This window comes from Pan paniscus, chromosome 9, assembly GCF_029289425.2.
Source record: "Pan paniscus chromosome 9, NHGRI_mPanPan1-v2.0_pri, whole genome shotgun sequence".
NCBI lineage: Eukaryota > Metazoa > Chordata > Mammalia > Primates > Hominidae > Pan > Pan paniscus.
In genome coordinates this window covers 64270892-64385789 of record NC_073258.2, presented here as the reverse complement: position 1 = coordinate 64385789, position 114898 = coordinate 64270892, and the positions used below count along the sequence as shown (strand labels likewise).

Here is a 114898-nt window from a genome sequence, read left to right as displayed (position 1 = left end):
AGATTTCTTGAGTAATACCCCACAAGTACAGGAAAACAAAGCAAATGTGGACAAATGGGATCACAGCAAGTTAAAAAGCTTCTGCACAGCAAAGGATACATTCAACAAAGTAAAGAGGCAACCCACAGAATGGGAGAAAATACTTGCAAACTACCCCTCTGACAAAGGACTAATCACCAGAATATATAAGGAGCTCAAACAACTCTATAGGAAAAATCAAACAATCTCATCAAACAATGGGCAACGTGAATAGGTATTTCTCAAAAGAAGACATACAGATGTCAAACAGACATAGGAAAAAGTGCTGAACATCATTGATCCTCAGAGAAATGCAAATCAAAACTACAATGAGATCTCATCTTACCCCAGTTAAGATGGCTGATATCCAAAAGACAGGCAAGAACAAATGCTGGTGAGAATGTGGAGAAAAGGGAACCCTCATACACTGTTGGTGGGAATGTAAATTAGTACAACCACTATGGAGAACAGTTTGGAGATTCCTCAAAAAAATTAAAAATAGAGCTAACATTTGACCCAGCAATTCCACTGCATCATTGTATTAGTCCATTTTCAAGCTGCTGTTAAAAACATACCTGAGACTGGAAAATTTACAAAGGAAAGAGGTTTAATGGACTCACAGTTCCACATAGCTGGTGAAGCCTCACAATCCTGGTGGAGGGCGAAAGGCACGTCTTACATGGCAGCAGGCAAAAAGATAATTTTTGCAGGGAAACTCCCTTTTATAAAACCATCAGATCATGTGAGATGTATTCACTATCATAGGAAGAGCATGGGAAACACTCACCCCCATGATTCAGTTACCTCCCACTGGATCCCTCCCATGATGTGTGGGAATTGTGGGAGCTACAATTCAAGATGAGATTGGGTAGGCGGACACAGTCAAACCATATCATTCTGCCCCTGGCCCCTCCCAAATCTCATGTCCTCACATTTCAAAACTAATCATGCCTTCCCAACAGTCCCCCAAAGTTTTAACTCATTTCAGCATTAACTCAAAAGTCTACAGTCCAAAGTCTCATCTGAGACAAGGCAAGTCCTTTCCACCTATGACCTTGCAAAATCAAAAGAAATTGGTTACTTCCTAGATACAATGGGGGTACAGGCATTGGATAAATACATCCATTCCAAATGGGAGAAATTGACCAAAACAAAAGGATGAGGCTGTACCTAGATAAAAGGCACTGACTACATGGGAATCGTCTTCCACCATGATTGTGAGGCCTCACCAGCTGCATGGAGCTGTGAGTCCATTAAACCTTTTTTCTTTATAAATTATCCAGTCTCAGGTATGTCTTTATCAGCAGCTTGAAAATGGACTAATACAATGGTGCAGTGGAACTGTTGGGTCAAATGTTAGCTTTACTTTTAATTTTTTTGAGGAACCTCCAAACTGTTCTCCATAGCAGTTTTACTAAAGGCCCCATACAATTCCGAAATCCAGCAGGGAAGTCCAATCTTAAAGCTCCAAAGTTATCTCCTTTGACTGCATGTCTCACATTTGGGTCACAATGATGCAAAAGGTGGGTTTCCATGCTCTTGGGCAGCTCTGCTTCTGTGGCTTTGCAGGGTACAGCCTCCCTCCTGGCTGCTTTTGTGACCTGGCATTGAGTGTCTGCAGCTTTTCCAGGTGTGCAGTGCAAGCTGTCAATGCCTTTACCATTCTGGGGTCTGGAGGTCGAAGACCCTCTTCTCACAGCTCCACTAAGCAGTCTCCAATGGAGACTCTGTGTATGGACTTCAACCCCACATCTTCCTTTCACACCGCCCAAGCAGAGGTTCTCCATGAGGACCCCACCCCTACAGCAAACTTCTACCTGGGCATCCAGGCATTTCCATACATCCTCTGAAATCTAGGTGGAGGTTCCCAAACCTCAATTCTTGACTTCTTTGCACCTGTAGGCTCAACACCACATGGAAGCTGTCAAGGCTTGGGGCTTGCACCCTCTGAAGCCACAGCCTGATCTGTACCTTGGCCCCTTTTAGCCATGGCTAGAGTGGCTGAGACACAGGGCACCAAGTCACTAAGGCTGCACACAGCAGGGGCACCTGGACCTCCTAGGCCTCCAGGCCTGTGATAGGAAGGGCTGTCACAAAGGTCTCTGACATGCCCTGGAGACATTTTCCCCATTGTCTTAGAGATTAACCTTTGGTTCCTCATTACTTATGCAAATTTCTGCAGCAGGCTTGAATTTCTCCTCAGAAAATGGGTTTTTATTTTCTATCACATCACCAGGCTACAAATTTTTCAAACTTTTTTGCTGTGTTTCCCTTTTAAAACTGACTGCTTTTAACAGCACCCATCACATCTTGAATGCTTTGCTGCTTAACAATTTCTTCTGACAGATACCCTAAATCATCTTACTCAAGTTCAAAGTTCCACAAATCTCTAGGACAGGAGTAAACGCTGCCAGTCTCTTTACTAAAATATAGCAAGAGTCACCTTTACTCCAGTTACCAACAAGTTCTTCATCTTCATCTGAGACCACCTCAGCCTGGATTTCATTTTCCATATCATTATCAGCATTTCAGTCAAAGCCATTCAACAAGTCTCTAGGAAGTTCCAAACTTTCCAACATTTTCCTGTCTTCTTCTGAGCCCTCCAAATATTGCCCAGTTCCAAAGTTGCTTCCACATTTGTGGGTATCTTTACAGAAGCACTTCACTCTATCAGTACCAATTTACTATATTAGTCCATTTTTCATGCTGCTGATAAAGACATACCTGAGACTGGGTAAGTTATAAAGGAAAGAGGTTTAATGTACTCACAGTTCCACCTGGCTGGGGAAGCCTCACAATCACGGCAGAAGGTGAAAGGCACAACTTACATGGCAGCAGGGAAAAGAGAATTTCTGCAGGGAAACTCCCCCTTATAAAACCCTCAGATCTCATGAAACTTATTCAGTATCACAAGAATAGCACGGGAAAGACCCGGCCCCATGATTCAGTTACCTCCCACAGGCTCCCTCCCATGACAGGTGGGAACTATGGGAGCTACAATTCAAGATGAGATTTGGGTGGGGGTGCAGCCAAATCATATCAAAGGCATATACCCAAAAGAAAGGAAATAAGTATATCAAAGACGTATCTGCACTCCCACATTTGTTGCCGAACTGTTCACAATGGCCAAGGTTTGGAAGCAACCTAAGTGTCCATCAGCAGATGAATTGATAAAGAAAATGTGGTACATATACACAATGAAGTACTATTCAGCCATAAAATAAAGAATGAGATCCTGTCATTTGCAGCAACATGGATGGAACTGGAGATCATTATGTTAAGTGAAATAAGCCAGACACAGAAAGACAAACATCACATGTTCTTGCTTATTTGTGTGAGATAAAAATAAAAACAATTGAACTCATAGACATAGAGAGCAGAAGGATGATTACCAGAGGCTGAGAAGGGTATTGGGTGCTTCAGGGGAAGTGGGAATGGTTAATGGGGGGAAAAAAGGAAGTTAGAAAGAATGAATAAGATCTACTATTTGATAGCACAACAGGATGACTATAGTCAATAATAACTTAATTCATTTTTAAATAACTAAAAAAGTATAATTGGATTGTTTGTAATCACAAAGAATAAACGCTTGAGGGGACAGATACCCCATGCTGCATAATGTCATTATTAATATCCAGTATTTGATAACACAACAGGGTGCTATAGTCAAAATAATTTAATTGTACATTTTAAAATAACTAAAGGAGTATAACTGGATTGTTTGTAACACAAAGGATAAATGACTGAGAAGATGGATACCCCATTCTCCATGACAAGATAATTATACATTGCATACCTATATCAAAACATCTCATACACCCCATAAATATATCCATCTACTATGTAGCCACAAAAATTAAAAATAAAACATTTTAAAATATATATTTGTTTAAAAATTTCTATTTGATGTAATGTGGTTCACTTTAGGAAACTGCACCATATATGCTTTAAAAGATATATATTCTTCATATGTCAAAATAAGTATTCTAGGGGAGAGGTAGATCAAGATGCAGCATAGAAAGTTCCACCCGTTATCCCTCCTGCCGGGACACCAAGTGAAAAGCTATCTACATAGAAAAAAAAACTTTCATAAGACCAAAAATCAGGACAGCATGTAACCGCCCAATGGGATCACCTTGCATGTTGCCTAGACAGAGCCAATTTATCAAGACAGGGGAATTGAAATAGAGAGAGTAACTCATACACAGCCAGCTATGTGGGAGACTAGAGTTTTATTATTACTCAAATCAGTCCCTCTGAGCATTCTGGGAGCACAGTTTTTAAGGACAACTTAGTGGGTGGGAAGAAGCCGGTGAGCCAGGAGTGCTGATGGGTCGGGTCGGAGATGAAATCATAGGGCATCAAGGCTATCTTCTTTTGCTGAATCAGTTCCTGAATGGGGGCCACAAGACCAGATGAGCCAGTTTATTAATCAGGGTGGTGATAGCTGATCCATCAAGTGCAGGGTCTGCAAAATATCTCAAGCACTGTTCTTAGGAGCAGTTTAGGGAGGGTCAGAATCTTGTAGCCTCCAGCTGCATGACTCCTAAACCATAATTTCTAATCTTGTGGCCAATTTCTTAGTCCTACAAAGGACTTATTTCTTAGTCCTAGTTCCCAGGCAAGAAGTAGGTTTGTTTCTGTAAATGGTTGTTATCATCTTTGTTTTAAACTATAAACTATAAATTATGTTCCTCCCAAAGTTAGTTCAGCCTACATCCAGGAATTAACAAGGACAATTTGGAGACTAGAAGCAACGTGGAGTTGGTTAGATCAAATCTCTTTCACTGTCTGTTACAATTTTGTAATGGCGGTTTCAAGCATTCACAGTACCAGATTTTAACTTTACATAGCTGAAAGACGCACTGAAGAAAGATAAAAGAGAGGGATGCCACCCATCCTCCACCCCAGGCAATGCCAGCCTTGTGCAGGGAGCATCTCTGGGCACTGGGGAGGGAGAACACTGTAATTGTGAGGAATTGAACTCAATGCTGTCCTATTAGAGCAGAAAGAAAAATTGAACTAAACTCAGCTGAGGCCTGCCCACAGAGGAAGCATTTGAACCAGCCTTAGCTAAAGGGGAATCTCCTATACCAGCAGTCCAAAATTGGGTGCCCAAAAACCTTGCCACCCAGGGCCAGAGTGCTTTTGATCTCTAAGTAAACTTGAAAGGCAGTCTAGACCATAAGGAATGCAACTCATAGGTGGGTCCCAGAGCTGAACTAGGTCTGGAGACAGTGGACTGGGGGGACAGGTGACATACTGAGGCACCATCTGGGGCAGCCAAGGGAATGCTGGCATCAACCTTCCCTAACCCAAGGCTGCACAGCTCACCATTTCAAAAAAGGTCCCTTCCTTCTGCTTGAGGAGAAGGAAGAAGCAGGAGGACTTTGTCCTGCATCTTGGATACCAGCTCAGCTACAACAGGATAGGGCACCAGTCAGAGTCAAGAGGCCCCTGACCAGGCCCTAGATCCCAGATGACATTTCTAGATATACCGTGGGCCAGAAGGGAACCCGCTGCCTTGAAAGATAGGACCCAGTCCCACCAGCATTTATCATCTGCTAAATGAAGAGCCCTTGGGCACTGAATAACTAGCAGTGATACCCAGGTACTACATCAAGGGCTTTGATGAGCCTCTGGGACTTGCTGGCTTCTGGTGAGACCCAGCACATTACCAACTGTGATGGCTATGGGGAAAAATTCCTTTTATTTGAGAAAAGCAGAGGGAAAAGTAAAGGAACTTTGTCTTGCACCTTTGGTACTGGCACCACCACAGGTTGGCAGAGCACTAAGCCAGCTCTTGGGGTCCCCAATTCTAGGACTAGATTCTTAAATGTTATTTCTCGACCTGTCCTGGGCCAGAGAGGAGCCCACTGCCCCAGTGGAGGAGTTGCAGGCCAGGCAGCATTCATGACAAGCTGACTTAAGAGATCTTGGGCCTTAAGGGAACACTGGCAGTAGGCTGGCCTCATAGTCAGGGGTGGCAGTGGCTACAAGGCTAGGCTTCTCTGCCTTTGAAAAGGGGAGGACAGAACAGGAAGAATTGCATCCTTTGGTCTGAGTGCCAGATCAGCCACAATACAATAGAATACCAAGTAGACTTTTAAGTTATTTGATTGCAGCCTGATTCCTGGAGAGCACTTCTGGACCCACTCACAGCCTGGGGGACCTCACCACCCTCAGGAGAAGGATACAGGACTAGTTGGCTTTGCCACTTGCTGATTATAGAGCCCCAGGGCCTTAAATGAACATAGGTAGTAGTCAGGGAGTGGTTACAGCAGGCCCTGCATGACAGCCAGTGCTATGCTGGCTTCGGGTCTGATCTAGTGCAGTCCTACTGGCAGTGGCCACAGGGGTGCTTGTGTTACTCTACCTCAAGATTTAGGTGGCTGAGAACAGAGAGAGAGACTGTATAATTTGCACCAAGTAAGAAAAGGGAACAAGAGTCTCTGCCTTAAAATCTAGAGAATTTTTTCAGATCTTGTCCAGGACCATCAAGGCAGTACCTCTATGAGACTGAAAGAAACACAGTGTTATAAGGCTTGGGGTACCCCCTAAAGCAGATACAGCTTAAGTCACAACACCCAAGCCCTTTCAAATATATGAAAAGCCTTCCCAAGAAGGACAGCTACAAATAACCCAGCCTGTGAAGACTATAATATATACCTAACTCTTCAATGCCCAGAAACCCAAGAACATCTACTACCATCAACGCCATCCAGGAAAACATGACCTTACCAAATGAACTAAATAAGGTACCAGGGACCAGTACTGGAGAAACAGAGATATGTGACCTTTCAGCCAGAGAATTCAAAATAGCTGTGTTGGGGAAACTCAAAGAAATTCAAGATGACACAGAGAAGGAATTCAGAATTCTAGAAGTCATTTGCAACAGGATGGATAGAACTGGAGATAATTGTGCTAAGTGAAATAAGCCAGGCACAGAAAGACAAGCATTGCCTGTTCTAACTTATTTGTGGGATCTAAAAATCAAATAAATTGAACTCATGGAGATAGACAGTAGAAGAATAGTTACCATAGGCTAGGAAGGGTAGTGGTGCATTGTAGTGGAGGTAGGGATGGTTAATGGGTACAAAAATAATAGAAAGAATAAATAAGACCTACTATTTGATAGCACAGTAGGGTGACTGCGGTCAATAATAATTGTATATTTTAAAGTAACTTAAAGGATGTAGTTGAATTATTTATAACTCAAAGGATAAATGCTTGAGGGCATGGATACCCCATTCTCCATGATGTGTTTATTTCACATTGCATGCCTGTATCAAAACATCTATGTACCCCATAAATATATACATCTAAAATGTACCTATAAAAATTTTTTAAAATAATGAATAAATAACAGACACAGAGATCAATGGAACAAAACAGAAAGCCCAGAAGTAAATGAATGCATTTATAGCCAACGCATTTTTTACAAAGGCATGAAGAATATTAATTAAGGCAAGGACATTCTCTTCCATAAATTATGCTGGGAAAGCTGGATATTCAAATGCAGAAAAATGAAACTAGATCCCTATCTCTCACCATATATGAAAATCAAATCAAAATCAGTTAAGAATTAAAATTATGAAACTACTGGAAGACTAAAGCTATGAAACTAAAACTAAAGACTAAAACAATGAAACTGCTGAAATAAAACATTGGGGAATGCCCCAGGACTTTGGAATCAGCAAAGGTATTTTGTGTAAGAAATCAGCATGGACAACCAAAGTAAAAATAGACAAATAGAATTACCTCAAGCTAAAAATCTTCTGCACATCAACAGAATGAAGAGACAACCTGTTGCAAGAAAGAAAATATTTGCAAACTATTCATCTGACAGGGAATTACAAGAATATACAAGGAGTTCAAACAACTCAACAGCAAAATATATATCTATATCCAACTTAAAAATTGGCAAAAAAAAACATGAATAGGCATTTTTCAAAAAATATATACAAATGGCCAACAGGTATATGAAAAAATGCTGAACATCACTAATCATCAGAGAAATGCAAATCAAACCCACAATAAGGTGTCATCTTACCCAAGTTACAATGGTTATTATTAAAAAGACAAAAATAGGCGGGGTGCAGTGGCTCATGCCTGTAATTCCAGCACTTTGGGAGGCCAAGGCAGGTGGATAACCTGAGGTCAGGAGTTTGAGACCAGCCTGGACAAGATGGTGAAACACCATCTCTACTAAAAATACAAAAATTAGGTGGGTGTGGTGGCACATACCTGTAATCCCAGCTACTCGGGAGGCTGAGGCAAGAGAATCCCTTGAACCCGGGAGACAGAGGTTGCAGTGAGCCAAGACTGCACCACTGCACTCCAGCCTGGGCAACAGAACAAGACTCCATCTCAAAAAAAAAGAGACAAAAATAACAGATGCTGTCAAGGATTGTGAAAAAAAGGGAGCTAATACACCATTGATGGGAATGTAAATTAGTACTGCCGCTATAGAAAACAGTATGGAGAGTGCTCAAAAAAACTAAAAATGGCACTATCATATGATCTAGCAATCCCACTGCTGAGTATATAGCCAAAGGAAAGAAAATCAGAATAGCAAAGGGATATGTACATTCCCATGTTCATTGCAGCAACATTGCACTGTTCAATGCCAAAGATATAGACTCAACCTGTGTCCATCAACAGATGAATAGATAAAAAATTTTGGTACATATATACAATGGAATACTATTTAGTATCTTAAAAGAAATAATATCACTTTCAGCAACATGGTTGGAACTGGAGAGTTTTATGTTACGGGAATAAAACACCAAAAGACAAATATCAGATGTTCTGTCTCACATGTGGGAGCTAAAATGTTGATCTCATGAAGGTAGTGAGTAGAATAATGGATACCAGAGGCTTAGAAGGGTATGGGAGTGTGGGGAGTGGGGAGAGAAAAAGGTATTAGTTAATTAGTAAAAATATACAGTTAAATAGAATAAATAAATTCTAAGGTTCTATAGCAGAGGAGGGTGACTATAGTTAACAACAATGTATTCTATATTTTGAAATAGCTAGAAATGGTAAATACTTGAGGTAATGAACACTCCAAATACTCTGGATTTATTACTATATACTCTATGTATGTAACTAAATATCAAATGTATCCCATAATATGTATAAAAATTATATACCAAGTAAAAAGTTAAAAATTAAAATTAAAAAATTAAAGGAAAATGAAAAAATCTGTAGTCAAGAGATAAGGGCTAGGAGCCAAAACTGATCTAGGAAGAAGCCCACCCATCAAGCTACCATTCACTTTCTTCACAGAAATAGAAAAAACTACTTTAAATTTCAAGTAGAACCAAAAAAGAGCCCATATACCCAAGACAATTCTAAGCAAAAAGAACAAAGCTACCTAACTTCAAACTATACTACAAGGCTACAGTAATCAAAACAGCATGGTACTGGTACCAAAACAGATATATAGACCCATGAAACAACACAGAAGCCTCAGAAATAACACTACACATCTACAACCATCTGATCTTTGACAAACCTGACAAAAACAAGCAATGGGGAAAGGATTCTCTGTTTAATAAATGGTATTGGGAAAACAGGCTAGCCATGTGCAGAAAACTGAAAATGGACCCCTTCTTTACACCTTATACAAAACTTAACTCAAGAGGGATTAAAGACTTAAACATAAGACATAAAACCATAAAAACGCTAGAAGAAAACCTAGGCAATACCATTCAGAACATAGGCATGGGCAAAGACTTCATGACTAAAACACCAAAAGCAATGGCAACAAAAGCCACAATTGACAAAAGGGATCTAATTAAACTAAAAAGTTTCTGCAAAGCAAAAGAAACTATCACCAGAATGAACAGGCAACCTACAGAATGGGAGAAAATTTTTGCAATCTATCCATCTGACAAAGGGCTAATCTACAAGTAACTTAAACAAATTTACAAGAAAAAAACAAACAACCCCATCAAAAAGTGGGCAAAGGATATGAACAGACACCTCTCAAAAGAAGACATTTATGTAGCCAACAAACATATGAAAAAAAGCTCATTATCATTGGTCATTAGAGAAATCCAAATCAAAACTACAATGAGATACCATCTCATGCCAGTTAGAATGGCAATCATTAGAAAGTCAGGACACAACAGATGCTGGAGAGGATGTGGACAAATAGGAACACTTTTACACTGTTGATGGGAGTGGAATTAGTTCAACCATTGTGGAAGTCAGTGTGGCGATTCCTCAAGGATCTAAAACTAAAAATACCATCTGACCCAGCAATCCCATTTCTGGGTATATACCCAAAGGTTTATGAACCATTCTACTATAAAGGCACACGTACACATATGTTTATTGCAGCACTGTTCACAATAGCAAAGACTTGGAACCAACCCAACTGTCCATCAATGATAAACTGGATAACGAAAATGTGGCACATATACACCATGGAATAATATGCAGCAATAAAAAAGGATGAGTTCATGTCCTTTGCAGGGACATGGATGAAGCTGGAAACCATCATTCTCAGCAAACTAACACAAGAACAGAAAACCAAACACCACATGTTCTCACTCATAAGTGGGAGTGGAACAATGAGAACACATGGACACAGGGAGGGGAACATCACACACTGGGGCCTGTTGGTGGGTGGTGGGCTAGGGGAGGGATAGCATTAGGAGAAATACCTAATGTAGGTGATGGGTTGATGGGTGCATCAAACCACCATGGCACATGTATACCTATGTAACAAACCTGCACGTTCTACACATGTACCCCAGAACTTAAAGTATAATAAAAAAAAAAGAATTTTCTGGGAGTAGGAAATTGTTCTGCATGTTGAGAGGATTGCAATTTACACTGCTAAGTGAAGTTATTTAAATACCTTGAAATTGCACTTAAGATTTGTATATTTCATAATGTGTAAATTTTACCTAAGATAAAGGAGCCATAAACAAAAAATGATATGCCTGTAAATTATTTTTACAATTATCTAAAAAGTGGTTACTCACAGAAAAGCAGGAAGACATTTATTCTGAAGTTGCACACAGGTGTTTTCTTAATTATGCTTAAGTTAGATTTTGTCATTTGAATGGTGGTTAAATACGTGTTCTGTTTATAATAATTCTTTTAAATATACACATGTGGCCGGGTGCAGTGGCTCACGCCTGTAATCCTAGCACTTTGGGAAGCCAAGGCGGGTGGGTCACCTGAGGTCAGGAGTTCAAGACCAGCCTGACCAACATGGAGAAACCCCATCTCTACTAAAAATACAAAATTAGCCAGGCGTGGTGGTGCATGCCTGTAATCCCAGCTACTCGGGAGGCTGAGGCAAGAGAGTCGCTTGAACCCCAGGAGGCGGAGGTTGCGGTGAGCCAAGATCACACCATTGCACTCCAACCTGGGTGACAAGAGCAAAACTCTGTCTCAAAAAAAATTATATATATACACACACACACACACACACGTGTTTTAGGTACACTTCTATATGTAAATTTCAATACTCATACAAGGTTAAAAATTTATATAGACTAATATAGATTTGCTGGTAACTATTCTAATTTTGAAAAGAAGAACAAAGCTAAATGACTTTCCCTGCCAGATTTTAAGCATATACAAAACAAGTGTATAAAAACAATGAGGTATGAGAACAGGAGCAAACAGACTGATCAATAAACAAAATAGGTGTGTCTGTGCACAAAGTATAATACCTGTTAAATGATTCAGGAAGCAGAACATATAGAGGAGGCAGAAAGGCATTTTTAGGAAATCATAATGGAAATATAGCACACTCTGAAAACAAATATAGGTGAATACCACAGCATTTGTTAAAGTGGAATCCCAATATAAGTAAAGGTGATAACCAGGGAGATGTCCTTGCAAACTGCATGTATGAATCAGGGTTCTACAGAGAGACAGACCAGTAGAATATATATATGATATATGTATTCATACATATATGACATATATATGACATTCCTACATATATGACATATATTTTATATATATATATATGAATGATAGGGGTTTCTTAGGATAATTGGCACATGTGATTATGGAGGCTGAAAAATCCTGTGACAAGCTGTCTGCAAGCTGAAGACCCTGGTATGCTGGTAATGTGGCTCAGTCCAAGTCTGAAGACTTCAGAACCAGGGAAGCCAATGGTGTAACTCTCCATTCAACGCCAAAAGCCTGAGAACCTGGGAAGCTGCTGGTATAAGTTTTCGGGTTCAAAGGCCAGATAGGCTGGAGTTCTGATATCCAAAGCAAGATAAGAAAAGTGTATCCCAGCTCTGGAGAGAGAGAATAATTTACCTTTTCTCTGTTTTTGTTCTGTTTGGGCCCCCAGCAGATTAGACGGTGCCCACCCACATTGAGGGAGAATCTTTCTCACCTAGTCCACTCAGACGCACATGCTAATTTCTTCTGGAAAACCTCACTCTAGGTACTCTTTAATTGAGTCAAGTGGACACCTAAAATTAACCATCACACTACATTTCCAGATTCTGTTGGCAATTTGATTGTGGTTAGGGCCAGGCAATAAAAGACGGTGGAATATTGGAGAGCAAAAGGAAGGCAGAAGCCCCCTTGATTTAGGCAGGACCTACATCAGTGACAACATCTCCTCTGTTGTTCCAGCTCCCACCCATCTAGCGCATTTCCTCTAGGTTCCTCTGGGTGATCCTAGCACCTGAATACAGGTAGCATTAACTCTTCTACTTGTTCTCCAGTTCGTGTAGTAGCACCTTCCTCCATTGCTGATGTCTGAGTTGTTTTACCATTCCTTGTCTGAACTTTGCATGTTAGTTCCCCATATCAAATTCTATTGAATAAATGATATTATGTGGTTTTTACGATGGGTTGCCAATATCTTGGAATGTCTCATGTTTCTTTGTTCAGTGTTCCACAATTATTTATTTGGCACTTAACATGTTCCAAAAACTCTTCACGATGATGAGGATACAAGAAAGATCAAAGCAGACTGTTTTATTTCACTGGAAGTACATTCAAGTAGTGGGGAAACAGGTAATAAGCAAATATATGGCTGGTAGTGCTCAATGGCATGAAGAAAATGAAACAGAATAAGAATATGCATAGAGAGAGAGATGGTATCTAGATCAATATGTAAGGAGACAACATAGGGAAGGCCTCTCAAATGTGGTAACATTTGACTGGAGAACTGAAAGAACTGATGGAATTTTTGAGGCATTTTGTGGAAAAGTCAATGCAGAAATCCTGGAGTGGAAATTGCCTAGCATCATTTGAAACATAAAGAAGGCCAGTATGGGTAGAGAAAAATAAGGTAAAGTCATATGGGTAAAGGGACAGAAGAGACTAAATCTAATAAGACCTTGAAGGTAGTAGGGTGGTTGACATTATTCTGCAGGACATGGAAGCCACAGGAGATATTTGAGATTTGACATGACATGACAAATTGGAAACGGTATACTCTACAATTTGTGTGGAAGAAAGGTAGGGGGGCAGGGGAATAGTCCAGGTGAGAAATGAGAGTGACTTAGACTTGGGAGGTAGTAGGCTGGTAGTTAGGAGAAGTCAGATTCTGGGCGTCATTTGAAGGTAAAGCAATTTTTAAAACTTGGAGTCTAGGGGAGTAGTTTGCTGCAGATAAAAATCTAAGAGTTTGTTATAGTTTGGATGTTTGTCCCTCCAGATCTCATGTTGAAATCTGACCCCAATTATCGGAGGTGAGCCCACTGGGAGGTATTTGGGTAATGGAGGCAGATCTCTCATGGATAGATTAATGCTCTCTCTTGAAGGTGGGTGAGTTATCAATCTATTAGTTCCCTTAAGAACTGGCTATTAAAAAATGTCTGGCATCTCCCCAACTGCCCTCTTGCTACCTCTCTTGCCATATGACCTCCACAATACCCTGGCTTCCCTTCACCTTCTGCAGTGGAAACAGCCTGAAGCCCACAGTTGATGTAGATGCTGATGCCACAATCCTTATACCGTCTGCAGAACCATGAGCCAAATAAGCCTCTTTTCTTTACAAATTACATAGCATCAGGTATTCCTTTATAGCAACATGCAACTGACTAAGATAGAAGCATTAGAAAATAAATTAAGGAAGTGAGTACATGTAAACAAGAGAAATTGTTAAAGAACTTAGCCCTCCAAAACTCCAATGTTTGAAGACTCAGCACAGAAGACTGAGAAACTAGAGCCTGGAATGAATTAGTAAAATAAAAATAGAGTAGAAATCTGGGAGGCCAAATGAGAAAAATGTTTCCAGGAAGAAGAATTTATCAACTGCAACACATAAACATTTGGATCTAATAATATGGAAAACATTAAGACCTTCCTTACTAAGAAGAAATTTGGTGATAAACGCCTGATAGGATTGAGTTAAAATGTAAATGGAAGGGAAGAAAGTGAGAAAAGATTTGCTGTCAATAATATCAGGTAATAGGGCAGTAGCTTAAGGAGAAAATGGGTTCATCAAAGTTTATTTTGGTTTCTGCTTTTCAAATTGAGAGACATCACTGTCCGTTTGTATGTCAGGAGGTTGGTGATTTCTTAATGGAGCTTATCTTACACTACAGAATTATTTTGTCTGTGTCCCGGCTTTCCTTGCTTCCCCAAAAGATAGGTAAGGTTCTGATTCCATTGATTCACTGGCAGGTGTATTCAGAGATGAGGGCAGCCCTTCCTGGTGCATCTTCCTATGCAGGCTTGTAGGGGAGGCCTCAGTTTTTACAGTAGTATTGCCTTACCAAAGCTTCCCATGTCCTTCAGTATACAGTTTGTTTCCACTAAGAAAACATGGATGTTAAAACTAGTCTTGCTGCCATGTAATACTGAAAGGTGTCAGTGAGATCAAAGGAAAGAACTGAGCACAGTAGCAAGTCAATGTAAGTGTCCTAAAGAAACTATATAAAGCCAGCAAAACAATCAATAATGCTGGAAGGAAATGAGAGATAAATAGATGAACATAACAGCCTATAGGCACATAAAACAGAGAGATAGCAGTGGTGGTGCACAATAGGAATTCAACCTCAGCAAGAGTGAGTAGACTTCACCTCTCTTCCATTTGAATAAGACATAAACTTCTCATGCTGACATTACAGTACCTGGGCTTCTTTTGTCCAAATGATTGTAGAATCTGTGAAACAGAAGAAGCCTGGGTGCCATGAGGGTGGAATGAGAATTTTACACGTGGGTGTTTTTATCATTACCCATAGTTTCCTAATTGCCACCAGTCTAATCTTCCACTGTGTACCCAACACTGGACTCCCTGCCAGACTTTTTAAGCTTTATACAGTGTTCACATCTTACTATCCCAGTCAACTTAATAGGGCATATTACAACACTTGTCCATGTTACATTTTCCCTGTAAACCAAGGAGGGTAATACCCATCTCACAGGGTTGTTGTGAGGAATAAATAACATGCACAGAAATCGCCCAGCCCAGTGTCTGGCACATAGGAAATGACAATATATTGCTAGTGATCACTATTGTCCTTACTAATGCTTTTTTCTCTGCATGCTTCTTTACTTACTCATTACTCTAGAGATACATCACTATTTTGACCTATGGAACATTCATTCTTATTCCTTTTTGTGTCTACACTTGGTCACCATGGTACTTACTAATTTCCTCTCCTTTAAATTTTCTGTGTTTCATGGGAGATTTGGGGGATGGGACACAATGGTTTCAGCTTCTCCTCTTCCAGCCATCTTGACTCTAGATAGGCCATCGTTGTTTCTCAGCATAAAAACAATCATTTAATTTATGAGATGAAAATAAGTCATTTATTGATGAGTTAATGGGTGCAGCACACCAGCATGGCACATGTATACATATGTAACTAACCTGCACATTGTGCACATGTACCCTAAAACTTAAAGTATAATAATAATAAAATAAAATAAAATAAAAAGAAAATAAGTCATTTATTAAAGTGAGTAAGAGATTTTTCTTTAGACTACCATGGTCCATATTTTGGCTCTACCACTTACACTCTGTATATCCTTTGGCAAGTTATTTAATGTTTCTAGTCCTTTGTTTTCTCAGGGGTAAAATGTAGATAACAAGGGTGAGAACTAAAATAAGGAAAACATTAAAAGTGCTTACAACAGAATCGACTTATAGTGAATACTCAGTGAATTCACAGCTGTAATCATTATTTACATCATTTTATTCTTGTGGTTCTGAATGGTTTGCCTTGCTGGAACGTTCACTTCTTACTATTTTTACACTGTGTCAGTAACTTTAGTAAAATATAATTGTGATTGTCTAACCCCATTATGGGGTGAATTGTGTCTCCCACTCCCAAAATTCCTATGTCAAAGTCCCAACCCCTAATACCTCAAACTATAACCATATTTGGGGATAGGTTAAAATGAGACCCATAGGGTGAGGCCCTGATCCAATATGACTAGTGTCCTTATAAGAAGAGGAAGGAACACCAGGTGTGCACATGCATAAATGAAAGAATATGTGAGGACATGACGAGAAGGCAGCTATTGACAAACCAAAGAGAGAGGCTCAGAGGAAATCAAATCTGTTGATACCTTGATCTTAGACTTTCAGCCTTCAGAACTGTGAGAAAATAAACTTCTGTAAAGTCACCTTCTGTTAAGTCTGTGGTATTTTGTTATGCAGCCCTAGTGAACTAAAACATTTCTAACAATTTACAACAAAACCCTGTGATGTATTAGATTTCCTGTTTGGAATAGATCCATGAAAGTCATTTCCTGAACAGAGAATCTCTGCAGGCTGGAGAGGAATCTGCTTTTTTTTTTTTGAGACAGAGTCTTGCTGTGTCACCCAGGCTGGAGTGCAGTGGCACAATCTCAGCTCACTGCAACCTTCACTCCCGGGTTCAAGTGGCTCTCCTGCCTCAGCCTCCTGAGTAGCTGGGATTATAGGTGTGAGCCACTGCACCCATCCAGGAATCTGCATCTTAAGATGTTTCATGGGTGACCAGTTTGAAATTCAAAAATAAGAACTTCTTGTAGGCAGAATAAATTCTGGAGATTCTGTTTGTTTCTTTGGGTTTCTTTTTAATCAACCTATCTTTTCCCATTATATCCATGCATGCTATTTAGCTGCTAGCTTTTGAATATCCTTGTAGGTACACAATTATGCCACACCTTTAACTGTAATTGTGTACTTATTATTCCCTCATTTAAAAATTGACTCTCGCAGTCCCTCATCCACTGCTTCATTATCTCAAGAATCTTCCCACAAGAGTAGGTCAAGCTGGCTGGGCATGGTGGCTCATGCCTGTAATCCCAGCACTTTCAGAGGCTGAGGTGGGCAGATCACATGAGGTCAGGAGTTTGAGGCCAGCCTGGCCAATATGATGAAACCCCTTCTCCATAAAAAATACAAAAATTAGCTGCGCATGTGGGTGAATGCCTGTAATCCCAGCTACTTGGGAGGCTGAGACATGAGAATTGATTGAACCCAGGAGGTCAAGGCTGCAGAGAGCCAAGATCCCACCGCTGCACTCCAGCCTGGTGACAGAGTGATACTTTGTCTCGAAAAAAAAAAGAGTAGGTAAAGTTAATTTGTAGAGGGATGACTCCCCTGCTCCATGGCATCTATCCAGGTATCATTAAACAGTTTCTCCTTAATCTTCCATAGCACACTGTGTATCTTCCTTATAGTTATATGATGACATTACAGTACAATTATTTACAAACCTATCATTTATATGAGACATTGAGCTCAAATTTTATTTTAAACTTATAAATAAATATATGTAAGTTAACATTGCTTTATTTACAGCATAGCACCAGAAAGTCCAAAATGATATTTGAATGAATCAATAAATCTGGTGAAATATACTACTATAATACATAAAAGCACTATTTCCTTTCTCTTTGTTTCTTATCCTAATTTCCCTATTTTAAAAAATCTTTAAAGCCCTGTCATTGGTATGACTTGAACTGAAGCAGAACTACACTTAGCAAAAGTCAATGTTTAAACTCAACATTCCACTTTCCTTTAACTAAGAATAGTTTTTATTAACTTTTAGTGAAACTCAGTCCTAGTCAAAAAAAAGCCCTGCTCTCTGATCTTTGTACAAGAACATCATAAAGCAATTCACTTTGGATTTTCTAATATCCCATTTCTGAGAAGAATGGCAGACTATTGAACAGGTGTATCTTAGGTCACGTGGGGACTGCATCCACCTGAAAATCCACCGTTGACTTATTAGGAAACTCAGAGATCAGAATCTTTCACAGAGTAGTCTTTTAAGAAGATTCAGTTGTCAACAGCTAGCAGTCTCTTTGCCAAATAATTATATCTGTGACTTCTGAAACTATTTGGCTGCCTAAAGTTAAAGGACTTGGGGAAAGTCCTTCCACTGCTCTTCTGCAGTGGTGTCACACCACTCAGTGCAGGGCCCATCGAGAAGAAAGTAGTGTCAGGATCCACATGGCACTATGGTAACTTTGTGAAAGGGGACATTTTCTCCCTCTGAACTTCTCTTCATAAAGTCATTGTGCTTCCTCTTGGGGATCACCTGTTCAGTCTCAATGGGCTTTGATGTGCTCCTGGATCAAGTGGGTGGCATGGGGAGATTCCAGATTTGTCTGATAGCTTTCTTTTGCATCACCAACATCCTACTGTTCCCTAATATTGTGTTGGAGAACTTCACTGCATTCACCCCTGGTCATCGCTGCTGGGTCCCCCTCCTGGACAATGACACTGTGTCTGACAATGATACCGGGACCCTCAGCAAGGATGACCTCCTGAGAATCTCCATCCCACTGGACTCAAACCTGAGGCCACAGAAGTGTCAGCGCTTTATCCATCCCCAGTGGCAGCTCCTTCACCTGAACGGGACCTTCCCCAACACAAATGAGCCAGACACGGAGCCCTGTGTGGATGGCTGGGTGTACGACAGAAGCTCTTTCCTCTCCACCATCGTGACTGAGGTAAGAGGCCCCATGTAAATCTTCTGTTTATATGATTAAAGTGTTTGGAGTTAACACAAAAAAATTGACTTGCTTTATACCTTTAGTCCTTAGATGGGACCTGTAGTCAGCTCATTCTTCATTCCTTTAGCAGGTGGCAGCACCTGATTATCTATTAATACTCTACGATACAGCCAAGTGTATTAGTATTATATTGGTGTAAAAGTAATTGTGGTATTAGACCATGAATTTTAAATCATTATAACTAGGCTCAAACACATCTTTATTAATCAAAATAGGAACCATTACAATCAACACATTTTTGCCAATGAGAAATAAGTTTGTTAATTCTGTGACATAAATATCCACGCTTTGGGATTTGACAAATTTTTCTGCATTCTGCTGGTTGTGAAAGTGTTTTTCCTACAAAATGTTGTTGAGATACTTAGTTTTGGTTGTTTTTGTTTTTTGCTTTTTGTTTTTTGAGGGAGGCCAGAGTTTTATTACTACTCAAATTAGTCTCCCTGAGCATTCGGGGAGCAGAGTTTTTAAGGATAACTTGGTGGTTGGGGGGCAGCCAGTGAGCCAAGAGTGCTGACTGATCAGGGCTGAAATCATAGGGAGTCAAAGCTGCCTTCTTGTGCTGAGTCACTTCCTAAGTGGGGGTCACAAGATCAGATGAGCCAGTTTATCGATCTGGGTGGTGACAGCTGATCCATCAAGTGCGGGGTCTGCAAAATATCTCAAGCACTGATCTTAGGAGCAGTTTAGGGAGGGTCAGAATCTTGTAGCCTCCAGCTGTGTGACTACTAAATCATAATTTCTAATCCTGTGGCTAACATTAATCTAGTCCCCAGGCAAGGAGGAGGTCTGCTTTGGGAAAGGCTGTCTTTGTTTAAACTATAAACTACAAACTAAGTTTCTCCCAAAGTTAGTTCAACCTATGCCCAGGAATGCACAAGGACAGCTTGGAGGTCAGAAGCAAGATGGAGTCGGTTAAGTTAGATCTCTTTCACTGTCTCAGTCATAATTTTGCAAAGGCAGTTTCAATCCCTCCCTTTGGGTTTTATAACACCTTAATCTTAAGATGTAGGCTATGAAGATGAGAAAAGGCCATCTATCACTCCAGCTTCTTCCTGCTGACAGGGGACATAATGGGAATGGGAGTGAACCACAAGGTGAGAAGAGTGGAACTGCTTTGCAACTGAGTGTATTCACGCAGGCCTGGATGGGCTTCCAAGGCTTGTGTGGCAAAAATATTAGTACTCTCATCTATAGTTTTAGTGCAGTATTTAAATGAAGAACATGCTATAAGGTAAATAATGAGTCCTAGGATGAGGAGTACAATTCCCAATTTTAAAAGCAAAGCTTGGAAAGCATTTGTCTGGGGCCTTCTAACTCACAAATAATTTAGAATTTAGTCTAACCTGCAGAAAAAAAAACATCAAGAACAGCTAACAAAAGTGTAATATAGTTTTTCTTTTGAAGCATAATTTTTCTCTCTCCAGTCCCTATTTTTATTAAAAACAAATTATGATAGAACTGACTTACAGTTTACAAAACAAACTTTAGTCTCACTGTACTTGGCCTGATTATTTGCATAAAGTGCAGCAAGAATAATTATTTTTCACTTAGGCTTTTTAAATTGGCTTTGATGAAACTCTGTTCCATGAAGAATCTCAGATAAGGCTTTTTAAAAGCCGAGCCCAGCCATGGGTTTGTACCCTCAGATACCTATGAGTTGAACAAAGTCCTCTCCTCAAGATAACTTGGGGTTCCTGGGCCTGTTAGAAAGTGACATTCTTTACTTAACACAGGTCAGGAACCTTGTACAGGGACTGTGTCTGGACAAGGTATGAGGCCAGATTCCCCAGTGGGTTTTAATTGGTTCCATAAGTCAACTTTGATTCTTTACAAGAAGCATGCCATTCCAGTCAAAGCCTTGGTAAAATGACCAGTTTCTCCAATTGTATCCTTTACTCCGATGGAGGGGGGTTAGCTTTCCAAACAAAACCCAACAAAGATAGCATGAGGCCAACTAAATCTGTCTCCTCCCTCTCCTCCTTTTTTTTCCTGCTGTTTACCCAAAGGAGAAAACAAAACCCTTTCATTATCTTTTAACATTACATAAAAATTGTCTTCAAAAGAGAAAACCAAATTTCATGTTTGCATTAGTGCATCTTTAATGTTAAAGTTTGTTTTTTAAAATAAAATTTTATATCCCTATCCAGTTTTAATTAGTTTGACCATAAGGTAAGATTTTTATAAACTTTTTAGAACGCTTTACAATTTTCAATCAAACAGCACATCAATTTTCTAAGAAAACCCTGTTATTTGGACACATGGGCCCAGATTCTGGCCCCACATCAGTATTATTTTAATGTTCTAACCTATTGTAAAAAGCTAAATAATTTCTTTTACATCTTAGCCAACTTGTGTATACCCACAGAATTTTTTTATAAGATTAACGCTTTACAAAACCTTTTCACTTTGCTTAAACTTTCAGTTTTGTCTTATTCTTAGTTTAAGACAATCTTTAAAACCCCCGCTAAACCAGAAAAAATTACATTCCCTTTAACAAAAGCCATATTCTTATGCCTTCTTATAAACTTTTACCAAAAACACATTCCCTACACACCTTGTATGTCAAACTGTTTCTCCAGTAATCTCAATTTCATATTCCAATGTTAACTCTTTGCTACTTTTGTTTTTTAGTGAAAAACCTGATAAGTAAGCAATTTTAATTATGTACTGGGGTGAAGCCTAGGACATCAGATAGAAGTGAAGACAAGATCTAATTCTTTTCAGCATAGCTAAGGGCAAGGCTCTTCATGTGTCCCCAAGCCTCATCTATAATCTAATGCTCCAAAGTAGGTAAACTGAATGATTTTCAAAGGTCGAGGAAACAGTTTGACCTTAAGGCATTTAGCAGATCTGATATCTGGCCTTAATTTAGACCAGATGTCTATATTTTCAAGACACTTTGTTTTACCGATAATCTTTAAAACTGTCTTTATGCCCAGACGTGGTGGCTCACGCCTGTAGTCCCAGCACTTTGGGAGGCCGAGGTGGGCAGATCATGAGGTCAAGAGATTGAGACCATCCTGGCCAACACGGTGAAACCTCATCTCTACTAAAAATACAAAAATTAGCTGGGCATGGTGGTGTGTGCCTGTAGTCCCAGCAACTCAGGAGGCTGAGGCAGGAGAATTGCTTGAATCCAGGAGGCAGCAGTTGCAATGAGCTGAGATTGTGCCACTGCACTCCAGCCTGGTGACAGAGCAAGACCCCGTCTCAAAAAAAAAAAAAAAAAAAAAACTGTCTCTATTTCCAAAAGATTACTAAAGACATGTGAACAAAAAGTCATTAAAGTTTCTATTTTTCTGACAAAATATTAAGCTCTTATTTTTCTAAGCTAATTAATCAGAGCTCTTTTACATATAAATATCACACACACAAAAAAACATATAAATACAGATAAACAGAATATTCAGTACTTGTAAGATTTTTCATTTGCCAGTTTCTTAATTGGATTACTGGCTTCCGGGTAGAGCCCTTGGAGGAAAAGGGCCAGGAGAGCATGCATTTCTAGGGTCTAATCACAGCTGAAGGCAAAGACAGATCCCCAGAATTAGGGGTGCCATTTTATACTGGATCCTGGATCGGATCCCTAAAAGGAGGGAAATACTTTGGGAGAAGTCAGTGTGGTGCTTTTACCAACTGTGCATTTCCTTGCAAGGCAACCCAGCCAATCAGCCCATCTTATAATTAGACCATCCCACATGAGAGTCTCATTTCTCAGTGGGGGTTGGGGATGTTTCCATATCTTCCAGGTAGCCAAGAGCATGCTTCTCTGATCCAGGTGTGCAAAGAGTCAAGTGTTCCTCCATAACTACTATTAGCCATCCCCTAAGGTATATTTCCTACCTAGTTATTACACACCAAGCTCTTTCATAATGAAAAGTAATTTCTGATACCCCTAAAACTCAAAACTGTCAGATGACACAATGCGAAACAGAACACAGCATTTTGAGAGGGATCTATCCGCTTTTAATTGCTGGGGTTTCATGAGGAAAACAGAGCTTTCTTCCAAAACGGTGTCTGTGGCACCTTCTGTTTTTCCCAAGGAGTCCCAGGCTACCAGAAATTATCTTAGGGCCCCTCGTGTGTGCATTAAGAGTGGCAAGACAAAAAAAAAATGGAGAAAAATATTTCAGTTGACTGAGAAGAAAAAAGCTTTTTCCAGAAAAACAAGTTCCAAGAAGAGAAAAACATAAAGGCCTTTTAAATATGCCTATAGCTTGCTTATCCACTTTTAATTAAGCTGACTTTTAACCACAGTGCTCTTTTAAAAAATCCTTTCAGATCTCTTATTACCCAAGCAGCCAATATTTCTGAACTTTACCAAAGGTAACCTCCTAGGTGCTTTAAAGACATGGTAGGCAGTTTCTTTTTACAAGATTTAGAATCTCTACAAGGTAGTTCAGAGAAAGGAAAATTCAACAGAGGAAATCAAAAGCTATCCATGGGGGGGAAAAAACCTTATTAAATGGCAAAGTTACACAAATAAACCAGGAAGGAATCATTCCAGAAGCCAACAATTGAACCCAGGCCACCATTATCAAAAGATAAAGCCTTAGCTATTGAACTATACAGCATTGAGCAGTTTCTATTGCTTTTCCCAGAAGGAGAGTACAGAAGCCAATTTCTTTTTTTTTTTTTTTTTTTTTTTTTTGAGACAGAGTCTTGCTCTGTTGCCCAGACTGGAGTGCAGTGGCATGATCTTGGCTCACTGCAAGCTCCACCTCCCAGGTTCATGCCATTCTCCTGCCTCAGCCTCCCGAGTAGCTGGGACTACAGGTGCCCGCCACCACACCCGGCTAATTTTTCCTATTTTTAGTAGAGACAGGGTTTCACCGTGTTAGCCAGGATGGTCTTGATCTCCTGACCTTATGATCTGCCCACCTTGGCCTCCAAAAGTGCTGGGATTACAGGCGTAAGCCACCACGTACCCGGCCTCAGAAGCCAATTTCAAGCTTGCAAAGCTTTAACTGGTCAGGAAAAAATTGTAGGACTATGACATGAACCCCAAAATTTCTGTCCTCTGGATGGTGGAAACAAAAAGAAAGAATCCCTGCATGGTCACAAGGTTGAGCTCTTAAGGACACAAAACAAGACATAGAAATTTCATACAGTATTGGCTTCAGGGACCCATAGCAAAGTTTGTAACTGACCAGCCTGCTGAGCTGGCTTGAAAAGCAGGCTTATAGAGGTCCTAAACCCACGTTCTATCCTGTTGATACCCCTCTCTCCATTACAGAACACAGAAAGACAAATTCTTAGCACAAACTATACCAGATATGCTACAGCCTAAGATTAGTCTCATAAATCCTTTTTTTATTAATCAAACCCTTGCAGATGAGACAGATAGTTTACTATTTACCAAGACAGAGAAAGACAGAGAGAGACCAGAAACTTGGCCAGTAAGAATTTCTTACCCTTTTTGCTGGTATATCAGGTTTCCAGTTTCCCTTTCTCTGCAGCTTCCAGAAGAATGGAGTGGCTTCTGATGATCCTGCTCACTTGTGCTATAGCTGTGGGGTTCATGCCACTTTAAAAGAGGAAATCACCCTTTCCTGTTTTATGGAAACATAGACAAGATTCTTAATTTGCAAGATGCTGCCCAATGGGCTGCATGGGTAACTGAATTAACATTTTCCATTCCAGCAAAATACACATACAAAACAGACATTAGTCACCTCATTCAGTACCCAATATCAGCCTGGCAAAGCTCAAACTTTTTTCCTGTTGGTCCCTGTTGCCTTTGATCCACTCCAGGTGGGGAGAGATGACCTGCAAATGTAATTCACAATGGGGTCTCTGGGCAAGGCAAAGAGCAGATAGTTACCCTGAGAGACAGGCCTGTTGAGCCTTTTTTAGGGTCATCAAATATAACCAGACAAATAAGGAAGGTTCTCTGAGTTAGGGCTACTGGACTTCCACCAACAACCCCTTGTGAGATCCCTTTCACATATACAAACACACACAAAGATGAGATGGACAGCAGGCCTTCCAAATCAGATCCCTAGCCAAGAACTTCAAGATTATCCCTTCCAAACTATCCTCCTATTCTCCATCTGAGAAACCTCCTTGAAATCTTCCTGATTGAGGAGAAGCCTCCCAAACCAGGACTCTTCCTACTAGTTAGAAAGAACCAACCGAGACCCCCTCAGGAGCCAAACAGACACCCTGCAATGGAGCTACAGACACAGACACCCCGTGGTGGAGCTACAAACAGACACCCTGCAATGGGGCTACAGACACCCCACCACAGGGCTACAGAATCCATCAAGAGAAGGAAGGAGGTGTTGGCAGTGTCTAGGATACTCACCAATGCAGACACACCACATTGAGGCTACAGACAGACACCCTCTGATAGAGCTACAGTTAAGGGACATCTCCCCATGACTATGTCTCCATTGCAATTAAACCCATGTACATTGGATTGGCAGCTCCCCACCAGTAGAGAGAGTACCAGAGTCAGCCACCAGTCCAAGAGAACTAGGCGACCACTTGGGCTGGCTTCTGGATCCATTGCCGAAGAGGGGGCCACTGAACCATGGGCAGGTAGCCACAAGGGCAATCCCAGATGAGCTCCCAAATTTGCAACCACCCAAGGGTGAGACACCTTGTCCACTGCCTAGACAGAGCCTATTCATCAAGACAGGGGAATTGCAATCAAGAAAGAATAATTCATGCAGAGCCAGCTGTGCAGGAGACCGGAGTTTTATTATTACTCAAATCAGCCTCAAAACAGTTGTTGAGATGTTTGAAGAAGTGGGAGTCAGTTGGCAAGAGGTCAGGTGAATATGGTGGATAAGGCACAACTTCGTAGCCGAATTTGTTCAACTTTTGAAGCATTGGTTGTATGATGTGCTGTTGGATGTTGTCATGGAGAAGAATTGGGCCCTTTTTATTGACCAGTGCCAGTTGCAGGTGTTGCAGTTTTCAGTGCATCTCATCGATGTGCTGAGCATACTTCTCAGATGTAATGGTTTCACTGGGATTCAGAAAGCTGTAGTGGATCAGACCAGCGACAGACCACCAAACAGTGACCATGACCTTTTTTTTGTGCAAGTTTCACTTTGGAAAGTGCTTTGGAGCTGCTTCTCAATCCAGTCACTGAGCTGTTCATTGCCAGTTGTCATATAAAATCTACTTTTCATCACACATTACAATCTGATTGAGGAATGGTTTGTTGTTGTGTAGAATAAGATGACACTTCAAAACAATGATGTTTTCTATTTGCAGTCAGCTCATGAAGCACCCACTTGTCGAGCTTTTTCACCTTTCCAATTTGTCCCAAATGCCAAATGACTGTAGAATGGTCAACGCTGAGTTCTTTGGCAACTTCTTGCATAGTTGTAAGAGGATCAGCTTCGATGATTGCTCTCAACTGGTCATTGTTGACTTCCGATGGCCAGCCACTACACTCCTCATCTTCAAGGCTCTCGTCTCCTTTGCAAAACTTCTTGAACCACCACTGCACTGTATGTTCATTAGCAGTTTCTGGGTCAAATGCGTTGTTGATGTTGCAAGTTGTCTCCACTGCTTTACAGCCCATTTTGAACTCAAATAAGAAAATCACTCGGATTTGCTTTTTGTCTAACATCATTTCCATAGTCAAAAATAAACATAAAATAAACAGCAAGTAATAAGTCATTAGCAAAAAAATAAAGCGAGAAGTGTCCATTGCAATGACTGATAACATAACCACATTATTTAAGAATGTATTCCAATATCAAATGGCAAATTCCAACAATGCAAAAACCACAATTATATTTGCACCAACCTAATATTAAGCGAATTAATTAAACAAACTAAACATAAACCTGTTATTATGTCATTTAATCTAGGGAGAAAGACCTATAATTTTTAAAGTATTTGGAATGCTGTTAGGCAAATGTTATGCTAAGTCGCCCCAGTTTTGAGTGATTCTCAATACTTAAAAAACTGATACCCAGAGTAAGTAAATCAGAACCTCTGGGCACAGGATCTAGGCATCGGTATTATTAAAGCTGTTCAGGTGATTCAATCTGTGGACAAAGATGAGACTTACTGTAGTAGTTGAATTATAGACTGCTAAGTGAAGTCAAAGGTAGAGCTCATATGTTACCTACATGATGAGGGAAGCCTTCTTAGAAAGATTGTGGGGGTTTTATATATTTTTAAAATTTTTGTACCTGAAGTCTTTAATTGTTTTTATGTGCTTTTAATTATAATACCCAAAAAATGTGTATAAGGTAATGCATTAAAGGAACTTAGTGGTCCGAGAGGAAAAGGAATAAAGACTTGTAGACATGTGGATATATATTTTGGAAGGTTAGGAGGTGAGAGAGAGACAGATGCATTTGAAAAGTTGAAATAAGTTTAGTATTTTAAGAATATGAGCTGCCAGAAAAGAGTACCTGCAGATGAATCTGGAGAGGGAGGCAGGACCTGCCTAGCAGAGGATTGTGTACACCATATGTAGGAGTTTGGAGTCAGTTTCTACTAAAGAGTTGAAACTCTTCTCAAGCTCTGCTGTACTGCTTTCTTTCTCTTCCAGTGGGACCTGGTATGTGAATCTCAGTCACTAAAATCAATGGTTCAATCCCTATTTATGGCTGGGTCACTGCTGGGAGGTCTAATATATGGCCATCTTTCAGACAGGTGAGTGTCATCTCACTTTCTTTGGGGCTGTTTATCAGATGATATATTCATTCCTTTATTTTAGAAATATTTACTGAGCTCTTACTGTATACTTTGCATTGTGCTATGTGCTGATCTCTCTTTCTGACTCCAGGAAGCTACAGCTGATTAAGAATGCTTATTTGAATTAGAAATGATACTTGGGTATTAAAAGTCTGTTCATTGTACTGAATAAAAGAGGACAGAAAAAGACATCCAAATCAGATTCAAACAAGTTTCAGGAAGGGATTTTTAGAGTAGATTACAGGATTTGAGGTTTACTTGTAGGAGTTAATTCAATACAGGGAGAGGAAGGGTGTTTGAGGCAGGAGGTGCTTTGGGTCTGAAAGTGCAAATTTGTGAAACAGCGTTATTGGCCTTGACAATGTTCTAAACCACCTAGACCCTGTGAGAGAAATTATTGAGGCACTTTTAGACTGGCCATCATTTCATACCTGCAGCATAAGTGCTCATGTGCAGTGGGTAGTCATCATTATAAAATCTGATGGTTGTGCAGCACTGTGGCACTCACAGGATAGGAAGACATTGCACCTCTAACCTGGATGCTGATCCTTGTGAAATAATTTTAAAAGGTCATTTGTATAACCACATAAGGGTTATACAAAATAGATTGTATTTATCTACTAATCTACTCTAATAGATTGTGGTATATTCATATAAATAAATTAAGAACCTAGAATGGACTGGGCACGGTGACTCATGCCCATAATCCCAACACTTTGGGAGGCCAAGGTGGGTGAATCACTTGGGGTACGGAGTTTGAGACCAGCCTGGCCAATACTGTGAAACCCCATCTCTACTAAAAATACAAAAATTAGCCTGGCATGGTGGCTGGCACCTATATAGCTCCCAGCTATTCAGGAGGCTGAGGTGTGAGAATCACCTGAACCCAGAAGGCAGAGGCTGCAGTGAGCTGAGATCATGCCACTGTACTCTGGCCTGGGCAACAAAGCGAGACACTGTCTGAAAAAAAAAAAAAGAAAAAAAAAGAACCTAGGATGACTTTGCTTGAGGATGAGATGTTTGGGGATTCCTGTGTCCTGGCAGAGCTCCTTCTGAAGGAGGCACTCAACCATGGCTGTCACTGAAGCATGTCACCCACAAGGACACTGAGGAGAGTTTAGATGCTCAATGTCATCTGACAGTCTTTATTTAAAAATTGTGACCTGGGATCACTTCCAAGATGGCTGAATAGGAATAGCTCCGGTCTGCAGCTCCCAGTGAGATCAACACAGAAGATGGGTGATTTCTACATTTCCAACTGAGGTACCTGGTTCATCTCATTGGGACTGGTTGGACAGTGGGTGCAACCCATTGAGGGTAAGCTGAAGCAGGGTGGGGTGCCGCCTCACCCAGGAAGTGCAAGGGATTGGGGATTTCCCTTTCCTAGCCAAGGGAAGGTGTGACAGACTGTACCTGGAGAAACAGTACACTCCTGACCACATACTGTACTTTTCCCACAGTCTTAGCAGCCTGCAGATCAGGAGATTCCCTCGCATGCCTGGCTCGGTGGGTCCCATGCCTTGCTCACTGCTAGTGCAGCAGTCTGAGATCAACCTGCGATACTGCAGCTTGATGGGGGAGGGGCATCCACCATTGCTGAGGCTTGAGTAGCTCACAGTGTAAACAAAGTGGCTGGGAAGTTTGAACTGGGCAGAGCCCACTGTAGCTCAGTAAGGACTACTGCCTCTCTAGATTCCACCTCTGGGGGCAGGGCATAGCTGAACAAAAGGCAGCAGACAGCTTCTGCAGACTTAAACATCCCTGTCTGACAGCTCTGAAGAGACCAGTGGTTCTCTCAGCATGGCATTCGAGCTCTGAGAAAAGACAGGCTGCCTCCTCAAGTGGGTCCCTGGCCCCCATGTAGCCTGACTGGAAGACACTTCCCAGTAGGGGCCGACAGACACCTCATACAGGTGGGTGCTCCTCTGGGAAGAAGCTTCCAGAGGAGGGATCAGGCAGCAATATTTGCTGTTCTGCAACCTCTGCTAGTGATACCCAGGCAAACAGCGTCGGGAGTGGACCTCCAGCAAACTCCAACAGACCTGCACCTGAGGGACCTCACTGTCAGAATGAAAACTAACAAACAGAAAGGAATAGCATCACCATCAACAAAAAGGACATCTACACCAAAACCCCATCTGTAGGTCACCAACATCAAAGACCAAAGGTAGATAAAACCACAAAGATGAGGAGAAACCAGAGCAGAAAAGTGGAAAATTCTAAAAACCAGAGTGCCTCTTCTCCTCCAAATGTTCACAGCTGCTCGCCAGCAAGGGAAAAAAACAGGATGAAGAATGAGTTTGACAAGTTGACAGAAGTAGGCTTCAGAAGGTCGGTAATAACAAACTTCTCCAAGCTAAAGAAGCATGTTCTAACCCATCTCAAGGAAGCTAAAAACCTTGAAAAAAGGTTAGACGAATGGCTAAATAAAATAAACAGTGTAGAGAAGACCTTAAAGGACTGGATGGAGCTGAAAACCACAGCATGAGAACTTTGTGATGCATGCACAAGCTAAAATAGCCTATTGGATCAAGTGGAAGAAAGGATATCAATGATTGAAGATGAAATGAATGAAATAAAGTGAGAAGACAAGATTAGAGAAAAAAGAGTGAAAAGAAATTAACAAAGCTGTCAAGAAATATGGGACTATGTGAAAAGACCAAATATATGATTGATTGGTGTAGTACCTGAAAGCGACGGGGAGAATGGAACCAAGTTAGAAGATACTCTTCAGGATGTTATCCAGGAGAGCTTCCCTAACCTAGATAGGCAGGCCAACATTCAAATCCAGGAAATACAGAGAACACTACAAAGATACTCCTTGAGAAGAGCAAGCCCAAGACAGGTAATTGTCAGATTCACCAAGGTTGAAATGAAGACAAAAAATATTAAGGGCAGCCAGAGATAAAGGTGGGGTTACCCACTAAGGGAAGCCCATCAGACTAATAGCACTTCTCTCAGCAGAAACCCTACAAGCCAGAACAGATTGGGGGCCAATATTCAACATTCTTAAAAAAAGAATTTTCAACCCAGAATTTCATGTCCCGCCAAACTAAGCTTCATAAGTGAAGGAGAAATAAAAATCCTTTAAAGACAAGCAAATGCTGACAGATTTTGTCACCACCAGGCCTGCCTTACAAGAGTTCCTGAAGGAAGCACTAAACATGGAAAGGAACAACCAGTACCAGCCACTGCAAAAACATACCAAATTGTAAAGACCATTGACATTATGAAGAAACTGCCTCAATTAACAGGCAAAATAACCAGCTAACATCATAATGACAGGCTCAAATTCAAACATAATAATATTAACCTTAAATGTAACTGGGCTAAATGCCCCAGTTAAAAGACACAGACTGGCAAATTGGATAAAGAGTCAAGACTCTTTATCAGTGTGCTGTACTCAGGAAACCCAGCTCACATACAAAGACATGTATAGGCTCAAAATACAGGGAAGGAGGAAGATCTACCAAGCAAATGGAAAGCGAAAAAAAGCTGGGGTTGCAATCCTAGTATCTGATAAAACAGACTTTAAACCAACAAAGATCAAAAGAGACAAAGAAGGCCACTATATAATGGTAAAGGGATCAATTCAACAAGAAAAGCTAACTATCCTAAATATATACACACCCAATACAGGACCACCCAGATTCATAAAGCAAGTTCTTAAAGACCTACAAAAAGACTTAGACTACCACACAATAATAATGAGAGACTTTAACACCCCACTGTCAATATTAGATCAATGAGACAGAAGGTTGACAAGGATATCCAGCACCACCGATCCCACAGAAATACAAACTACCATCAGAGAACACTATAAACACCTCTATACAAATAAACTAGAAAATCTAGAAGAAATTGATAAATTCCTGGACAAATACACCCTCCCAAGACTAAACCAGGAAGAAGTTGAATCTCTGAATAGAACAATAATGGGCTCTGAAATTGAGGCAATAATTAATAGCCCACCAATCAAAAAAAGTCCAGGACCAGACGGATTCACAGCCAAATTCTGCCATAGGTACAAAGAGGAGTAGGTACCATTCCTTCTGAAACTATTCCAATTAATAGAAAAAGAGAGAATCCTCCCTAATTCATTTTATGAGACCAGCATCATCATGATAGCAAAGCCTGACAGAGACACAAGAAAAAGAGAATTTTTGACCAACATCCCTGATGAACATTGGTGTGAAAATCCTCAATAAAATACTAGCAAACCGAATCCAGCAGCACATCAAAAAGCTTATCCACCATAATCAAGTGGGCTTCATCCCTGGGATGCAAGGCTGGTTCAACATATGCAAATCAATAAACGTAATCCATCACATAAACAGAACCAATGACAAAAACCACATGATTATCTCAATAGATGCAGAAAAGACCTTCAACAAAATTCAACAGCACTTCATGCTAAAAACTCTCAATAAACTAGGTATACATGGAACGTATCTCAAAATAATAAGAGTTAGTTATGACAAACCCAAAGCCAATATCATACTGAATGGGCAAAAACTGGAAGCATTCCCTTTGAAAACCAGCACAAGACAAGGATGCCCTCTCTCACCACTCCTATTCAACATAGTGTTGGAAGTTCTGGCCACGGCAATCAGGCAAGAGAAAGAAATAAAGGGTATTCAGTTAGAAAAGGGGGAAATGAAATTGTCTCTGTTTGCAGATGAAATTATTGTATACTTAGAAAACCCCATCATCTCAGCCAAAATCTCCTTAAGCTGATAAGCAACTTTAGCAAAGTCTCAGAATAAAAAATTAATGTGGAAAAATCACAAGCATTCCTATACACCAATAACAGACAAACAGAGAGCCAAATCATGAGTGAACTCCCATCCACAGTTACTACAAAGAGAATAAAATACCTAGGAATCCAACTTACAAGGGATGTGAAGAACCTCCTCAAGGAAAACCACAAACCACTGCTCAACAAAATAAAAGAGGACACAAGCAAGTGGAAGAACATTCCATGGTCATGGATAGGAAGAATCAATATGAAAATGGTCCTACTGTCCAAGGTAATTTATAGATTCAATGCCATCCCCATCTAGCTACCAATGTCTTTCTTCACAGAATTGGAAAAAAAACTGCTTTAAACTTCACATGGAACCAAAAAGAGACCGCATAGCCAAGACAACCCTAAGCAAAAAGATCAAAGCTGGAGGCAACACGCTACCTGACTTCAAACTATACTACAAGGCTACAATAATCAAAACAGCATGGTACTGGTACCAAAACAGATATATAGACCAATGGAACAGAATAGAAGCCTCAGAAATAACACCACACATCTACAACCATCTAATCTTTTACAAACCTGACAAAAACAAGCAATGGGGAAAGGATTTCCTTTTTAATAAGTGGTGCTCGGAAAACTGGCTAGCCATATGTAGAAAGCTAAAACTGGATCCCTTCCTTACACCTTATACAAAAATTAACTCAAGATGGATTAAAGACTTAAATGTAAGACCTAACACCATAAAAACCCTAGAGAAAACCTAGGCAGTACCATTCAGGACTTAGGCATGAGCAAAGACTTCATGACTAAAACACCAAAAGCAATGGCAACAAAAGCCAAAATAGACAAATGGGATCTAATTTGTAGGGACCAGCCCTACAAGGTCTGTGGGTTTTTCTCCCCATGTACAGAGATGAGAGATTGTAGATATAAAGACACAAGAAAAAGAGGTAAAAGAAAAGACAGCTGTGCCTGGGGGACCACTACCACCAAGACATGGAGACTGGTAGTGGCCCCAAATGCCAGGCTGCGCTGTTATTTATTGGATACAAGACAAGGGGGCAGGGTAAGGAATGTGAGCCATCTCCAATGATAGGTAAGGTCACATGGGTCATGTGTCCACTGGACAGAGGGCCCTTCCCAATTTGGCAGCTGAGGCAGACAGAGAGAGAGAGAGGAGACAGTTTATGCCATTATTTCTGCATTTCAGACACTTTTAGTACTTTCACTAATTCTGCTACTGCTATCTAGAAGGCAGAGCCAGGTGTACAGGATGGAACATGAAAGCGGACCAGGAGCATGACCGCTGAAACACAGCATCACAGGGAGATGGTTAGGCCTCCAGATAACTGCAGGTGGGCCTGACTGATGTCAGTCCCTCCACAAGAGGTGGTGGAGCAGAGTCTTCTCTAACTCCCCCAGGGAAAGGGAGAATCCCTTTCCCAGTCTGCTAAGTAGCGGGTGCTTTTCCTAGGCACTGACGCTATGACTAGACCAAGGTCCGCTAGGTAACAGGTGTCTTCCCAGGCGCTGGTGTTACTGCTAGACCAAGGAGCCCTCTGGTGGCCCTGTCCAGGCATAACAGAAGGCTCACGCTCTTGTCTTCTGGTCACTTCTCACCGTGACCCTTCAGCTCCTATCTCTCTATGGCCTGGTTTCTCCTAAGTTATAATTGTAGAGTGAAGATTATTATAATATTGGAATAAAGAGTAATTGCTACAAACTAATGATTAATAATATTCATATATAATCATATCTATCATCTATATCTAGTATAACTATTCTTATTTTATATATTTTCTTTATTATACTGGAACAGCTCCTGCTCTCAGTCTCTTGCGTCGGTGCCTGGGTGGCTTGCCACCCACACTAATTAAACTAAAGAGCTTCTGCACAGCAAAAGTAACTATCATCAGAGTGAACAGGCAACCTACAGAATGGGAGAAAATTTTGGTAGTCTATCCATCTGACAAACGGCTAATATCCAGAATCTAAAAAGAACTTAAACAAATTTACAAAAAAAAATCAAAAAGTGGGCAAAGGATATGAACAACATTTCTCAAAAGAAGACATTTATGCAGAAAACAGACATATGAAAAAATGTTCATCATCACTAGTCATCAGAGAAATGCAAATCAAAACTGCAATGAGATACCATCTCACACCAGTTAGAATGGCAGTGATTAAAAAGTCAGGAAACAACAGGTGCTGGAGAGGATGTGGAGAAATAGGAACACTTTTACACTGTTGGTGGGAGTGTAAATTAATTCAACCATTGTGGAAGATAGTGTGGCGATTCCTCAAGGTTCTAGAACTAGAAGTACCATTTGACCCAGCAATCACATTCCTGGGTATATACCCAAATGATTATAAATCATGCTACTCTAAAGACACATGCACATGTATGTTTATTGTGGCACTATTCACAATAGCAAAGACTTGGAACCAACCCAAATGTCCACCAATGACAGACTGGATTAAGAAAATGTGGCACTTATACACCATGGAATACTATGCAGCCATAAAAAAGGATGAGTTCATGTCCTTTGCAGGGACTTGAATGTAGCTGGAAACCATCATTCTAAACAAACTATCACAAGGACCGAAAGTCAAACACCGCATGTTCTCACTTATAGGTGGGAGTTGAACAATGAGAACACATGGAAACAGGGTGGGGAACATCACATACCAGGGCCTGTCAGGGAGTGGGGGGCTGGGGCAGTGATAGCATTAGGAGAAATACCTAATGTAAATGACGACTTGATGGGTGCAGCAAACCAATATGGCACATGTATACATATGTAACAAACCTGCACATTGTGCACATGTACCCTAGAACTTAAAGTATAATTTTTTAAAATCACAAGTATTCCTATACACCAATAACAGACAAACTGAGAGCCAAATCCTGAGTGAACTCCTATTAACAATTGCTACTAAGAGAATAAAATACCTAGGAATACAACTTACAAGGGATCTGATGGACCCCTTCAAGGAAAGCCACTGCTCAAAGAAATGAGAGGACACCAACAAATGGAAAAACATTCCATGCTCATGGATAAAAAGAATCAATACTGTGAAAATTGCCATACTTCCCAAAGTAATTTATACATTCAATGCTATCCCCATCAAGCTACCACTGACTTTCTTCACAGAATTGGAAAAAACTGCTTTAAACTTCATATGGAACCAAAAAAGACCCCACATAGCTAAGAAAATCCTAAGCAAAAAGAATAAAGCTGGAGGCAACACGCTACCTGACTTCAAATTATGCTACAAGGCTACAGTAATCAAAACAGCATGGTACTGGTTCCAAAACAGATATATAGACCAATGGAACAGAATAGGGGCCTCAGAAATAACACCACACATTTACAACTATCTGATCTTTGACAAACCTGACAAAAACAAGCAATGGGGAAAGGATTCCCTATTTAATGAATGGTATTGGGAAAACAAGCTAGCCATATGCAGAAAATTGAAACTGGACCTCTTCCTTACACTTTATACAAAAATTAATTCAAGATGGATTAAAGACTTAAAAGTAAGACCTAAAACCATAAAAATCCTAGAAGAAAACCTAGGCAATACCATTCAGGTCACAGGCATGGGCAAAGACTTCACGTCTACAACACCAAAGCAATGGCAACAAAAGCCAAAATAGACAAATGGGATCTAATTAAACTAAAGAGCTTCTGCACAGCAAAAGAAACTACCATCAGGGTGAACAGGAAACATACAGAATGGGAGAAAATTTTTGCAATCTACCCATCTGACAAAGGGCTAATATCCAGAATCTAAAAAGAACTTAAACAAATTTACAAGAAAAAAAACAAACGACCCCATCAAAAAGTGGGCAAAGGATATGAACAGACACTTCTCAAAAGAAGACATTTATGCAGCCAACCAACACAGGAAAAAATGCTCATCATCACCAGTCATCAGAGAAATGCAAATCAAAACTGCAATGGGATATCATCTCACACCAGTTAGAATGGCAATCATTTAAAAAGTCAGGAAACAACAGATGCTGGAGAGGATGTGGAGAAATAAGAACACTTTTACACTGTTGGTGGGAGTGTAAATTAGTTCAACCATTGTGGAAGACAGTGTGGCAATTCCTCAAGGATCTAGAACTAGAAATATAATTTCACCCAGAATCCTACTACTGGGTATATACCCAAAGGATTATAAATCATGCTACTATAAAGGCACATCCACACGTATGTTTACTGCGGCACTATTCACAATAGCAAATACTTGGAACCAACCCAAATGTCCACCAATGACAGACTGGATTAAGAAAATGTAGCACATATACACCATGGAATACTATGCAGCCATAAAAAAGGATGAGTTCATGTCCTTTGCAGAGACATGGATGAAGCTAGAAACCATCATTCTCAGCAAACTAACACAGGAACAGAAAACTAAACACTGCATGTTCTCACTCAGAAGTGGGAGCTGAACAGTGAGAACACATGGACACAGGGAGGGGAACATCACATACCAGGGCCTGTTGTGGAGTGCAGGGCTAGGGGAGGAGTAGCATTAGGAGAAATACCTAATGTAGATGACGAGTTAATGGGTGCAGCAAACCACCATGGCACTTGTACACCTATGTAACAAAACTGCATGTTCTGCACAGGTACCCCAGATCTTAAAGTATAATAAAATAATTTTTAATGAAAAATAAACTTCAATGAAATTTTTTTTGTTTTTTTTTAATTTTATTATTATACTTTAAGTTTTAGGGTACATGTGCACAATGTGCAGGTTTGTTACATATGTATACATGTGCCATGCTGGTGTGCTGCACCTATTAACTCATCATTTAGCATTAGGTATATCTCCTAATGCTATCCCTCCCCACTCCCCCCACCCCACAACAGGCCCCAGAGCGTGATGTTCCCCTTCCTGTGTCCATGTGTTCTCATTGTTCAATTCCCACCTATAAGTGAGAACATGCGGTGTTTGGTTTTTTGTCCTTGCAATAGTTTACTGAGAATGATTTCCATTTTCATTCATGTCCCTACAAAGGACATGAACTCATCATTTTTTATGGCTGCATAGTATTCCATGGTGTATATGTGCCACATTTTTATTTGAAATGTTTAATAAGGGATATAACAATGATTGGGTTTGTGACAGTTGAGTTGAAAAGACTGTTAATAAGAGCTAATAGTGGCAGCCAGGAGACCAGTTGTAAAATAATTTATTTCAATAACCATGGCTCAGATTTGTAAGATGACCCTAACAGATCTAAAATAGTAAAGGGATATTTTGGAAGATAGTAAAGGAACTCTAGAAGTTATCAAGTTCAACCTCCTATCAAATGAAGGAACTTCTGCATTTCTAACAAATAACTACCTTGTTCTGTTACAAAACCTTTAAGAATATGTTGCTCACTTCTTTAAAAAGAACCATCTGCTAGTGTTTGACTCCTGTTAATATCACACAGTTAATCCATACATCGAATTTATCTCATTATCTGTGCCTTCTCAAGCTTGAAAGTTTTTTCTGTCTTTCTTCCCCCCAGGAGCTAGATGACACTCAACAGTATTCCATTGCACTTAGAATAAAATCTAAGTTTTCTTATCATAAATCTTGCCAGCTCTGAGATCTGGCTGCTGTATCCCTTTCTCACCTCATCTATTACCTTCTTCCATTTTCTGCTAGTCTTCAAGACATCAAGCTGGTTCCCATCATGTAGCATTTACACTTGCTGTTCCCTCTGGCCATAATATTCTTTTTTCTGCACATAGCTCAGCCCACACCTTCTGTTTACTCAAATTTAAATTTCACCCCCTCAAAGATCTCTTCCTTGACTCCTATCTGGTGGTGCCTTCACCCAAGTTACTCTCAGTAAATTTCTCAATCTTTATTTTTAAGGGGAATTTTACAATAAAACCTTTTTAAAGACTTACTCCTCCACTGAGTAGTAGCAAGGACCATTTAAAAGGCTGTTGAAATAGTCCAGAGGAAAGATCACAAGAATGTAAATTAAAGGGGTATCAAGGGAGATGGTAAGATAGAGTTGGATTTGTAAAATGTTTCAGAGGTAGAGACAATAAGAGTTGCTGATAAGTTTAGAATATTTCCCACTATTTGGGGGACTGCTAGGAAGAGAAATAGAAGAATCCAAGGGGATATAGGCTTTTGGCCTGAGCAAACAAGTAAATTCTGATGCCACTATACAAGATGAGAGAAGACTAGAAAGGAAGCAAATCTGGGGAAGAAAGTCAAGATGTCTGCTTTGTACTTGCTGGGTCGGAGTTGCCTATTAGACATGCACATGGAGTTTCAGGTAGACAGTTGTATATAATGGATATTCAGGTCACAGAAGAGGTCAAAGCTAGAGACAATAACTTAGAATTTATTAGCATATAAATATTTTCATAGTTATGAAAGTGGGAGGGGTAACTCAGAAAAGAAATGTAGAGACCAGTGATATCAAGTAGATTAAACTCTGTCTAAAGCAGGAACTCACCATATGATCACCATTTTACATCACCATGACTGGCATTGGCATTCTCTTACCTTATTAATCAAGTTTTCCAGCCTTGACTTCTTCCTTTTTCAGGTTTCAAAGCTACCCAGATTTATTCATTATGCACTGTAGTATACAACTGTGCCTTCATTCTTTTTTCACTAGCATTCATTTTCACCTTAATGTAAGTTCATTAAACCAAAGCAAGACTGACACAACTTTTTCATTCTAGATGCTCTCTTTGCCTCTTCTCCTTCCTCCTCCAATCAAAATATGCACATAGTATTCTATACCACTGTAGGATTACTTTAGTTAACCATAATATATATATAATTTCAAATAGCTCAAAGGAGGATATCTAATATTTCCAACACAAAGAAATGATAGGTGTTTTGAGAAGATAGGTATGCTAATCACTCCATTCTGATTACTGTACATTATAAGTATTGAAACATCACTATATATTCCATGAATATGTACAATTATTATTTGTTAATTTAAGAAATAAAATAGGCCAGGCACAGTGGCTCACACCTGTAATCCCAGCACTTTGGGAGGCCGAGGCTGGCGGATCACGAAGTCAAGAGATCAAGACCATCCTGGCCAACATGCTGAAACCCCGTCTCTACTAAAAATACAAAATAAAAAAACTAGCTGGGCATGGTGATGGGTGCCTGTAGTCCCAGCTACTCTGGAGGCTGAGGCAGGAGAATGGCTTGAACCCAGGAGGCGGTGGTTGCAGTGAGCCGAGATGGCACCACCGCACTCCAGCCTGGTGGCGGAGCAAGACTCCATCTCAATAAATAAATAAATAAATAAATGTTTAAATGCACATAAACCTTCTCTGTTTATCTTCATCAAACACCAGCTTCATCTTAGCCCTACCACATTAGTCATGAGAGTTAGCTGCCCAAAATCTTAAACAGTTACCATAATGAAAGGATAATCCTCATTGATGTTTTAGTCAGATATGGTGGAATGAGTCTACAGGCACCCATCTTTCAGACAGTAGCTCGGAGAACCAGGGCCATTTATTGCAGGTCTTTAATTTCTATGAAAGAGCGTGTGAGACTACAGTGGACCTTTTATGGTCAGGTCTGGAGTTAGCGTGTATTACTTGCCACATCCAAGTAAATCCCCATGGTAACTACATTGAATTACAAGAAATGCTTTCTTCCAATAGGCCTTTAAAAAGAAAAATGATGGTAAATATCTAGCCAGACTCTGTACCATCTGTACTTTTAATGAATGAAAATGATTCAGTTAATCATTTTCCTTATTGATGAGGCAATATCTTCATTAATTTGGGCAAGGCCTCTTTCATACTTGTATAACTCTTCATGTCTACCCCATTTGTTTCTATTCCCATCTTTCACCATAAAGGGCTTTCTCATGTGTTTATTATTAATGTTTTTATTTGTTCAAGCTAAAAAAGTGTGTGATATCCTGCATGTTCTCACTCACAGGTGGGAATTGAACAATGAGAACACATGGACACAGGAAGGGGAACATCACACTCCGGGGACTGTTGTGGGGTCGGGGGGAGTGGGGAGGGATAGCATTAGGAGATATACCTAATGCTAAATGATGAGTTAATGGGTGCAGCACACAAGCATGGCACATGTATACATATGTAACAAACCTGCACATTGTGCACATGTACCCTAAAACTTAAAGTATAATAATAATAAAATAAAATTTAAAAAAATAAAGTAAAATAAAAAAATTTTAAAGCAAAATAAATGTGTGATATCATTGGGTATGCAGGTATTTTAATTTACATAAAAGGTATCCAATCTCTTTCTAACCTTTTGTCATTCACCACTAAGTTTTTGAGATCTACCTCTAGTTTCATGTGCATATCTAGTCTGCTGCTTCAAACTATTTCATAGCTCTTCATAGTGATCCCCCAACAATTTTTTCCTATTCTCATTTCCAGTGATGAATTCCTAACAACAGTATTCCTAACAACACATCTATTTCTAATATTAACATCTCGATATGTGTTTCTTTACTATGAGAATTTTTTTTACTAATAGGCTTTAATTTTTATAGCAATTTTAGGTTTACAGAAATAATGAGTAGAAAGTACAGAGTGTTCCCATATAATCCCTTCCACAAAGTTTCCCATATTACCAACATTTTGCACTAGTGTGATACATTTATTACAATTGATAGATCAATATTGATACATTATTGACTAAAGTTCATAGTTTATCTTAGGGCTCAGTGTTTGTGTTGTACAGTGTTATGGGTTTTGGCAAAAGTATAATATCATGTATCTACCATCAGAGTATCTCCTTAAAAATGTCCTGTGCTACATATACCTATTTATCCCTCCCTCTCATCTGGGGGCAACCACTACCATGAGATTTTGATTGAGGATATATACATTCTCATTGTACTTATTGTGTTTCTATTTCTCAGTTTTCCAATGATTCCTTCTCCATCATGTCCTGTATCATAGATCTTTTTTTAAAGATAATTCTATTCTAAGTTGCCTCATACAAATTTAGTAATAAAATATATTCTGTATAAACACTCAGAAAGTAAGACATTTTATAAGAGTAATCATGACATAAATATACTACTAGGGTAACAAAAATTACAGAACAGGTGTCCAAAACTAAAGTTTGTTTGTATGTTAATACTACTGAGAATTTAGTATCAACTCATGTAATTTGGTCAAAGTTAACTCTAGAAAGGGTGCCTGCCCTTCCTGCCAGTCTGTGACACACATACTGCTCTTTTCTATTTGTTTATCTTCCCCTTCTTTGTTTCTCATTCTCTGCCTTACCTCATCCTCTCCTCTGTAAACTTTCTACCAGTTTCTGCACTGAGGGGAACAGTTGCTGAACTGTTTTCTTTTTCTTTTTTTTTATTTATTTTTTATTATACTTTAAGTTTTAGGGTACATGTGCACATTGTGCAGGTTAGTTACATACGTATACATGTGCCATGCTGGTGCGCTGCACCCACTAACTCGTCATCTAGCATTAGGTATATCTCCCAGTGCTATCCCTCCCCCCTCCCCCCACCCCACAACAGTCCCCAGAGTGTGATATTCCCCTTCCTGTGTCCATGTGATCTCATTGTTCAATTCCCACCTATGAGTGAGAATAGGCATTACCATTCAGGACATAGGCATGGGCAAGGACTTCATGTCTAAAACACCAAAAGCAATGGCAACAAAAGCCAAAATTGACAAATGGGATCTAATTAAACTAAAGAGCTTCCGCACAGCAAAAGAAACTACCATCAGAGTGAACGGGCAACCTACAAAATCGGAGAAAATTTTCGCAACCTACTCGTCTGACAAAGGGCTAATATCCAGAATCTACAATGAACTCAAACAAATTTACAAGAAAAAAACAAACAACCCCATCAAAAAGTGGGCGAAGGACATGAACAGACACTTCTCAAAAGAAGACATTTATGCAGCCAAAAAACACATGAAAAAATGCTGAACTGTTTTCTATAGAGCTGAAACACATTTCCCAAGCCTGTAAATCTAGACATAGCTGAGTGATCGTTATGCAGCCTATCTGCAACTTTGATTTATTGTCTTTCCACTCTTCCTTTCAAATAAGTTTAGCTTTTACCTGGACAGTGCAGAGACCCAAGAACAGATCTCTGGATTTCCCTCCTCAGTGCTCTAAACACAACACACATATCCACTATCCTAAATGCATATGTTTTGTAGAATAAACATTTGGGAAATATGGGACAACTTCCCATATTTCATCTTCTTTTATATGGCTTCATATGGCGAAAGAGTCCTCCCAGTGATGGTTTGGTGAGAGCTTTGACAACATTCTCATACTGACAAATAGGGAGGGTTACATCTGTGATTTTTGCTGCTCACTAATATAATTATGCCACCCGGTGTCAAGCACCATGTTCCACTTGTTAAACATTTATCCTAATTTCAAGATGCGCCATTGTTTGTCAAGTTTTCCACGTGTTATTTTTGTTCCTAAGTAACGTTATCTGGTTTAATATTTCTTAGGGTTGGACGGAAGATCATATGCAAATTGTGTTTCCTCCAGCTGGCCATCTCTAACACCTGTAGAGATGTTTTTTATTTTTATTCTCAGTAAGTCAATAATTTGAGCATTTTATCATCTCCATGTCTTGAATTGACCTTGAAATTACCATTTGTCTAAAATTATTACTATGTATATATTTTCCTCCAGGCTTAGAGTGGACATTGGCCCGGTCGCGATCTATGACAATAATGGTGCTATTATGTTCCTACAGTGTTGGGCAGATGCTCCTAGGAGGGCTGACTTTTGCCATTCAGGACTGGCGCATATTGCAACTGACTGTGTCTACACCCATAATTGTCCTCTTCTTGTCCTCTTGGTATGAACAATCTCCACATTCTTTGCCTGTAAGGGAGGCTATGGTAGACATAGAGAGGAAAATTCTGACACCTGGGATCTGTTCGGTCTCTGGCCTAGTCCTGAGCCATGATGTCCATAGTACCTATTGTGTCACCTGAGAAGCAAACAGTGGAATAGGATGACACTATATGTGGGGAGGCTGGCACCTTGCATTCATTATTTTAGACATGGAATTATCATGAAATTATTTTTCTTAATAGAAAAAATACCCACTTATTTTTGAAGCAAATGTATTATTTATCTAACTTTCGGAATATTATGTGATGGAGATAATTTGGGGGCTTTTGTCATTGTAACTGAGATTGAATATAAGGAAAAGACAATAAATTTATCTACATAACTATTTAAAATTAGAAGAGCATGCTGTCTCTAGCACCAAGAGTTAGGATGGGGGCGACTTCAGGGAACATGACAGAGTAGGATCTCCAAAAATTGGTTCCTCCATAAAAGCAACACAAAACTAGCAAAAAGTTGTCAAAATCATCTCTTTCAGAACTCTGAAAATTAACCAAAGACTTGCAGCAATTTAGGGAATCTTTTGTTGAAGAAAAACTGAGTCCCAGTAAGAAAGTGAATGTTGGGATGTTTTTAACATATCTTAGTTTCAGTTCCTACTCTCCAGCTATGCTGCAGCCTTGAAAAAAAATAACAGCTAACATTCTTGGTACTAGAGGGAGAAGGACAGAGCTTGAGTTATTTCAAAGCCTCATTCACAAAAAGCTGTCATTATTATACCTTTCTGCTGGCTCCCCTAAGACCCTATTTGGAAGGCTGTCTCTATTTGACCTGACTCAAAGTTGCCTAGTGTGAGAAGGCTCCCCTCATAAGGCATTTGTCAAACATATTTACTGACAAATGTTTTGAGGTCACAGCTGTCTGAAGTGATGGATAACAATTTGGGAAAATAATATAATTAACAAAAAGTTGAAAATTAGAAGCTGAGGAACAAAATACAGTTGACCCTTGAACAGTGCAGAGTGTTGGGGGCACCAACACCCCATGCACTCAAAAATCTGCATATAAATTTTGACTCTAAAAACTGAACTACTTATAGCCTACTCTTGGCTGGCAGCCTTAACAATAACATAAACAGTTATTAACACATATTCTGTGTGTTATATGCATTATATACTATATTCTTATGGTAAAGTAAGCTAGAGAAAAGAAAATGTTATTAAGAAAAGCGTAAGGAAGAGAAAATGTATTTACTATTCATTAAGTGGAAATGGATTATCATACAGGTCTTAATCCTTAACATCTTCATGTTGAGTAGGCTGAGGAGAGGAAAGAAGAGGAGGAGTTGGTCTTGCCATCTCAGGGGTGGCAAAGATAGAAAAGGTAGATGAGGTGAAAGGGGAAGTCCCTAAGCTCTCACCTCTGGATGATCTTGGGGCTCTGCATATGCAGTTGGTGGAGGCTAAGGCAGAGATGTAAACTGCCTGACTGAGTGTCACATACTCAGAGCCTCTCAATAAAGACTGGGAGAAGTATTGGTTGCAGACAATTAACTTAATAGCTGAGCACTAAGCTAACCAAGTAGAGATTCAGTGGCCACACATGACGAATACTGACTTTACAGAATTCATTAACAAAAAGCCACTAACCAAACAAACAACCACTACAACAGGGAGCAACAACAACAAACATTGAGAAAGAGGGAAGAATATGATTTCCAGAATTGTTACATTACATGTTTAAAAGGCCTAGTTTTCAACAAAGGAGCCATGGAAGAAAACATGAAAGCATGACTTCTACACAGGAAGAAAAGGCAATCAGTACAAACTATACCTGACAAGCCAGATGTTGGCTTATGAGACACAGGATTTGAATCAACTAAGTTAAATATGCTCAAGAATTAAAGAAAACCATGTCTAAATAAGTAACAAAAAAATACAAAAAAAGATGTCTCCAAATAGAAAACATCATTGAAGATGGAAATGTTTAAAAGGAGCCAAATAGAAATTCTAGAGTTTAAATGTTCAGAAGTGAAAATTTATTGGATGGTCAAAACAGAAGAGTTGGGCAGGCAGAAAATAAGCAGTAAATTTGAAGACAGTATTGAGATTATCCAGTTTAGTGAATAAAATAAGTAAGGAGGAGTAGAGTTTTGAGGACATGTGAGACTCTATCAAGGGTATCAACATATGCATTTTGTAGTCCCAGAAGGCGAGGGCTGAGAAAAAGGAACAAAGTATATTTTTAAAAATAATGGCTAATGAAACAAATATGTTGGAAACATTAATCTACACACCCAAGAAATTCAAAAACTGTAATTCAGATAAACTGAAAAGATCCATACCTAGACACAGTATAATCAAACTACCAAAATCCAAAGAAAGATTTTTAAAACCATCAAAAGAAAAGCTAACTCATCATGGAAAAGAGATCCTCAATAAGATTAATAGTTGATTTATCAACAGAAAACAGAGTCTGCAAGGCAGTGGGATTAATTATTCAAAGTGTTGGAAAAAAAATCTGCCAGAGCCTTCTGGTTCTAGGTGCTTCAGGAGCTGCGGCTTAAGGTGCAGACATAACCAAGTCCAAGAACCATACCAAACACAACCAGTCTGAAAAATGGCACAGAAATGGTATCAAGAAACGCTGATCACAAAGATATGAATCTCTTAAGGGTGTGGACCCCAAGTTCCTGAAGAATATGTGCTTTGCCAAGAAGCACATCAAGAAGGGCCTAAAGAAGATGCAGGTCAACAATGCCAAGGCCATGAGTGCACATGCCAAGGCTATCAAGGCCCTCATAAAGCCCAACGAAGTTAAGCCCAAGATCCCAAAGAGTGTCAGCAACAAGCTCGATTGACTTGCCTACATTGCCCACCTCAAGCTTGGGAAGTAGGCTCTTGCCCACGTTGTCAAGGGGCTTGGGCAGTGCCAGCCAAAGGTCAAGGCCAAGGGTCAAACCAAGGCCCAGGCTGCAGCTCCAGCTTCAGTTCCAGCTCAGGCTCCCAAACGTGCCCAAGCCCCTACAAAGACTTCAGAGTGGATAACTCTGTCTACCAACGTGAGGACAGAAGGAATGGTACAACCTCCCCAACAGGCTGCCATCTGCATGGGGCTGGGGTCCTCTGGTGCTATTTGTACAAGTAAACTGAAAAAAAAATCTGTCAACAGAGAATTCTACATCTGCCCATATAAAAATACAAAACCGGGTCTTCCATTCCAAGATGGTCAAATAGGAACAGCTCTGGTCTGCAGTTCCCAGTGTGATCGATGCAGAAGATGGGTGATTTCTGCATTTCCAACTGAGGTACCTGGTTCATATCACTGGGACTGCTTGGACAGTGGGTGCAGCCCATGGAGGGTGAACTGAAGCAGGGCACAGTGTTGCCTCACCAGGGAAATGCAAGGGGTTGGGGGATTTCCCTTTCCTAGCCAAGGTAAGCCATGACAGACTGTACCTGGTAAAATGGGACACTCCTGCCTAAATACTGTGCTTTTCCCAAGGTCTTAGCAACCAGCAGACCAGGAGATACTCTCCCGTGCCTGGCTCACTGGGTCCCATGCCCACGGAGCCTTGCTCACTGCTAGCACAGCAGTCTGAGATCAACCTGCAAGGCAGCAGCCTCATGGGGGGAGGGGTGTCTGCCATTGCTGAGGCTTGAGTAGGTAAATAAAGTGGCCAAGAAGCTCGAACTGGGTGGAGCCCACCACAGCTCAGCAAGGCCTACTGCCTTTCTAGATTCCACCTCTGTGGGCAGGGCATAGATGAACAAAAGGCAGCAGAAACTTCAGCAGACGTAAACATCTCTGTCTGACAGCTTTGAAGAGATCAGTGGTTCTCCCAGCACAGTGTATGAGATCTGAGAATGGACAGGCTGCCTCCTCAAGTGGGTCCCTGAATCCTGTGTAGCCTAACTGGGAGACACCTCCCAGTAGGGGCCGACAGACACCTCATACAGGCAGGTGCCCTTGTGGGATGAAGCTTCCAGAGGAAGGATTAGGCAGCAATATTTGCTGTTATGCAAAACCTCCACTGGTGATACCCAGGCAAACAGGGTCTGGAGTGGACCTCCAGCAAACTCCAACAGACCTGCAGCTGAGGGACCTGGCTGTTAGAAGGAAAACTAACAAACAGAAAGGAATAGCATCACCATCAACAAAAAGGACATCCACACCAAAACCCCATCTGTAGGTCACCAATATCAAAGACCAAAGGTAGATAAAACCACAAAGATGGGGAGAAAACAGAGCAGAAAAGCTGAAAATTCTAAAAACCAGAGTGCCTCTTCTCCTCCAAAGGATTGCAGCTCCTCACAAGCAACAGAACAAAGCTGGATGGAGAGTGACTTTGATGAGTTAACAGAAGTAGGCTTCAGAAGGTCAATAATAACAAACTTCTCCGAGCTAAAGGAGCATATTCTAACACATCACAAGGAAGCTAAAAACCTTGAAAAAAGATTAGATGAATGGCTAAACAGTGTAGAGAAGACCTTAAGTGACCTGATGGAGCTGAAAACCATGGCATGAGATTTTCATGACCCATGCACAAGCTTCAATAGCTGATTCAATCAAGTGGAAGAAAGGGTATCAGTGATTGAAGATCAAATTAATGAAATAAAGTGAGAGGGCAAGTTTAGAGAAAAAAGAGTAAAAAGGAGTGAACAAAGCTTCTGAGAAATATGGGACTGTGTGAAAAGACGAAATCTATATTTAATTGGTGTACCTGAAAGGGACGGAAAGAATGGAACCAAGTTGGAAAAACACTCTTCAGGATATTATCCAGGAGAATTTCCCCAACCTAGAAAGGCAGGCCAACATTCAAATTCAGGAAATACAGAGAACACGACAAAGATACTCCTCAAGAAGAGCAACCCCAAGACACACAATTGTCAGATTCACCAAGGTTGAAGTGAAGGAAAAAATGTTAAGGGCAGCCAGAGAGAAAGGTCGGGTTACCCACAAAAGGAAGCCCATCAGACTAACAGTGGATCTCTCGGCAGAAATCCAAAAAGCCAGAAGAGAGAGGGGACCGATATTCAACATTCCCTTTTTTTTTTTTTTTTTTTTTTGAGATGGAGTCTCACTCTGTTGCCCAGGCTGGAGTGTATTGGCACGATTTTGGCTCTCTGCAACCTCTGCCTCCTGGGTTCAAGTGATTCTCCTGCCTCAGCCTCTCGAGTAGCTGGGACTACAGGCATGTGCCACTATGCCGAGCTGATTTTTGTATTTTTAGTAGAGCTGGGGTTTCACTGCATTAGCCAGGATGTTCTTGATCCCCTGACCTCGTGATCTGCCCACCTCAGCCTCCCAAAGTGCTGGGATTACAGGTGTGAGCCACCGTGCCCAGCCTCAACATTCTTAAAGAAAAGAATTTTCAACCCCAGAATTTCATATACAGCCAAACTAAGCTTCATAAGTGAAGGAGAAATAAAATCCTTCACAGACAAGCAAATTCTGAGAGATTTTGCCACCAACAGGCCTGCCTCACAGGAGCTCCTGAAGGAAGCACTAAACATGGAAAGAAACAACCGGTACCAGCCACTGCAAAACCATGCTAACTTGTAAAGACCATCAATGCTATGAAGAAACTGCATCAATTAACAGGCAAAATAACTAGCTAACATCATAATGACAGGATCAAAGTCACATGTAACTATGTGTGTGTGTGTATATATATATATATATATATATATTTTTTTTTTTTTTTGAGACGGAGTCTTGCTGTCACACAGGCTGGAGTCCAGTGGCACAACCTCGGCTCACTACAAGCTCCGACTCCTGGGTTCATGCCATTCTCCTGCCTCAGCCTCCCAAGTAGCTGGGAGTACAGGCACTCATCACCACGCCTGGCTATTTTTTTTGTATTTTTAGTAGAGACGGGGTTTCACCATGTTAGCCAGGATGGTATCAATCTACTGACCTCATGATCCACCTGCCTCAGCCTCCCAAAGTGCTGGGAGTCACACGTAACAATATTAACCTTAAATGTAAATGGGCTAAATGCCCCAATTAAAAGATGCAGACTGAAAGAACTGGAGAAGCAAGAGCAAACAAATCCAAAATCTGGCAGAAGGCAAGAAATAACTAAGATCTGAGCACAACTGAAGGAGATAGAGACACAAAAATCCTTCAAAAAATCAAAGAATCCAGGAGCTGCTGTTTTGAAACAATCAACAAAATTCATAGACTGCTAGCAAGACTAATAAAGAAGAAAGAAGACCTACAAAGAGACTTCGACTCCCACACAATAATAATGGGAGACTTTAACACCCCACTGTCAACATTAGACAGATCAACAAGACAGAAAGTCAACAAGGATACCCAGGAATTGAACTCAGCTCTGCACCAACCGGACCCAATAGACATCTACAGAACTCTCCACTCCAAATCAACAGAAAATACTTTTTTTTCAGCACCACACTGCACTTATTCCAAAATTGACCACATAGTTGGAAGTAAAGCTCTCCTCAGCAAATGTAAAAGAAGAGAAATTACAACAAACTATCTCTCAGACCACAGTGCAATCAAACTAGAACTCAGGATTAAGAAACTCACTCAAAACCGCTCAACTACATGGAAACTGAACAACCTGCTCCTGAATGACTACAGGGTACATAACGAAATGAAGGCAGAAATAAAGATGTTCTTTGAAACCAGCGAGAACAAAGACACAACATACCAGAATCTCTGGGATGCATTCAAAGCAGTGTGTAGAGGGAAATTTATAGCACTAAATGCCCACAAGACAAAGCAGGAGAGATCCAAAATTGACACCCTAACATCACAATTAAAAGAACTAGAAAAGCAAGAGCAAACACATTCAAAAGCTAGCAGAAGGCAAGAAATAACTAAAATCAGAGCAGAACTGAAGGAAATAGAGACACCAAAAAACCCTTCAAAAAATTAATGAATCCAGGAGCTGGTTTTTTGAAAGGATCAACAAAATTGATAGACTGCTAGCAAGTCTAATAAATAAAAAAAGAGAGAAGAATCAAATAGACGCAATAAAAAATGATAAAGGGGATATCACCACCAATCCCACAGAAATACAAACTACCATCAGAGAATACTACAAACACCTCTACGCAAATAAACTAGAAAATCTAGAAGAAATGGATAAATTCCTCGACACATACACTCTCCCAAGACTAAACCAGGAAGAAGTTGCATCTCTGAATAGACCAATAACAGGCTCTGAAATTATGGCAATAATCAATAGCTTACCAATGAAAAAGAGCCCAGGACCAGATGGATTCACAGCCGAATTCTACCAGAGGTACAAGGAGGAACTGGTACCATTCCTTCTGAAACTATTCCAATCAACAGAAAAAGAGGGAATCCTCCCTAACTCATTTTATGAGGCCAGCATCATCCTGATACCAAAGCCTGGCAGAGACACAACCAAAAAAGAGAATTCTAGACCAATACCCTTGATGAATATTGATGCAAAAATCCTCAATAAAATACTGGCAAACCGAATCCAGCAGCACATCAAAAAGCTTAACCACCATGATCAAGTGGGCTTCATCCCTGGGATGCAAGGCTGGTTCAATATATGCAAATCAATAAATGTAATCCAGCATATAAACAGAACCAAAGACAAAAACCACATGATTATCTCAATTGATGCAGAAAAGGCCTTTGACAAAATTCAGTAGCCCTTCATGCTAAAAACTCTCAATAAATTAGGTATTGATGGGACGTATCTCAAAATAGTAAGAGCTATCTATGACAAACCCACAGCCAATATCATACTGAATGGGCAAAAACTGGAAGCATTCCCTTTGAAAACTGGCACAAGACAGGGATGCCCTCTCTCACCACTCCTATTCAACATAGTGTTGGAAGTTCTGGCCAGGGCAATTAGGCAGCAGAAGCAAATAAAGGGCATTCGATTAGGAAAAGAGGAAGTCAAATTGTCCCTGTTTGCAGACGACATGATTGTATATCTAGAAAACCCCATTGTCTCAGCCCAAAATATCCTTAAGCTGATAAGCAACTTCAGCAAAGTCTCAGGATACAAAATCAATGTACAAAAATCACAAGCTTTCTTATACACCAATAACAGACAAACAGAGAGCCAAATCATTAGTGAACTCCCATTCACAATTGCTTCAAAGAGAATAAAATACCTAGGAATCCAACTTACAAGGGATGTGAAGGACCTCTTCAAGGAGAACTACAAACCACTGTTCAATGAAATAAAAGACGATACAAACAAATGGAAGAACATTCCATGCACACGGGTAGGAAGAATCAATATTGTGAAAATGGCCATACTGCCCAAGGTATTTATAGATTCAATGCCATCCCCATCAAGCTACCAATGACTTTCTTCACAGAATTGGAAAAAAATACTTTAAAGTTCATATGGAACCAAAAAAGAGCCCGCATCTCCAAGTCAATCCTAAGCCAAAAGAACAAAGCTGGAGGCATCACGCTACCTGACTTCAAACTATACTACAAGGCTACAGTCACCAAAACAGCATGGTTACTGGTACCAAAACAGAGATATAGATCAATGGAACAGAACAGAGGCCTCAGAAATAACGCCGCATATCTACAACTATGTGATCTTTGACAAACCTGACAAAAACAAGCAATGGGGAAAGGATTCCCTATTTAATAAATGGTGCTGGGAAAACTGGCTAGCCATATGTAGAAAGCTGAACCTGGATCCCTTCCTTACACCTTATACAAAAATCAATTCAAGATGGATTAAAGACTTAAATGTTAGACCTAAAACCATAAAAACCCTAGAAGAAAACCTAGGCATTACCATTCAGGACATACGCATGGGCAAGGACTTCATGTCTAAAACACCAAAAGCAATGGCAACAAAAGCCAAAATTGACAAATGGGATCTAATTAAACTAAAGAGCTTCTGCACAGCAAAAGAAACTACCTTCAGAGTGAACAGGCAACCTACAGAATGGGAGAAAATTTTTGCAACCTACTCATCTGACAAAGGGCCAATATCCAGAATCTACAATGAACTCAAACAAATTTACAAGAAAAAAACAACACCATCAAAAAGTGGGTGAAGGACATGAACAGACACTTCTCAAAAGAAGACATTTATGCAGCCAAAAAACACATGAAAAAATGCTCACCATCACTCACCATCAGAGAAATGCAAATCAAAACCACAATGAGATATCATCTCACACCAGTTAGAATGGCAATCATTAAAAAGTCAGGAAACAACAGGTGCTGGAGAGGATGTGGAGAAATAGGAACACTTTTACACTGTTGGTGGGACTGTAAACTAGTTCAACCATTGTGGAAGTCAGTGTGGCGATTCCTCAGGGATCTAGAACTAGAAATACCATTTGACCCAGCCATCCCATTACTAGGTATATACCCAAAGGACTATAAATCATGCTGCTATAAAGACACATGCACACGTATGTTTATTGCAGCACTATTCACAACAGCAAAGACTTGGAACCAAGCCAAATGTCCAACAATGATAGACTGGATTAAGAAAATGTGGCACATATACACCATGGAATACTATGCAGCCATAAAAAATGATGAGTTCACGTCCTTTGTAGGGACATGGATGAAATTGGAAATCATCATTCTCAGTGAACTATCACAAGAACAAAAAACCAAACACTGCATATTCTCACTCATAGGTGGGAATTGAACAATGAGAACACATGGACACAGGAAGGGGAACATCACTCTCTGGGGACTGTTGTGGGGTGGGGGGAGGGGGGAGGGATAGCATCGGGAGATATACCTAATGCTAGATGACGAGTTAGTGGGTGCAGTGCACCAGCATGGCACATATATACATATGTAACTAACCTGCACATTGTGCACATGTACCCTAAAACTTAAAGTATAATAATAATAATAATAATAAAAGAAATGTATAGACAAAAGGAAAAAAAATCAAATAGATGCAAAAAAATGATAAAGGGGATATCACCACTTATCCCACAGAAATACAAACTACCATCAGAGAATACTATAAACACCTCTATGCAAATAAACTAGAAAATCTAAAAGAAATGGATAAATTCCTGGACACATACACCATCCCAAGACTAAACACCAGGAAAAAGTTGAATCTCTGAATAGACCAATAACAGGCTATAAAATTGAGGCAATAATTAATAGCCTACCAACCAAAAAAAGTCCAGGACCAGACAAATTCACAGTCAAATTCTACCAGAGGTACAAAGAGAGCTGATACCATTCCTTCTGAAACTATTATAAACAACAGAAAGAGAGGGAATCCTCCCTAACTCATTTTATGTGGCCAGCAACATCATGATACCAATGCCAGGCAGAGACACAACAAAAAAAGAATTTTAAACCAATATCCCTGATGAACATCGATGTGAAAATCCTCAATAAAATACTGGCAAACCAAATCCAGCAGCACATCAAAAAGCTTATCCACCACGATCAAGTCGGCTTCATCCCTGGGATGCAAGGCTGGTTCAGCATATGCAAATCAATAAACGTAATCCATCACATAAACAGAACCAATGACAAAAACCACGATTATCTCAATAGATGCAGAAAAGGCCTTTGACAAAATTCAATAGCGCTTCATGCTAAAAACTCTCAACAGACTAGGTATTGATGGGATGTATCTCAAAAGAATAAGAGCTATTTATGACAAACCCACAGCCAATATCATACTGAATGGACAAAAACTGGAAGCATTCCCTTTGAAAACTGGCACAAGAGAAGGATGCCCTGTCTCACCACTCTTATTCAATGTAGTGTTGGAAGTTCTGGCCAGGGCAATTAGGCAGGAGAAAGAAATAAAGGTATTCAATTAGGAAAAGAGGAAGTCAAATTGTCTCTGTTTGCAGATGACATGACTGTATATTTAGAAAACTCCATCGTCTCATCCCAAAATCTCCTTAAGCTGATAAGCAACTTCAGCAAAGTCTCAGGATACAAAATCGATGTGCGAAAATCACAAGCATTCCTATATACCAATAACAGACACACAGAAAGCCATATCATGAGTGAACTTCCATTCACAATTGCTTCAAAGAGAATAAAATACCTAGGAATCCAACTTACAAGGGATGTGACAGACCTTTTCAAGGAGAACTACAAACCAGTGCTCAAAAAAAAAAAAAAAGAGGACACAAACAAATGGAAGAACATTCCATGCTCATCGACAGGAAGAATCAATATCGTGAAAATGGCCATACTGCCCAAGGTAATTCATAGATTCAATGCCATCCCCATCAAGCTACCAATGACTTTCTTCACAGAATTGGGAAAAACCACTTTAAAGTTCATCTGGAACCAAAAAAGAGCCCACATTGCCAAGACAATCCTAAGCCAAAAGAACAAAGCTGGAGGCATCACGCTACCTGACTTCAAACTACACTACAAGGCTGCAGTAACCAAAACAGCATGGTACTGGTACCAAAACAGAGATATACACCATTGGAACAGAACAGAGGCCTCAGAAATAACACCACACATCTACAACCATCTGATCTTTGACAAATCTAACAAAAACAAGAAATGGGGAAAAGACCCCCTATTTTAATAAATGGTGCTGGGAAAACTGGCTGGCCATATGTAGAAACTGAAACTGGATCCCTTCCTTACACCTTATACAAAAATTACTTCAAGATGGATTAAAGACTTAAATGTTAGATCTAAAACCATAAAAACCCTAGAAGAAAACCTAGTCAATACCATTCAGGTCATAGGCATGGGCAAGGACTTCATGACTAAAACACCAAAAGCAATGGCAGCAAAAAGCCATAATTCACAGAGGGATCTAATTAAACTAAAGAGCTTCTGCACAGCAAAAGAAACTACCAGCAGAGTGAACAGGCAACCTACAAAATGGGAGAAAATTTTTGCAACCTACTCATCTGACAAAGGGCCAATATCCAGAATCTACAATGAACTCAAACAAATTTACAAGAAAAAAACAAACAACACCATCAAAAACTGGGTGAAGGATATGAACAGACACATAAATGTCTCAAAAGAAGACATTTATGCAGTCAAAAAACACATGAAAAAATGCTCATCATCACTGGCCATCAGAGAGATGCAAATCAAAACCACAATGAGATACCATCTCACACCAGTTAGAATGGCGATCATTGAAAAGTCAGGAAACAACAGGTGCTGGAGAGGATGTGGAGAAATAGGAACACTTTTACACTGTTAGTGGAAAACTAGTGACAACCATTGTGGAAGTCAGTGTGGCGATTCCTCAGGGATCTAGAACTAGAAATACCATTTGACCCAGCCATCCCATTACTGGGTATATACCCAAAGGATTATAAATCATGCTGCTATAAAGACACATGCACACGTATGTTTATTGCAGCGCTATTCACAATAGCAAAGACTTGGAACCAACCTAAATGTCCAACAATGATCGACTGGATTAAGAAAATGTGGCACATATACACCATGGAATACAATGCAGCCATAAAAAATGATGAGTTCATGTCCTTTGTACGGACATGGATGAAACTGGAAACCATCATTCTCAGCAAACTATCGCAAGGACAAAAAAATCAAACACCGCATGTTCTCACTTACAGGTGGGAATTGAACAATGAGAACACATGGACACAGGAAGGGGAACATCACACACTGGGGACTGTTGTAGGGTGGAGGGAGGGGGGCCGGATAGCATTAGAAGATATACCTAATGCTAAATGACGAGTTAATGGGTGCAGCATACCAGCATGGCACATGTATACATATGTAACAAACCTGCACATTGTGCACAGGTACCCTAAAACTTAAAGTATAATAATAATAAAATTTTAAAGAAAAAATTTCAGTTTTAAAAGAGAAACAGTGCATAAATGTTTGAAAAATTTGCAGCCTGATGATGTGATAGAAAAGAAAAACCCATTTTCTAAGGAGAAATTCAAGTCTACTGCAGAAACTTGCATAAGTAATGAGGAGCCAAAGGCTAATCACCAAGAAACTGAGGAAAATGCCTCGAGGGCATGTCAGAGACCTTTGGGCAGCCCCTCCCATCATAGGCCTATTTACCTAGGAGAAAAAAAATGACTCACTGGGCTAGGCCAAGGGACCCCCTGCTGTGTGCATCCTAGGGGCATGTGTCCTGAGTCCTAGCCACTGTAGCCATGGCCAAAAAGGGCCAAGGGACAACTTGGGCTGTGGCTTCAGAGGATGCAAGCCCCAAGCCTTGGCAGCTTCCACATGATATTGAGCCTGCAGGTGCACAGAAGTTAAAAATTGAGGTTTGGCAACCTCCACCTAGATTTTAGAGAATGTATGGAAATGCTTAGATGTCCAGGAAGAAGTTTTCTGTGGGGCAGGGCCCTCATGGAGAACCTCTGCTAGGGCAGTGCAGAAGGGAAATGTGGGGCCAGAGCTCCCACAGAGAGTCCCCACTGGTGCACTGCTGAGTGAAGCTGTGAGAAGAGGGCCACTGTCCTCTGGATTCCCGAACTGTAGATCCACCAACAGCTTGCACCATTTGCCTGGAAAAGCCACAGACACTCAATGCCAGACTGCAAAAGCAGCCAGTAGAGGGGCTGTGCCCTGTCCAAGCCACAGTGGCAGAGCTGCCAAAGACCATGGGAACCCAACCCTTGCATCGGCATGACCTGGATTTGAGACATGGAATCAAGGAACATCATTTGGAGCTTTAATATTTGACTGCCCTGCTGGATTTTGAACTTGCATGGGGCCTGCAGCCCCTTCATTTTGGTCAAATTCTCCTATTTGGAACAGGTGTATTTACCCACTGCTATACCTCCATTGTATCTAGGAAATAACTAACTTGCTTTTGATTTTACAGGCTCATAGGCAGAAGGGACTTGCCTTGACTCAGAAGAGACTTTGGACTGTGGACTTTTGAGCTAATGCCGAAAAAATTAAGACTTTGGGGGACTGTTGGGAAGGCATAATTGGTTTTGAAATATGAGAACATGAGATTTGGGAGGGACCAGGGCAGAATGATCTGGTTTAGCGAGGGACCCAGTGGGCGATAATTGAATCATAGGGATGGTTTCTCCCATACTGTTATTATGGTAGTGAATAAGTCTCATGAGATCTGATGGTTTTATAAGGGTTTCCCCTTTTGCTTCTCTTGCCTGCCACCAGGTAAGACATGCCACCATGATTCTGAGGCCTCCCCAGCCATGTGGAACTATGAGTTCATTAAATCTTTCTTTCTTTATAAGTTACCCAGTCTCAGGTATGTCTTTATCAGCAGTGTGAAAATGGACTAATACACTCATGGTTCTGTATAATCACTTTAACAAACACTTATTGATGGCCAGATACATCCGTCACCCTAGGAGTCCGGCAGAGGAGGCCAATTTGGTCAGAAATGACTCTACTATAATTTATAATGTCTGTATTAAATCAAAGGGGAAAGGAATTTCATGTTAAAGGTTAAGTGCCAAATAAGTAATTGTTTACTATACCTATGTTGTCTTCTTTCATCAGGAAGATGGTGGAGTCTGCTCGGTGGCTGATTATCAACAATCAGCTAGATGAGGGCTTAAAGGAGCTTAGAAGAGTTGCACACATAAATGGAAAAAAGAATACTGAAGAGACACTGACCACTGAGGTGTTCTGGAAAGGGGAAATGATTGCTGTGATTAAATGAAAACATGACCTCACAATCACACTAGTCTAGTTCCTGGAGTGACAGAATTAGACTTCTGTGAGTGGAGTCTTACATCTCTGTCCTGATAAAATATATATATCTTTCCTTTTATCAATGATTTGGATATAGATGTTGAAATATACTGGGAGAAGTGGATATAATTGTTTAATTAAATTGGGAAATTTTCATGCTCTTACCCTAGACATATAGGGGAAAGTAATCAAAACACAATTTATTTCTCACTATTTTACTGACTCATGGTCCCCTCTGGGGAAAATAAGAAAGCCAATAAAATAAATTATAATTAATCATACAGAAGATAGATTTAAATGTGATTTTGACCCTTTATGTATTTATTCAATAATTCAATAAATATCCCGTTGAGCACCAAATATAAGTCAAATAAAGTTCTACACAACGTGGATACAGCAGTAAAATAGATAAAAGACCTTTTTGGCATTTACATTGTCTTCATCAGGGGTACTAATATTGTGTGTGCCAGAAAAACAGCTGAGAATTTTTCTTTTTTTGAAGTTTTTCTTCTCATGACTGGAAGCCAGAGCCTGACGTGGCTCATTCAAGCACTCTTTCACTCATTCCTTTAAAAATGCTTATTGCCTACCAGGGTGTACCAGGGTATTGTTAGATGTTGATAAGAGAATAAGTCAGAGTCTCTGACCTCAAAGAACTTAAATTTTACTATGGGACACAAAAATTAAGAGATCATTATAATATAGAATAGGTGCTATAATATGGTTATATGCAGAGTATTTTTGAGAAAACACAGAGGAAGTATCCACTTTAGCCTTAATAGGTCAGAAAAGGATTAGGAGTTAGCTGGTAAGAAGGAAGACAAATAGCATTTCAGGGATAAAATGAACTGGTTGGTATAAGCAAAACTAATAAATACATGTCAGTCCTGAAAGAGAGCAAATGCCCTGTAGAAGAACATGTTAGTAAAGGAAAACACAAAGATTCTAGCCTCTGGCCCCAAATGATTTCATCCCTCTGATATGCTAAGTAAATTGACACATGTACAATATCTGGAAAAGTATTATTTCATTATAGCACATGCTCAAAGTCCAGAATTTCAATTAAGTTCGAGTGTGAACAAGCCTACTTATATGTAGTTCTCTAACTATAGGACCTTTGTGTTTGTATAAATTGACCTGTGAAACTAAAGACACAAGACATCTGTCTCCAACACATCCAAAATACAATAATGATAGCAGCATGGAATAACTACTGTAGATATTCCTGATCAAAATGGGAGAGATGTGAGGTACAAGGAGTTCAGAGTAATTATGAAGTGCAGCCAGGCAAATGTTAGAAGTTCCTTGATTAGGTCTCAAGGCATGGAAAATGAAAGCAATTTGGCTCTCTGCTACAATCTCTTCCCTCTTGGATACAATTTATGAGTTTTCTTTCCTCTCATGAAAAAGAACATGTTTGCAGCTGAATGGTACTCTTATTCAGCTTTTCACCAGCAAGATTTGTGGGGTTACACAGCCTTTTTCATTTTGTACTGTCTCTATCCCACGCTATCATGTGTGCAGTGTTTTTTCCACCAAAGATTTCTCAAAAACATCGCAGATCACCTGTCAACCCATTGGGGTTTATTTTTATTAGACAAAATTCACAGCAACAAACATCTTTGAGATAAGCTCTATTCTACCTATGGCTCCTGCTGAGATGGGTGAGAGACCAATGCATCTAAGTATCCTAGAGGCTGTATTTTTTTTATTGAGAGACACATTTTTAATCTCTTTAGAGGGCCCCTTGTTTCTGAATAATACACTGACTCTTTTTTCTTTCTGGGATCTTAAGAAACCATCTCTAGGCCATGTTTTCATAACAGTATTCCAAAGCCATTTCTTTTTCCTTTATTTTAATTATTATGGGTACATAGTAGTTATAAATATTTATGGGGTATGTGAAATATTTTGATACAAACATACAATGCATAATAATCACATCAGAGTAAATGGGGTATCTATGATCTCAAGCAGTTATCCTTTCTTCATGTTACAAACAATTCAATTATTCTATTTTAGTCATTTTTAAATGTACAATATATTATTGTTCACTTTAGTCACACTGCTGTACCATCAAACACTTGACCTTATTCATTTTATCTAACTATATTTTCGTACCCACTAACCAACCTTATTCCCCCTCCACAACTACCCTTTCTTGTCTCTGCTAACCATCCTTCTACTCTTTATCTCCATGTATTCAATTGTTTTAATTTTTAGTTCCCACAAATGTTCCTGAGAAGATGAAAAGTTCATCTTTCTGTGTCCGGCTTATTTCACTTAACATAATGACCTCCAGTTTCATCCGTGTTGCTGCAAATGATAGAATCTCATTCTTTTTAAGGCTGAATAGTACTCCATGTATACATATCACCTTTTCTTTATCAATTTATTTGTAGATGGACACTTAGGTTGCCTCCATATCTTGGCTATTGTGAATGTTACTGCAATAAACACGAAGTGCAGATATCTCTTCAAATATTGATTTCATTTCCTTTGGATAAAAACCAAGTAGTAACATTGCTGGATCATATGGAACTCCTGGGCTTTTTGAATCTTTTTACCTTATAGTAGTGATCCATATAAAGCTAACACTTATGCTTTATTTCTAATTTGTTTGATATTAATAATTGAATATCAGCATTAATTTAATTAACACTTACCTAGTGTAATATTATATACAATTTTTGAATAGCAGCATTAATTCTTGCCTAGTGTAATATTATATGCAACTTTTGAAGAGTAGCATTAATTTAATAAACACTTACCTAGTGTAATTTAAAAAAAAAAAACAAGTAGTAACATTGCTGGATCATATGGTAGTTCTATCTTCAGTTTTTTGAGTAACCTCCAAAATATTTGCCGTAGTGATTGTATTAATTTACATTCCCTCCAACTGTGTATGAGAGTTGAGCTCCTTATATATTCTGGTTATTAATCCCTTGTCAGATGAGTAGTTTGCAAATATTTTCTCCCATTCTGCAGGCTGTCTCTTTACCTTGTTGATTATATCTTTTACTGTGCAGAAGCTTTTTAACATGATGTGATCCCATTTATCCAGTTTTACTTTGTCTGCCTGTGCTTGTGCTTGGCATATTACTCAAGAAATCTTTGCCCAGACCAATGACCTGGAGAGTTTCCCCAGTGCTTTCTTATAGTAGATGTATAGTTTGCAATCTTAGATTTAAGCATTTAATCCATTTTGATTTGATTTTTTATATGGTGAGAGTTTAGTTTCATTCTCCTGCAAATGGATATCCAGTTTTCTCAGCACCATTTATTGAAGAAACTGTCTTTTCCCTAAAGTATGTTCTTAGTACCTTTGTCAAAAATCAGTTCACTGTAGATGTAGGGATTTATTTCTGGCTTGTCTACTCTGTTCCATTGGTCTGTGTCTTTATGCCAGTACCATGCTTTTGGTAGTTACAGCTCTGTAGTATAATTTAGAGCCAGGTAACATGATTCCTCCAGTTTTATTCTTTTTACTCAGAGTAGCTTTGGCTATTCTAAGTCATTTGTGGTTCCATTAAAACATTAAGACTATTTTTTCTATTTCTGTGAAGAATATCATTGGTATATTGCATTGTATCTGTAGAATGCTTTGGGTAGTATGGACATTTTAACAATACTGATTAATCCAATCCATGAACATGAAATATATTTTCATTTTTTGTGTGTTCTCTTTGATTTCTTGCATCAGTGCTTTATAGTTTTCATTGTAGAGCTCTTTCACTTCTTTGATTAAAAATTTATTCCTGGGTATTTTATTTGTACCTATTACAAATGGTATTACTTTATTAATTTATTTTTCAGATTGTTCACTGTTGTCATATAGAAATGCCACTTATTTTTTATGTTGATTTTGTATCTTGCAACTTTACTAAATTTATCAGCTCACAGTTTTTTGTGGAGTGTTGGCTTTCCCAAATATAAGCTTATATCATTTGTAAACAAAGATAATTTAACTTCTTCCTTTCCAATTTGGATGCCATTTATATCTGTCTCTTGTCTGATTGCTCTAGCTAGGATTTCCAGTACTATGTTGAATAACAGTAGTGAAAATGAGCATCCTTGTCTTTTTCTGAATTTTAGGGATAAGACTTTTAGTTTTTATCCACTTACTATGGTACTAGCTGTGTGTCTATCATATCTGGCTTTTATTATATTGGGGTATGTTCCTTCTATACCCAGATTTTTTTGAGTTTTTATCATGAAGGGAAGTTGAATTTTATCAAATGCTTTTTCAGCATCAACTGAAATGATTATGCAGTTTTTGTCCTTTATTCTGTTGATAGGATGTATCACATTGGTTGAATTGCATATGTCGAACCATCCTTGCATTCCTGGTCATAAATTCTGCCTGGCCATGAAAAATAATCTTCATCACGTGTCACTGAAATTGGCTTGCTAGTATTTCATTGAGGATTTCTGTACCAATATTCATCAGGGATATTAACCTGTAGTTTTCTTTTTTATCTGTCTCTGTCTGGTTTGGGTATCAGAGTAATACTGGCCTCATAGAATGGGTTTGAAAGTATTTTCTCCTCCCGTATTTTTTCAGAATAGTTTGAGTAGGATTAGTACTAGTTCTTTAAATGTTTGGTAAGGCCAGCAATTTGGGAGGCCGAGGCAGAAGAATTGCTTGAGTCCAGGAGTTCAAGACCAGCCTAGGCAACATAGACCCCATCTCTACAAAAAAAAAAAAAATCTTAAAAATTAGCCAGGTGTGGTGGTACAGACTGTGGTCCCAGCTGCTCAGGGGGTGAGATGGGACAATCACCTCAGCCTGGAAGGTTGAGGCTGCTATAAGCCATGAAAGCATCACTGCACTCCAGCCTGGACAAAACAGTGAGACAGCATCTCAAAAAAATTTAAAATATAAATAAAAACCAATAAATATTTGTTAACATGCATCAGCGAAGTCATCAGTTCCTGTGCTTACTTTGCTGGGAGACTTTGTATTGTGGCTTCAATGTCATTACTTCTTATTGGTCTGTTCAGGTTTTGAATTTCTTCATGGTTCAATCTTGATAAGTTGCATGTGACTAGGAATTTATTCATTTTTTCTAGCTTTTATCATGTATTGGCATACTGTTGCTCATACCAGCCTTTAATAACCCTTTGAATTTCTGCAGTATTGGTTGTAATGTCACCTTTTTCATTTCTGATTTTATTTGAGTCTTCTCTCTTTTTTTCTTAGCCTAAAAGTTTGTCAATTTTATCTTTTCAAAAAGCCAGCTTTTGTTCATTTTTTGTATTGTTTTCTATCAATTTCATTTCTTTCTCCTCTGATCTTTATTACTTCTACTATTTTGGGGGTTTGGTTTGCCCTTGTTTTTCTAATTCTGTAAGACACATCATTAGATTGTTTAGTTTTTTTTATTTGTTTGTTTGCTTGCTTGCTTGTTTGTTTTTTTGAGATGGAGTCTCACTCTGTCACCCAGGCTGGAGGCCAGTGGTGTAATCTTGGCTTACTGCAACCTTCAGCTCCCAGGTTCAAGTGATTCTCCTCCCTCAGCCACCCAAGTAGCTGGGTGGCATGTGCCACCATGCCTGGCTAATTTTTGCATTTTTAGTAATGATAGGTTTTCACCATGTTGGCCAAGCTGCTCTTACACGCCTGACCTCAAGTGAGCCACCCACTTTGACCTCCCAATTGCTGAGATTATAGGCGTGAGCCACTGTGCCTGCCAATATTTGGAGTTTTTATACATTTTGGATGTAGGCACTAATTGCTATAAATTTGCAATTAGTACCACTTTCTCTCTGTCCCATAGGTTTTGGTATGTTGTGTGTCCACTTTCATTTGGTTCAAGATAGTTTTAATTTCTGTCTTCATTTATTCATTAACCCACTGGTCATTCAGGAACATACTGTTTAATTTCCATGTGTCTGTATAGTTTCTAAAGTTTCTCTTGTTACTGAATTCTAGTTTAATTCCATTGTGGTAAGGGATGATGCTTGATATTATTTCCATTTTTAAAACTTTTTAAATTATACTTTAAGTTCTGAAATACATGTGTAGAACATGCAGGTTTGTTACATAGGTATACATGTGCCATGGTGGTTTTCTGCACCCATCAACCCATCATCTAGGTTTTAAGCTTCACATGCATTAGGTATTTGTCCTAATGTTTTCCCTCCTTTTGCCCCCACATCCCCCAACAGGCCCTGGTGTGTGATGTTCCCCTCCCTGTGTCCATGTGTTCTCATTGTTCAGCTCCCACTTATGAGTGAAAACTCGTGGTGTTTGGATTTCTGCTCCTATGTTAGTTTACTGAAAATGATGGTTTCCAGCTTCATCCATGTAGGGACATGGATGAAGGACATGAACTCATTATTTTTTATGGCAGCATAGTATTCCATGGCATATATGTGCCCCGTTTTCTTCATCCAGTCTATCATTGATGGACATTTGGGTTGGTTCCAAGTCTTCGCTATTGTGAACAGTGCTGCAATAAACATATGTGTCTTTATATTAGAATGATTTATAATCCTTTGGGTATATACCCAGTAATGGGATTGCAGGGTCAAATGGTATTTCTGGTTCTAGATCCTTGAGGAGTTGCCACACGATCTTCTACAATGACTGAACTAATTTACACTCCCATGGTGTAAAAGCATTCCTATTTCTCCACATCCTCTCCAGCATCTGTTGTTTCCTGACTTTTTAATGATCGCCATTCTAACTGGCATGAGATGGTATCTTACTGTGGTTTTGATTTGCATTTCTCTAATGACCAGTGATGATTATCTTTTTTTCATGTTTGTTGGCTGCATAAATATCTTCTTTTGAGAAATGTCTGTTCATATACTTCACCCACTTTTTGATGGGGTTGTTTTTTTTTCTTGTAAATTTGTTTAAGTTCCTTGTAGATTCTGGATATTAGCCCTTTGTCAGATAGATAGATTGCAAAAGTTTTCTCCCATTCTGTAGGTTGCCTGCTCACTATGATGATAGTTTCTTTTGCTGTGCACAGCCTGAAATATTTACTTACTGGAGCTGTATGTAAAAGTCTCCCATATCCTGCACTAAATCATAAATGTAAGAAATGAATTAATATTATTTTTTAAAATAATGTTTGTACTCCTGTGCTAAATACATTTTATATTTACATGTAAGACTTCAGATAATTATTAGATAATCCCTATGAAAGAAGCGCTAAATTCATTTTCTAAATGATAAGAAAACTAAGCACCTGAGATAAGTAATATATCAAGTGGCAGGGCTGAAATTCCAAGCCAGACTTGTGCAAGCCTAAAACCATCTCCTTTCCAACAACTATATTTCACTTCTTCAAATATCTGGCTTAGGCAAAAATCATACTCCATCAACACATCCCCAACTTCTTTCCTTGCCTTCACTTCTGTGCACTCCACTCATGAGGGGACCCAGCAATCCCATTACTGGGTATATACCCAAAGGATTATAAATCATTCTACCATAAAGACACATGCACACATATTTTTATTGCAGCACTGTTCACAATAGCAAACACTTGCCTGGCATATCTAGAGAATAATTGCTCAGAAGCTAATCATAAAGTGGACCCAGCTTTCAAGAAAGCTATTGACTTATAAAAATAAACAGCTTCTCTCATAACAAGGGAAGGACAAGTATTTTATGCCCAGTGGATAAGAAAGAAACCTTTAACCTTTAAACAAATACCGTTTCATTGCCTCCAATTTATAATGCAAATATTTTTGTTAATGCTTTTACCTATCACTGGCTCAGTGTTTAACCTGGTTTTATTCCTATATAATTCCTCTGAGTTCCCATTTCTTCCTACACCTTTTGTAACACTTCACACATGAGATGAACTATTTAATGCTCATATTCCCCACTAGACAGAAATGTCCTTGAGGATAGTTAACAATATGTCTATCTTGTTCTCTAGTACTTACCACTATGCCTGACACATTATTGACATCTCACAAATGCTTGTTGTTATTTTTGTTGCTGAAGCTTGTGAGATCCACCATGAAGAAGGAGTTGGATGCAGTACAAATTAAAACATCCGTTTTTTCCCTGTTCCATGCACCCAAATTGCGAATGAGAGTCTTCGGCCTGTGCTTTGTGAGGTAAGTTCCATTTGGTGATGATTCACTTTAAAATATTGGAGACACAAAATTGTTTCTTCTTTCAAAAGATTAGCAGCAGCATTTGGAGGACATTTAATACATAAGAGAAAATCACATACAAATGTATGCCTCTAAGTGCCACATTTTTAGATAGCCTAATATTATGACAGGACAGTGGGACCTAACTACATAGTTAAAACTTATCAGCATCATATTCCAGCACAAAGTTTATCACTGGATATTATGGTGATGGTAAGTTTTACCATAAAACATAGTTTAATTTTTTGATTTTCTAACTTTTTATTCACTAAAGAAGTTACATCAAGTGGCTATCTAGATCAATTTTGCAAATCTATAAAACTATGTAACCACCACCCAGACAAGCTCATTTTCAGCATCCTGAATTGTCTCTCATGTCTCTTTCACCCTAGTTAATACTTCTCCAAAACCACCAACTGTACTTACTGCTGTCCCTGCAGATTACATTTGCTGGTTCTTGAATTTAATATTAATGGAATCATGCTATCTGTGTACCTTTAAATATGTGAAATTTACTCATTTTGTCTTGCATAACAGTAATTTGGTCTTTTAATTGTAGGTCATTTTCTCTTATATGAATATTCCATAAGTTATCTGTCTATTCTGGTGTTCATGGGTTTTGGATTTTTTTCCACTTGTGGGCTATTATGAATTCCTGGGCTTAAGGCACATGTATATTTGGCTATAGTGAACTATCAATCAATATTCCAAAGTGGATGTGCAAATGTGCACTTCAACTGGCTAGCCATATGTAGAAAGCTGAAACTGGATCCCTTACACCTTACACAAAAATTAATTCAAGATGGATTAAAGACTTAAATCTTAGACCTAAAACCATAAAAACCCTGGAAGAAAACCTAGGCATTACCATTCAGGACATAGGCATGGGCAAGGACTTCATGTCTAAAACACCAAAAGCAATGGCAACAAAAGCCAAAATTGACAAATGGGATCTAATTAAACTAAAGAGCTTCTGCACAGCAAAAGAAACTACCATCAGAGTGAACAGGCAACCTACAAAATCGGAGAAAATTTTCGCAACCTACTCGTCTGACAAAGGGCTAATATCCAGAATCTACAATGAACTCAAACAAATTTACAAGAAAAAAACAAACAACCCCATCAAAAAGTGGGTGAAGGATAGGAACAGACACTTCTCAAAAGAAGACATTTATGCAGCCAAAAAACACATGAAAAAATGCTCATCATCACTGGCCATCAGAGAAATGCAAATCAAAACCACAATGAGATACCATCTCACACCAGTTAGAATGGCGATCATTAAAAAGTCAGGAAACAACAGGTGCTGGAGAGGATGTGGAGAAACAGGAACACTTTCACACTGTTGGTGGGACTGTAAACTAGTTCAACCATTGTGGAAGTCAGTGTGGCGATTCCTCAGGGATCTAGAACTGGAAATACCATTCGACCCAGCCATCCCATTACTGTGTATATACCCAAAGGATTATAAATCATGCTGCTATAATGACACATGCACATGTATGTTTATTGTGGCACTATTCACAATAGCAAAGACTTGGAACCAATCTAAATGTCTAACAATGATAGGCTGCATTAAGAAAATGTGCACATAGGGCCCCGAGCCCGCGGGGCTGTGCGGATGGTAGGGATGCCGACCCTACCGAGGAGCAGATGGCAGAAACAGAGAGAAACGACGAGGAGCAGTTCGAATGCCAGGAACTGCTCGAGTGCCAGGTGCAGGTGGGGGCCCCCGATGAGGAGGAGGAGGAGGAGGACGCGGGCCTGGTGGCCGAGGCCAAGGCCGTGGCTGCCGGCTGGATGCTCGATTTCCTCTGCCTCTCTCTTTGCCGAGCTTTCCGCAACGGCCGCTCCGAGGACTTCCGCAGGACCCGCAACAGCGCAGAGGCTATTATTCATGGACTATCCAGTCTAACAGCTTACCAGTTGAGAACGATATACATATGTCAGTTTTTGACAAGAATTGCAGCAGGAAAAACCCTTGATGCACAGTTTGAAAATGATGAACGAATTACACCTTTGGAATCAGCCCTGATGATTTGGGGTTCAATTGAAAAGGAACATGACAAACTTCATGAAGAAATACAGAATTTAATTAAAATTCAGGCTATAGCTGTTTGTATGGAAAATGGCAACTTTAAAGAAGCAGAAGAAGTCTTTGAAAGAATATTTGGTGATCCAAATTCTCATATGCCTTTCAAAAGCAAATTGCTTATGATAATCTCTCAGAAAGATACATTTCATTCCTTTTTTCAACACTTCAGCTACAACCACATGATGGAGAAAATTAAGAGTTATGTGAATTATGTGCTAAGTGAAAAATCATCAACCTTTCTAATGAAGGCAGCGGCAAAAGTAGTAGAAAGCAAAAGGACAAGAACAATAACTTCTCAAGATAAACCTAGTGGTAATGATGTTGAAATGGAAACTGAAGCTAATTTGGATACAAGAAAAAGGTCTCACAAGAATCTTTTCTTATCTAAGTTGCAACATGGAACCCAGCAACAAGACCTTAATAAGAAAGAAAGAAGAGTAGGAACTCTTCAAAGTACAAAAAAGAAAAAAGAAAGCAGAAGAGCCACTGAAAGCAGAATACCTGTTTCACAGAGTCAGCCGGTAACTCCTGAAAAACATCGAGCTAGAAAAAGACAGGCATGGCTTTGGGAAGAAGACAAGAATTTGAGATCTGGCGTGAGGAAATATGGAGAGGGAAACTGGTCTAAAATACTGTTGCATTATAAATTCAACAACCGGACAAGTGTCATGTTAAAAGACAGATGGAGGACCATGAAGAAACTAAAACTGATTTGCTCAGACAGCGAAGACTGATTGTGTTTGTAAAAGCTTGATGAAAGGACAGTTAAGTATTTTGATCACTGCATTTTGTTTGAAACTTGTGTCATTGATGTAATTTAAAACTTTTGTTTAAAGCATTACAGTATTTTTCTGTGACCATCAATTAATATGAGGGTTTGTGCTACAAGAGTTAAAGCATATGCTATCCTTGTATTCTTTAAGAACCTTATTTTGATAAAATGTAAATTTGTTGAACCCTGCCACATTTAGTATCCCCACCCCCAAATCCTGTTCCAATGAAAAAATTAAAACCTGATACGAAAAAAAAAAAAAATTTCAGTTAACCTATTTTGTGTCTGTAGGCTGACCTCAACCCTGTAACGTAACCCATTAAAATGAATTTCTTTTTTTTTAAGACAGAGTTTCTCTCTGTTGCCCAGGCTGGAGTGCAGTGGTGCAATTTCAGCTCACTACAACCTCTGCCTCCCAGGTTCAAGCGATTCTCCTGCCTCAGCCTCCTGAGTAGCTGGGATTACAGGCACACACCACCACGCCCAGCTAATTTTTGTATTTTTAGTAGAGGCAGGGTTTCACCATGCTGGTCAGGATGGTCTCCAACTCCTGACCTCATGATCCACCCACCTCGGCCTCCCAAAGTGCTGAGATTACAGACGTGAGCCACTGCGTCCTGCCTAAAATGAATTTTCTAGATGATTGAATAACAGTAGTCCTTTGATAGAAGATAATGACTTGGTTTATGGCCTTAATATACTACTTAATTACTTAAGATGTTTATTAATAGAATGATAAATGTACAGAGTAACCTATAAGCATGACATACTTTTGCTTTCAGTAGTTTCATGTAAAGAAAAAAACTTGAAAATAGTAATACCTGAGGACCCATGGGAATAATAGACACTGGGGAGGTAGGGTGGGGAGCGGGAGCAAGAGCTGAAAAACTACCTACTGGAGACTGCGCTCACTACCTGGGTGACAGGATCATACGTACCCCAAACCTCAACATCACACAGTATACTCAGCTAACAAACCTGCCCATGTGTTTCCTGAATCTAAAATAAAAATCGAAATAATTTTTTTAAAAAAGAAAAAGACAATAGTATTACCCATGGGACAAAATTTGTACTATTAGCAAGAATCATTTTGTGTCTCATTTAGAAACAATTTGACTTTTGTTCCAGTGTTTAAACTTTGACAAAAATGGTTTTGAATAGATCTTTATAACCTGATGCCATAAATACAAGATTCTCTGATACCTTCATTTAATATATCAATATTGGGCCTAAAACAGTATTCTGTAAAACTTAAATTGGTATTAACTATGATCATCTTGATGTCTATGATAGATAATAAACAAGGTCATACATACCTTACTAAACAAAAAAAAAGAAAAGAAAATGTGCACATATACACCATAGAATACTATGCAGCCATAAAAAATGATGAGTCCATGTCCTTTGTAGGGACTGGAAACCATCATTCTCAGCAAACTATCGCAAGGACAAAAAACCAAACACCGCATGTTCTCACTCATAGGTGGGAATTGAACAATGAGAACACATGGACACAGGAAGGGGAACATCACACTCTGGGGACTGTTGTGGGGTCGGGGGAGGGGGGAGGGATAGCATTAGGATATATACCTAATGCTAAATAAGTTAATGAGTGCAGCACACCAACATGGCACATGTATACATATGTAACAAACCTGCACATTGTGCACATGTACCCTAAAACTTAAAGTATAATAATAACAAATTTTTTTAAAAAATACAGGAAAAAAAGAATTTTGGTTGTTCCATATTTTGCCAATATGACTTATTCTGAAATCTTTTAAGTTCATAATTCCAATGACCGCATATAGTATCACATTGTAAATTTAATTTGCATTTTATTTTTTTAACTTACATTTTAAGTTCAAGGGCACATGTGCAGGTTTATAATATAGGTAAACTCGTGTCACAGGAGTTTGTTGTACAGATTATTTCATCACCCAGGTATTGAGCCTAATACCCATTAGTTATTTCTCCTGATCCTCTCCCTCCTCCCACCTTCCCCCATTAGGAAGGCCCCAGTGTCTATTGTTCCCCTCTATGTGATGATGTGTTCTCATCATTTAACTCCCACTTGTAAATAAAAATATGCAGGATTTTGTTTTCTGTTTCTGCATTAGTTTGCTAAGGATAATAACCTCCAGCCCCACCCATGTTCCTGCAAAGGACATCATTCCATTCCTTTTTATGGCTGCATAGTATTCCATGGTGTATATGTGCCACATTTTCTTTATCTAGTCTATTATTGATGGGTCTTTGGGTTGGTTCCAAGACTTTACTATTGTTAATAGTGCTGCAATAAACATACGTGTGCATGTGTTTTTATGGTAGAATGATTTATAATCCTTTGGGTATATACCCAGCAATGGGATTGCTGGGTCAAATAATATTTCTGGTTCTAGATCTTTGAGGAATCACCACACTACTCTCTTCTACAATGGTTGAACTAATTTACACTCCCACAAACAGTGTAAAAGTGTTTCTACTTCTCCACAGCCTCTCCAGCATCTGTTGTTTCCTGACTTTTTAATGAGTACCATTCTAACTGGCATGGGATGGTATCTCATTATGGTTTTGACTTGCATTTCTCTAATGACCAGTGATGATGAGCTTTTTTTCATGTTTGTTGGCCACATAAATGTCTTCTTTTGAGAAATGTCTGCTCATGTCCTTCGCCCACTTTTTGATGGGGTTGTTTGTTTTCTTGTAAATTTGTTTAAGGTTCTTGTAGATTCTGGATATTAGCCTTTTGTCAGATGGGTAGCTTGCAAAAATTTTCTCCCATTCTGTAGGTTGCCTGTTCACTCTGATGATAGTTTATTTTGCTGTGCAGAAGCTCTTTAGTTTAATTAGATTCCATTTGTCAATTTTGACTTTTGTTTCAATTGCTTTTTGTGTTTTAGTCATGAAGTCTTTGCCCATGCCTATGTCCTGAATGGCACTGCCTAGCTTTTCTTACAGAGTTTTTATGGTTTTGGGGTTTTACATTTAAGTTTTTAATCCATCTTGAGTTAATTTTTATATAAGGTGTAGGAAAGGGATCCAGTTTCTGTTTTCTGCATAAAGATAGCCAGTTTTCCCAGCACATTAATTAAATAGGGAATCTTTTCCCCATTGCTTGTTTATGTCAGGTTTGTCAAAGATCAGATGGTTGTAGATGTGCGGTGTTATTTCTGAGGTCTCTGTTCTGTTCCATATATATATATATATATATATATATATATATATATAATCAGTACCATGCTGTTTTGGTTACTGTAGCCTTGTAGTATAGTTTGAAGTCAGGTAGCATGATGCCTCCAACTTTATTCTCTTTCCTTAGGATTTTCTTGGCTATACAGGGTCCTTTTTGATCCATTTGAAATTTGAACTAGTTTTTTCTAATTCTACAAAGAAAGTCACTAGTAGCTTCATGGGAATAGCATTGAATCTATAAATTACTTTGGGCAGTATGGTCATTTTCACTATATTGATTATTCCCACCCATGAGCATGGAATTTTTTTCCATTTGTTTGTGTCCTCTCTTATTCCTTGAGCACTGGTATGTAGTTCTTCTTGAAGAAGTCCCTCATGTCCCTTGTAAGTTGTATTCCTAGGCATTTTATTCTGTTTGTAGCAATTGTGAATGGGAGTTCACTCAGGATTTGGCTCTCTGCTGGTCTATTGTTGGTGTATAGGAATGCTTGTGACTTTTGCATATTGATTTTGTATCCTGAGACTTTGCTGAAGTTGCTTATCAGCTTAAGGAGTTTTGGGGCTAAGATGATGGGGTTTTCTAAATATACAATCATGTTATCTGCAAACACAGACAATTTGACTTCCTCTCTTTCTATTTAAATACCTTTATTTCTTTCTCATGCATGATTGCCTTGGCCAGAACTCCCAATACTATGTTGAATAGGAGTGGTGAGAGAGGGTATCTTTGTCTTGTGCCGGTTTTCAAAGGAAATGCTTCCAGTTTTTGCCCATTTAGAATGATATTGGCTATGGGTTTGTCAAAAATAGCTCTTATTATTTTGAGATATGTTCCATCAATATGTAGTTTATTGAGAGTTTTTAGCATGAAAAGGTGTTGAATTTTATCAAAGGCCTTTTCTGCATCTATTGAGATAATCATGTGGTTTTTGTCATTGGTTTTGTTTATGTGATGGATTACATTTATTGTTTTGTGTATATTGAACTAGGCTTGCATCCCAGGGATAAAGCTGACTTGATCGTGGTGGATAAGCTTTTCGACGTGCTGCTGAATTCAGTTTGACAGTATTTTATTGAGGATTTTCTCATCGATGTTCACCAGGGATATTGGCCTGAAATTTTCTTTTTTGTTGTTGTGTCTCTGCCAGCTTTTGGTATCAGGAAGATGCTGGCCTCATAAAATTAGTTAGGGAGAAGTCCCTCTTCCTCTATTGTTTGGAATAGTTTCAGAAGGAATGGTACCAGCTCCTTTTTGTACCTCTGGTAGACTTCGGCTGTGAATCTCTCTGGTCCTTGCCTTTTTTTGGTTGGTAGGCTATTACTTACTGCCTCAATTTCAGAACATGTTATCGTCCTACTCAGGGATTCGACTTCTTCCTAGATTCATCTTGGGAGGGTGTATGTGTCCAGAAATTTATTCATTTCTTCCAGATTTTCTAGTTTATTTGCATAGAGGTGTTTATAGTATTCTTTGATGGTAGTTTGTATTTCTGTGGGATCAGTGGTGATACCTCTTTTTCTCTCTTTTCTTCTTTATTAGTCTAGCTAGTGGTCCATCTATTTTGTTAATCTTCAAAAAATCAGCTCCTGGATTCATTGATTTTTTGAAGGGTTTTTCATGTCTCTATCTCCTTCAACTCTACTATGATCTTATTTCTTATTTCTTGTCTTCTGCTAGCTTTTGAATTTGTTTGTTCTTGCATCTCTAGTTCTTTTAATTGTGATATTAGACTGTCAGTTTTAGATCTTTCCAGCTTTCTGTGGTAGGCATTCAGGGCTACAAAATTTCTTTCTTAACACTGCCTTACCTGTGTCCCAGAGATTCTGGTACTTTGGGTCTTTGTTCTCATTGGTTTCAAATAACTTCTTTTTTTTTTTAAGATAGCTATTATTTATTTATTTATTTATTTATTGTACTTTAAGTACTGGGGCAAAGAACTTCATTTCTGCCTTAATTTCATTATTTACCCAGTAGTCATTCAGGCACAGGTTGTTCAATTTCCATGTAGTTGTGTGGTTTTGCGTGAGTTTCTTAATCCTGAGTTCTAATTTGATTGCACTGTGGTCTGAGAGACTGTTATGATTTCCGTTCTTTTGCATTTGCTGAGGAATGTTTTACTTCCAATTATGTGGTCAATTTTAGAATACATGCTATGTGGCACTAAGAATGTATATTCTCTTGATTTGGGCTGGAGAGTTCTGTAGATGTCTATTAGGTCTGCTTGGTTCAGAGCTGAGTTCAAGTCCTGAATATTCTTGTTAATTCTCTGTCTTGTTGCTCTGTCTAATATTGACAGTGGGGTGTTAAAGTCTCCCACTATTATTGTGTGGGAGTCTAAGCCTCTTTGTAGGTCTCTAAGAACTTGTTTTATGAATCTGGGTATTCCTTCATTGGGTGCATATATATTTAGGATAGTTAGCTCTTCTTGTCGCATTGATCCCTTTACCATTATGTAATGCCATTCTTTGTCTTTTTTTTTTTTTTTTGAGACAGAGTCTTGCTCTGTCGCCCAGGCTGGAGTGCAGTGGCCCAATCTCAGCTCACTGCAAGCTCTGCCTCCTGGGTTCACGCCATTCTCCTGCCTCAGCCTCCCAAGTAGCTGGGATTACAGGTGCCCGCCACCACGCCTGGCTAATTTTTTGTATTTTTAGTAGAGATGGGGTTTCACCGTGTTAGCCAGGATGGTCTCGATCTCCTGACCTTGTAATCCACCTGCCTCAGCCTCCCAAAGTGCTGGGATTACAGGTGTGAGCCACCGCGCCCGGCCTCATTGTCTTTTTTAATCTTCGTTGGCTTAAAGTCTGTTTTATCAGAGACTAAGATTGCAACTCCTGCTTTTTTTGCTTGCCATTTTCTTGATAAATCTTCCTCCGTCCCTTTATTTTGAGCCTATGTGTGTCTTTGCACATTAGATGAGTCTTGACTCTTTATCCAATTTGTCATTCTGTGTCTTTTAATTGAGGCATTTAGCCCATTTACATTTAAGCTTAATATTGTTATATGTGAATTTGATCCTATCATCATGATGCTAGCTGGTTATTTTGCCCATTAGTTGATGCACTTTCTTTATAGTGTTATTGCTCAGTATATTTTGCTGTGTTTTAGCAGTGGCTGGTACCAGTATTTCCTTTCCATATTTAGTGCTTCCTTCAGGTGCTCTCATAAGGCAGGCCTGGTGGTGACAAAATCCCTCAGTATTTGCTTGTCTGGAAAGGGTTTTGTTTTTCCTTCACTTATGAAACTTAATTTGGTTGGATATCAAATTCTGGGTTGAAAATTCTTTTCTTTAAGAATGTTGAATATTGGCCCCCACTCTCTTCTGGCTTGTAGGGTTTCTGCAGAGTGATCCACTTTTAGTCTGATGGGGTTCCCTTTGTAGGTAACCTGACCTTTCTGGCTGCCCTTAACATTTTTTCCTTTGTTTCAATCTTGGAGAATCTGACAATTATGTGTCTTGGGGTTTGCTCTTCTCGAGGAGTATCTTAGTGGTGTTCTCTGTATTTCCTGAATTTGAATGTTGGCCTGTCTTGCTAGGTTGGGGAAGTTCTCCTGGATAATATCCTGAAGTGTGTTTTCCAGTTTGGTTCCATTCTGCCCATCACTTTCAGGGATACCAATTTATCGTAGGTTGTGTCTTTTCATAGTCTCAAGTTTCTTGGAGGCTTTGTTCATTCCTTTTCATTCTTTTTTCTCTAATCTTTTCTTCACACGCTATTTCAGTAACTTGATCTTCATTCTCTGATACCCTTTATTCTGCTTGATCAATTTGGCTATAATATTTGTATGTGCTTCATGAAGTTCTCATGCTGTGATTTTCAGCTCCATCAGATAATTTATGTTTTTCTCTAAACTGGTCATTCTAGTTAGCAGTTCCTGCAACCTTTTATCAAGGTTCTTATCTTCCTTGCCTTGGGTTAGAATATGCTCCTTTAGCTCAGAGGAGTTATTACCCACCTTCTGAAGTCTACTTCTGTCAATTCATCAGTCTCATTCTCTGCCCAGTTTTGTGCCCTTGCTGGAGAGGAGTTGCGATCATTGGAGAGAAGAGGCATTCTGGTTTTTGCAATTTTCAGCATTTTTGCACTGATTTTTCCTCATCTTCTTGGATTTATCTACCTTTGATTGTTGAGGCTGATGACCTTTAGGTGGGGTTTTTGTGTGGAGTCCTTTATGTTGATGTTGATGTTGTAGCTTTCTGTTTGTTACTTTTCCTTCTAACAGTCAGGTCCCTCTTTGGCATGTCTGCTGCAGTTTGTTTGAGGTCCACTCCAGACCCTTTTCACCTGGGTATCACCAGTGGAGGCTGCAGAACAGCAAAGATTGCTGCCTGCTTCTTCCTCTGGAAGCTTCATCCCAGAAGGGCACCAGCCTGATGCCAACTGGAGCTCTCCTGTATGAGGTGTCTGTTGACCCCTGTTGGGAGGTTTCTCCCTGTCAGGAGGCGTGGGGGTCAGGGACCCACTTGAGGAGGCAATCTGTCCCTTAGCAGAGCTAGTGCACTCTATTGGGAGAATCCCTCTTGTCAGGATCAGCTGTGCTCTTCAGAGCTGGCAGGCAGGAATGACTAAATTTGCTGAAGCTGCGCCCACAGCCACCCCTTCCCCCAGGTGTTCTCTTCCAGGGAAATGAGGATTTTGTCTGTAAACCTCTTACTGGGGCTGTTACCTTTCCTTCAGAGATGCTTTGCCCAGTGAGGAGAAATCTAGAGAAGCAGTCTTGCCACAGCCACTTGACCATGCCCAGTCCAGACCTCCCATCCTCCTTAGCACTGTCAGGGGAAAACTGCCTACTAAAGCCTCAGGAATGGCGCACACCCCTCCCCCGACCACGCTCCATCGTCCCAGGCAGGCTTCAGACTACTGCGCTGGCAGCAAGAATTTCAAGCCAGTGGTTCTTAGCTTGCTGGGCTCCATGGGAGTGGGACTCACTGAGCGAGACCACTTGGCTCCATGGCCTCAGCCCCTTTTCCAGGGGAGGGGAGTAAATGGTTCTGTCTTACTAGGGTTCCAGGCACCACTGGAATATGAAAAAATACTGCTGCAGCTAGCCCAGTGTTTGCCCAAAGAGCCACCTAGTTTTGTGCTTGAAGCCCAGGGCCCTGGTGGTATAGGCACACGAGGGAATCTCCTGATCTGCAGATTGCAAAAACTGTGTGAAAAGTGTAGTAACCCGGCCATGTAGCACAGTCCCTCATGGCTTCCCTTGGTTCAGGGAGGGAGGTCCCTGGCTCCTTGCACTTCCCGGGTGAGGTGACGCCCCACCCTGCTTCTGCCTGCCCTCTGTGGGTTGCAGCCACTGCCTAACCAGTCCCAATGAGATGAACTGGGTACCTCAGTTGAAAATGCGGAAAGCACCCACCATCTGCATGGGTCTTGCTGGGAGCTGCAGACCAGAGCTGTTCCCACTTGGTCATCTTGGCCCCTCCCTGATTTCTACTCTTATTTTTATTATTTCTTTGCTTCTACTTACTTGGGTTTCTCTCTCTCTCTGTGTGTGTGTGTGTGTGTGTGTGTGTGTGTGTGTGTGTGCCCTCCAGGCAGAAAAGCTTAATTCTTTTTTTTGCAAACTTTCATTTTTCCTAATAAATGCACAGAACTACAAAGGAACTATAAAGTTCCCTGTTAGCATTGCCAAACCTGCATCCCATATTTTTTTAACAAATTGTATTGTGTATGTTTAAGGTATACACTATGATGTTATGAAAGATGTGTATAGTAAAATTATTATAGTGAGACAAATTAGCATATTCATAATCTCACATAGTTACTCATTTCCATATATTTTGAGATATTGTATTTTTATTCTAAATTAGTCTAAATTTCTAATTCATGATTTGGATCCTCTTTGACCCAATGGTTTTGGATAAATGTTGTGCTTAGTTTCCAAATAGCTGTGGACCTTCAAGTTATTGTCTATTTTGGTAAAAAATTCAATATAAAATTTTTTTAACTTTTATTTTAGGCTCAAGGGTACATGAGCAGGCTTGTTATATAGGTAAACTCATTTCACAGAGGTTTGTTGTACAGATTATTTTTGTTGTTCTCTTCTCTGTGTCCATATGTACTCAATATTTAGCTCCCACTCATAAGTGAGAACATGTGGTATTTGATTTTCTGTTTCTGTGTTAGTTCAGTTAGGATAATGGCCTCTAGCTATATCTATGTTGCTGCAAAGGACAGGATCTTGTTCCTCTTTATGGCTGCATAGTATTCCATGGTGTATGTGTACCACATTTCCTTTATCCAGTCTACCATTGATGGGCATTTAGGTTGATTCTAGGTCTTTACTATTATGAATAAGCTGTGATGAACACAGACATACATGCATCTTTATAGTAGAATGATTTATATTCCTTTGGGTGTATATCCAATAATGGGATTGCTGGGTCAAATGGTAATTCTGTTTTAAATTCCTTGAGGAATCACCATACTGCTTTCCACGAATGGCTGAACTAATTTACATTCCCACCAGCAGTGTATAAGCATTCTCTTATCTCTCCATCCTCGCCGGTATCTGTTATTTTTTTACCATTTAGTAATAGCCATTCTGACTGGTGTGAGATTGGATCTCCTTGTAAAGAAGTTTCTATATCATGGATTAGGAGAGTGACAACCAGACTGCTTTCAGGCACTAAAGACTAGAGTCCCTGATAGTGCTAATATGATAGCCAGCAAAAGAAAATATGTGCATTCTGCTCATATATGTTTGCAGGGAGAATAATCATTGGTTTTGGCAGGATTATGATAATTATTTTGTTATTATCATTACCATCATCGTCATCATTGTCACCATTCATCGTCATGACCTCCTGATGTCTACGGAAAATATAAAATGTGCGAAGGCACTGGGCTATGTGTTAAGGTTGCAGAGGCATTAAGATCTAAACTCTGCATTCAAGGAACTTAAATAGAATATTTGCTTTTTATTTCTTTATTTGTTCATCTGTTTGTATTTTCTTTTCCTCTCCATAAATTATCATTTCAGTCAAAAAATGGAACTATGCAAATTGATTTCATGCCTCAGACGAAAACCTGCTGTCAAAGCAAATTACAAAATTAAGGACACCCTTTAGTTAGCCTAATTCTGTTTATATTTTTTAATGTACTATTGATTATTTAAGGCATACATGATAGTAAACTTGTAACTATAATTTAAAAACACCTCATTACCCACATTAAGAAAGACAATCAGACCAAGATAATGGAGGCCTTCTGTATAAACCTCCGTGGGCATATTCCCAACCTTTTTTTCCAGGTTTTTTGTTTTATCATCCCCAAGCCTTTCATTATACCTTGCTACATTGGTATTTATCTCTAAGTAATATGCGGTATTCTTTCATAATTATAAAATTTATAGAAATTTTATATCTATGAATTTTTCTAAAATGTTAATTTTTTCCTCAAATTTCATCTGCAAGTTTTATCAAAATAATTCATGTTGAATAATGAGAAAGCACAGGGCCTAATCATGAAAACAGAAAATCATCATCTTCACCTAATCCCTTCTTAGCTTTCTCTTAAACCTGCTCTGTGGTTCTTTCCCTATCCCTGATGAAATCTCTGACAAGCCACATAACACATACTCTCCTTCTCAGTAATAAAAAAAAAAAAAATCCCATCCTCTCACTCACAAGAATAGCCTCATCTTAGTAATACATATATTTCAGCCACATATGAAAATTAAACCTCAGATATTCATTCAGAGTTAGAGAATCTGTTTCTGCAGTTCAAGCTGACTTTGGTGGTTGATATTGTAAGAAGGGTAAGAAGATATTGTTGACTTTTTCTCTACGTAAATGTGTTATGCTTCCTCTCCACTTGTATAATCTGTGAGCCGGGTTTCTACACTCTACATACCTAGAGAGGGGGAAAGAAAGCAAAGGTCGGGCATTGGTAACTGTTGGATGCTGGGCATGGTGGATGATCAAATCAGACTCCTTTCCCTGGGTGCCTTTATGTAAATTCCTTGGAGGCCTCCACTGTAACCACTTGGCATTCACTCCATTTCTTGTGATGCAAGAAATGCATTTTCCTCTGGCTCCTGCATACATTTTCTCTCTAGGCCCTGCTAATCAATTTGGCTTTGCATTGCCTTATTGCTGGTCGCCTTCCCCACCCCAACACTTTTTTCTCCTTTCCTCTTTCCACAGAGGGATTAAAATGATTCCATACAAGCTCTCTCTTTCAGAGCCTTTACAACCTGTGAGCAAATACAGGCATCCCTACCTTATTTTACTGGAAGTATATTTACCTGCCAGCCCCTTTATCTCAATTCTGATGATTTAATAACCCATTGCTTGTAGCTCTTAGACTGCTTAGAAATGTCAGGCCACTGCACTCAAGTCCAGGAAACACATGGAAAGCTCTTGCCTACAGTGCCCTTGCAGCCTCACTAAGGTAAGGTAAAGAAGGTTAGATATTCATTCAGAGTTAGAGATTCTCTGTTTCTGTAGTTCAAGCTGACCTTGGTGGTTGATATGGCAAGAAGGGTAAAAAGATATTGTTGACTTTTTCTCTATGTAAATGTGTTATGCTTCCTCTCCACTTGTATAATCTGTGGGCCAGATTATACAAGTAAGTATTACCCCCATTCTCCAGGGATTACTAAGACTAAGGTAAAGAAGGTCTCTGAACGGGAGCAGAGAAGTTTGACTCACACAATGCTGAACTGCTGCAAAGAAACTATTCCCCTAATTTCCATCATCTAACCCTACCCATGTCCAATCATTTATATCATCCAGTTGACTGATGAATTCAGATTTCACATTACTTTTTCTACATGGGTAGGTTTTTAACTTTCATTGATAATATGTATGTTTGCTATCTCTTTTCTTCAGGACCCAGTAAAAATTATGACAATGAAGAGCCCATTTTAACATCATGTTCCACAATTATTTTATGTTATTTTAAGACCATTGTCTGAAAAGGAAATAGTCTATAAAACAGAATGATCCCTTTTTTAAAAGGAAAAACACCATTTGCCAATTGGGTCAATATTATAATCATTTATAGGACTTACCTTCAAAATCTCAGAAAATGTTTCCTAGGCTTTAAATCTTATTGAATATGTCTTTGTCCTTTTTATTCACTTCAGATTCGCAATCACTGTACCCTTTTATGGCCTGATACTCAACTTGCAGCACTTAGGGAGCAATGTCTCCCTGTTCCAGATTCTCTGTGGAGCTGTCACATTCACAGCCAGATGTGTTTCCCTTTTGACACTGAATCATATGGGTCGTCGAATAAGCCAGATGTTGTTCACGTTCCCGGTGGGACTTTTCATTCTGGTCAACACCTTTTTGCCCCAAGGTGAGAGAGACAGGAGTTTCAGGAAAGAAAGTAGTTACCCCCATTCTCCAGGGATTACATTGGTCTTTTATGCCTGGTGCCAAAAGAACAGCATTGCCCTTGACAGCCAAAAGATTCCCTGAAGTTAATATGAGGGTTTGGAACTCATTCTGACAATATGTTGTTTTCAGCACTTGGGCTCTTACTCAACCAATGTCAGCCGTGATGGTTCAGACACACGGTTGTCTTCATCACAGCCAAGATGAATCTGGACACGGGCTCCAATTACACCTAATGGTTTCTTTAGAAAAGTAACTAAGCACATGCTTTTTGGCTAATCACCCTTTTATAGCTATTGTGGAGGGGCTAGGCCTTGCAACTGTATGCCAAAGTGGGCACACAATGCCCTCACTGCCTCTGTCTAGGACACTTTCTAATTTTTGAGGTCTCTCTAACTTGTCCATATCCTCTTCCCTGTATATTCACTTTTGAGTTCCCTATTATCTCATATAAATGCAACACTTTTTAGAAAAGGCTTCTTGACTTTGCTGAAATAAAAATTCCTTGTCTTCGACCATAAATGAAGTGTACAGTTGGAACAAGAAAAAGTCTCATCTTAATATCTCTTTATCTGTTTTATAATCTACCCCTAAACAAGGAACAGATTAAGAAGCTGACCCAGGCTCTCTTAAAATCCACTTTCCTAAGTTAAATTAATAGAATGACCTTCTGTAATGATTATGAGAACATTAGTGGTCACTATATTCCACTCATCTCCCAGAGCAGGAACATATTTTGCAGGATTCCCAGACTGGTGGGCTCCATGCCTCCTGCTGGTGTAAGTTTTCTGCCTTATAGGAGAGCCTTCTCCACTGATTTAAAATCCTATTTTGATATTTTTATTGATGAAAAAGTACCTTTTTGAATTTTCAGTGTCAATGGTTCCCAGTGTGATATTATTTATTTCCAAATAGGAGTTAGGTTTTATAATGTTAGGTTTTACAATCCTGAATTATTCAGAGCTTATGTCTCTCCACACTGTCCACTCCCAAATAAACCCAGTCCTTTTCTTACTATATGGTAGAATATCTGTCCCATATCAAAAATTGTTCCCACACTCTTAGCTCTAAACTGCTCAAGACATGGCTCACAAACTCCTCAGTTATTATCTATATATAGTTCTATGCCCCACTGGAGGTGCACAGAAAATATTACATAAAAAAAATTAAAATGAATATTGTTCTAATAGAACAAATATAGTTCTGTGCCCCCACTGGAAGTACACAGAAAATATTACACAGAATAAATAAAACAAATATTTCCTGTTGGTCCCTACCCCCACCTTAATTGGCAATACTCAAATGTGCAGAAAGAGTTAAAGATTGAGATTGAGATCCTTTATTCAATGTTTAAGCCCTACCATTTTACAGTCTATATTTCTCAGCCTCGCAACCATTCCCCAAACTCTGGCATGTTGCAGTTTGTCTACCACATATTTCACACTTGCAAATTCCTCCATTAGAATCTTTTTACAATTATTTGGGGGTTGAAAAGTTTCTTCAGGCAAGATTTCCTGATTCTCACTGTTCTCTCTAGAAATGCAGATCCTGCGTATGGTTTTAGCAACTTTGGGAATTGGTAGTGTTTCTGCTGCTAGCAACAGTGCTTCTGTCCACCACAACGAGCTCGTCCCCACCATATTGAGGTACACGAGCTAAAGACCATCTGGTTTCAAAACAGAAATTTCTGAATTTATTGATATTCATTGTGAATGAAAGACTGACACTGTTTAGGTGCCAGATGAATTAATTGTAATAGAAATGAACAGAGAAACTGAGAGCCATATATGTGTTATTATTATCAAATTATCAAAGCTGCGGGTTATTGCTACAGGTTAATTAATGCTATGGGTATCTCTATTTTAGTAATTATGAAACTAAGGTTAAGAGCAGTTACCAACATTATACTATCAAATAGGTAGAAACCAACAGAGGTAAATGTCACAATTAAGGGCTTGCTGTCAAAGCCCATGTGTTTAGTAACTCTGTTGTACTGGTCCCCATAAAGAAATAATGATGATAAAGAGCTTACATGTACAGATTCATACAAGATTTTTTTGTGTTGTTATTTGCACTCTAAGGTCAACAGTTGCAGGAATCAATGCAGTGTCCGGTAGGACTGGGGCAGCACTGGCTCCTCTGTTGATGACCTTAATGGCGTATTCTCCCCACCTGCCCTGGATTTCCTATGGAGTCTTCCCCATCCTTGCTGTCCCTGTTATCCTCCTCCTTCCAGAAACCAGGGATCTACCTCTTCCTAACACCATCCAGGATGTGGAAAATGAGTGAGTAAACCCTCTAGCTGTCACGTGAGTGGGGAGTGGCTATGTGCTGTAGCTGTTTAATGAGAAAGGTCAACGACCATTTGGGGCCCTCTGTCCTTCATGTAGGCTCAGACCTAGGACTTTTCTATTTGTCACCATGTCCTTTAGTTCAGTAGCAGCCTACCCTATCCACAATGGAGTCAGACTCTTGAGGCTCTCTATGTCACACAGACCACTTCACACCAGAAGGTTCAGTGGTGAAAAGATCCAAATTAGCCTATTATGAGTGGCACATACTTTCTGCCCTTGTGGGAAACACACACTCCTGTTGTTTTCTCACAAATCTGCTAAGACTCAAATGCCTCATTCTCATTCCCTGGTTTTATCACACATTGGCCCAATGAATGCCTGATATGTGGTGGGAAAGGGAATGAGATTGCCTCATACCTAATTATTGCTTCAGTCAAAGAATCATGGGACTACAGCATAGAGCAAAATCTCCTTTGCAAAAATAACGATGTATCTGAAGGAAATGGATCTTGTTGGGATGCCTCTGAGATTCAGGCAAATTTGCTGCCATGGGCAACAGAAATTTTGAGGAGACAAAATTAAGAAAAGAAAGCAGGATTTTAAATGATGAAAAATAAGACAATAGCTTTAAAATTTTCAATTCTCGCTTTGATTTACTAAAGATGTCATTGGTCTGAGATCCAAAGAGACAATGGTGAGAGTATCAATATTCAACACTGCCTTCCCAGGAATGCCCAGGTATCAGGGCCTTTTCCAACACAATAGTATCAATATCTAGAGAATCTTGGATTACAATGCTGGTGGGTAGAGGGCAGCTTGTCCTCAGGCACACAGTATATATATGCTTAATCTATATCTTATTTATTTTTTGTTTCTTAATCTTGTTTTTGTTTGCATTTCTATTTCTCAGCAGAAAAGATTCAAGAAACGTAAAGCAGGAAGATACTTGCATGAAAGTAACACAGTTTTAAGAGATTCCCAAGACCTGATCCAAAGAAGAGCAAAATGGGCAGGGGGAATCAAGATTATGCCTTTATATCTGCAAAACTAGCCAAAAATATAATGTGCAGACAGGTGCCATTTATAATTATGGTACTACATGTATCAGTAATTCCAAAATACCTTATAAGTTTAAGTGATTCCATGAAATAATGATTTGCTTTTGGGAAGAAGTTGCACAACTAGTTTCAAATTCATCTGAAAATCACTAACAGCCAAGATGATTCCGGAAAAAGAGCATCATGGAGTGACGATCAGGCTGACTCATATACGGTAAAGCACATGCTGGACTTTTTATAAAACTATAATCAACAAAACAGTAATAGCAAATGCATTATAATTTGTTTGCATTAACACACCGTAATGACTCCAGAAACATGCCCAAGTATACAGAAAGAGTCTTCAAAAAATTCATGAAAATGCATATTATGAGTAAACTATGCATGGAGTTCAAATTTTTGTGCCAAAATAAATCTGTACTAATTTTTTATAACATGGCTGAACAGGATCTATTTTGAAGCACTAAGAAGGATAAGATGTTTGTGTGAAAAAAGCTGTTATCCAAGGAACACAAATTCTGCTGAAAAAGAAGCAAGAACAAACATCAAATCTATGGTGAAACTTAGGTGGAAGAATGGTGAAATCATTGAGACTTTACAAAAAGTTTATGGGGACAATGCTCCAGAGAAATTAGTAGTTTACAAATGGATAATGCATTTTTAAAAGAGATGAGACAATGTTGAAGATGAATTCCTTAGCAGCAGAACATCCACATCAATTTGCAAGGAAAAAATAATTTAGAGAGGGCAGCCAAGATGGCCAAATAGCAACAGCTTGAGTCTACAGCTCCCAGCATGAGCGATGCAGAAGACGGGTGATTTCTGCATTTCCATCTCAGGTACCAGGTTCATCTCACTAGGGAGTGCCAGACAGTGGGCGCAGGACAGTGGGTGCAGTGCATCGTGCGTGAGCCAAAGCAGGGTGAGGCATTGCCTCACTTGGGAAGTGCAAGGGGTAAGGGAGTTCCCTTTCCTAGTCAAAGAAAGGGGTGACAGACGGCACCTGGAAATTCGGGTCACTCCCACCCAAATACTGCGCTTTTCCAATGGGCTTAAAAAAACGGTGCACCAGGAGATTATATCCCGCACATGGCTCAGAGGGTCCTACGCACATGGAGTCTCACTGATTGCTAGCACAGCAGTCTGAGATCAAACTGCAAGGCAGCAGTGAGGTTGGGGGAGGGGCGCCCGCCATTGCCCAGGCTTGCTTAGGTAAACAAAGCAGCCAGGAAGCTCGAACTGGGTGGAGCCCACCACAGCTCAAGGAGGCCTGCCTGCCTCTGTAGGCTCCACCTCTGGGGACAGGGCACAGACAAACAAAAAGACAGCAGTAACCTCTGCAGACTTAAATTTCCCTGTCTGACAGCTTTGAAGAGAGCAGTGGTTCTCCCAGCATGCAGCTGGAGATCTGAGAACTGGCAGACTGCCTCCTCAAGTGGGTCCCTGACCCCTGACCCCCGAGCAGCCTAACTGGGAGGCACCCCCCAGTAGGGGCAGACTGACACCTCACACAGCCGGGTAGTCCTCTGAGACAAAACTTCCAGAGGAACAATCAGACAGCAGCATTCGCGGTTCACTAAAATCCGCAGTTCTGCAGCCACCGCTGCTGATACCCAGGCAAACAGGGTCTGGAGTGGACGTCCGCAAACTCCAACAGACATGCAGCTGAGGGTCCTGTCTGTTAGAAGGAAAACTAACAAACAGAAAGGACATCCACACCAAAAACCCATCTGTACATCACCATCATCAAAGACCAAAAGTAGATAAAACCACAAAGTTGGGGAAAACACAGAGCAGAAAAACTGGAAACTCTAAAACGCAGAGTGCCTCTCCTCCTCCAAAGGAGCACAGCTCCTCACCGGCAATGGAACAAAGCTGGATGGTGAATGACTTTGATGAGTTGAGAGAAGAAGGCTTCAGACGATCAAACTACTCCGAGCTACAGGAGGAAATTCAAACCAAAGGCAAACAAGTTAAAAACTTTGAAAAAAAATTTAGACGAATGTATAACTAGAATAACCAATATAGAGAAGTGCTTAAAGGAGCTGATGGAGTTGAAAGCCAAGGCTTGAGAACTACGTGAAGAATGCAGAAGCCTCAGGAGCTGATGCAATCAACTGGAAGAAAGGGTATCAGTGATGGAAGATGAAATGAATGAAATGAAGTGAGAAGGGAAGTTTAGAGAAAAAAAGAATAAAAAGAAATGAACAAAGCCTCCAAGAAATATGGGACTATGTGAAAAGACCAAATCTACGTCTGATTGGTGTACTTGAAAGTGATGGGGAGAATGGAACCAAGTTGGAAAACACTCTGCAGGATATTATCCAGGAGAACTTCCCCAATCTAGCAAGGCAGGCCAACATTCAGATTCAGGAAATACAGAGAATGCCACAAAAACACTCCTCGAGAAGAGCAACTCCAAAACACATAATTGTCAGATTCACCAAAGTTGAAATGAAGGAAAAAATGATAAGGGCAGCCAGACAGAAAGGTCGGGTTAGCCACAAAGGGAAGCCCATCAGACGAACAGCGGATATCTTGGAAGAAACTCTACAAGCCAGAAGAGAGTGGGGGCCAATATTCAACATTCTTAAATAAAAGAATTTTCAACCGAGAATTTCATATCTAGCCAAACTAAGCTTCATAAGTGAAGGAGAAATAAAATACTTTACAGACAAGCAAATGCTGAGAGATTTTGTCACCAGCAGGCCTGCCCTAAAAGAGCTCCTGAAGGAAGCACTAAACATGGAAAGGAACAACCGGTACCAGCCACTGCAAAATCATACCAAATTGTAAAGACCATCGAGGCTAGGAAGAAACTGCATCAACTAACGAGCAAAATAGCCAGCTAACATCATAATGACAGGATCAAATTCACACATAACAATATTAACTTTAAATGTAAATGGACTAAATGCTCCAATTAAAAGACACAGACTGGCAAATTGCATAAAGAATCAAGACCCATCAGTGTGCTGTATTCAAGAAACCCATCTCACAGGCAGAGACACACATAGGCTCAAAATAAAAGGATGGAGGAAGATCTACCAAACAAATGGAAAACAAAAAAAGGCAGGGGTGGCAATCCTAGTCTCTGATAAAACAGACTTTAAACCAACAAAGATAAAAAGAGACAAAGAAGGCCATTACTTAATGGTAAAGGGATCAATTCAACAAGAAGAGCTAACTATCCTGAATATATATGCACCCAATACAGGAGCACCCAGATTCATAAAGCAAGTCCTGAGTGACCTACAAAGAGACTTGACTTCCACACAATAATAATAGGAGACTTTAACACCCCACTGTCAACATTAGACAGATCAACGAGACAGAAAGTTGACAAGGATATCCAGGAATTGAACTCAGCTCTGCACCAACCAGACCTAATAGACATCTACAGAACTCTCCACCCCAAATCAACAGAATATACATTTTTTGCAGCACCACACTACACCTATTCCAAAATTGACCACATAGTTGGAAGTAAAGCTCTCCTCAGCAAATGTAACAGAACAGAAATTATACCAAACTCTCTCAGACCACAGTGCAACCAAATTAGAACTCAGGATTAAAAAACTCACTCAAAACCACTCAACTACATGGAAAATGAACAACCTGCTCCTGAATGACTACTGGGTACATAACGAAATGAAGGCAGAAATAAAGATGTTCTTTGAAACCAATGAGAACAAAGACACAACATACCAGAATCTCTAGGACACATTCAAAGCAGTGTGTAGAGGGAAATTTATAGCACTAGATGCCCACAAGAGAAAGCAGGAAAGATCCAAAATTGACACCCTAACATCACAATTAAAAGAACTAGAAAAGCAAGAGCAAACATTCAAAAGCTAGCAGAAGGCAAGAAATAACTAAAATCAGAGCAGAACTGAAGGAAATAGAGACACAAAAAACCCTTCAAAAAATTAATGAATCCAGGAGCTGGTTTTTTGAAAGGATCAACAAAATTGATAGACAGCTAGCAAGACTAATAAAGAAGAAAAGAGAGAAGAATCAAATAGACACAATAAAAAAATGATAAAGGGGATATCACCACCAATCCCACAGAAACACAAACTACCATCAGAGAATACTACAAACACCTCTACGCAAATAAACTAGAAAATCTAGAAGAAATGGATAAATTCCTTGACACATACACTCTCCCAAGACTAAACCAGGAAGAAGTTGAATCTCTGAATAGACCAATAACAGGATCTGAAATTGTGGCAATAATCAATAGCTTACCAACCAAAAAGAGTCCAGGACCAGATGGATTCACAGCCGAATTCTACCAGAGGTACAAGGAGGAACTGGTACCATTCCTTCTGAAACTATTCCAATCAATAGAAAAAGAGGGAATCCTCCGTAACTCATTTTATGAGGCCAGCATCATTCTGATACCAAAGCCGGGCAGAGACACAACCAAAAAAGAGAATTTTAGACCAATATCCTTGATGAATATTGATGCAAAAATCCTCAATAAAATACTGGCAAACCGAATCCAGCAGCACATCAAAAAGCTTATCCACCATGATCAAGTGGGCTACATCCCTGGGATGCAAGGCTGGTTCAATATATGCAAATCAATAAATGTAATCCAGCATACAAACAGAACCAAAGACAAAAACCACATGATTATCTCAATAGATGCAGAAAAGGCCTTTGACAAAATTCAACAACTCTTCATGCTAAAAACTCTCAATAAATTAGGTACTGATGGGACATATCTCAAAATAGTAAGAGCTATCTATGACAAACCCACAGCCAATATCCTACTGAATGGGCAAAAACTGGAAGCATTCCCTTTGAAAACTGGCACAAGACAGGGATGCCCTCTCTCACCACTCCTATTGAACATAGTGTTGGAAGTTCAGGCCAGGTCAATCAGGCAGGAGAAGGAAATAAAGGGTATTCAATTAGGAAAAGAGGAAGTCAAATTGTCCCTGTTTGCAGACGACATGATTGTATATCTAGAAAACCCCATTGTCTCAGCTCGAAATCTCCTTAAGCTGATAAGCAACTTCAGCAAAGTCTCAGGATACAAAATCAATGTACAAAAGTCACAAGCATTCTTATACACCAATAACAGACAAACAGAGAGCCAAATCATGAGTGAACTCCCATTCACAATTGCTTCAAAGAGAATAAAATACCTAGGAATCCAACTTACAAGGGATGTGAAGGACCTCTTCAAGGAGAACTATAAACCACTGCTCAATGAAATCAAAGAGGATACAAACAAATGGAAGAACATTCCATGCTCATGGGTAGGAAGAATCAGTATCATGAAAATGGCCATACTGCCCAAGGTCATTTATAGATTCAATGCCATCCCCATCAAGCTACCAATGACTTTCTTCACAGAATTAGAAAAAACTACTTTAAAGTTCATATGGAACCAAAAAAGAGCCCGCATCGCCAAGTCAATCCTAAGCCAAAAGAACAAAGCCGGAGGCATCATGCTACCTGACTTCAAACTATACTACAAGGCTACAGTAACCAAAACAGCACGGTACTGGTACCAAAACAGAGATATAGATCAATGGAACAGAACAGAGCCCTCAGAAATAATGCCGCATATCTACAACTATGTGATCTTTGACAAACCTGACAAAAACAAGCAATGGGGAAAGGATTCCCTATTTAATAAATGGTGCTGGGAAAACTGGCTAGCCATATGTAGAAAGCTGAAACTGGATCCCTTCCTTACACCTTATACAAATATTAATTCAAGATGGATTAAAGACTTAAATGTTAGACCTAAAACCATAAAAACGCTAGAAGAAAACCTAGGCATTACCATTCAGGACGTAGGCATGGGCAAGGACTTCATGTCTAAAACACCAAAAGCAATGGCAACAAAAGCCAAAATTGACAAATGGGATCTAATTAAACTAAAGAGCTTCTGCACAGCAAAAGAAACTACCATCAGAGTGAACAGGCAACCTACACAATGGGAGAAAATTTTCGCAACCTACTCATCTGACAAAGGGCTGATATCCAGAATCTATAATGAACTCAAATAAATTTACAAGACAAAAACAACCCCATCAAAAAGTGGGTGAAGGTCATGAACAGACACTTCTTAAAAGAAGACATTTATGCAGCCAAAAAACACATGAAAAAATGATCACCATCATTGGCCATCAGAGAAATGCAAATCAAAACCACAATGAGATACCATCTCACACCAGTTAGAATGGCCATCATTAAAAAGTCAGGAAACAACAGGTGCTGGAGAGGATGTGGAGAAATAGGAACACTTTTACACTGTTGGTGGGACTGTAAACTAGTTCAACCATTGTGGAAGTCAGTGTGGCGATTCCTCAGGGATCTAGAACTAGAAATACCATTCAACCTAGCCATCCCATTACTGGGTATATACCCAAAGGACTATAAGTCTTGCTGCTATAAAGACACATGCACACGTATGTTTATTGTGGCACTATTCACAATAGCAAAGACTTGGAACCAACCCAAATGTCCAACAATGATAGACTGGATTAAGAAAATGTGGCACACATACACCATGGAATACTATGCAGCCATAAAAAATAATGAGTTCTTGTCCTTTGTAGGGACATGGATGAAATTGGAAATCATCATTCTCAGTAAACTATCGCAAGGACAAGAAACCAAACACCGCATGTTCTCACTCATAGGTGGGAATTGAACAATGAGAACACATGGACACAGGAAGGGGAACATCACACTCTGGGGATTGTTGTGGGGTGGGAGGAGTGGGGAGGGAGAGCATTAGGAGATATACCTAATGCGAAATGATGAGTTAATGGGTGCAGCACACCAGCATGGCACATGTATACATATGTAACTAACCTGCACATTGTGCACATGTACCCTAAAACTTAAAGTATAATAATAATAAAATAAAATAAAATAATTTATCTTGTTGGTTTCTGACATGGTTTGGCTGTGTCCCCACCCAAATCTCATCTTGAATTGTAGCTGCCATAATTCCCATGTGTTGTGGAAGGGACCCAGTGGGAAATAATTGAATCATGGGGTCAGTTTCCCTCATACTGTTCTCGTGGTAGTAAGTCTCACAAGATCTGATGGTTTTATAAGAGGTTTCCCTTTTCACTTGGTTCTCATTCTCTTCTTGCCTGCTCCCACGTAAGACAAGACTTTGCTCCTCTTTCACCTTCTGCCATAATTGTGAGGCCTTCCCAGCCATGTGGAACTGTGAATCCGTTAAACCTCTTTCCTTTATAAATTACCCAGTCTCAGGTATGTCTTTATTAGCAGCATGAGAAAGGACTAATACAGTGCTCTAACTGAAGAGGGCCAATGATTAACAGCAGAAGCAATAGCTGACACCACAGACATATCCGCTGGTTCCGGTTACACAATTCTGACTGAAAAATTAAAGCTGATCAAACTTCACACTCAATGGGTGCCAAAACCATTCCACCCAGATCAGCTGCAGACAAGAGCAGAGCCTTCAACGGAAATTTTAAATAAGTGAGCTCAAGATCCTGAAGCATTTATTTGAAGAATTGTAGCAGGAGATGAAACATGGCTTTACCAGTATGATCCTGAAGACAAAGCACAATCAAAGCAATGGCTATCAAGAGGTGGAAGTGGTCTATTCAAAGCAAAAGCAGATCAGTCAAATGTGAAAGTTCATGGTAACAGGTTTTTTGTTTGTTTGGTTTTGGTTTTGGTTTGTTTGTTTTGAGATGGAGTCTCCTTCTGCCACCCAGGCTGGAGTACAATGGTGCAATCTCAGCTTACTGCAACCTCCCCATCCCAGGTTCAAATGATTCTCCTGCCACAGCCTCTGGAGTAGCTGGGATTACAGGCATCCACCACCATGCCCAGCTAATTTTTGTATTTTTAGTAGACACGAGGTTTTATCATGTTGGTCAAGCTGGTCTTGAACTCCTGACCTCATGATCCACCTGCCTCAGCCTCCCAAAGTGCTGGGATTAGAGGCATGAGCCACTGTGCCTGGCCATGGTAACAGTTTTCTGGGATGCTCAAAGCATTTTGCTTGCTGACTTTCCAGAAAGCCAAAGAACAATAATATCAACTTATTATGAGAGTATTTTGAGAAAGCCAAAGCTTTAGCAGAAAAGCACCCAGGAGAGCTTCACCAGAGAGTTCTCTACCATGACAATGCTCCTGCTCATTTCTGTCATCAAAAAAGAATTTTGTGAGAGTTTCAATGGGCAATTATTAGGCATCCATCTTACCATCCTGATTTAGCTTCTTCTGACTTCTTTTTTGTTGCCTAATCTTAGAAAATATTTGAGAGGCATCCATTTTCCTCAGTTAATAAGGTGGAAGAAAAAAAAAAAACACTGCATCGCCATGTTTAAATTCTCAGGACCTCAATTCTCTATAGAAGGGCCAAATGGCTGCTATCATCTCTCACAAAAGTGTCTTGGATTTGGCGGAGTCTATGTTAAAAAAATAACATTTATATTTTTATTTTTATTTTTTAAATGCCATTTTTTATAACTCCTTCAAGTCCGCTTGTATAAACATTTAATATATAAACTTTTTGGCACCAGAAATCTCTTATAAATTGAAAGGTAATGTAATCAATAGTTTTAATTGACCCTTTGGAAATGAATTCACAAAACTGATGACACTGGTTTCCTTTGGTGATAAAATTTTATTGTTTTTTCTTTGCATTCTTTCTGGCTTTATATTTTAAACAACTAATAGGAATCATTTAAAAATATAAACATCAAAAACTAAAGGATAATTGATATAAGTGATTTCAAAATGTACACATATATTTGTGTGTACATATTTAACATATCATTAGGATTAAAATTATATACTTCGGTACAAAAACAGGCAAAGAGCAAGAACGAGTAATTTTCAGGGGAAAAGGCCACATAAATAATAAATACGTGAAAAATATGAAAAGGTGTTCAAATTTAGTAGTGATCAAAGAAATGTACACTAAAATGAAATAAAAATTTGCATTTCACAAAGGAACAAGGATTTTTTAATGTACTATTCATTCTCAAAGTGGGTAAAATGCAATGAAATAGGTACTCATACAATACTAGGGGAAGTATAACATAAAGTGTGTTATAACAGCATGGCATTTTCATCAAACTTTTTAATACAATTGTTATTCCTTCAGCAAACACTTATTGATGTTGTGCAACATGCTATGCTAGTTCCTGTCATCTGCCTATAAAGAAAGCTTTCTTTCCAATCCCCATGCCCTTTTTTTTTAACCTTGCCTATTGCACTGGTAAGAAACACCAGAACAATGTAGAATAGAAAAGATGAAACTAAAAATTCTTGCTTTATTCCTGATCTTTGATGGAAAAGGAATTCAGTACTTCAGCGTTAAGTATGATGTTATCTGTAGGTCTTCTTTAGATTCCCTTTATCAGTTTGAAGAATTCCTTTTTATTCCTACAATGTTGAAATTTTCATTTCAGCTTTTATTTTAGATACAAGGGGTATATATGAATATTTGTTACATGGGACTATTGCATGTTACTGAGGTTTGCAGTATGGATCCCGTCACTCAGGTAGTGAGCATAGTACACGATAGTTAGTTTTTAACCCGCCAACCCTCTAGTAATACACAGCGTCTGTTGTTCCCATGTTTATATCCATGTGTGTTCATTGCTTATCTCCCACTTGTGAGAACATATATTTGGTTTTCTGTTTCTGTGTTAATTTGCTTAGCATTATGACTTCCAGCTCCATCCATGTTGCTGCAAAAGATATTCTTTCATTCTTTTTATGCTGCATAATATTCCATAGTGTATGTGTACCACTTTTTTTTAGCATACAAATTTATTTAATGTAAGTTTTCTGTGACACAAGAGTTCACATAAGGAAATGATGACCTGAAGAAACAGGTAAGCTTGCGTATTTTTATGCTTAGACTTGATGAAGAGCAGATAGTGATGGAGAAATATAATTGTATGTAATATGCACAATATTTTAAATTTCTTTAATGACACCCAACCATTCAAAAGCTGTTATTAGGATGAGTTAATCAAACAACAGAACAAATCAAAATGGCCCATGTAAATCTACAGCCATATCTTCATTTGTGGTTTACTAATCAGTTAACTCATTTATTGCTAAGTCTGTCTGTTTGGGATACAATGTGCTTTGTCCATAAAGCTTTTTCTTTAATTTTTTTATTTCCATAGGTTATTGGGGAACAGGTGTTGTATGGTTACATGGGTAAGAATGACACGATGGACTTTGGGGACTCAGGGGGATAGGGTGGGAAGGGGGTGAGGGATAAAAGACTACAAATAGGGTGTAGTGTATACTGCTTGGGTGATGCGTGCACCAAAATCTCACAAATAGACCACATTTTCTCAATCCAATCTACCATTGATGGGCACCTGAGTTGATTCCATGTCTCTGCTACTGTGAATAGTACAGCAATAAACATGCCAGTACATATGTATTTTCGGTAGAATGATTTATTTTCTTTTGGGTTTATACCCCGTAATTTAATTGCTGGGTCAAATGGTAGCTCTGTTTTAAATTCTTTGAGAAATCTCCAAACTGCCTTCCACAGTGGCTGAACTAATTTACATTCCCACTAGCAGTGTATAAGCATTCCCTTTTCTCCACAGCCTCACCAGCATCTGTTTAGTTTATTTTTTTAATTTTTTATCAAGAAAAGATGCCATAGGCTGGGCACAGTGGCTCATGCCTATAATCCCAGCACTTTGGGAAGCCAAGGTTGGCAGATCACCTGAGGTCAGATGTTTGAGACCAGCCCGGCCAACATGGTGAAACCCCGTCTCTACTAAAAATGCAAAAATTAGCCAGGTGTGGTGGCACACCCCTGTAATCCCAGCTATTTGGGAGGCTGAGGTGGGAGAATTGCTTGAACCCGGGAGGCAGAGGCTGCATTGAGCTGAGATCACACCACTGCACTCCCTCCAGCCTAGGCGACAGAGTGAGACCTTGTCTCAAAAAAAAAAAAAAAAAAAAAAAAAAAAAAAAAAGTTGTAATTTGTCAGATCTACTATCTTTTTAATCTCCTAATCTGGAAAATTACAGTGGTTAATTTTTAAGTGTTTAGACACCCTTATAAGTCAGCAAAAAACATTTATTTGGACATGATATATTATCTTTATACAATGTTGGATAGGTTTTTGTCTTAGTCACTTCGGGCTGCTATAAAAGAATGCCATAGACTAGGTGGTTTAAACAACAAACAAAATTTATTTCTCACAATTCTGGATGCAGAAAAGTCCAAGATCAAGGCAGAAGCAGATCTGATGTCCGGTGAGAGCACTCTTCCAAGTTCACAGACAGTTGTCTTCTTGTATCCTCATATGGCCAAGAGAGGGAACAGACAAAGCAAGCTCTTTTGTCTCTTCTTATAAGGGCTCTAATCCCATATGTGAGGGCAGAATCCTCATGAACTAATTCTCTATCAAAGGCTCCGCCTCCTAATACCATCACTTTGTGGGGTTAGAGTTTCAGCATGTGAGTTTTGGGAGCACCCAAGCATTTATTCCATGACAGTTTTCTAAAATTATACTGAAATATTTCACATTCATATTCATGAGTTACTGGTTTGTAGTTTCCTTTTCTTGAAATATTTTCATCTCGTTTTTATATCAGAGTGAATTATGGCCTCACAGATTAGTTTCAAACGACTTTCTTCTCTGAAAGAATGTGTGTAGAATTGAAATTATTTCTTCTTTAAACTTTTTGTAGAATTCAACAGTGAATCTATGTGGTCCTGTAATTTTTTATTTTGTTTTGTTTGTTGTTCTGTATTGTCTTTTTTAACACTACAATTTTGTAATGTCTTAACTACAAACTTTTATTTCTTTGGTAGATATATAAGGCTGCTTAAGTTATCTATTTCTTCTTCATTAATTTTTCTCCTCACTAACGGTCATATATTCCTGCTAATCCAAAGATTAGCCATAGTAAATTTTATCACAATGTTTCAGCTTTGAGCAAAGTTCTAAGTTTTTCTGAATGAAGAAAACCATCCTCTATTATAAAACACAGAATGTCTTTGGAAATTAGCTTATGCTGTGAACTTGGTAATGTTTCTTTATGAGTTCAACCTAAAATTATAAGATGAACATCACTTACAAGTAAATTTACACTAATCTAAGGTCACTCCAATAACAACTAATATTTGTTGACTCACAAGTATCAACTCTTTTATATACTTCCTGTGCTGTCAAATGTCAGAGCAAGAAGCAAGAGTTATACTTTCACACAAATTTACAGCAGATGTATTTTTTTTGTTCAAATTATAGCTCAGCAACACTTTTCATATCTCATTGCAAATTGCTAAGGAAATTTCTATGCTTAAATATCCATTTAGCTATGCTGTTGAGGAGCTTTCATGCAAACTAATATCAAGAGAACACTCTAATAGAACTCCATAAATATCTTCCAAGCAATATGTATTCTCATGGATTAATATCAGCATTTACCAGTAATAGCAGTATTTAGTGCCTGCCTGTGTGAAAAGAGAGTTTCAAAGATTAGATATGTAAAATCTCATTACAGATTATCATTAATAAATAAACATTTGTAATGAGTTTCAATGATAGGTAACACTAACTGTGAACCCTAATTAAGTGAAATATTACCTCAAAAGAAAATGAATTCAAGAGCACTTCAGATCCTTGGAAAGAAAAAGGGCAAGCCCCAAAATCTCCTTAAGCTGATAAGCAACTTCAGCAAATTCTCAGGATACAAAGTCAATGTGCAAAAATCAAAAGCATTCTTATACACCAATAACAGACAAACAGAGAGCCAAATCATGAGTGAACTCCCATTCACAAATGCTTCAAAGAGAATAAAATACCTAGGAATCCAACTTACAAGGGATGTGAAGGACCTCTTCAAGGAGAACTGCAAACCACTGCTCAATGAAATATAAGAGGATACAAACAAATGGAAGAACATTCCATGCTCATGGGTAGGAAGATTCAATATTGTGAAAATGGCCATACTGCCCACGGTAATTTATAGATTCAATGCCATCTCCATCAAGCTACCAATGACTTTCGTCAGAGAATTGGAAAAAACTGCTTTAAAGTTCATATGGAACCAAAAAAGAGCCCACATCGCCAAGTCAATCCTAAGCCAAAAGAACAAAGCTGGAGGCATCACACTATCTGACTTCAAACTATACTACAAGGCTACAGTAACAAAAACCACATGGTACTGGTACCAAAACAGAGATATAGACCAATGGAACAGAACAGAGCCCTCAGTAAGACTACCATGCATCTACAACTATCTGATCTTTGACAAACCTGACAAAAACAAGAAATGGGGAAAGGATTCCCTATTTAACAAATGGTGCTGGGAAAACTGGCTAGCCATATGTAGAAAGCTGAAACTGGATCCCTTCCTTACACCTTATACAAATATTAATTCAAGATGGATTAAAGACTTAAATCTTAGACCTAAAACCATAAAAACCCTAGAAGAAAACCTAGGCAATACCATTCAGGACATAGGCATGGGCAAGGACTTCATGTCTAAAACACCAAAAGCAATGGCAACAAAAGCCAAAATTGACAAATGGGATCTGATTAAACTAAAGAGCTTCTGCACAGCAAAAGAAACTATCATCAGAGTGAACAGGCAACCTACAGAATGGGAGAAAAATTTTGCAATCTACTCAACTGACAAAGGGCTAATATCCAGAATCTACAAAGAACTCAAACAAATTTACAAGAAAAAAACAAACAACTCCATCAAAGTGGGCAAAGGATATGAACAGATACTTCTCAAAAGAAGATATTTATGCAGCCAACAGACACAAGAAAAAATGTTCATCATCACTGGCCATCAGAGAAATGCAAATCAAAACCACAATGAGATATCATTTCACACCAGTTAGAATGGCGATCATTAAAAAGTCAGGAAACAACAGGTGCTGGAGAGGATGTGGAGAAATAGGAACACTTTTACACTGTTGGTGGGACTGTAAATTAGTTCAACCATTGTGCAAGACAGTGTGGCGATTCCTCAGGGATCTAGAACTAGAAACACCATTTGACCCAGCCATCCCATTACTGGGTATATACCCAAAGGAATATAAATCATGCTGCTATAAAGACACATGCACACGTATGTTTATTGTGGCACTATTCACAATAGCAAAGACTTGGAACCAAGCCAAATGACCAACAATGATAGACTGGATTAAGAAAATGTGGCACATATACACCATGGAATACTATGCAGCCATAAAAAATGATGAGTCCATGTCCTTTGTAGGGACATGGATGAAACTGGAAACCATCATTCTCAGCAAACTATTGCAAGGACAAAAAAACAAACACTGCATGTTCTCACTCATAGGTGGGAATTGAACAATGAGAACACATGGACACAGGAAGGGGAACATCACACACTGGGGCCTGTTGTGGGGTGGGGGGAGGGGAGAGGGATAGCATTAGGAGATATACCTAATGTAAATGACGAGTTAATGGGTGCAGCACACCAACATGGCACATGTATACATACGTAACAAACCTGCACGTTGTGCACATGTACCCTAAAACTTAAAGTGTAATAAAAAAAATCATATTGAGAATATAAAAAATAAAATAAAATAAAAATAAAAAACATAGATAAATAAAATAGATAAATATGAATAACATAATAAACCGATATAAATAATAGATATCTCTATAATATCTATTATAAATATTATCTATTTATAATAGATAAATTAAAAAATAAATAAATAGATAAATAAAAACGATAGACCATTAGAGCTCAATTAGAAATGAAAGGTGAGATATTATAATGGATACCAGAGAAATACAACAGATCATTCAAGGCTACTATGAACACCTTTACATGCATCAACTAGAAAACCTAGAGAAGATGGATAAATTCCTGGACATATACAACCCTCCTACATTAAACAAGGAAGAAATAGAAACAAGACAGATTCTCAGCTGAATTCTATCAGATATTCAAAGAAGAATTGGTACCAATTCTATTGACACTAGTTCACAAAATAGAGAAGAAGAAATCCTCTCTAAATCATTCTGTGGAGCCAGTATCACCCTAATACCAGAACCAGGAAAGGACATAACCAAAAAAGAAAACTACAGACCAATATCCCTGAAGAATATAAATGCAAAAATCCTTAATGAAATACTAGCAAACTGAATACAACAGCATATAAAAAAGATAATCCACTATGATTAAGTGGGCTTTATACCAGGGATGCAGGGATGGTTTGACATACGCAAGTCAATAAATATGGTACACTACACAAAAAGAATTTAAAAGAAAAATCACAGGATCAAGGAGAGCTGGCAAGATGGCCAAATAGGAACAGCACTGGTCTGCAGATCCCAGCGAGATCCACACAGAAGGCAGGTGATTTCTGCATTTCCAGCTGAGGCACCCAGTTCATCTCATCGGGACTGGTTGGACAGTGGGTGCAGCCCACAGAGGGCGAGCTGAAGCAGGGTGGGGCACGCAAACAGGGTCTGGAGTGCATGCAAACAGGGTCTGCAGTGGACCTCCAGCAAACTCCACAAGATCTGCAGCAGAGAGGCCTGACTGTTAGAAGGAAAACTAACAAACATGAAGGAGGAGTATCAACACCAACAAAAAGGATGTCCACTTACAGACCCCATCCGAAGGTCACCAACATCAAAGACCAAAGGTAGATAAATCTATGAAGATGAGGAGAAAACAGTGCAAAAAGGCTGAAAATTTCAAAAACCTTTGAAATTTTGGAGGAGAACACCTCTTCTCCTCCAAAAGATCACAACTCCTCGCCAGCAAGGGAACAAAACTGGACAGAGGTTGGCAAATTCAGTTTGACACATTGACACAAGTAGGCTTCAGAAGGTGGGTAATAAAGTCCTCCAAGCTAAAGGAATATGTTCTAACCCAATGCAAGGAAGCTAAGAACCTTGAAAAAAGGTTAGATGAATTGCTAACTAGAATAATCAGTTTAGAGATGAATATAAATGACCTGATGGAGCTGAAAAACACAGCACGAGAACTTTGTAAAGCATACACAAGTATCAATAGCCAAATTGATCAAGTGGAAGAAAGGATATCAGAGATTGAAGATCAACTCAATGAAATAAAGTGAGAAGACAAGACTAGAGAAAAAAGAGTGAAAAGAAATGAAGAAAGCCTCCAAGAAATATGGGACTATTTAAAAATCCCAAATGTACATTTGACTGGTGTACCTGAAAGTGATGGGGAGAATGGAACCAAACTGGAAAACACTCTTCAGGATATTATCGAGGACAACTTCCCCAACCTAGCAAGGTAGGCTAACATTCAAATTCAGGAAATACAGAGAACACCACAAAGATATTCCTCGAGAAGAGCAACCCCAAGACACATAATCGTCAGATTCGCCAAGGTTGAAATGAAGGAAAAAATGTTAAAGACAGCCAGAGAAAGGTCGGGTTACCCACAAAGGAAAGCCCATCAGACTAATAGCAGATTTCTCAGCAGAAACCCTACAAGCCAGGAGAGAGTGGGAGCCAATATTCAACATTCTTAAAGAAAAGAATTTTCAACCCAGAATTTCATATCCAGCCAAATTAAGCTTCATAAATGAAGGAGAAATAAAATTCTTGGCCAGGTGCGGTAGCTCACACCTGTAATCCCAGCACTTTGGGAGGCCAAGGTGGGCAGATCACGAGGTCAGGAGATCGAGACCATCCTGGCTAACACAGTGAAACCCCATCTCTACTAAAAATACAAAAAAACAAATTAGCTGGGTGTGGTGGCTGGCGCCTGTTTTCCCAGCTACTCGGGAGGCTGAGGCAGGAGAATGGCATGAACCCGGGAGGCGGAGCTTGCAGTGAGCCGAGATCGCACCACTGCACTCCAGCCTGGGTGACAGAGCGAGATTCCACCTCAAAAAAAAAAAATCATTTATAGACAAGCAAATGCTGAGAGATTTTGTCACCACCAGGCCTGCCTTACAAGAGCTCCTGAAGGAAGCACTAAATGTGGAAATGAACAATCGGCACCAGCCACTGCAAAAACATACCAAATTGTAAAGAACATCAATGCTATGAAGAAACTGCATCAACTAACAGACAAAATAACCAGCTAGCATCATAATGACAGGATCAAATTCACACATAACAATATTAACTTTAACTGTAAATGGGAAAATATCCCAATTAGAAGAAAAAGACTTTATCCAAAAAATTGGATAGAGTCAAGACCCATCAGTGTGCTGCATTCAGGAAACCCATCTCATGTGCAAAGACAAACATAGGCTCAAAATAAAGGGATGGAGGAAGAATTACCAAGCAAATGGAAAGCAAAAAAAAAAAAAAAAGAAGGGTTACAATTTTACTCTCTGATAAAACAAACTTTAAACCAACAAAGATCAAAAGAGACAAGGGCATTACAAAATGGTAAAGGGATCAATGCAACAAGAAGAGCTACCTATGCTAAATATATATGCACCCAATACAGTAGCACCCACATTCATAAAGCAAGTTCTTAGAGACCTACAAAGAGACTTAGACTCCCACACAATAATAGTGGGAGATTTTAATACTCCGCTGTCAATATGAGACAGATCAACAAGATAGAAAATTAACAAGGATATTCAGGACTTGAACACAGCTCCGGACCAAGTGGACCTAATAGACATCTGCAGAACTCCCCACCCCAAATCTACAGAATATACATTCTTCTCAGCACTACATTGCACTTATTCTAAAATTGACCACATAATTGGAAGTAAAAAAACTCCTCAGCAAATGCAAAAGAACAAAAATCATAACAAACAGTCTCTCAGACCACAGTGCAATCAAATGAGAACTCAGGATTAAAAAACTCCCTCAAAACTGAACAATTACATGGAAACTGAACAACCTGCTCCTGAATGACTACTGGGTAAATAATGAAATGAAGGTAGAAATAAAGATGTTCTTTGAGGCCAGGTGTGGTGTCTCATGCCCATAATCCCAGCACTTTGGGAGGCCGAGGCAGGCAGATCACAAGGTCAGAAGATCGTGACCATCTTGGTCAACATGGTGAAACCCAATCTCTACTAAAATACAAAAATTAGCCAGTCATGGTGGTGCATGCCTGCAGCTACTTGGGAAGCTGAGGCAGGAGAATTGTTTGAACCCAGGAGGTGGAGGTTGCAGTGAGCTGAGATCACACCATTGCACTCCAGCCTGGCAACAGAGCAAGATGGTCTCAAAAAAAAAAAAAAAAAAAAAAAAAGATGTTCTTTGAAACCAGCGAGAACAAGACACAACGTACAAGAATCTCTGGGACACACTTAAAGCAGTGTGTAGAGGAAAATTTATAGCCCACAAGAGAAAGCAGGAAAGATCTAAAATCAACACCCTAACATCACAATTAAAAGAACTAGAGAAGCAACAGCAAACAAATTCAAAAGCTAGCAGAAGACAAGAAATAACTAAGATCAGAGCAGAACTGAAGGAGACAGAGACATGAAAAACCCATAAAAAAAAAATCAATGAATCCAGGAGCTGGTTTTTTGAAAAGATCAACATAATAGATAGACTGTTAGCCAGACCAATAAGGAAGAAAAGAGAGAAGAATCAAATACATGCAATAAAAAATGATAAAGGGGATATCACCAACAATCCCACAGAAATACAAACTACCATCAGAGAATACTATAAACACCTCTACACAAATAAACTAGAAAATCTAGAAGAAATGGATAAATGCCTGGACACATACACCCTCCTGAGACTGAACCAGGAAGAAGTCAAATCCCTGAGTAGATCAATAACAAGTTCTGAAATTAAAACAGTAATTAATAGCCTACCAACCAAAAAAATCTAGGACCAGATGGATTCACAGCTGAATTCTACCAGAGGTACCAACAGGGGCTGGTACCATTCCTTCTGAAACTATCCTAAACAATAGAAAAAGAGGGACTACTCCCTAACTCATTTTATGAGGCCAGCATTATCCTGATACCAAAACCTGGCAGAGACACAACAACAACAAAAAAAGTTTAAGCCAATATCCCTAATGAACACTGATGTAAAAATCCTCAATAAAATACTGGCAAACTGAATCCAGTGGCAGATCAAAAAGCTTATCCAACAGGATCAAGTTGGCCTCATCCCAGGGATGCAAGGCTGGTTCAATACACGCAAATCAATAAAGGTAATCCATCACATAAACAGAACCAATGACAAAAACCACATGATTATCTCAATAGATGCAGAAAAGGCCTTTGACAAAATTCAACAGCTTTTCATGCTAAAAACTCTCAATAAACTAGGCATTGATAGGATGTATCTCAAAATAATAAGAGCTATTTATGACAAACCCACTGCCAATATCTTACTGAATGGGCAAAAACTGGAAGCATACCCTTTGAAAACAGGCACAAGACAAGGATGCCCTCTCTCACCACTCCTATTCAAAATAGTATGGGAAGTTCTGGCCAGGCCAATCAGGCAAGAGAAAGAAATAAAGGGTATTCAATTCGGAAAAGAGGAAGTCAAATTGTCTCTGTTTGCAGATGACATGATTGTATATTTAGAAAACCCCATCGTCTCAGCCAAAATTTCCTTAAGCTGATAAGCAACTTCAGCAAAGTCTCAGGATACAAAATCAATGTGCAAAAATCACAAGAATTCCTACATACCAATAATAGACAAACAGAGAGCCAAATCATGAGCGAACTCCCATTCACAATTGCTACAAAGAGAATAAAATACCTAGGAATACAACTTACAAGTGACATGAAAGACCTCTTCAAGGAGAACTACAAACCACTGCTCAAGGAAATAAGCACACAAACAAATGGAAAAACATTCCATGCTCATGGATAGGAAGAATTAATATTGTGAAAACGGCCATACTGCCCAAAGTAATTTACACATTCAATGCTATCCCCATCAAGCTACCACTGACTTTCTTCACAGAATTAGAAAAAACTACTTTAAATTTCATATGGAACCAAAAAAGAGCCCACATAGCCAAGACAATCCTAAGCCAAAAGAACAAAGCTGGAGGCATCATGCTACCTGACTTCAAACTATATTACAAGGCTACAGTAACCAAAACAGCATGGTACTGGTGCCGAAACAGAGATACAAACAAATGGAACAGAACAGAGGCCTCAGAAATAACACCACACATCTACAACCATATGATCTTTGACAAACCTGACAGAAACAAGCAATGGGGAGAGGATTCCCTATTTAATAAATGGTATTGAGAAAACTGGCTAGCCATGTGTAGAAAGCTGAAACTGGACCCCTTCCTTACACCTTATACAAAAATTAACTCAAGATGTATTAAACACTTAAATCTTAGACCTAAAACCATAAAAACCCTAGAAGAAAACCTAGGCATTACCATTCAGGACATACGCATGGGCAAAGACTTCATGACTAAAACGCAAAAAGCAATGGCAACAAAAGCCAAAATTGACAAATGGGATCTAATTAAACTAAAGAGCTTCTGCACAGCAAAAGAAACTACCATCAGAGTGAACAGGCAACCTACACAATGGGAGAAAATTTTCGCAACCTACTCATCTGACAAAGGGCTAATATCCAGAATCTACAATGAACTCAAACAAATTTACAAGAAAAAAACAAACAACCCCATCAAAAAGTGGGCAAAGGATATGAACAGACACTTCTCAAAAGAAGACATTTATGCAGCCAAAAAACACATGAAAAAATGCTCACCATCACTGGCCATCAGAGAAATGCAAATCAAAACCACAATGAGATACCATCTCACACCAGTTAGAATGGCAATCATTAAAAAGTCAGGAAACAACAGGTGCTGGAGAGGATGTGGAGAAATAGGAACACTTTTACACTGTTGGTGGGACTGTAAACTAGTTCAACCATTGTGGAAGTCAGTGTGGCGATTCCTCAGGGATCTAGAACTAGAAATACCATTTGACCCAGCCATCCCATTACTGGGTATATACCCAAAGGACTATAAATCATGCTGCTATAAAGACACATGCACACTTATGTTTATTGTGGCATTATTCACAATAGCAAAGACTTGGAACCAAGCCAAATGACCAACAATGATAGACTGGATTAAGAAAATGTGGCACATATACACCATGGAATACTATGCAGCCATAAAAAATGGTGAGTTCATGTCCTTTGTAGGGACATGGATGAAATTGGAAATCATCATTCTCAGTAAACTATTGCAAGAACAAAAAACCAAACACCGCATATTCTCACTCATAAGTGGGAATTGAACAATGAGAACACATGGACACAGGAAGGGGAACATCACACTCTGGGGCCTGTTGCGGGGTGGGGGGAGGGGGGAGGGATAGCATTGGGAGATATACCTAATGCTAGATGACGAGTTAGTGGGTGCAGCGCACCAGCATGGCACATGTATACATATGTAACTAACCTGCACATTGTGCACATGTACCCTAAAACTTAAAGTATAATAATAAAAAAATAAAAGAAAAGGAATTCTTTTGTGTATATGTAGATACTTGCATGATACCTGGGGTACTGCCTAGTGGAGCTGTGAGAAGAGGGCCACTGTCCTCCAGAACCCATAATAGTAAATCCACCTACAGTTTGCACCATGCACCTGGAAAAGCCACAGACACTCAATACCAGTCCGTGAAAGCAGCCAGAAGGCAGGCTGTACCCTGTAAAGCCACAGGGGCAGGGCTGCCCAACACCATGGGGACCCACCTCTTGCATTGGTGTGACCCAGATGCAAGACATAGAATAAAAGGAGATCATTTTAGAACTTTAAGATTTGACTGCCCTGCTGGATTTTGGACTTGCATGAGGCCTGTAGCCCCTATGTTTTGGCCAGTTTCTCCCATTTGGAATGGCTATATTTACCCAGTGCCTGTACCTTCATTATCTAGGAAGTAACTAACTTGCTTTTGATTTTACAGGCTCATAGGTGGAAGGGACTTGCCTTGTCTTGGATAAGACTTTGAACTGTGGACTTTTGAGTTAATGTTGAAATGAGTTAAGACTTTGGGGGACTGTTGGGAAGGCATGATTGCTTTTGAAATTTGAGGGCAGGAGATTTGGAGAGGGCCAGGGAGGGAATTATATGGTTTAGATGTGTCCCTACCCAAATCTCATCTTGAATTGTAACTCCCACAGTTCCCAAATGTCATGGGAGGGACTCAGTGGGAGGTAACTGAATGATGGGGTTGGGTCTTTCTCATACTGCTCATGATACTCACGCAGTCTTCTCATGCTGATAGTGAATAAGACTCACAAGATCTGATGGGTTTATAAAGAGGAGTTTCACTGCACAAGCTCTCTGTCTTTGCCTGCTGCCAACCATGTAAGATGTGACTTGCACTTCCTTGCATTCTCCCATGATTGTGAGGCCTCCCCAGCCATGCAGAACTGTAAGTCCGTTAAACTTCTTTTTTTCCCGAGTCTCCGTTATGTCTTTATTAGCAGTGTGAAAACGGAACAATACACAGATTTTAGGCTAGGTGCAGTGGTGCATGCCTTTAATCCCAAATTTTGGGAGGCCAAGGCAGGAGGATTGCTTGCATCCAGGAGTTCAAGATCAGCCTGGCAACATAAGGAAATCCCTTCTCTATGAAATATTTTAAAGACTATCTGGATGTTCTGGCATGCACCTGTAGTGCTACCCACTCAGGAGGCTGAGGTGGGAGGACCCCTAGAGCCCAAGAGTTTGAGGCTACAGTGAACTATGATTCTGCCACTGCACTCCAGACTGGGCAAAGGGATGAGACTCTGTCTCAAAAAAAAAAAAAAAAAAAAAAAAAAAAAGACTTTAAATCAAAAGCAGTAAAAAGGAAAAAAAGAAAAGAAAGACAAAGAAGGTCATTATGGAAGCCAGTGTGGCAATTCTTTAAAGATTTAGAACCAGAAATACCATTTGACCCAGGAATCCCATTACTGGTATATGCCCAAAGGAATATAAATTATCCTATTATAAAGATATATGCATGTGTATGTTCACTGCAGCACTATTCACAATAGCAAAGACATGGAATCAACTCAAATGCCCATCAGTGATAGACTGGATAAAGAAAATGTGGTACATATACACCATAGAAAACTATGAACCCACAGAAAGGAATGAGATCATGTCCTTTGCAGGGACATGGATGAAGCTGGGGGCCATTATTCTCAGCAAACAGAACAGAAAACCAAACACCACATGTTCTCACTTATAAGTGGGAGCTAAACAATGAGAACACATAGACACAGAGAGAGGAACAACACTTACTGGAGCCTGCCAGGGAGGGTTGGAGGTGAGAGCATTAGGGAAAAGAGATAATGCATGCTGGGCTTAATACCTAGGTGATGGTTGATAGGTGCAGAAAAATACCATGGGACAGGTTTACCTACATAACAAACTTGCACATCCTGCACATGTACCCCAGAACTTAAAAAATAACAATAATTATTATTTTTTTTAAAAAGAAGGCCATTATGTAATGATACAGGGATCCATTCAGCAAGGGGATATAATACTTCCGAATATATATGCACCCCACATCAGGGCACCCAAATTCACAAAACAAAATATTACTATACCTAAAGAAAGAAACAGACAGCAATACAATAATTGTGGGGGACTTCGACATCCTACTAACAGCACTAGACAGATCATTGAGACAAAAATTCATAAAGAAACATTACAGTTAAATTGGACTTTAGACCAAATGAACTTAATAGACATTTACAGAACATTCTACCAAACAACTACAGAATATACATTCTTTTTATCAGAACATAGAACATCCTCCAAGATAGACCACATGAGGCCAAAAAACAAGTTTTAACAAATGTTTAGGCCAGGCACAGTGGTTCATGACTATAATCTCAGCACTTTGGGAGACCAAGGCAGGACTGCTTGAAGTCAGGCATTAGAGACCAACCTGGGCAACATAGGAGGCCCCATCTCTACAAAAAAAAATTTAAAAATAGCCAGGCATGGTGGCACATGCCTGAAGTTCTAGTTACTCAGGAGGCTGAGGCAGGAAGGTTGCTTGGGCCCAGGAGTTTAAGGCTGCTGTGAGCTATGAATGTGCAACTGCACTCTAGCCTGGGCAACAAAGTGAGACCCCCATCTCTAAAACAAACAAATAAATTTTGAAAAATCAAAATCATATCAAGTATCTTCTCAGACCACAGTGAAATAAAGCTAGGAGACAATGCCAAGAGGAACTTCAAAAACTATACAAATACATGGAAATTAAACAGCATGCTCCTGAATTATCACTGAATTAATGAAGAAATTAAGAAGAAAATTAAATTCTTTTAAATAAATGAAAATGAAAACACAACATATGAAAACCTGTGAAATATAGCAGAAGCAGTGCTAAAAGGGAAGTTTGTAGCATTAAATCCCTACATCAAAAAAGTAGAAAGATCACAAATTAACAACCTAATTTCACAACTCAAGCATCTAGAAAAACCAAGATCAAATAAAATTTAAAGTTAGCAGAAGAAAATAAGACCATCAGAGACTATTATGAACAACTATGTGCTCATAAACTAGAAGACGTACAGAAAATGAATAAATTCCTGGAAACATATGGCCTCCTGAGATTGAACCAGGAAGAAATAAAACTTCTGAACAAATCAATAATAAGTAGCAAGACTGAACCAATAATAACGAAAAATCTCCAAAAGGGGAAAATAAAAAGCCCTGGGCCAGACATATTCACAGCCAAATCTGCCAAACATACAAAGAACTAACATCAATTCTCCTGAAACTACTCCAAAAAATTGAGGAAGAGGGAATTCTCCCTAACTCATTCTATGAAGCCAGTATCATACTGGTACCAAAACCAGACAAGGACAACAAAACAAGAAAACTGCAGACCAATATCCCTGATGAACATAGGATGCAAAATCCTCAACAAAATACTGTCAAATCAAATCCCACAGCACATCCAAAAGATAATACACCCTGGTCAGGTGAGGTTTTCCCAGGGATGCAAGAATGATTCAATATACACAAATCAATAAATGTGATACATCACATAAACAGCATTAAGGACAAAACCAAATGGTCATCTCAATAGATGCAAAAAAATTCTGTAAAATTTAGCATCCCTTTATAGTAAAAATCCACAAGAAACTAGCCATAGAAGGAATATTCTTCAACATAATAAAAGCAATATATGACAAACCCACAGGCAACTCACTCTTTTTTTTCAATGCCTTTTTCCTGCAGTAGGGCAACTCATTCTTAATGGGGAAAAGTTTAAGGTAGTCCCTCTAAGAACTGGAACAAGACAAGGGTGTCCACTCTCACCATTCCTATTCACCATAGTACTAGAAGTCCTCACCAGAGAAATCAGGCAAAAGAAAAACAATAAAAGCCATCCAAATGGAAAAGAAGAAGTCAAATTATCCCTGTTCCCTGATTATATGATCTTATATCTAGAAAACCTTAAAGACTTCACCAAAAAAAACTCTCAGCTTTGATAAATTCAGTAAAGTTTCAGGGCACAAAATTTATGTGCAGAAATCAGTAGGATTTCTATACACCAATAATGATCTAGCTGAGGACCAAATCATGAAAGCAATCTCATTTACAATAGCTGCAAAAAATACCTAGGAATATATTTAAACAAGGAGGTGAAAGATCTCTGCAAGGAGAACTGCAAAGCACTGATGAAAGAAGTCATAGACAACCCAAGCAAACTGAAAAACATCCCATGCTCACGGATTAGAAGAACCAATATTGTTAAAATGATTATACTGCCCAAAGCAACCTACAGATTCAATGTAATATCTATCGAATTACCAATGTCATTTTCTACCAACAATCCTATAATTCATATGGAACCAAAAAGGAGCCCAAATAGCCAAAGAAATCCTAAGCAAAAAGAATAACGCTGGAGGCATCACATTACCTGACTTCAAATTATACGACAATGCTATAGTAACCAAAACAGCATGGTACTGGTACAAAAAATAGGCACATAGATCAATGTAACAGAACGAAAAACCCAGAAATAAGCCACATACTTACAATCAATTGATCTTTGACAAAGTCAGCAAAAATATACATTGGGGAAAGGACATCCTATTCAATAAATGGTGCTGGGAAAATTGGATAGCCATATACAGAAGAATGAAACTGAACCAAAACTTTTCACCATATATATAAATTAACTGAAGATGGATTAGAGACCTAAATGCAAGATCTGAAACTATAAAATTCTTAGAAGAAAACCTAAGAAAAATTCTTCTGTACCTAGCCTAGGAAAAGAATTTATGACCAAGTCTTCAAAAGCAACTGCAACAAAAACAAAAATAGACAATGAGACTTAATTAAACAAAAAAATACTTCTGCACAGCAAAGGAAAAAAGCAACAGAGTAAACAAGACAACCTACAGAATAGGAAAAAATATTTGCAAATTATGCATCTGACAAAGGGTTAATATCCACAATCTAACAAATAGCCCCATTAAAAAGTAGACAAAGGGCAAAAACAGATATTTTTCAAAAGAAGACATACAAGTGACCAACAAACATACTAAAAATGATCAACATCACTAATTATCAGATGTATTAGTTCATTTTGCCTTTCTATAAAGGAATACCTGAGGTTGGGTAATTTATAAAGAAAAGAGGTTTATTTTGGCTCACAGTTCTGCCAACTGTACAAGAATGATACTGCCATCACCTTCCGCTGGTGAGGGTCTCAAGAAGTCTACAATCATAGTGGAAGATGAAGGGGGAGAAGGCATGTCACATGGCGAGAGAGTGGGCAAGAGAGAGGGGAGAAGGTGCCAGGATCGTTTTGGCACTCAGCTCTCACATGAACTAGTAAAGTGAGAACTTACTCATTACCCATGAAGATGGCACCAAGACATTCATGGAGGATCCGCCTCCATGACCCAAACACTTCCTACTAGGCCCCACCTTCAACAATGAGGATCATATTTCAACATGAGATTTGGAAGGGACAATCATCCAAACTATGTCATTCTGCCACTGGCTCCCCAAATCTCATGTCCTTCTGACATTGCAAAATACAATTATTCTTTTCCAATAGTCCCCCAAAATCTTAACTCCTTCCAACAACAACTCAAAATTCCAAAGTTAAAAGTCTCATCTGAGACTCAAGTCAAGTTCCTTATAGCCGTGAGCCTGTAAAATCAAAAAATAAGTTATTCCACAATACAATGGTGGTACAGGCATTGGATAAACACTCCCATTTCAAAAGGGAAAAATTGGCCAAAAGAAAGGGTTAACAGGCCCCACCCAAGTCTGAAACCAAGAAGAGAAGACATTAAGTCTTAAAACTCCCAAATAATTTTTGACTCCATGTCCCTCATTCTGGGCACACAGGTGCAAATGGTAAGCTCTCAAGGCCTTGGGCAGCAACACCCCTGTGGTTTTGCTGGGCATATCCCCTGTGTCTGCTCTTACCAGTTGGAGTAGAATGCGCGCAGCTTCAAGAGTGCACACTGTCAGTGGCTCTACAATTCTGGGGTCTGGAGGGGAGCAGCACCTTTCCCACAGGTCCAGTAAGCAGTGCCCCAGTAGTGACTGTGTGAGGGCTCCAATCCCTCATTCTCCCTTGGCACTGCCCTAGTAGAGGCTTTCTGTGGGGACTCTACCCCTGCGGCAGGCTTCTGCCTGGGCACCCAGGCGTTGCCATACATCCTCTGAAATCCAGGTGGAAGCTGCCAAGCCTGCACCACTCTTGCATTCTGTACATCTGCAGACTTACCACCACATGAACACTGCCAAGGTTTATGGCTTGAGCCTTATGAAGCAGTGGCTCTTTTGTGCAGTGTTGAAATAATTTAGCTTCACATTCCCCTTGAAAACTGGCACAAGACAAGGAAGCCCTCTTTCACCATTTCTATTCTACATAGTATTAGAAGTCCTAGCCAGAGCAATCAAGCAAGAGAAAGAAATAAAGCCCTGGTTCCTTCATGCAGCCTGCATGAGGAAACATTAGGACTTTCAAGACAATATTTTCAATAAGAAGGATTAAGAGATGTCTTTTGGAAAACTGAAGAAGCCCTCTAATATTTTGAACAATTGACCTCTTTGAGAGCATGTTACAAAAGATAAACACTATGTGAGTTCCTAACCTTAAAAAAAAGAAATATATTTTCCAGTTTGATCACTAAAAGTAGCCCAACAGCAGCAGAACTTTTGCCTACCACAAACATTTTTGCTACTCCCTAAGCCCAGATTTTAATCATGAATACTGCTCACCACAGAAGGAACCAGGGCTTATTGTAGGAACCAGGGCTTATTGGAGGAAGTTTACCTAAACTTTGGAAACAGAAAAAAGATCCAACATAAACTTAATATTTCCAGAAAGCAAGGATGCTGTCAAAATTGAATGATTCTTTAAGGACCAAGAAACCAGTTTATAGAGGCTCTTTTGTGCAGTGTTGAAATAATTTAGCTTCACATTCCCCTTGAAAACTGGCACAAGACAAGGAAGCCCTCTTTCACCATTTCTATTCTACATAGTATTAGAAGTCCTAGCCAGGGCAATCAAGTGAGAGAAAGAAATAAAGGCCATCCAAATAAGAAGAGAGGGAGTCAAACTATCTCTGTTTGCAGACAACATGATTCTATATCTAGAAAACCGTAGTCTTGGACAAAAAGCTCCTTCACCTGATAAATGACTTCAGCAAAGTTGCAGCCTACAAAATCAATGTACAAAAATCACTAGCTTTCCTATACACCAACAACAACCAAACTGAAAGCCAAATCAGAAATGCAATCCCATTCACAATTGCCACAAAAAGAATAAAATACCTAGGAATACAGCTAACCAGGGAGGTAAAAGATCTCTACAATGAGAATTACAAAACACTGCTTGAAGAAATCAAAGAAGACACAAACAAATGGCAAAACATCCCCTGCTCACCTTGCAGGTCGCTCCTTTCCCAGCCGTGGATAAAAACTGAAGCCAGGAATCTAATAAGGAATGCTGATTTCCTCAGTTCCATTTTGAGGAATGGGGAAGGCTATTCTAAAGAAAAAAATGGGACTTGTTTTCTAGGCAGATCTGCAAGCCTGGCTTTAAGAGCACAAGGAGGGAAAGTAACGAAAGGGCTGGACTACTATAAAAGTTACAAATACGTAGTTAGACCAATAGATTTATATAGTCAGGTTTTTGTCATGTAATTTATTAACTGTTACAGAAACACAACTAAGAATATCAAGTATTTCTCTGGCTCTTGACAGAAAAAATCAGCTGACCTAACTCTTTGCTGTCAAAAGAGTTGGCATTTCCTGTTCTGGATGCTACTGCCAAACGTTCTGGTACTTAGAGTCGGATGCACAATTTCAACCACTGACTTATCAATGCAGCCACCTGTGTATTGCAATTGGCCGTTACCTTAAGCACTGAGCCACCCGGGTTTAGTTCAGCCATTTCAAGAAGTATATTTAACATCGGAGCTCTGCTTTATTATAATGCAGCAGAGGTACTCTTCTGTCCCTTCCATTTATAGTTCTCTGAGAGAGTTCTATTTTTTGGTTTTGTTTTGTGTTTTCTTTTGCATTTTATATCTTGTATTTATCCCTGAACATGTTTTGTACTTTTTTTTAAGAAAAGGAATTCTTTTGTGTATATATAGATACTTGCATGATACACTGTAGTCAAAATTCAGTTCCTCAAACGGTCTTGCTGCTGTCAGGTGTTATGTACTCCATCCATCATAATTGTTGAAACACATTTCATATGTAAATAAACATGGGACATTTGGCCCTTGGAAAAAAATCCCCTGCTCATAGGAAGAATCAGTATTATTAAAATGGCTATACTGCCCAAAGCAATTTACAGATTTAATGCTATTCCTATCTAACTATCGATGACATTCTTCACAGAACTAGAAGAAACTATTTTAAAATTCATATGGAACCAAAAAAAGAGCCTGAATAGCCAAGGTAATCCTAAGCAAAAAGAACAAAGCTGGAGGCATCATGTTACCCAACTTCAAACTATACTACAAGACTACAGTAACCAAAACAGCATGGTACTGGTACAAAAATAGGCACATAGACCAGTGGAACAAAATAGCCCACAAATAAGGCCACACATCTATGAGCATCTGATCTTCAACAAAGCTGACAAAAACAAGCAATGGGGAAAAGACTCCCTATTCAGTAAATGATGCTGGGA

General features: G+C 39.3%; 2 protein-coding genes and 1 pseudogene across 2 annotated transcripts; all 3 read left to right on the top strand.

Moving 5' to 3' along the window:
- The first annotated feature begins 18295 nt into the window (after positions 1 to 18295).
- SLC22A24 (solute carrier family 22 member 24) lies at positions 18296 to 84696 on the top strand. Its single transcript, XM_034934157.3, has 10 exons — positions 18296 to 18921; positions 27509 to 27612; positions 39859 to 39959; positions 43091 to 43259; positions 57704 to 57827; positions 65868 to 65983; positions 81179 to 81393; positions 82969 to 83077; positions 83513 to 83716; positions 84636 to 84696. Exons 1-10 carry the CDS (start codon positions 18520 to 18522, stop codon positions 84694 to 84696), a joined length of 1605 nt encoding a protein of 534 aa, XP_034790048.3. The 5' UTR covers positions 18296 to 18519.
- LOC103783347 (large ribosomal subunit protein eL29-like) lies at positions 45232 to 56901 on the top strand (annotated as a pseudogene).
- On the top strand, positions 67624 to 70204 carry LOC103783346 (telomeric repeat-binding factor 1-like). The gene has a single exon (XM_034932819.3). The coding sequence runs from the start codon at positions 67676 to 67678 to the stop codon at positions 68849 to 68851; it is 1176 nt and encodes a 391-aa protein (XP_034788710.1). The 5' UTR covers positions 67624 to 67675; the 3' UTR covers positions 68852 to 70204.
- Positions 84697 to 114898: the final 30202 nt, after the last annotated feature.

Excerpts from the sequence above, each read along its gene's own strand:
- LOC103783346 (XM_034932819.3), top strand. The coding sequence starts at position 67,676 with ATGGCAGAAACAGAGAGAAACGACGAGGAGCAGTTCGAATGCCAGGAA.
- SLC22A24 (XM_034934157.3), top strand. The coding sequence starts at position 18,520 with ATGGGCTTTGATGTGCTCCTGGATCAAGTGGGTGGCATGGGGAGATTC. Across the intron at positions 65,984-81,178 it reads TTCGGCCTGTGCTTTGTGAG|ATTCGCAATCACTGTACCCT; the intron begins GTAAGTTCCATT and ends TATTCACTTCAG. Across the intron at positions 83,078-83,512 it reads CTCGTCCCCACCATATTGAG|GTCAACAGTTGCAGGAATCA; the intron begins GTACACGAGCTA and ends TTGCACTCTAAG.